The 124,838-nt window shown below is 54.6% G+C and overlaps 1 protein-coding gene across 15 annotated transcripts; it reads left to right on the top strand.

Moving 5' to 3' along the window:
* Window positions 1–68,664: 68,664 nt before the first annotated feature.
* On the top strand, window positions 68,665–122,459 carry BIN1 (bridging integrator 1). 15 transcript variants are annotated; one of them, XM_069463028.1, is made up of 19 exons: window positions 68,706–68,950; window positions 96,269–96,349; window positions 101,236–101,290; window positions 101,416–101,510; window positions 101,938–102,033; window positions 103,057–103,164; window positions 103,856–103,948; window positions 107,594–107,679; window positions 107,844–107,919; window positions 109,224–109,306; window positions 112,128–112,275; window positions 113,591–113,719; window positions 116,940–117,047; window positions 117,500–117,523; window positions 118,470–118,577; window positions 119,389–119,478; window positions 119,711–119,821; window positions 120,086–120,187; window positions 121,854–122,459. In XM_069463028.1, the coding sequence occupies exons 1-19, from the start codon at window positions 68,867–68,869 to the stop codon at window positions 121,959–121,961; spliced, it is 1,785 nt and encodes a 594-aa protein (XP_069319129.1). In that variant the 5' UTR covers window positions 68,706–68,866; the 3' UTR covers window positions 121,962–122,459. The 15 variants fall into 15 exon arrangements, with proteins under 15 accessions (XP_069318397.1, XP_069318479.1, XP_069318553.1 ...); XM_069462296.1 differs by lacking the exon at window positions 103,856–103,948 and having other exon boundaries at window positions 68,665–68,950; XM_069462378.1 differs by lacking the exon at window positions 113,591–113,719 and having other exon boundaries at window positions 68,665–68,950.
* Window positions 122,460–124,838: the final 2,379 nt, after the last annotated feature.

Here is a 124,838-nt window from a genome sequence, read left to right as displayed (position 1 = left end):
CCATTTATTTCTTGCATCTCAGATCTTCCTTCTGGTTTTAATTTCTTTCTTTCTGAAGTATGTCATTTAAAAGCTCTATCAGTAATAATCAGTTGGTGGTAAATTCAGCTTTTGCCTGGAAATGTCCTTATTCCATGCTCATTTTTTCCATGTGTTCGCATTTTATATAAATGAGTCATGCTATATCATTCCACAACCTGCTTTTTTCTCTCAACTTTGTTTTAAGTGATATATTCCTGCTACATGTAGATCTGTTTCTTTAATTTTAGCTCTATAGTGTTTCATTGTCTTGATACAACACCATATACTTATGCATATCTTGGAAGAAACTTTGTCAACTAACTATTTTATTAGAACTACTATTATTTTTGTTATATTGAGGAAAATTTCAAACTACAAAAATAGAATAATGAACCGCCTCATATATATCCAATCTCAAAAAGTTTAATCACTCAAGGCCAATCTAGTTTCATTGATATATGCACTTACTGGGTTATTTTGAAGCAAACACCACACATCATATCATTGTATCTATTAATAGTTCAGTATATGTCTTTAAAACATATGGATTATTTTTTAAAAAAATACAATAACACCTAAAAATTTAACAATGATGTGTTATAATTACTGAATATCCAATTAGTGTTCAAATTTTCAGTTGTCTCATAAATATAATTTTTAAAGTAGTTTGAATCATTTCAAATAAAATCCATTTATTGAAGTGGACCGATTTGTCTCTTCGGTATCTTTTAGGGTTCTTCTCTCCCTCTTTTTTCTCTCTCTTTCTCTTTAAAAAAAGAATTCCCTGCAATTTATTTGTTGAATAAACTGAGTTGTTTGTCCTCTAGAATTTCCCACAATCTGAATGCCACTGATGTCACTTCCATGGTATCATTTAACATGTTCTTCCTTCCACTCTTTTACCTGTAGATTTGTAGCCAGATCTAGAGGTCACCTTCATTCTTGAATAATTTAGCTGAGTACAAAATTCTCTATTGGTAATTATTTTCTCTCAGCACATTAAAGATATTATTCTGGTGCCTCCAGGCTTTGGTTACTGCTATTGAGAAGTCTGGGGTCAGTTGACTCTTTGCAGGCAATTTGTCATTTCTCTCTGGCTGTCCTTGTCCTTAGTCTTGAAGTTCTCCAAGTTCATTACTTTTCTTTATCTTACTTATAGCTCGTAATACTCCCTGAATTGGAAGACTCGTGTCCTTCATCAATTCTGAAAAGTTCTCAACTATTATTTTCTTGGATATTGCTTTTCTCCCGTCCTCTCTGTGTACTCCTTCAGCAGTTCCTACTAAACAGAAGCTGGATCTTCTCATTCTTCATTCTATTACTCTTTTCTTTCAAAAGTTTCATCTCTTTATGTCGCTTGAGTGGCATTCTGGGAAAATTTTCAACCTTATATTCCAGTTCACCGTTGCTCTTTTCCACTGTGTTTTATCTGCTATTAAACAAGTCCACAGAGCTTTTCATTTCAATAATCATTGTTTTCAATTCTATAAGCTCTATGTGGCTCATTTTCAAACGTGCCTGGTCCTTATCTTAATATTATCTTGTTCCTTCATCATGTTTTGATTCCTTCTTTTATTCTTAATTAAAACATAATTATTTTATAATCTGTATCTGTTTGTTCTACTATTTGGAGTCCTTAGGAGTCTAGTTTTTCAGCTCACTGTTTCTTTTCACTCTTGCTCACAATGGCTTCATTCCTCACTTGCTTTGTGGTCTGGGTTATGTGTCCCTGTTGGCGGCACTTCATTTGTAGAACATGTGCAGCCCAGACTGAGGGTGTATTCCTCTAAAGAAGCTTTGGATTTGCTTTTGCCAGACACTTCAGGGGCATTAACAGCTTGGAACAGCTATTTTCTTATCATTTCTTAACAGTGGGATTCGCAGACAATGTATGAAGGCAGGCTGTGGCTGTGTATTCTCTCGGGAACATTTTGACACAATCTGAGGCAGACACACGCCTTTGTGGCCTCTTTTTGCCCATGGGCAGATTTTTCTTGTCCTCTGAGGGCACAGCCACTGAAGGTCCTGCCTCTGCGGGCGCAGTTCCAACTCCCCTTCTCTGTGCCGAAGCTGCATCTCTTGCCTTCTTGGTTAGTGAATCGCAAGCCCTTTGGAAGCTGCTAACCTCCCGCCCAAGGTAGCCAGAGTGTCAGCCCCACTTATGTTTTTGGTTTTCAGTTTCCTCTCTGTGGCAGATCTTTCCCGTCCCAAAGATGTCCACATCCTGGTCTCCAGAACCCGGGAATACGCTAGATTACTGCAAAGGGGGATTGCAATGGCAGATGAAATTACAGTCGCTGATGGGTTGGCTTTAGGATTTGATGATTACCCTGGATTAGGGAGACGTGACTGCGAAGAGAGGTCAGAGATGTGCTGTGCGGCTTGGACGACGGGGGAAGGGCCATGCGCCAAGGAACAGGGGGTGGGGGGTGGCTCTAGAAACAGAAAACGCTAGGGAGACAGATTCTCCTCTAGGGGGGCAGCCCGGTGAGGGCAGCGTTGTATGCCTGTCCTCCGGAACTGCAAGAGAATAATTTGTGCTGTCGTAAGGCACTGGCTTGTGATTTGTTACAGCAGTGACAGAAAACTAACGCACCCTGAGATATTTGGCCCTCAGTCTGTCTTTTTACTTTTCTGTGGACTCATCCATGCATTTAGAAGGACACTTACATTTTATCCGGAACGTTTAGGTGTCTGTGTGGGACGGTTTCGTACCCCTGTCTGCCATATTGCTGCAAACAGAAGCAATATGTAGAAAGACTGTAGAAAGACTCGTGATAGCTTTCATTCCTGGGCCATTTTTGCTTGGGTCGCTCCATTGTATTCCTCCTTCTCAGCCCACAAATATTTTCTGTCATGGAAACATAAGGAATGAGGAGAAGAACAGCCCCAGTTTTCCACGTGGGATGCCCTCTGGGACAGACAGAGGTTAGGGCAGAGCAGCTTGGGCGGGAATGCTCCTGATGGCCCCGCGTGGAGGTGGCACATAATGACCCGGCCCGGGCACCGCGCTGGGTATCTCTCAGGGTGGAACGCAGAGGAGGGAGGATTTTAGTCTCTGCCAAATGTTTTGTTTTAAACAAAGGCTCTAATTTATAATTCAGCTCTTATATAACAAACTCTAGGGGCTCATTCCATCTTGGGCTGTCTGCGAGGAGCCGGTTCCGCCAGGCTGCTGCGTGGACTTGGACAGCAGGAGCAGGCGGCTCCAGGGACGGCGTCCACCATGGAGGGAGCCCATGTCAGCTGTCAGGGCAGGGTGACAACACCAGAGTGAGCACCCCCCGGACCCTGCGTCGTGGGCTTTTAAAGAATCAAATATGTGGTAGGTGGTTGTCACCACACATGGATTTTTAAATTACAGCCTTAGTGAAAACCGAGGATTACCACGTCGCTTCCAGAGTCTCTCCCGGTACCCTCAAGTCTGAGTCATGGATGTCACATGGGGGACAACTGCAAGTGGGCTGCTATGGGGTGTGATGTCAAGGCACCCCCCAGAGACCCCCAAGGATGTTTGCAATTGCCTTTTGTGTGAGAGGAAACATGACCAGAAGGTATTTCACTTAAAACTAAGTTTTTAGAAAGAAAACAAATAAGAAAGTGTGCTTTTGGTAGAGAGAGGGCGAGATAAGTAACAGCCTCCTCCAGGGTGTGGAAGCAGCTTCCACAAATAGATGGTTCCCGAGAAGCGCGGGGTTCGGCAGACAGCAGCCTGGGAGCCTGCCCCAGGGGGCTGGTGCAGACAGCACCGTGAATACCCCCAGCGTCTGCATCGGAGGCCCAGGCGGGCTCCTGCCCAGCCCCGGAGTTCTGAGTGTCCCGTCACTATTGTCCTGAACATCATGGCCAGATGGCATGCCCCGGTCACTACTTTCACCCCTCACCCTGCCTCTGAGCATTGGATGCAGACAGACAGGGTTTGGGTCCGTCCAGACCCAGTGTAGTCCAGCGCTTGACCTTGGCATACACTCAAGGACCCTGGGGTCTTTGTGTAAAAACTGGGGATAGTAGTAGCTATTCCTCTTGCTAAGGATTAAACAAGACAGTGTACACAAAGCCTCTGGCACATAGCTGGGCCTCAGTAAAGGGTGCCTCTGCCTCTGTTTGCCCCACATTTTTTAATGAAGCAGCCTGCACAAAATAGCCACCCGATACTATAATATTATATTTGCAGGGGATTATGTATGAGGGTGGGGCAATGGTCTGAGCCCTGAGCCCGTTTGGTGTCGTGCCTGGAAGCCTGAAGGGAACCGAGGACCGGAACCACGTGCACCATGACAGGGGCACGGCGTATGGGGGAGAATGCAGAGGCAGCAGACACCAAGTCCAGGTCCCACTGGGGACCGTCTGCGGGAAGCACACGGCGGTGGGCGGGCTGGGTTTGCGTCCTGGCTTCCCGCCAACAAGAAGTTGCAGGACTTCCTCAAGTGACTCCACCTGGCTCTACTCCTGAGACTCCCCACCTGACAACAGTGGAGTGGCCCTCGCGGTCATGAACGCCTGCACCTGCCCACCTCTCTCTGAGCCTCCTCCTCCCCCTGCCTACGCTCTCTCCTCCTGCCAGAGCCTCTGCAGCTCCTGCCCTGGTGGCCCTAGCGCTCATGGCTTCCGTTCCTCTGCCCTTGCAGCTTGTGCCGAGCCGGCTCAGCTCTGCCTCCGCGTGGTTGTGCACGGGAGCAGGCTCCGGGAGTGTCAGTCTGTCTCAAGCTGTCATCGACACGGCCCTGGCAGGAAACCAGCAAGCACCACTGCAGTGACCACTGGGCCAGACCTCACGGGGTAGGGGCACAGCCTCCCAGGAGACTGCCCGTACTGCAGACCCCAGCCACAGGTCTGGGGGCCCCCAGGCCACGCTCACTTCTGATCGGCTGGCTACAAATTCCAGCATTCATTCCCACTACCCTCTCAGGTTCCATAATTTGCTGGAACGACTCACAGAACTCAGGAAAGCCCTATACTTAGAATGACAGTTTTCTTATAACACAAAAATATGAATCAGAACCAGCCAAAGAGAGAGATGAGGTCTGGGATAGTCCCAAATATTATTCCCAGACACACATTACCTTCCAGACAAGAGCAATAGGCAGAATGTTGCCAAGCAGGGAAGCTCACCTGTGCTTTGCTTCTAGAGTTTTTACTGGGGTTTTAGGACACACACATGGTGGGTTGGATCAGTGCCCGCAGGACTCAGTCTCCAGCCCCTCTCCCTGGCCCGAGGGCAGGCTGATACCTCAAAGCCCCAGCCCTCTACTTACAGGGTTGGTCTTTCTGGCCCTGCCAGCCCCCATCCCGAGTCACCCTGCAGGCATAAACCATCAGCTGTGGCTCAAGGGACCCACCGTGAATAGTAAGGGTTGAGAAGTGACCTCCCAGGAACTGGGGACAAGGACCAACCACACTCTTCACACGGCTACAAGCCAGTGCCCACTGCCCCTCCCCCACCCCACACTCCCTGTTCCCATTTCCATCCATCTTTTCCTATCACATGACGTCACAAATTGGTAGTAAGCTTCCGCTCAGGTGCCCCCAGACCAATAGCTTGAGAAAAATTTGCACCCGCCTTTCCTCCCTGGGACCCGCCTCCACCAGTGCCCCACCTGCCCCTGCGTTCAGTGATCTGAATCTCTGGCTTTCTACCCGTCCCTGCCAGATTTTGTCTTTGCTGGTTTTAGCCGGTTGTTCTGCCTACCAGATCATTTTCTATCCGGGTGTTGTTCCCTCAGATATGGAATGACTGTCTGCTGGCATCGTGCGGTCCACAATTTTGGCAGCCATAGTTCCCATGTTTTGTGAGTCATTGGCCAAAACCTACGTAATCGGCTGCTGCAGCCCTCCCCACCTCTGGGTGGGGGTTTGGTCCTGTCACATCGGGCCCCCGCCTTCGCTGCTCATAGCCCCCTCCCTGAGGGTGTTGGCCTTTCCTGTCCTTGTCCCCGGGACTCACGCTTGCCTGGAGACCAGCTCTGGGGCTACCGCTCTCTCGACCCCTTTTTCAGGGCCCCCACTGCTGCCTGCTGGCTGCTGGCTGCTCACACAGCCCAGGTTACAGCGCCCCCCACGGTGGCACCCGTCTCTGCCTCAGGCAGGGGTCAGGGAGCTCTGCCAGGTGTGGGAGGTGGGAGAAGCCCTGCCACCCCCACGCTGCATCCACTTGTGTCAGCTCCCCGAGTCTCTGAACATACTGCACAGGCACCCTCCCTCCCCTCCCCTCTGTCCCCAGGGACCTTGTGCGAAGCTTCCCCCTTAAGTGCCTTTACTGGGGGGCCTCTCTGGCTGGACTTACCACCCCGCATTTGGTTTAGGATAACCAAACTGAGGGGTGGCTGCCTTTTAGCACGGGCTTACTATATTCCAGGGACTTTGATGTTCTTTCTCTCCCTCAATCTTTACAATAGCCCTGGAAATGCTATTATTGCACCCAATTTTCACAGTGATGGCAGGTGGCAGGTCTGGGTTTGACTCAGGCTGCCCGTGCATTCAGCAGGTCCTTACCGAGCACCTGCTGTGTCTGTCCCACGCTCCGCCCGCCACTTGCCACTGGCCGCCTCTCTCACTGCTGAGGACCCAAAGCCTCAGAGCAGAGGTGGGGGGTGTGGGGGGGTGCCAAGCCCATGGGGGGGGCACTCCCTGCTCTGTCCCCTCACTAGATGGGGCTGCTCAGACAGGCCAGTGTCCGATCAGTGGTCAGCCCACACCCCAAGTGTTCTCTCTAAGCCACGGCATTCTCGAAGGCAGGATGGCTCCAGCCATGCCAGGGAGCACTCAAGAGCGGCCAGGAAGCCACCCAGAGGGGTTTCCGCATCACGCTGGGATGCCAGGCCGGAATGGAGCCCGAGGGGACTCGGAGATCCTCTGTCTCTCATCTGCATTTTGATTTCTCAGAAGTTGCTGCTGTGGAAGTTTCCAGAAGGTGGGTAGCCCAGAAAGACACAGGAGGATGGACCCCAAGGCCAGCTTCTATGAATAGAGTTAATCCCGGAACTGTGGGATTCATTTTTAGGTTTTTATCCCCACAAATTTAACTTTGAAATATTGTAAGCCTACAGAAAAGTTGACAGAATAGTACAGCAAACATCCGTTTCTGCCTCCCCTAGAGCTGCTGCTAACTTGTTAACATTTGGCCATCTCTGCCTAGTCTCTTTCTCACAGTGCGCATGCGTGTGTGTGCACGCACAGGCACGTGCACACAGTGCGCATGCGTGTGAACCATTTGCAAATCGGTTGCAGATGTCATGTCACTTCCTCCTGAACACTTCAGCAGCTTCCCCTAAACACAAGGGCATTCTCTGACGCCAGCACGGTGCCGTTCTCGGTGGTCTTACTCTTCAAGAAAAGAACGGAAGGGAAGATGTACTTGGCTTAAGGACTCGCAGAAGCCCCGGTGAGGCCGGGCTGCCAGGAGTGAAGACACGAGGAAGCGGCTTGGAGGAGTCATCCCTTCTTCACTTGCCGTGAGAGGAATTTTAGGCCTAAATTGCGTTGCCGTCATGACTTTATCTTGACTTTGCTGCGTTTTCAGGCGATTCATGTGGGGAGAAATGATTTCTTCTGGATGTGGAAGATTATCCCTCAGGGATTCTAATTCTTCCCTGTGAACTAGCGAGAAACTTAGTAATTTGCCCGTTGCTCTTTCATCGTCTTGCTTCGTGCCAGTCTGTGACGTGGACAAACACGCAGGACGCCTGGCTATTCCCTGACCGGCACTCAGTTACATCTTGCTGGTCATCAGAGACATGCAAACTGAGACACCCAGGAGGTGGCTGCGTGCACTCACCGATGTGCGAGCATCTCACGGAGGGCACGCCTGGCCCTTCAGCGGTGACGGTGACCGCAGGCCAGCACACGCCCACGGTGCACAGCAGTGTGCGCCTGCGCAGCACTAGCTTTGAGAGCAATTCCAAGGTATGTAATGAGACATACAAAACTATATACTGCAAGTGGGGAGCTGCAACTCTCCCTGTCACACCCCCAACAACAGAAAGTTTATGAAGGAATGCATACTAAAGAAGGAAAATTACAATATGTTCGTTTTTAAAGCTATTTTCTTTCTTTCTTTCTTTCTTTCTTTTTTTTTTTTTTTGAGACAGAGTCTCACTCTGTTGCCCAGGCTAGAGTGAGTGCCGTGGCGTCAGCCTCGCTCACAGCAACCTCAAACTCCTGAGCTCAAGCGATCCTACTGCCTCAGCCTCCTGAGTAGCTGGGACTACAGGCATGTACCACCATGCCCGGCTAATTTTTTCTATATATATTTTTAGCTGTCCATATAATTTCTTTCTATTTTTAGTAGAGATGGGGTCTCGCTCTTGCTCAGGCTGGTGTCGAACTCCTGAGCTCAAACGATCCGCCCACCTCGGCCTCCCAGAGTGCTAGGATTATAGGCGTGAGCCACCACGCCCGGCCTATTTTCTTTCTTTCTTTCTTTCTTTCTTTTTTTTTTTTTTGGAGACAGAGTCTCACTCTGTTGCCCCAGCTAGCGTGCTGTAGTGTCAGCCTAGCTCACAGCAACCTCAGACTCCTGGGCCTCAAGCAATCCTCCTGCCTCAGCCTCCCGAGTAGCTGGGACTACAGGCATGCGCCACCATGCCTGGCTAATTTTTTTTTTCTATATATATTTTTAGCTGTCCAAATCATTTCTTTCTATTTTTAGTAGAGACGGGGTCTCAATCTTGGTCAGGCTGGTCTCGAACTCCTGACCTCGAGTGATCCTCCTGCCTCGGCCTCCCAAAGTGCTAGGATTACAGGTGTGAGCCACCACGCCCGGCCCCCTATTTTCTTCCTGTTTAATTTTTTTTTTAAATTGCTCTCCCATTCTTACATTTTGCATAGGTATTTCTTTTTTTTTTTTTTTTTTTGAGACAGAGTCTCACTCTGTTGCCCAGGCTAGAGTGAGTGCCGTGGCGTCAGCCTAGCTCACAGCAACCTCAAACTCCTGAGCTCAAGGGATCCTCCTGTCTCAGCCTCCCGAGTAGCTGGGACTACAGGCATGTGCCACCATGCCCGGCTATTTTTTTCTATTATATATTTTTAGCTGTCTATATAATTTCTTTCTATTTTTAGTAGAGATGGGGTCTCGCTCTTGCTCAGGCTGGTCTCGAACTCCTGAGCTCAAACGATCCACCCACCTCGGCCTCCCAGAGTGCTAGGATTACAGGCGTGAGCCACCGCGCCTGGCCGGTATTTCTTTCTTGTTATGACTTTTCCCTGAGGGATGTGGTGGTGTTTCTGAAAATGGAACATCCCAGCTTCTGAAAACTTTTTCATATTTTAAAAAGTTTTCAACCAAATTGTTGGGAAGTGATTTAATGTCAGTGCTGGCATTTCCCCAGTGCCATTCCTCATGTCACAATCAAAATGATGAGCTAATCTCCTATGAAAGTGACAGATGAGCCAGTTCTACCCTAGGGGAGTCAGTTAATGCTTTAGGGTGGAAGCAACAAATGCTACAGTTCAGTTCCCTTTCTGGTATTTTTCACAAGTCAAACACCCCACAGCGTTGACGTGGCACTCGTAGCCGACACCTTTCAGGTCACCTGCCCAGCCATTTCCCCTGGCGATGGCCATGCTTTTAATGTGAGAACAAACCCACGACCTCAAGCAGGATGCTCAGATTCTCTCTCATAGCCATGGGAACTGGGATGGAGATGCTACCTGGGCAGCCTTGGCAGCTGTTTGGGCAGACGCCTGTGAACTTGGCACCTGCATGGCCACATGCCACCATGGGCACAGGGAGGCCAGAAACTTAGCTCCGCCTTCCAGGAGCCTTGAGACCTGGATGGGGAGCTCAGGGTAGCCTCTGGGAACGCAAAGTCGGAGGCTCCGCCTGTTCCTATCTACAGGATGAACTTCTACCTGGGGTCGTCTCCTCTACTCCTTACGCTTCTTTCCTGTGGAAGAGCTGCAGCCAGTGCCAGTCAGTTAGGCTGATTCTGAAATGTGATTCCTGACCTTTGATGTTACCTATCTAGAACCTGTGAATGCGCTCCCCACTGCCCTCAGAATAAATTCTGAACTCCCTGACTTGGAGGGCCGTCAGCAATCTGACCTGTTTCTCTGCCTTCATTTCTTTTTCTTTCTATTTTTTTTTTTTTTTTTTTGAGGGACAGGGTCTCCCTCTGTTGCCCCAGCTGGAGTGCAGTGGCGCAATCATAGCTCATGATGCAGGTCGGATCATTCCTGTGTTGTTTGTATGCAAGAATTGTGCCTCCCAGCCACTCCCTAGAGCACTGTGCTCATTGCCCTGCTCACTGGGACAGGCACCTTCCTGGCTGGAGGCACAGGGCCCGTGCCAGTATTCTTTGAAACGTACATCCCTGACTTGGCACCCTGATACAAAGCGATTTTCTCGCCTACCTTAGTAACAAGCGTGTGGGTTTGGAGTTTGAATGCCCAGGTGTGGACCCCAACTCCGACGAGTGAGGGCAGGAACACTTCAGCATCTGCACCTCAGATTTCCATCCCGTAGGATGAGGGCGATCACGTAACCACTCTCACAGGGTGCCGTGGGGCTCTGCGGTCGTTCAGAGACACGCGACGTGTGTCAGGTACTCAGTAGACGCTACCAATGATTAAAGGCAGTAACTGGAAAGATTTTCTAACCTTGCCTTAAACAACATATTTTTGAATAGGGATCAAAATCGGTGATGTGACTCTGGAAATAAGAAACCGCTGGCAAGTCACGGGGCTCAACAGAGGGGGAGTGAGGAGGCTCACGCCAGCCCCCGCTGCGCCACCGTGAGCAGCGCAGACACGCCCGCCACTCCGGGCTCCGTTTAGTCACCCACAACAGGAGGGTTTTGTTAGAAATTAAAATGCCTGAAGATCCATGTCGCAATCTCAGCTCTCCGCAGAGGATGAAGGAGAACAAATGACACACAGTCTACCATCGCTATCAATTGATATAAACACTTGAAAAGTGATATGAAAATATATGTCAAGAGTGAAAAAAATAGCCACCCTTTGTCTAGTAATCCCAGGATGCTGGAAGTATGAGGGGAACAGTCAAAATTCTGGTGGGCGCGGGGAAGGAGGTAACATCACCATCCTACGGTGCAGGAAATGGCGGATCATCAGGGCTTCCCTTCTGTGGAACAGTACGCAGTCACTGAAACATAACTAACGTGCCATCTCGGTGGAATTCCTGCCTAAGGTGTTCCAGTTGAATCTAATCATGAGGACGCAACCAAATAAATCCAGATTGTGGGACTTCCTATAAAATAACTGGCTTAGACATTTCAAAAAAGACCAGTGTCATGAAAAATAAAAACGGCAGAGGCTGTTCTAGATTAAATAAGAGTCTATATGGAAAAACACCTAAAGACATTTTTTGGAAGACTAGGGAATTCTGAAGATAGATGGTATATTATATATTGTGGAATTACTGTTAATTTTTCCAGGTGAGATAGCAGTATTGTGATTATGTTGGAAAACATTCTTATTTCTAGGAGTTGCACCCTGAAGTACTCAGGAAAACCATTATGATGGCAAACTATGTGTGTGTGGACAGGGACGGAGGTGACACTAGTGTGTGGGATGGTAACAGCGGGTGAGTCCAGCTGAGTGGCATCTGCATGTTCATCACACTGTCGCTTCAACTGCTCTATAGACTTGAACATTTTCAAAATCCAAAGGTGGGGGCTGGGAGTGGTGGTGCACACCTGTAACCCCAGTGCTGTGGGAGGCTGAGGCGGGAGGATCGCTTGAGCACAGGCGTTTAGGCTGCAGTGAGCTCTGATTGTGCCACTGCACTCCAGCCTGGGTGACAGAGTGAGACTCTGTCTCTAAAAACAAACAAACAAAACCCCAAAGTTGGGAAAAAACAATTATGACTATATAGCAACATGTAAAAATTTTTGTAAAGTAATATCCAACAAAAGATATCGGAGGTAGAAGAATTTTTTAAAAAAGGAAAATGGTCAAAGGGTGTGAACAAGCCATTCGTAAGGGCTGATGAGGTGCCCAGCCTTACTAAGAACGAGGCAGGTGTGAAAACACTGGCCGTTCTGCACGCGTGATTGAACGTATGGATACCCCAAAGCTGGCAGTTCTGCTCTGAGCGTAGCCCGGAAAGCGCAATGTTTCTGAAACTCAGCGCTTGATGGAGTGAAGGGATGGTGGACAGGGTTAGGGCAGGTGTGGGTGTCAGCAGGACTTGGGGAGGTGCCTGATGGCCTTGACTGGCTTTTCCTTCTGTCACCCTCTCACAGGGCAGCCCATGGGGTCCCTGGCAAAGCTGCCTCTGCCTGGTACAGCCTCTCCAGGACCAGCACATGGAGCATCACAGCCATCTGTGGACCCTCCACGGCCAGAGCCCGTGGTTCTAACCCCTCAGGTAGCTGGGACCCTACTGTCCGCAGAGACCACAGAGAACACTGCAGAACGTTCCACTCGGAACCAAGCCAGGCCTCAGTGGAGGTGGGAGGGGGAGCAAGTGCAGTGAAATTTGCCTCCAAACTTTGCTCATATCGTGACACCACAGATTCTGAGAAGGAATTTCACATGCCCTCCGGGCCCCCACCCCCCAGGGACACAGACCGGCTGCTGGAGGTGAGGGCCTGGCGTTCTGGCCACCCAGCCCGGCCAGTTGCCCTGAGGAATGACGGAATCAATGTATTCTTACCCCTGAGCCCTGCAAAGGTCGGGAGCTCCCCGGTGGAGAACTGGGGGCTGTGGGCACTGGCTGTGGCCCTTCCTCTCTCGGCTCACGTTCCCTTCCGTCGCTCTGAAGGCCGCTTCCTGCCCACCAGGGCCACAGGACACTCCCGACTCTCAGGCTCTACTAAGGGTTTCAGCTTCCCTAATTTTACCTCTAAAAACGAAGGGAGAAGAAGTAAATGGAATGTTCAGTCTTCACATTTCAAGCACATGCTGTCTCACTATGAGCAAGAAAATCAAATTCCTCCTGTGTGGAGTGTTTGATGACACAGAAGTCCTTCAGGACACGGCTGTTCAGAGAGCTGCTCCGACGGCCACCCGAACTCTTCTGCAGTGTGGGGCCGGGTGCTGGGCCCTGGGGCCTCGGCCTTGTCGGGCTGACTGAGCTGCTCAGGCTTGTTGACCAGGCCCGTGGGTTGCCTGGGGCTTGGCTGAGTTGGGCTGGAAGGCCTGAGCTGGGTGGCTCTGTTGACTTTTGCTGGGTTCCCTTTGGTGTCAGCTGACGTCAGCTGGGCTCTGTGGCAGCTCCTGTAGGGCAGCTCTGCTGGTGTCCGCCTGGTTTGCGCACATGTCTTGGGGTTAGCTGGAGGTTGGCCGATATTGGCTGGGCTGGGCCAGGTGACTCTGCTGGTCTCAGCTGGGCTTGCTTGTGTGACTTGGGGCCAGCTGGAGTTTGGTTAATGTGGGCTGGGTGCAGCCAGTGCCCAGACCTGCAACAGCAGGACAGCCCAGTCATGCCCTCCCATGGCCATGGACGAGGCACAAAGGAGCAGTTCAGGCCGGGCGTGGTGGCTCCCGCCTGTAATCCTAGCACTCTGGGAGGCCGAGGTGGGAGGATTGCTCAAGGTCAGGAGTTCGAGACCAGCCTGAGCAAGAGCGAGACCCCATCTCTACTAAAAATAGAAAGAAATTATCTGGACAACTAAGAATATATATAGAAAAAATTAGCCAGGCGTGGTGGCACATGCCTGTAGTCCCAGCTACTCAGGAGGCCAAGGCAGAAGGATCACTTGAGTCCAGGAGTTTGAGGTTGCTGGGAGGGAGGCTGACGCCACGGCACTCTAGCCCCAGCAACAGAGCAAGACTCTTGTCTCAAAAAAAAAAAAAAAAAAAGAGCAGTTCCCCAGTCTGCATTTTCCGCAGTTCCCCTGGCTCCTGCAAAGGGACTGGGTTGAGGGGGTAGGGTGGGGTGGGAGGGGTCAGTAAGTGAGTGATTATAGAGTTTCAAGGAGGTGGCTTGGACTGGGGGTCGGCTGTGGACTAGCCCGGGTATGCTTGGGGACTGTGTCTGACCCACCCCTCAAAAGGTACTTGGTGTGAATTTACAAAGGACACAGCCCCTGGGGCCTTCCCTGGGCAGTGGAGCCAAGGGCGGGCTCCCCTTGCCTCCCCGCGGGAGCCGTGGCACAGGGCGGGCAGCGGCCGGCCAGGGCTCGGCATTAGGCCCGAGCTCGGGAGACGTGTGAGCACGGGGCAAAGCCCGCACCGGCTTCCGGAGCAGGAAAGGCTCAGCTGACTCAGGATGTCCAGAAAAGGGACGTGAGGAGAGTGATTCTCAGGGCCAGCGGCGGCTGGGGGAGGGGGTGGTGGTGGCTGGCAACGGTGTTAGTGGCAGCACTTTGTGGAGCATTGAGAAGATGTCTTTTCCATGTCACAGAACTGGAGTGTGTGGGGGTGTTCGTGGTTAACATGGGGGTGCTGAGCACTGCCCCTGCTTAAAGGAAACTGGCCTAGGAGCTCTGGAAAGGAGGTCTGGGCCAGAGCCTCCTTGCGGAGAGGGTGGGGAGAGGGCAGGGCGTGGCTGGGCAGACGGCTGCAGCGGGGATGTGCATGGGGTCCGGGAGAAATGCCTCCAGGCAGCCCTTGCAGACCCCATTTAGGACCCCAGCTTGAGTGGAAGCTTCTAGGGCCTTGCCCCAGCCAAGAGGGCTGTGCTGCAACAGTCGGGGCCTTGATGGGGGACAAGTCAGGCCCTTGGGGTCAGGACCCTCTCCAGGTTGCTGCTTGCACGTTCAGTGACTTCTGAAAGGGTCTCTGAGCTTCCGTGTGCCCCCTTGAAGCGGTCCTGGTCGGCCCCTCGAGGTCGCAGGCCATGGCCGTGAGTGAGGCGAGCCTGGTTTCTGACCTCCGGACGGGAGTGCAGCCCTCCACCCAGGGGCAGACGCGCACTCCAGCTGCTCCGGAAATAAGGACAAGAAACCTGGACACAGCCAGCCAAGCAATCAGGGGCCACTAAATGGCCAGGAATTCATTCAAACTAACTGGGCATCAATCTCCGGCAAAGATTCCACACCTCAGAGGAGAGACGGGGGCCTTGGCGGCGTCCTGTCTGTGGAGTCCCGGGGCTCCCCATGCCTGGGGACGCCTGGCCCCAAGTGCTCTATCCTCACAGCCTTCCAGATGCTCTGACCGTCCTTTGGTGGTGCCCGTTCCAGGATGAGGGGTAAAAGCGCCACCTTGATATGCTCCTGGGAGAACAGGAGGGCTGTGGGCGTCGGGGTGGCATATCCCAGGGCCCCTCTGTGGGGCACGGGCCTGTGTCTCCTGACTGCTCTTCTCTGGCAAAGTCACCTGTGCCCTGGAGGTGGGGTTCTTTCCTGGCTTCTTTTTCCAAGGACGCAGGGACGTAGAGCAGCAGGCTGTCCCCTCCCTTTGCGGCCGAGCCCTGACTTCTCTGGAAACACACTGCCGTTCGCTTTTGCCCTTCGTGTGTGCCTGGCAGATCAGCAGGGCCGTCAGCGACAGCCTGTCCTGGTCCTGTCTCGCTGGGCCCAGCCGTGAGGGAGCTGGGCCAGGGACTGACTCACCGCCCACGCCTGCGAGCAGCAGGGCCCGCTTAGGTGCGCCAGGTGACGCTGAGGAGTGATCCCAGCACCACAAAGAGCCCTGAGCGTGGGGGCCAGTGCTGTGGGGCAGCAAGTCTCTCTTTTTGGTCTCAGGAGCTCACTACATGTTTAAAAATTATAAAAGACCCTAAAAAGCTGTAGCTTATTTAGATTATGTGCACAGATATTTAGCATGTTAGAAATTAAAACAGAAAATTAAAAAAATTTTCCTTTCATTGAGTACTTTTATTCTCTGGACCTCGGTATCCACAGCTGCTCCAAAGGGTGTCCTCTGCTCTGCCCCGAGAGGCGGCAAGTGTCACGCCCTTGCAGGCCAGCCTCTGTGCGCGTCCGCCCAGCGCGCGGCCAGGGCCTCGCCCCGCGGTGGGCTGGTCGCAGTGGGAGAAAGCAGTGACGAGTTTGGTTAAGGATGTCTCGCCCAGGTGAAATGACTGCTTGCCCCCGGCTTCAAGGAAAAACCCCTGATTAAGAGAGGAGGGAGTCAATACAAATAACTCTCTCCCTCTTTGGCTGTTCTGGCAGTGTGCCAGCAGTGTGGACATCCCACCACCTCTGTGGACGGCAGTGTGGAGCCCTCAGACTCCAGCCCCCAGCTCTTTCTGCTCTTCAGAGCTGCTTCTATGCCTCCACTTCTAGCCCTTAAAACAATCCCCAATTCCCCAGAGTCAGTGGGGTCGCCAACAGTGCAGGCGGCCCAAGCAGGGGAATTTGAGAACTATCTGTCCTCAGTCTCAAAACGTAGCTCTGCCGCTACTGTCTGTGGGGCTGTGCCCCTGTGTTAGTCGGGTTCTGCAAAGAAGCAGAGCAGCGGCATAGGTAGCTAGATGAATGGATAGATAGATGGATGATAGGTAGAGACAGATAAGCCTCCATACCTCCGTTCGCCTCTCTGCAGCTGTCTGTCTGTAGCTACCTCTATCACCTGTCCCTCGAGAGATCTGTCATGAGGAATTGCTGATGACATCACAGAAGCTGACAGCTCCCATGAGCGCTGTCTGCAAGCCAGAGTCCCGGGCAAGGCCAGTGGTGTTACTGAGTCGAGTTCAAAGGCCTGAGCCCCAGGAACGGATGGTGTGAGTCCCAGAGCAAGGGCAGGAGAGGAGGAGACGAGATGTCCCAGTTCAAGCAGAGAGGCAGCAAAAGAGGGGTGATTTCCTCCTTCTTCTGCCTTTTGTTCTATCCAGGACCTCCAGAGTTGGATGATGCCCACCCACACCGGGGAGGGGAATCTACTTTACCGAACCACCTGATCCAAATGCTACTCTCATCCAGAAACACCCTCACAGACACACAAGAAACGATGGCTAACCTGGGCACCCTGTGGCCTAGTCAAGTTGACAAATAAAATTATTTACTAGCCATCACAGCCCCCACCTGGGTCTCGACCCCCGGCTGTGTCTAGTCATGGTTGGGGTGTAACCCTCAGCACCACGGTTGGCACGAGGTTGGCACCCGGTGCGTAGCCCGGGAGTGGGCAAATGACTGTGTCTGTGGTGCTTCAGGACACCTTCGAGGGCTCAGTTCAACCTCTTGCTTGACAGATGTAGGTTTGCATCAGAGCCGCAGGCCTTGGACCCTTTTCCAGCCTTCAGAATGACTGAGGACCCCAAGGAGCTTTGGCTATGTGGGTTACACCTATTGACATTTTTCTTGTTTGAAACCGAGAAAGTTTAAAATCTTCATTAATTCATTTAAGGAAAAAAAAACATTGCATGTAAACATAAAGCACATAGTTTTTAACGAAAAATAACTATAGGTTTCAAAGATAAATCTAGTGAGAAGAGTGGCATTGTTTTCCATTTCTGCAAACTTCTTTTAATATACGGCTTCACAGAGGGCAGCTGGAATCTCGTCTCCGCCTCCAAATTCGACATGTTGTGATCTGTATCATTTTGACTGAAGTGTATGAAGAAATTTGTAGCTGGAGTAGGGAGGTGCATTTTCTTTCACAGGCTTTTCATGTAGTTGTAGATCTGCTTCTCTGTTCTGGCACCAAAACATGACAAGTAGTAGATTCTTAAAGGCTCATTTCAATAGGAATCTGCAACCAATAATCCACCACAGTTTGTCCTTAAACTGTCGGTCTGACTTGCACTTTGAGCAGGTCCTTTGTCCATGCTTGATTTTGCAACGTCACCCACGGGTCGTCGGGAAGATGCTGGTTTATCGACGTTGACACGTAGCACACACATCACAGAGTCATGCCATGCTGCCGACCCCATCAGAACGGCCTTCAACTACTCAGGGGCCGTCAAGCTCCGGACGGCAGATACACATCTTGCAAAATTCTAATTTTTGCTTGAATGCTCAAATTTTATCATTGGCAGAAAATACTACATTTTCCCTTGAAATGAGAGTCTGATTTTGCTCATTTTCAAAGAAATATCTATCGAATACCCAAGTCTGCATAACCATCGTCTGTGTGTGAGTCATTCCTTCAGGTACAATGGGATTTTACTCTTTCAAGTAAAAATAATATTTCACAGAAAAAGAAATGTCCAGATGCCCAGATTGCTTGCAGCTCCCGCAATTCCACAGGTGATTTCCTCAAGACACCGTCATGCAACAGGAGTGCTCCATGCCAGCTTCCCATTTTGTCACTCAGGATGTAAAAGAGAACGTAACCCAAGGGTTGAAATTTAATACAGTTAATTATTATTTTTTATTGCTTCTTCAAGGACAATCTTATGAGAAAATGGCACTTAAAACCCCCCACAAGCATGCGTGGTGAAGAATCACTCTTGATGCCCTGCCTGGGCGGAGCAGTTTCCCCAGCACTGTTTGTGCACCACCTGTGCACATGCCAGTCGAACAAAAGAGGCAAATGACATTTCGCTATTTTTACAGAACTCATTTGACCTCATGAACTCCCATAAGGGTCTTGAGGATTTCCAGGTTGCCTGGATGATACTGTGACACATTCATCTGAAAGCAAGTCAAAGCCAGGGTGACTGGTATGTCCTTTCAGTGTCTTCCCAGAATGGCTCCCAAGTCCCTGTGTGGACACCCGGCAGAAGTTCAGTAGCCACCTGCTGGCCGGATGGCTGGCCTCTCTGCCATGCGAGCTTAGGCAGCAGAGTCCGGCTAAAGGCACTTGTCATTGGGAAGTTAACGCTAAGAGCTCGGGGTCAGCTCCTGGAGACTGGCTGGGACAGTGGCCAGGCGTCGGTAGTTTTTAATATTTAAAACATTTAAAAATCCTACCACAAGGGAACTGCCTGGCGTGAGCTAACTGCAGGGCTGTCGGGCCAAGAGCAGAAAGGAGACCTAAACTACAAGGGGTGGAATCCACAGGCATCTCGTCCCTTTCCCTGGCTGCTGCTTGAAACAGTAGAGATGGACGTCTGGACCTTGGACCGGCCCGGGCTACATTGCCGCTGCTCATGCAGCCTCCAGTGCCCTCCTGCAGGGCGGGCTAGGAACGGCAAGGGGAGAGGTGGGCTCCAGGAGCTTGGGAGGGGACGGGGGACTCTGGTGCATCGGGGTGCCATGAGAATCACAGGGGAACAAGCTCCTGAACCAGGAAGGGGTGGGCCACCGGGGCAGGCACCCTTGCCCTGCTACAGAGTTCCGGAGTCACACTGCAGCCCTCTGGCCCTCCACTGGGGTCTCCTTGCCCTTCTGGCTCTGAGAGAGGTCTCCTTGGCCTTACAAGTCACCGCTCCTCCCTCAAAGGGGGCAAAATAATTCCAGGTGTGTGCCCTTGGCCTACCCCGGGCCAAGCTGACCCCACCCCTCCAGCCCTGGGCGCTTTCTGTCCGGGGCCAGCGCTCAAGGCTGGAGCCCGCAGGCTACGGCCGTCCTTCCATCCGTGGGCCTCTCCCAGGTGTGTTTCTGTGCCTGTGAAGAGGCGGAAGGGCCCAGGGGAATGAGGCCGCCCCGGCTCCTGGCGGGACTTTCGATTTCCATGTTTGTAATTATCCTCAGCCTTCCAGACACTGACCCCTGGGCTGCTTGTCTAAAAAGCTCTCCGGGTGATTCTAATGCGTGGCTAGGTGAAGAATCTGGTTTTGTTTATCTGCTTTTTGGTCAGTTTATTTATTCCTTTTTTTTTTTTTTTTTAATTTGGAGACAGTCTTGCTCTGTTGCCCAGGCTAGAGTGCAATGGCATCGTCACAGCTCACAGCAACCTCAAACTCCTGGGTGTTAGGCCTGCTTAAAGTGGGAATCTGGAAAGTACATACAGGCTGGGACGTGGTTAATGGAAAACAGTGATTATCAGGCCTGGGAGACCACAGCCGCAGGAGTCGGGACAGCCCCGAGGTTGTAAATCCAACCCTGACCACAGACGGAACCTGTTACTGTTCTGTTCGCCCTCCCCAAACTTCCCTCCAAACCTCCTATAAACCCACCACTCTCCCCTTCCTAGTGTGTGTTGGGCACGTAGCCTTTGCCCCCCTAGGGAGACACAGGAATGGAACGCAAGAGGGGAACTTGCTTTCCTTATCCCTCCTGATAAGGACGAAGCTTATCCCTCCCTATTTCTGCAGGATGAGACCAACGCAGGGGTCCTGGAAACTGGTTGTTTGAAAATAATTTATTACAGCAGCTGTTCTGGCTCAGTTGCTCACTCCCCCCGGAAAAGCCTTCTGCAAAGCCCAAGGCTCTCCCCTCCCTCACGTGGACGCTCTTTTCGGCCTCCACCCATCTGCACCTAGATGCTCAAATAAACAGCATTTTGCTACATCTGAAGCTTTGTGTGTCTTCCTCTCAGCTCCGGACCTAACACTGGACTCAAGCGATCCTCCCGCCTCAGCCTCCCCAGTAGCTGGGACTACAGGCGCACGACACCACACCAGGCTAATTTTTTCTATTTTTAGTTGATACAGGGTTTCACTTTTGCTCAGGCTGGTCTTGAACTCCTGATCTCAAGTGATCCTCCTGCCTCGGCCTCCTAGAGGCATGAGCCACCACACCCAGCCTTGTTTATTTATTCTTTAATTCTGACTGTTCAGTAAGAGAACCAGAAATGATATTTTGAGAGCCTGCCCCACAGGTAATTATGAAAATTTTAAAAAAGCAATATGTTTCTGCATAGCCCACATATATAGATTATTAAGACAGAACTGGATTTGAAGTTTGGAAAATACTTTCATTGATTATGTTAATCTTTCTATGATCTGTCAATGGAAAGGAAGCCAAACTCTGTAAAATAATTTTAAAGAGATTTATGATGAGCCAGATTTGAGGACCCGAGAAGCCTTGAACAAGTGGACTTGCTGAGGTTGGGTTCCAGTTTGGTTTTATACATTTCATAGAGGCAGGAATTACACGTAGAGTCATAAATCAATACATGGAAGGCACACATTGGTTTGGCCCAAAAAGATGGGACATCTCCAAGTGGGAGCTTACAGGTTATAGGTGGGTTTAAAGACTCTTTGATTTGTAATTAGTTAAAGAAATGAAGCTTTGTCCAAAGGCTTGGAGTGTTTTATTACGTTAAGGTAAGGAAGTCTGTTGATCAGAGACAAGTTACTGGATATATGCCCAGGCTCCAGTGATCTGGTAAGTAACTGATGACCCACAGGTGTGGTTTAAGCTTTGCCTTGAGTAGCTGAGGCCTGTTAGTGAGTTACAAAGGACATCTCCAAGAAGGGATGGGGCATGATGAGGCTTGTTTGACCTCCCTTCTCATGGCCAATAACTCAGCTTCAGGGTATTTCTGGGGTCCCTTTGGCCAAGATGGGGTCCCCTCAGTCAGCAGGGGGTGGGGGTTTGGGGGGGATCTTGAGATTTTATTTTAGTTCACAGATCAGTTCTAAAAAGGTATTCAAAATCTTGAAGATCAAGTTCCTCAACCGCAGTATGGGTTTGTAAGAAAAGTGCATTATTTTATAATGTTGTGGGCTGTAAAGAAAACGTTTTTGTGTTGCTGCAGGCTCTCTGAACAAATTCTGCTGGAACTTGGAATCCTAGGTGTCTTGGTCCAGGCTGCCATAACAAAGTACCACAGACTGGGCAGCTTAAACAACAGGAGTTTGTTCTCAAAGCTCTGGAGGCTGGGAAGTCCAAGGTCAAGTTGCCAGCAGCTTCACTGTCTGGCCAGGGCTCTCTTCCTGGCGTGTAGACAGCTGCCTTCTCACTACGTCGGCACACGGCACAGACAGCAAGCAGGCTGTCTGGTGTCTCATACTGCAAGGGCACTGTTTCCATCACGAGGGCCTCACCCTCACCACCTCATCTAACTCTAATCATGTCCCAATGTCCCATCTCTTAGTACCACCACACTGGGATCTAGGGCTTTCACGTATGGATTGCAGGGGACACAAACATGCAGTTCATGACACTGGGCTAAGAGCAAGCCTTAACAGTTAATGTACAATTGTAAAGACAGTGGAGGACTCTAGAGAGGTTTACTTAACTCTGGAGTTACTCTGGAGTTAGTGTTTACATTTCAAGGGGAAACTGACACTGGGTTATTTGGCCCCCTGGAGAAATGCATTTACATTCCAAAGAATAGAGTTAGAATCTGAGATTCTTGCCCTACAGTCTCCAAAGAGCAAGTGTGTTCTCCCTCCTTTCAGGGGAGGGGCCCCACTGCGTCTCCTGGGTGTAACTGGCTCCAATCCTCCGTTTGGGAGAGTCCATCTGGCTCTCATTGCATCACCCGTGGGCACGGACCAGAGCGGGGAGGGCCGCAGGCTTACGGTTTACTGTAAGGCCACTGATGAGAAATCTGTCTGAGATCCAGAGTGCCTCATGTGCACATGCAGGGTAAAATTAATAAAGATAAACATTAAAACCCAAAAGTGTTAAGTGGGGAAAAAAAAACAAAACAGGAAAAAAGTTAGGGAATGACTGTTTACAACTAGGCAAAAACCCCAAAAAACCTCTTAGTAGAAGAAAAAGTAAAAAAGAAATGGATCAAATCATTAATACGATGGCATTTGAATGGTGGCAAAATTGGTGATTTTAATTTTTCTCTCCTTCCAGAATGTTTTTAAGGAGCATATATTAATTTGACAATGGAAAAAGTTAGAAAGAAAATATCTTTTGCATGAAGATCATAATAGAGCATAGCCTGCGTTAGTCATCTATTGTGGCATGACAAATTAGCCCAAAATTAAAAATGACACGCCTTTCTTATCTCGCAGTTTCTGTGGTCAGGAGTCCGCACCAAGCTGAGCTTCCACCGAGGGCCTCCGGGGTCCCACCCCGTTAGCAGCACAGTATTCCAAACTGAACTTGCAAAATAAATTCATATTAAACTCATCTAATATATTTGAGTATCTTGTTGCTCTTCCTGTTTTTCCTATTTTGGGGTTTCATGTAAGATTTCTCCAGTTTTCCACGTTGACCGTGCTGTCCCTGTCTTCTCCAGGCCTCTGACCCCTCACCACACAGCCTGAGGGAGCTCATGTTTGCGCACATGTCCCGAGCACGGGGGAGCGTGTAGCCACCCTTGGTCTTCATGGCAGCATTTCTGTGTCTTTGGATCAGTTACAGTAGTGACTGGGCCAGGGGTTATGGAATTTCTTGGCACGGGGTGGGGGGACTATTGCTTGTACTTTCTAGTAAAACAAAAGAAGGAGAATGAAAGAGAAAACCCGTTATTTGGAAATAGGAGCACGAAATCCGTAGAGGCTGCTCCCTTCGCTGGGGCCTCGCTGACAGCCGGGCTCTCCAGGGACCAAGGCCTTCTGACCTCCGCCCGCAGGAGAAGCCCCGGGAACTCCTCCAGGTTCCCAGTGAGGCCCCGGGACGCCCAGCTCCCGGCTCCCTGCACACCCACCGTTGGCTCCCAGTCTTTCTGGAGGACCCTGGACCAGCCGTCAGAGCTGTGTTCAGAAAGGCTGCCTTGTCCCAGGCCCCCGCCGAGGCACAGGGTCCCAGGCCCTCACCGAGGCACAGGATCCCAGGCCCTCTGCAGGACAACGAGTGTCAAGTGTGGTCAGGCTTTCCAGGCTGAGACCCGAGCAGTGGAGGAGGACCCTGAGGACTGAAGGCAGGCAGGGCCTGGCCACACCCATATTTGGGGATTCTGCACAGGCTTTTGGAACCCAGAGGGCCGCGTGTGCACGGATGTGCAGAATAGAAACTTGACTTGAGCCCACCCTCGCCACAGTCTTGAAACTCCACTGCTTACACTCAGGATCGGAAATCCTGCACCAGTGGGCTCTTGGTTCTTAATCATGAATAAAACGTTTAAGACTATTTATAATAAAAATAGGAAAGGTCCAGGGCCTGAGAACGGGATGTAGCCACACCTGACCCTGGCTGCTCGCAGCAGAGCAGGGTTTGTTTGCAGAGCATTGCAGGGTGCAGGGGTGGGTAGGAACCAAGGGCGGGCCGTGGGCCTGAGTGTCACCCAGGCCCTGCCCCAGAGGCCATCTGGAGAGGGCTGGTTCACTGGCACCATTGCCAGATGACACCCACTCCCACCCTCCCTGGATCCCCAGCTGCTCCACTGGGATGGATGACCTCACCAGTTTCATGACTTTGGCAGAAACACGCAGTCATCAAGCCTGAGTCATGTGACCTCCCCTGGCTACCAAGGCGTGAGGAGGGAGAGTGTCTGGCCACCAGCCACAGAGTGGGAGGCAAAACCTGGCTCTCACCAAGTAAGACGAGACTCCCACCAGATAGACAGGAAGAGAGCTCCCTTGTCTGGGTGACCTCCAAATATCAAATGGCCATTACAGTGGCCAAGAAATTGTGGTATCTTAACTATGGGTAACCTTCATGCATTGTACCCCGCAAACAACAGCTCATCACCCACTCCCCTCCCCCACCTCTCTAAGTCTCCAGTGTCTATTACTCCACTGTCTATGTCTGTGTGCACTTACAAGTGAGAACATGTGGTATTTGTCTTTCTGTGTCTGAGTTGTTTCACTTAGGATAATGGCCTCCTGACTTAGGATAAGTTCCATCCATGTTGCTGCAAAAGACACGCTTCCACTCTTTTTTATGGCTGAGTAGTATTCCATTCTGTATATATACCACATTTTCTTTATCCAGTCCTCTGTTGACGGACATTCAGGTTGATTCCATATCTTTGCTATTGTGAATAGTGTTGAGATAAACATGAGTGAAGGTATTTGTTTTACATATTGATTTCTTTTCGTTTCGGTAGATACCCAGTAGTGAGACTGCTGGATTGTATGGTAGTTCTATATTTAGTTCTTTGAGAAATCCCCATACTGTTTACCATAGAAATTATACTGATTTACCTTCCCACCAACAGTGTATAAGAGTTTCCTTTTCTCTGCATCCTTGCCAACATCTGTTATTTTTGTCTTTTTATAGTAGCCATCCTGATTGGTGTAAGATGATATCTCACTGGGGTTTTAATTTGCATTTCTCTGATAATCAGTGATGTTGAACATTTTTCCATATTCTTGTTAACCATTTGTTTGTCTTCTTTTAAAAAATTTCTATTCATGCTCTTAGCTCACTTTTTTTTTTTTTTTTGAGACAGAGTCTCACTCTGTTGCCCGGGCTAGAGTGCGGTGGCGTCAGCCTAGCTCACAGCAACCTCAAACTCCTGGGCTCAAGCGATCCTACTGCCTCAGCCTCCCGAGTAGCTGGGACTACAGGCATGTGCCACCATGCCCGGCTAATTTTTTTCTATATATTTTTAGTTGTCCAGCTAATTTCTTTCTATTTTTTAGTAGAGATGGGGTCTTGCTCTTGCTCAGGCTGGTCTCGAACTCCTGAGCTCAAATGACTCTCCCCCCTCGGCCTCCCAGAGTGCTAGGATTACAGGTGTGAGCCACTGCGCCCGGCCTCTTAGCTCACTTTTTAATGGGATTATTTTGCTGCTGTTGTTCAGTCATTTGAGTTCCTTGTAAATTTTGGATATTGGTCCCCTGTCAGCTGTATAGTTTGCAAATATATTCTCCAGAAAACCCATTTCTAATAACAAAATCCAACACTCTTCATGATTTAAACAAACAAACAAACAAACAAAACAGTCAACAAAGGAGGAGAAGGGAAATTCCTCAACCTAATAAAGAGCATCTACAAAAACAAAACAAAGCCCACAAACTAACATCATATTTACTAATGACAGAATGGATGAATTCCCCTATGATCACGAACAAGACAAGGATGTTTGCTCTCACTATTTCTATTTAACATTGTACTAGAGTGCAATTAGGCAAGAAAAGGAAATCAAGGGAATTCAGATTGGAAAGGAAGAAGTAAAACGATCTCATTTCACAGATGACATGACCTTGTAGATAAAAAATCCTAATGAAGCCATAAAAAGTTATTAGAGTTAATAAATGAGTTCAGCAAGGTCACAGCATATAAGATCTATATATAAATCAGGTGTATTTCTATATGTTAGTAATGAATAATATGAAAATGAAATTAAGAAAACAATTGCATTTATAATAGCATAAAGAAGAAAAAAATGCCTGGAATAAATTTAACAAAAGAAGTATAAGACTTGCTGCTAAAAATGACAAAACATTGTTGAAAGAAATTAAGCAAAACTTAAATGAAATGACATCCCATGTTCATGGATCAGAATACTTAATATTGCTAAGATGGCAATACTTGCAAATAGTTCTACAGATTCAACATCATCCTTATCAGAATCTGAGCAGGCTTCTTTGTGGAAATTAACAAGCTGATCCTAAAATTTATATGGAAGCCCAAGGGACCCAGAGTAGCCTAAACTATCTTTAAAAGAAGAACAAAGCCAGACAACTTATGCTTCCAGATTTCAAAACTTACCTCAAAGCTACAGTAATCAAGACAGTATGGTCTTAGCATAAGGATAGACATATAGATCAATGGAATAGATGAAAATATGGAAATAAACCCTCACATTTACAATAAACTGACTATCAACAAATCTGCTTAAACAATTCAATGGGGGAAAAACAGTCCTTTCAACAATTGGTGCTGGGACAACTACATGTAAAAGAGAGAAATGGGACCCCTACTTCACATCGTATACAAAAATTAAATGGTTTAAAGACTTAATGTAAGAGCTAGAGCTATAAACATTTTAGGGTAAAACATAGGAGTGACCTTGGATTTGGCAAAGATTGCTTAGATATGATATCAAAAGCACAAGGAACAAAATAAAAAGTAGATAAGTTGAACCTCATCATAATTAAACCCTTCTATGCTTCAAGGGCACCATCAAGAAAGTGAAAAGCCAACCCACAGAATGGGAGAAAATATTTGCAAATCTAATAAGGGACTTGTATCTGGAATAAAGAACTCTTACAACTCAATGATAAAAAGACAAATAACCCAATTAAAAAATCTGAATAGATATTTTTCCAAAAAAGGTATATAAATGGCCAGAAAATACATGAAAAGATACTGAATATCAGGAAAATGCAAATATAAAACACAATGAGATACCACTTTTCCCACTAGGATGGTGGAACTAAAAAAGACAGTTAATAACACGTGTTGATGATGATGTGGAGAAATTGAAACCCTCTTACACTGTTGGTGGAAGTGTGAAATGAGGTAACCACTTTGGAACAGTCTGGAAATTCCTCAACAAGGTAAAGATAAAGTTATTTTACGTACCAATTTAACACATAGGCATGTGTCCAAAAGAAATGAAAGTATATGCAAAGACAAAAATTTTTACATGAATATTCATAGCAGCATTATTTGTAATAGCCCAAAGGTAAAAACAACTCAAGCATCCATCAACTGATGAATGGATAAGCAAGATGTGGTATTTTCATGCAATGGAATATTATTCAGCCATAAAAATGTACTGGTTCATATAACATGCATGACCTTGAAAATGTTATGCTAAGTAAAAGACGCCAGCCACGAAAGACCACACTATGTGATTCCAATTCTATGAAACGTCCAGAATAGTCAAATCTATAGAGACAAAAAAAGAGCTGGAGTTTCAGGGGACGGGGCAATTAGGAGGTGATGTCTTAAGGGGGACAGGGTTTCTTTTTTTTTTTTTTTGAGACAGAGTCTCGCTCTGTTGCCCGGACTAGAGTGAGTGCCGTGGCGTCAGTCTAGCTCACAGCAACCTCAAACTCCTGGGCTTAAGCGATCCTACTGCCTCAGCCTCCCGAATAGCTGGGACTACAGGCATGCGCCACCATGCCCGGCTAATTTTTTGTATATATATATTTTAGTTGTCCATATAATTTCTTTCTATTTTTAGTAGAGACGGGGTCTCGCTCTTGCTCAGGCTGATCTCGAACTCCTGACCTCGAGCGATCCACCCGCCTCGGCCTCCCAGAGTGCTAGGATAGGGTTTCTTTTTAGAGTGGTGAAAATGTTCTGAAACTGACCATGGTGATGGTTGCATAATTGTGTGAATATACTAAAAAAACATTGAATTTTACACTTTAAATGATTGAATTGTATGGCATGGGAACTATATATTAATAAAGTTATTAAATAATACATATGAATATTTTTTAGGAGAAAAATTGAAACTCTAGGAAACCCTGGCCCTATTGATGTACATTCCAGCAGACACATCTGAGAGTCTTTGCGGAGTCCACACTGGGACAGAGGTGAGTCCAGAAGCCCAGGCAAAGTTAGCACGACCAGGGTACACTTGCTAGTGTTGTGCAGCCTGTGGGGGTAGGGGTCTTTCCAAGCTGTCGGGATACCTCACCCTGTCTCTTGGGATTAAAAAGGCACGTCAGCTGGGCACACTTCTCACTGGGGCACTCTCAAAAGAGGCTTCCTGGAGCCCCTGGGCTTTAATTCCCAGCTGCAATAAGAGCGGGGCTCACTTGCTAAGCTCAGGAACCAAGCAGGGCAGCACAGCTGAGAGGCCGGCTCGTCTTTCCCCCAGGACGTGCAGCGGCAGGGATCCTGAGCCCTTCCTGAGCCGTGGCATGGGGCTAAGAATAGCAGGAGTACAGTACGTGAGCCTCTGAAGATCTCCCCGTGAGTCATGAGCATGCACAGCCTTTCCTGGAATAGAGCCTCAGTGTGCAGCATGCTCTGGGGTGACTCGTGGTCTCTCTGTATGAGATTCAGCCTCAAATTCTCTCTCTGGGTGACTTCCTTTCCTTTCCCCTTTCCTTTCCCTTTCCTTTCCCTTTTCCTTTTCCCTTCTCGTTTTCCCTCCCTTCCTTCCTTCTTTGTTTCTTTTTTTTTTTTTTTTTGTGAGGTGGGGTCTCGCTCTGTAGCCCAGGCAGGAGTGCAGTGGTGCAATCATAGCTCACTGCAGCCTTGATCTCCTGAGCGCAAGTGATCCCGCTGCGGCCTCCTGAGTAGCTGGGACTACAGATATGAGCCACCACACCTGGCTCATTAAAAATTTTTTTTGTAGAGATGTGGCCTCACTGTGTTGCCCAGGCTAGTCTTGAACTCCTGGCCTCAAAGCATCCTCCTGGCCTCAAGGCATCCTCCTTGCCTGGCCTCTCACAGTGCTGAGATTACAGGCGTCAGCCACTGTGCCCAGCCCGATTGAATTTCTTGAATGGCTAAACCCGAACTTGGCTGATGGCCAGATCAGTGGTCTCTGAGAAGTAGGTCTGTTGGGCTGTGAGGAAGGGCTCTGGCCCCAGCATTTCCTTCTCAGCCTGTTTATTCATTTTTTGGATAAACTGATGTACACATGAGTATTAGTTACAGCTCTGGTCGCAAGCTACAGAAACCCAGACCACACTTGGGTAGCAGCCAGGGTGGTGGAACCAGGGGCTCAGTGCCACCAGGGCGTGTCTCCTCTATGGCCTCTGCTTCTCTCTGAACGTTGCCTTTGTCCTCCTCCATGGCGCTCTGTCTTTCCCACACGGAGAAGGGCATGGTTCTGGACACTTCCAGGTCTTCCTCCTCCTGTGCTCCACTCCTAATGGGCTTCCTGCCGGCCCCCAGCTCAGAAAATCCCTGGGAAGGGCTCTGATGGGCCCACCTGGGTCAGGTGCTCCGTCTGAGCCAATTACTGAGAGGCGCTCAGCGGCCCTGGCTGAGGGGCGGGCACATCCTCTGTAGAAAGAGGTGCCTTTTTGGAGGCGCGAGAGACACTGGGCAGAGGGAGAGACCTGGGTGGAGAGAGAGAGAGAGAGGCTGCGCAGAGAGAGAGAGAGAAGCTGGGCAGACTGAGAGAGAAGCTGGGCAGAGAGAGAGAGAGAGAGAAGCTGGGCAGAGAGAGAGAGAAGCTGGGCGGAGAGAGAGAGAGAGAGAAGCTGGGCGGGGAGAGAGAGAAGCCGGGCGGAGCAGCGATGACATCTGTACCTGGGGCTTACCGATTCTTGGTTCTCAGGCTTTGCAACTCCTGGGAGAGCAGAGGACGACATTTACTACCTGGGCCTGCCAGCACCTGCTTCCCGGTAACAACAGCCCAGGTTTCCTCTGGGGACCAACCTGCCTGCAGCCTGTGTTCGGGTGGGACCCGCCCGGCCCAGGGCAACACACGACCCAGAGGGTCAGTCAGCATGGTCTGTTCCCTGTGACCTTGGCGGTAGTTCCTGGCACACTGCGAGCACCTTGAGGGCAGGGGCTGCCTGTCGCTCAGCCCCGGGTGCCCCCCAGCAGGGGCACCAGACCTGGACTCCCTGACAGACACCTCAGGGCCCCTCCCCAGGGGCACTGAGTCAGCACGGCTGGGCTGGGCCCAGGCATCTGAATTGTTAACAAGCTCCTTAGGGAATGCGGAGGATTAGGTTTGGGAATTGTTGCCCCACCAGGTTTGTATACAGTGGGTACTTTATAGTTGCTGGTGTAATGGCAAAGGCTGGAGTTGGCCTTCTAGGTGTGCCCATACTAGCTGTCTTTGAGTTGTCCCAGGACATAGAGCTGCTGGGACCCTCTCTGTGTGTTTTGAGGTGGTCCTGCCATTTTGGCTGGTGCCCCCCGCCCTCCCTGTTGGTGAGATGGCGCTTGCTGACGGGAACAAGACCAGGGGCTGGCAGAACCCCCGAGGGTTGGGACACTTGAGACGACAGCCGGCTTGAAATGGGCTCGTCCAATTAGTTCCAATCAGGCCACCTCAGGATGACTCAGAATGTCAGGGCCTTCTAAAATTAATCACAGCCACATCTAAACTCAATGCCTCGAATAAAGTCCCAGCCTCTCCCCACCCAGCAGGGCTTGGGAACTTGGGGGGCTGGGCCCGGTCCGTCCTGCCTTTCAGCCCCTCAGACAGCTGTCTGAATTTAGATTTGCTTATGGGCACTTCTCCTTCTGCTTTTCTGGGTTTTTTTTTTTTTTTTTATTCTCTCCCTTATAACTGCAAGCAAAGGCTATTTATATGACCAGGGGTTTCATTTCTCAAAAGGAGGATGACAGGAGGTGGATATTTTAGTACCATGTCCTTAGCTCTTATTAATGGAAGTTGGGCACAACTTTAATCCCAAACATTCAGGGATCCTTTGTTATTCCTAAGATGGGTTTTTATGTTGTTCTGATTAAAAAGTTGAATATGATCATTGTAGAAAACTCAGATAATGCAGAAAGTTTTACAGAAGAAAGCAATAAACACTTGGCACGTCCATGCATTTCCTCCCAATGCTTTTTGACAAACCCCTAAAATCCCATAGATTTTTAAAAATAAAATGTGTAATTTACATATATGGAAATAAATGGTAATTCCAAGAAAGTCCTTGGCTTCTTTCTGCCAAGAATTCTCCTGGAGGGAAGAAATCAGATATTTGGAGTTTCTACATCAATATTGCTTTTAAACTGTCTTTCTCTCTGAGTCTGATGGTTAGATTCTACATTTAAACCTTCTGGAACACAATTTGGATTTATGTATTTAAAAGAATCAAACCTGCCCTTTGATGCAGCAAATACAATCATAGGAATTTATCCTGGAGTAGTTTCCCAAACTGTGTCGACTCCTGGTGCGTTTAGCATCTCAGAAAATTTTTCACTGCCTCCCTGAGGCCAAAAAAGCACCTAGGAGTTCAATTTATTAAGCGCTTAGGTGCAAACAAGTACTTTTGTCCTAATGACTTGGTTGTTATTTGAAAAAATAATACACATAATTTGAAAGAATTTTTTTTTAAATTTCATGCTTATGTAACATGGACAGCGACATCGGCCAGTAGAAGGCAATGGAGCAATGCTCGCAGTACTCTGAGGGACGGTGACTGGCGTCCTGGACGACCACTCATCAGAGGCCTGTGTCTGGTGCGTGTCCACACTGCCGGCACCTCCCCAGTGTTTGGCTCACAGTAGATGCTCGTGAGTCTGTACTGAATAAATGAACAAATGGATGAACGAATGAATTTTTAGGGCTGTCACACTTCCCAGTTTTTCTTGCAAGTCCTCAGAGAAGAGGTCGTTGATCCCTTCCTAAGCCCCAGCCTTAGAAATTTCCCTCTGCTGCGCTGGAAGCCAGGAGGGCCCCGAGGCAGACAGCCCAGGGTGTGCCTATGACCATGAGGGGACAGGGAAACAAATGGCCCCTTCCTTTCAAAGCCTGGTTTGGGAGAGGGTATGATTCAACAGTCAAGGGGCCACAGAGCCGACTTCAGATTCTGCCTCTCTGACTCAGTTAAATCATCTGCAGAACAGCGAGAATGAAATGTGTTGAACAGGATCCTGGCACACGGTTAGAGTTCCATAAATACTAGTTATTAATGTTAGTGGTTAATCTGTTAGAACGACTTTCTGTCTCTAAAATGCAAATGACATGGCACTGTCAGTGGGAACTGGAGCCAGGGCCTGTGGGCTGTGAGGGGCCCTGGGCCCCCCGTGCTTCCTGTTCACTTTCTCTCCACCCTCCTGTTTCCCACACCTAGTGGGAACGGGAAGCGAAAGTGGTAACAGGGGGAAAAGAAAAGGGTCTTTCCCTTAGATCAAGGCTGTCTCCTGCTGCGTGGCTCCCTGGTGAACCTGGCCTGAGCTTAGACTTGTGTTCTTCGGGAGCAGCCAGCAGGCCATTCCGTGTGTTTCTGTGTAGAATTCCTGGCCAGTGAGGCTTGAGACAGAACTAGCTCTCCTAAGGACCCTTCCCCATTCCCAAGCACGGGGGTCTGACTCCCTCCCTCCACCAACCACCCCAGGCTGCTCCCTCCTGGAATTCCACCAGCCCCCATGTGCTCTGTGCTCCGCAGTGGTGAGAGGATTTTTGGAGGGGCAGAGGGATGGTGGCTGAGAAAAGCTGGTGACCCACGACTGCTCTTAGCCTGGAGCTGGCTCGGTTTTGTAACATCCCCTCGGCACTAGGCTCAGATGAGCTCATTCCTTTGGGAGATGTTTGAGGTGGACCAGGGGTTCCTATCTTTTCTTCCTCTTTCATACAAGTTGGGACTCCTGGGAGATAGAGTGGCAACTCATTGTCCTCAGCATCACATAGCAGGTAGTGACTTAGCACCTGCAAGGAACCAGAAGCCACACCAGGCTTTGGTGTACCTTATCTCATTTAACAATAACAAATACAGTGTGAAATATATGTCACATAACTCATTTTGCAGATGAGGACACAGGGATGCAAAGAGGTAAAAATTTGTCCAAGATCATGCAGGTGGTAAAGCTAATATCAACCACAGTCTGAGTTGAAGATTAGCATTATGGGATATAAGCATATTAATTGAAGGGCTGATTTGCAAATGTGAAAAATTAGAAATCAGCCTTGATTTCCAACAATAGGGTGTTGATTAAATAGCGTGTCATGCAGCCACACAATGGGGTACAGTACAATGATTAAGACTGATGTTGCAGTATTTGCCAACATGGACATATTTCCACAATATACTTTTTTAAAAAAGATAGATATGTGTTTATTAATATGGGTACGAGGGGGCCGGGAGTATTGGCTCATGCCTGTAATACCTAGCATGTTGGGAGGCCCAGGCGGAAGGATTGCTTGAGGCCAGGAGTTTGAGACCAGCCTGAGTAAGAGCGAGACCCCATTTCTACAAAAAATAGAAAAATTAGCTGGGTGTGGGGGCATGTGCCCACAGTCCCAGCTACTCGGGAGTCTGAGGCAGGAGGATCCCTTGAGCCCAGGAGTTTGCAGTTGCAGTGAGCTATGATGACACCCCTGCACTCTAGCTGGGATGACAGAGTGAGACTCTGTCTTTAAAAAAAAAAAATAAATAAATAATAATAATATAGGTACACGGGCTCAAGTCACAGTGGGGATATATTCTAAATTAACATGATGAATTTCCTAAACCATGTAGTTTTTACCTATAGAAAATATCTAGTTCTGATTCTGCTTGTAATACTCAATAATCTCATTTTATATGTCATTTATTTCCTTTTTATGAAAGCTCAGGTGACATATTTTCATTAATGTAGTTGAAATTCATAAACTTTCTGTGTGATTCATTTAATCAAGAAATATATGTTGCAGAGGATAGATTTTCTGTCTATGAGAATGAAACAAAATATTTGCATTAAAATATTAATATATATATTGTCCAGTATATCTTAAAGAGAAATAGTATATAAAATGTGGTTCCACTTTTGTAAGGTAAAAATGTTTGAACACCTTAAAAATATTGTCAGGAGAAAAAAATATATGTATGCATAGAAAAATGTCTGAAGGATAAATGCCAAAATATTAATCTTAGACCTCTGCAAGGTGGGATTATGAGTGATTTTTATTCCTTTCTTCATTGTTCGCCTGTATTTTCCAAGTTTTCAACAACATCCATATATTATTATTATTTTTTTTTGAGACAGAGTCTCGCTCTGTTGTCCGGGCTAGAGTGCTGTGGTGTCAGCCTAGCTCACAGCAACCTCAAACTCCTGGGCTCAAGCGATCCTCCTGCCTCAGCCTCCCAAGTAGCTGGGACTACAGGGATACACCACCATGCCCAGCTAATTTTTTCTATATATTTTTAGTTGTCCGGCTAATTTCTTTCTATTTTTTTAGTAGAGACGGGGTCTCGCTCTTGCTCAGGCTGCTCTTGAACTCCTGAGCTCAAACGATCCACCCGTCTCGGCCTCCCAGAGTGCTAGGATTACAGGCGTGAGCCACCATGCCCGGCCCATCCATGTATTATTTATTTTAAAAAGATAGGGGATGAATGTTATCACCACAAAGAAATGATAAATGTTTACAGTGATAGATACGGTCATTTCCCTTATTTGATCATTATGCAATGCATACATGTATTGAAACATCACACTGTACACCATAAATAGGTACAGTTATTGTGTGTCAATTATAAATAAAAATTAGTTAATAAAAAAATTTAAAAAGCAGGGGGAGAGGGGTCACTGGTCTGGGAATAAGGAGACTGTTCTAATGGCAGCTCTGCCTCTACTACTGTGTGGTCCGGGGCAAGTCTTTTTCCTTCTGGTTTTGGTGTCTTCCTCTGTAACAGGAAGGATTGTCTAGTAGACAGGAAGTTCCACGAAAGCTGGGACCATGTCTATTTCGTTCTAGCTGTGTCTGTAACTCAGTGTATAGTGAGTTGGTGAGTGGATGAACGAATGAATGAAATTAGAGGCTGTGATGGGTGGAAGAGTTTTGGAGACACGGTAGGCAGCAATGATCCTCAAATGTGTTGTCGAGGCACAAGACCTGAAGGTTTGGGGCTTTTTCTGAACTCTCTGAAATAATCACGAGACTGAACGTTACATTCAGTTCACCAGCACTGGGCTTAGCGTTGACAGACTTGGGTCGGGTCCCAATGCTGCTCTTTGTCAGCTGTGAAATCTTGAGCAAATTTGCTACTTTTTTTCTCTAAGCTTGTTTTCTCATCTGTAAAATAAGAGTAATAATTCATACCTAGCTCACAGGGTTGCTGTGAACATTCGCGCAATCTCTTAGGAAATTAGTTCAAAATGGCAGACTGAACTCCAGCTACCTCTTCCTGCCCCAAATCCTTAGAAATACCAGAAAAGATAAATATACATAGTCCATAAATGTTCTGGAAACACGAAGTAATCCCAGTGGATTTGAGGTTGTGAGGACTTCCTGGAGGAAGAAAGCTGGTGGGGTCCCAAGGAAGAAACCATTGCCTAAAACAGGTACCGGGAGACCAGGTGTCAGAGCTTGGAGAGGCTCGGAAGGTGCTTCAAGCTTGCAGCCAATGGATGGCGTGGTCACTGCCTGGGTCTTGGGGTGGAACGTCGCAGTGGGAACAGCAAAGCCCACCGGCTGCCTCCCCCTCCTCCGCCAGCCCCCGCTTAGCCGAGGGGCAGCAGCAGGGACGTGCGCCCCCATCAGTCCCCATCAGGCGAGCACGGCGCGCAGCCTGGGGAGGGCGCACGCGGGATCCCGCACACCTGTTGGTCAGCACGTTTCCTACGTGCTGTCCTCCCTCCCACACGGGGACTCAGGCGTCCTCCACAGACCCGCAAGGAGGCAGCTCAGGGGCGAGACGCGCACACAGGAGCCGTGGAACACGGAGGAAGGGCCTGGTGCCCGCAGAAACACACCCGCAGAGCGGACGGACGAGCATTTAGAGTGAGCACAGTTACGCTCAGAGAGTTATTAGAGGAACAGTCTGAGATCTTAGAAATAAAAAATAAAGCTCTCGAAGGTACCTTCAAAAATGACCTTTCTGAGCCTGAATGGACCGGACATAGATAAACAACAGCACGTTAGTGAATTGGAAATCAGATTGAGGACTGTGTCTAGAATGCACTGCAAAGAGAAGAAGAGATACAAAGCATAAATAAAAGTTGGGATGTATGAAGAATAGATCCACAAATTTCCATACCTGTCAAATACAGGCCCCGGAAAGAGGGAACACGAGAATGAAGTGAGGAGTACTGAGTTAAGTACAGAAAGAGATTCCTCAAGCCTATGAAAGAGAGTCCTCATGCTGGAAGGGCCCACCGCGCGACAAGAGCACAGAAAATAAGATGACTAGACAGGCCATGGTGAAATTTAGAACATGAAGGACAGAGAAAAGAAAAACAGATTACTCATAAGAGAAAGCTGACTAATAATAGATTTAACCACAACACTGCATGTTGGAATATCTTCAGAAACCCAACGGAAATATTTCCAGAGATTTAAGGGACAATTATTTGAACCAGCTAAGCTATCGTTCAAGTGTGAGGGCAAAATATATAAAGAAAATTCCAGACATCCAAGGATGAGAACATGAATCACCTTCAATGTTACCTGTAAGAGGATGTGTTCAACACACTGAAAACAAATCCAAGAGAAAGCTACAGGATTCAGGAGCAGTGGTGAGTAAAGCAATCAGTAGAATTCGCTGCTGAGTCTAAATAAGCATTAACCGAACTGGAACTGAAATCCCAAATGGTGTTAACATTGCGGGTGGGGAGGAGAGGGCCAGGAAGGGCGTCCACGCGGGCCAAGGGCTGTGCTTTGTGGTCCTGGTGACGAGTATAAGTAGAAGCCTATACTGACTTAGCTGTGAAGGGAAGACAAAATGGTGATCAGATATTGGAGTTAAAATTTAAGAGTCAGCACTTGGATATCAGAAGGTAAATCAAAAAGACCCAGTCAAATGATAAAAAGGAAAACTGGGGTGGGGGGCAGAAACAGAGAGCATGGTAAATATAAAATACAAAATAAAATGGCAAAAACAAGCTTCAGCATATCACATGAATATACATGTAAACAATAGACACACAATAAACATGAATAGTTTAAATTATGCCATCAAAAACAGCAAATCAGGAGGAAAAGAAGTCTCTAAAATGCAGCTACATGCTGTTTTAGGAGAGATAGCTAAGAAAAATGACAGAAAAGTTGAAGAGGAAAAGTATGAAAAAAGATATATGCTAACAAAAAGGAAAGTAAGTCTAATGATATTAATGTCAGAAAAATGGAATTCAAGGCAAAACAAACATTAAAAGGGGCAAAGAAAATATTTCATAATGATGTAACAATTACGAACTGTTATGCATTTAACAACCTAACATCAAAATATTGAAAGGAAAGCCACACATTAAAAAAATGAAAGCTGAGATCAAATGGGGTTTATTTAACAAATGTAATATGTGTTAATAGACCAAAAGTTTAAAAAATGATCAGATATTTTCTATAGATGCTGGAAAAGCATTTGATAAAATTCAATGTCCCTTATTAATGAGATAACAATGAAATAGGAGTGGATGGACTCTTACTTAACATGAGAGAGAAAATATATATATATATATTTATATATATATACTGCACTGCAACCCCAAAGGGGAAACACTAGAATATTCCTGTTAAAGTCAGAGAGAAGAGAGTCTTTCCCTTATCACCAATATTGTTGAATGTTGCTTTGGATATATCAGCCACCATCACTGAACTGGAGTGAAACCAGAACTCTAAAAATTGGAAAGAAAGAGGTAATATTACTACATATATATATATATATATATATATATATATTATGGTTGATTACTGGGAAAGCTAAAGACTGGGAGTTTGGCTCTACACAAAATTAACATACAGAAGTCAATAACCTACATATGTACAAAGAACAATCAGATGATATAACGGAAGACATGACCCTATTTATAATAGCAATAATAAAAGAGATGGTATATTAAGGAATAAACTTTAAAATGTTTGAGAAAAATCTTAAAAGTGCCAACAAGGGACACAAGAGAAGATGAACAAATAGAAAGGTGCCCCATTGTCCTGGCTAGGGTATTCACTCTCTTAAATCAATCTATGCTTTGAGTGCAGTCCTGGGGAAGACACCGCCAGCTGCCTCCCTATATCCATTCTGCTCTTTCTGACTGACAATATCCAGTTTTGTTCAGGGTGATGATGCATTCAGTTAATCTCACTGCCCTAAACTCCTTTGCAGATGGGGACAGCCATGGCTCCTAGTTTTGGAGCCGCTGGGTAAACCTTCTTGGAGAGCTTTTTCATGGGGGACAGAGCCAGTAGGTATCTGTCTTTGTTTTTTGCATTTCACTTTCTTGCTGCTTGAGGCCTGCGGGGAGAGCAGCCCTGTTGAGACTCTGAGGGTGAACCCACACACTGAGCATGGTGGAGCCTGGATTCTTCATGGCTTCCCCTTGCTCGCTTACCAGGGAAGGCTGACTCCCCATTCTGTGAAGCTGCTGTAGTTAGGTGTCTGTTACATGCAGCCACACGAAATCTGTAAATGATACAGAACTCAATCCAAATGCCAAAAGAATACTGTTGAGAATTAGACAAGATAATTCTAAAGTTCACAAGGAAAATTAGACAAGTAAGGATAGAGAGAAAAACTAGGAAAAAATGATAGGGAAGTAATCCTACCAGTTATTAAAATGCTTTATACAGCTACAGTAATTAACATAGTGTGGTATTTCCATGTGAATAGACATTCAGTTCAAAGGAATGAAATAGAAAGTTCAGAAATAGACCCAAATACACATAGGAATTTAGTCTATGATAAGAGTGGCATGTTATATTGGTGGAGAAAATATGGACTATCTAATACCATTTTTTATACATGGGTATCCTTCTGGAAACAGTAAAACTGGATCCCTACTTAATATCTTTTATAGTAAAGTAAATTTGAAATGGACCCAACGTTCAAATTTGAAAAATAAAACCAAAAAGGAACTATGGGAGAATACTTTCATAACCTTTGAGTAGGAAAGGCCTTTTCAGTGTGACACAAAACTAGAAGCTGTAAAAGAAAAAATTACTAATTTCAGCCACATGAAATAAAAACCAAATATATATTAGTTATCTTTTGCTGTGTAAAAATTTTTTCCAAAATGTAGTGGCTTAAAACAAGAACAATCACTTCTTATCTCTCCTGGATTCTTGGGTCTGGAATTCACACTGGCACGGCAGATTCAGCTTGTCTGCTCTGCAGTGTCTGGGGCTTCAGCTAGAAGATTGGAACTGGGAGCTGGGACCATCTGAAGTCTTGATCACATGTCTGGCAGGTGATGCTGGCCATTGCTTGGAGGCCTAGATGGACTGATGGCCAGAACACTCACATATGGCCTTTCCTTGTGGCATGTGGCTGAGTTTCCGGGGCGATTGTCCTGACAGAAAGAGTGAGAGCCAGGCAGCAGCTGGGTTGCTTTTTATGGTTCAGATTTGGCAGTACCACTTCTGTTGCATTCTGTTTGTCCAAGCAAAAGAAATAAGCCAACCCAAGTTCCAGTGGAAGGAACAAAGACCCCACCTCTTGATAGAGAAAGGTTAATATCACATAGTAAAGAAAGCATATTGAGGGTGGGGTATTTATTGACATGGCCATCTTGGAAAATACAGTTTGCCACTCAGGGCAAAAAAAAAAAAAAAAAAAAATACCAGGAACAAAATCAAAAGATCGTTAACAAACTGTGTTGTAACTCTTACCATCACAAAGGGCTAGTTTCCCTAATCTGTACAATAAGAAAATGTCTTATAGCCCAAAAGTAAAATGAACAATTAATTCAGAGAGAAGAAAATACAAAGGACCCAAACATTTGGAAAGATGTCCAACCTCATTTATGATAAGAGAAAAACAAATTAAAACTACAATGAAGTTTTCAATAAAATACTAGCAAACAGAACTCAACAGAACATTAAAAGGATAATATACTATGACTGAGATTTATCCCTGGAATGCAAAGATGGTTCAACATATGAAAATGAATCAATGTAATGCACCACATCAACAGAATGAAGAAAAAACCTAAATGATCATCTTGACTGACGCAGAAGAAGCATTTGACAAAATTCATAATGCAACATCCTTGCACGATGAAAACACTCAATACTTTAGGAACAGAAAGAATTACCTCAACCTAATAAAGGCCATATATGAAAAGACCACAGCTTAACATCATATTCAACGGTGAAAGACTGAAGGCTTTTCCTCTAAGATCAGGAACAAGATGAGGATGCCTACTTCAGCTACTTCTATTTAACATACTACTGGAAGTTTTAGCCAAGCAATTAGGCAAGAAAAAGAAATAAAGGGCATCCAAATTGGAAATAAACAAGTAAAATTATCTTTATTCACAAATGACATACATGATCATATAACTAGAAAATCCTAAAGACTCCACAAAAAACAAACAAAACCTGTCAGAACTAAAAAATGGATTCTGCAAAGGTGCAGGATACAAAATCAACATGAAAAAAGTCAGTTGTGTTTCTATACACTAGCAATTAGCAACCTAAAAAGGAAATTAAGAAATAATTCCATTTATGATACAATCAAAAAATAAAATACTAAGGAATAAATTTAATCAAGGAGGCAAGGACTTCTACACTGAAAACTGCAAAACGTTACTGACAGAAAATAAAGACTATATAAGTGAATGGAAAGTCAACCCATGTTCATGGAGCTGAAAGACTTAAAATATTAATACCAAGATGTCACAACTACCCAAAATGGGTTTAATGCAATCCCTATCAAAATACCAATTTCTTTTTGTAGAAATAGAGACATACACCCTAAAATTCATATGGAATCTCAAGGAACCCTGAGCAGGCAAAACAATCTTGGAAAACAACAAAGTTGGAGCTCTCACACTCCTGATTTCAAAACCTATTACAAAGCTATGGTAATCAAAACAATGTGGTACTGGCAAACAGACAAACATATATTCCAATGGAATAGAGTGGAGAACCCAGAAATAAACCCTTGTATATATAGTCAAATGGTTTTCAATAGGAGTGCCAAGACAAATGGCACAGTCTTTTTAATAGATGGTGCTGTGAGCTGGATATTGTACACAGAGAAGAATGAATTTGGACCCTTATCTTGCAGCATATGTAAAAATTCACTCAAAATGAACCAAAGACCTCCATGTAAGAGCTAAAAGTAGAAAACTTTTGGAAAAAAACATAGGGGAAAAGATTCTTGACATTAGTTTTGGCAGTGATTTCTTGGCTATGACATGAAAAACACAGGAAACAAAACTAAAATAGATAAATTGAACTACACTAAACTTAAAAACTTTTGTTCATCAAAGGACAAATTAACAGAGTGAAAAGGCAATCAACAGAATAGGAGAAAATACTTGCAAATCATATTCTGATAAGGGATTAATATCCAGAATAGGTAAAGAACTCCTACAACTCAACAAGAAACCAAACAACTTGGTTAACAAATGGACAAAGGTCTTGAATTGACATTTTTCCCAAGAAGGTGTACAAATGGCCAATAAGCACATGAAGAGATGTTTGACATCACTAATCATTAGGGAAATGCACATCAAAATCACACTGAAATACCATCTCATACCCATTAGGATGGCTTCTATGAAAAACAAAAACAAAACCAAAACCAGAAAATGACAAGTGTCGGGGAAGATGTAGATAAATTGGAACTGTTGAGCACTGTTGGTAGGAAAGTTAAATAGTACATCTGATATAGAAAACAGTATAGCAGTTCCTCAAATAATGAAGAAATAGAATAACCATATGATTGAGGAATTCCACGTCTGAGTATACACCCAAAAGAATTGAAAGCAGGGTCTGGAGGAGATACTTATATATCCACGTTCATAGCAGCATTATTTACAATAACCAAAAGGTGGAAGCAACCCAAGTGTCCACTGAAAGATGAATGGGTAAGCAAAACGTGGCGACACATACAGGGGAACATTACTCACATCATTGTATCATGTGTCAGCATTTTCAGAAGGAAATTTGGACGCATGATACAATGTGAATGAAACTTGAGGACATTATGCTCAGTGACATAAGCCAGTTACAAAAATATGATTCCACTTATGTGAGGTTCCTAAAGTAATCAAATGCATAGAAACAGAAAGTAGACAGGTGGTTGTCAGGGGGTAGGAGGAGGAGGGAATGGGAAGTAGTTTTACAATGGGTGTAGAGTTTCAGTTTTGCAAGATGAAGCGTTCTGGAGTTGGTTGCACAACAATGTGAATGTACTTAACACTGCTGAACTGTACACCCAAATGGCAAATTTTACGTTATATGCATTTTAGCACAACTGAAAATAAAAAAATAAACTACAATGGAGTACTTTTTCACCTACCATACTGATAAGCATCAAAAAGTTAATGCAAAGAATAATGCACTCATATTATTCATGCAGCCTTGGTGGAGAGCAGTTTGGCAACATCTATTAAACTTAATTATCCTCTAAATATACTTACAGGCATGGAAAATGATGTGTGGTCGAGGATTTGCGTTGTAGCACTGTTGTAATATCGAAGGCTGGAAACAATACAAGTAATATAAAGGCCCATCAACAGGGACTGGATCAGCCAAGTATGTATATTCTTATAATGGATTACTGTGCAGCCGTAAAAAAGAATGAGGAGGCCTTATATGTAGTGTGTGTGTGTGTGCGTGTGTGTGTCTCACCAAGATGTATTGTTAAGTAAAAAACCACAAAACAATACATAACAGTGCCATAGTATTATATCTTTGGTGGTTTACATATAGTCACAAGTTCTTTGACGCTCTTCCCATCGAGAGGTGAGGTCTATGCCCCACCCTTTGAAACCTGTCAGAGCTTTGTGATCATCTTGACCATAGGGATTCTATGTGACTTCCAAAGCTAGTTCACAAAAGATAGTGCAGCTTCTGCCTGGCTCGCAGAAACAGTTGCTCTTGAGACCTGAGGCCTCCATGCTGCTTGGAGAGACCACATGTGGGGCATGTGGTTAATAGTCCCATAGCCAGGATTTAGGTCACCCCAGGACAGGGGCCAGATGCACGAGTGAAGGATCTTCCATGCAATTTCATCCCCAGCCATTGGGGTCTTTCTGTTGAGATCCCGGGTTTGGATGGAGCAGAGGTAAACCATTCTCCAAGAATCCTGAAAAATTCCTCGCCCAGAGTCCATGGCCTAATACAGTGGTTGTCATTTTCTGCCACTAAGTTTGGGGTGTTCTGTTACCTGACAGTAAACACCTGGAAGACTACTTTTGTGGAGAGGAGGGAAACAATGCACGTATTTAGGTGTTTGTGCACACGTGGACTGTCTCTAGAAGGGCTCACAAGAGACCGGCCACAGTGGCTACTCCCGGGGGAGGGACTGAGTGAGCAGGGGATGAAAAGAGAGACTGTCCTTCCACCCTACACTCTGTGTACCTCTTAAAATAGACATTCCTTTGACCAAGAAAGGAAATAAAATGCATAGGTACTGGAAAGGAAGAGACAAAACTGTTCTTATTAGCAGATACTACAGCCTTCTACCTGGATAACTCAAGAGTTACAGTATCATCAAGCTAACACAGACCTTTCCTATGTCCCAGCAGTAATCAAATTGAAAATGCCACCACCACCACTATAGTCCACCACTAGTGATCTATTTCTTCAGCAGGCTGCTCTTTCAAAATCAAACTTTCCAGAAAAGCAGTGTCCACCTCAGGTGGAACATCTTGTTATGGAAACCCCAAGTGGGTTTTGGCTTAGGTCTGGTTGCTTGCAGCACAGAATAACCAATCGCTGAACCAATGAGGATTGCCAAGGAAGAAAGGAAATTTTAAAACCAAAGACAGCTTGTGGAGAGAACAGAGAAGCAGGCTCCAGTCCATCTCTCCCACTAGCTGTTTAAAGAGGGGAAAGTAACAAAGGGCTATTTTAGGCAGGCTGGGTTGAAATTAACAAGGGAAGGCAGGCAAGGGGCAACCTGTGTAGAAATTAACAAGGGTCTAGTGCAGGGGCAGGTCACTGAGGGTTGATGAGTCTTGGCTCAGGGAGTCTCCTCTCCCCCTTCAGAATCACAACTCCTTTGTCTGCAGAAGATCCACCATTTCTGGGAAGGAACTCAAAAGGTCAAGTAGTTAAGGGAGAGGATTATTAAAAAAACGTATAGGAGTCATTGAAATTTGTCCTTAGAGCTGGTTACACTCTCTCTCCAGAGTGGAGGGAGCAGATGGGGAGAGCTCAGCCCAGGGTGGACCCAGAGGATGGATGGGGGTCCAGAGAGGGTACAGCTAGGGGAGGACCATGAGTGACCTTGGTCTACCCTTCAGTCCTTCTCACCCTTCAGTACTAAGTGCTAGGGGCCCAGAGGAGCACTTGGCCAGCAGGGGGGGTCTGGGAGGCCCCAGAAGGAAGGGAAGCAGGAGCGCAGCCTCAGTCACAGGCCTCCCAGGGCCTGGCTCTCCGGGGGTGGGGAATGAGGCTCTGGCCAGGCCTCCGTCTTTTTGCCCGGCACGTGGGCCCAAATAGCAGAGCGCGGGGCAAGTCCCAGGATTGGAGGGTGCATCCCAGTAGAAGGGTTAATGGCTAAGCCAGTGCTTCTCAACCTTTGGCACGCCGCAGGACCACTGGGGGTGTGGGCGGCCCCAGGAGAAGACAGCGAGAAAGGCAGAGCAGGACGCTGGGCCAACCCTGGCACAGAGGCCCGAGCTGCTGAATCAGCACCCGCAGGCGTCCTGCCCGCCTCCCGGCACCGGTTACGGTTGAGGAGGAATGCCCTGGTAGCTTAAAGCTGTTTGGGTCAGGGTTCAATAGGAACTGTTGTCAAAGATGTTCCTCCTCCTTGTGTGGTGCTGCTGCCTCACTGAGCTCAGCCTGACTGCTGGGTGACCGGCGGTGACCAGTGACTGCACCCCCTGCCCCTCCCCCCTGGAACTTGGAAGTGGGCCCTCTGCAAGTCAGACTGATGAAACCACTAGAATGTTGGTTGTCTTTCTGAAGGAGTGGCTGGCAGGGCAGGCACACACCCCATGCACGCTGAGTGCCCGCTCCAGGACCGGGACCTGCGAGGCATGGGACACCTGAGAAAGCTGATGTGGCTGTGCCCCACAGACACGCTGTGAGTGCCTTGGTGCCAGGCCCTGTTCGAAGACATGGTCATTGTCACACCCTGCCATCCATCTACGGCAGTGCCGTGGACCCAGCTGAAGAAAGCGTGTGTGGCAGAAGGGCAGTTAGAAAAGGGAGATCACCCAGTGGGACTCGAGTACCGGCTGGCCTTGGTCTGGCCGTGGCCCACAGCCTGCCTTCCTGGTCCTCACGGCAGGGCCATTCTGAGAGGGGGCATCGGGACCATGTAGCTCAAGGATGAGGGCCACTGGGTTTGGTCCGCCATTGCCATTTGCACTGACTCAGTCTCACTCAGAACTTCTGAGCAATCCTTGTGCTTCCTGTGCAGTGCCCCCACAGGGAGAGGGCATGGCAGCCACAGAGAGGGGGACAAGGCCCTTGGCAGCTGAATTTTTTTGCTGTCAATTCATGCATTGGTGTCTAGCTGATGCACGGGTCTGTGATGAGCCCACTGGGCTGGCCCCTGGGACTAGCAGATGCCAGGGACCGCTGGACCTGCCTGGCTGAGCACCTCCACACGGTGTGTCTGCCTGCACCAGGGCCCAGTCCATCTCCTGCCCTTCTGGGCAGCTGTCCGTGGGCTCGGGCCTCAAGGCTGCAGGGGCTCTGTAGGAGGAGGGTGCTTTGGTCCTTGAATGGAGGAGCAGGTACCTCCTCAAACTGCTTTCTGTCTTTCTGGAAGGACAGCTGCAGCCCGATTCTGTAGGAAGAGATTGTGAGCATGTCAGGAACTGGAAAGGCTGAAGGGAACATTGCCATGTGCCCCACAACCGGCGTCCACTCCTGAGTAGGCCTTGCTGGTGGCCGAGGCATCTGGAGACACGCAGGCCTGTGGCTGTCAGAGGCGCCCGCACTGCTGCCCCCACTGTCAGACCGGGAGCGCCTCCAGGCTGCACCAGGCTGTGCTGGGCCATGCAGGCCACAGGTGAGCTCTCCTCTCAGCCCTCTGCCCCCATGCCCCACCCACAGTGACTGAGCAGTGTCCTCCCCCTGGGTGCTAACGCCCTTCCCGCACCCCTAGAGCTCCTGTTCTGTTGCTAAGTCCTTTGTGTGGGCTTCCAAACCTTCCTTCTGCTAACTGGTGGAAGTGGACACTAGACTGTCTTGCTTCCCTCAAGTCCCTTGCCCGCCCCTCCCTGTCTGTTCCATCTTGGGCAAGGAGACGGGGCCAGCAGACTCGGGCTTCTCTCCTGGGCCCCTCAGGCCTCAGCGCTCCCTTCCTCATTGCTCCCACCCACTCCCTGCACGTTCCTCCCTCCCGATCAATCGGAGATCCGTCCTCTCTGTCCTCTCTCCATCTTCCTGCTCCCATCCACGGCCCTGCTCTGCTCACTGATGCCAGGGCCCCTCCCATCTCAGCTTGCACCGGAGTGGGGGCCAAGGTGGCAACTGCTCACCTGGGCTGTCTGCTGCCCACAGTTCCCCGGCTTCCCACTTGCATTGTGGCCACCTTGTCCTGGGCACTGGCCACGGCCAGGCACTTGCCCACCTCATTTCATCTGAATCCACGTCTGTCCTCTCTGCCCCAGGCTCTGTGTGACAGGGACTGCTGAGGGAGGGGCTGATCATTGGTGGTGCTGGGGACTCTTGGTGCCGGGTTTCAGGGGGAGGGGACGAGCAGGCTGCCTTGTTAGGACAGACATCCTGGGGCCCATGAGGGGTTGGTGAGTTGGCTGACAGGCTGCTGGGGCGCTGTCTATGGTTACTTCCTGGGCAGGCAGCTGAGATCCACTGAGCCCTTCCTGTCCATCCATCCGCTCATCCATCCCTCCCTCTGTCCGCCTATCCATGAAGCTGTGTAGCTTAGTGCAGAGTCACAAAGCCCATTATCCACAGGGCCATGTGGACTCCATGAGTGAGTGGAGTGGACCAGGAAGAGGATAGTGGCCTTTGACTCTTGTCTCTGGTGTTGGAGGAGCAATAGGGAGTGGTGAGGACTGGGGTGAGGACGGGGGTGAGCTTTCTGATGGAAAGGGGTCAGCTGCTACCCAGCTCAGCCAGTTATTGCCAGGAGGAAGAAATGTGGACCCAGTGGGGCCTGGTGTCCTGATTTTTCTAGAGAATCCAGAAATGTGAGATTTTATGTAAACTCTTCTGATTGTTAAATGTTGACAAATGATCAAATTTAAAACACTAAGTAGGCCCCAATTGCGCAAATCATGCAAAACGTGTATAGGCTGGAATCAGCCCAGGGCTACTTATTTGCAGTCTCTGGCATGGGATCCAACACACAGGCGTTGGAGTCAGAGTTAGAGCCTACTCTACCACTTGCTGTCTGAGAGTGAGTCACTGAACCACTCTGAACCTCAGTTTCCTCCTCTGTAAAATGGGGTGAGATCCAGCTACCCCACAGGGTGGGTGTGAGGGTTGGAAAGCCCAGTGAGCACTACAGACACAGACGATGCTGGCTGCTGCCTTGTGTTCATTACCAGTAGTGAGTGTCCACTGTGGGCCTGGCACAGGGGCGGGTGGCAGTGAGGACCCCTGTAGGGCAGGGGCAGGGGAAGTCCCCTGCAAGCCTGGGATGACGGTGCCACCGTCAGCACTGAGACCCCCTTCCTGTCTCCTGCCTTCCCTTCGAGTCCTGTCTCTACTCTCCTCTGGTTACTTCTGCTGAAAGTAAAAAGGGGAAAAGGGAATTTTTAAAAAGCAGAACAGAGGGTTTTTTCTTTTTAAAATTCTATTTAAAGTCCTAGTTTCCAGAAGAGTCAGCGTAAGTCACTGGGTACATGCAGGGAGTAAATGAAGCTGTCTCAGTATTGACCAGGGGCTGGGGGCTGGGGTCCCCTACCCTCAGATGCCCTTCCCCTGCAAGTGTGTGTGCTCAGAGAATGTTCCGGAGGATGAGGGGCCCCGGTTCCACCTGCACCCGCGGTGGACTTCCCTTGGTTGGGTTGACGCTGGTCTCTGTCACTCGCATCCCAGAGGGAGTTGTTTTGGTTTCAGGGGGCAGTGACTGGCACACGTTCTTAGGGGCCACTGTGGGCCCCAGTGGCTCCACTCTGGGTCTGGGCCCCCCTGGGTCTCTTCTTCTTGCCTCTTACCTTGTCACTACAGCTTCTGCGTCACCTGTGATGCGGCAGGTCCAGCTCCAGCTGCCTCCAGCCGGGGCCAGTGGGTGGGGGCGGGCCGGGACCCTCCCTGTGTGGGCTCTCGTGCCTGCCTGCTCCCTGCTGGGTCTGCCCCTTCGTCTCGGTCCCCCCACTCTGACCTCCTGCCCCAGGGGCCTCCACCGCACGCTTTTCACCCCAGGGCCCCGTGGCAACCAGCCGGTTTCCTCTGGCTCTCCCAATTCGAAGACCGAAGCCCCAGGGAAGCGGTCCGGGGCCGGTCCTGAGCGTTGGGGCTCACGGCCGCGGTAAATCCGCGTGGCGCCGGCGGCCCAGGCACTGACCACCCGGCGGCTGGGTGTCCCGTCTCCGTGCTGTGTGGCCCTGAGCGACTTCCTTCACCCCCCTGAGCCTCTGTGTATCCTGTTGCTGAGTGGCGACAATAATTGTGTGAGGGACACAAACTTAACCCTGGATCTGTGAATTCCTTGTGGTTAGGGACAACGTCCTTATTCATGTCCAGAGCCTCAGAGTCAGGTTCATAGGAAGCGCTCAGCAATTATCTGTAAGCTGTCTGGGAGTGGTGGGCCTCTGTGTCGATGGAGAACGCTTTTGCTAGAGCAACAGCAAGGCCTGTCGCTGGAGGCCGAGTCCCGTAGCCGGAGCGGCGTCAGGCACCTGCTTGGCTGCGCGGTCCGGGGCCTCCCGAGCGCGCATCACGTCTGCGTCTCTCGGGCTTTCGCTCTTGCTTGTTGCCTCACGATCGCAAAAGACCTGCTGCGGCTCCACACATTTTATTTGTGCTCAAGGCAGCAAGGAGGAGGAAGAGAAGGTGCCAGCTGCACATTTCCCTTTAGTCAGGAAAAGCAGAAACCGCACCCAGCCCTGGAAGGGTCTCCTGCCCCAGAACTAGGTCACGCGTCCACTCAGTTGCAGCGAAGGCTGGTCAAGGAGGTCTTTATCCCTCCCCCAGCTCTTCAAGGAGGGGGCAAGGGACAAAGGGCCAGAAATCCTGTGCTGGCCAACTGCCCCGATTGCTCCTGCCCTCCTGTTTCTGATGGGACTGTGGGATAGAGGCATTTGGGGAGCTTATCTGGAGTGTGCCTAGAACACAGCACCGGAGGGAGGAAGGACAAGCACAGAATTCGGGCCTGGGAGCAAGAGGTTTGTATCGAGAGACGTGTGACCATCAGCTCTTCCCATCCGTTCTCTGTCCGGACCTTGGCTTGCGGCCTCCTGAAGGAGGTGCTGGACAGACGGTGTCTGGGAGCCCCTCCAGCTCGTGGGGCCAGCTGCACGAGGTCTTGCGTGAAGGCCAGGGGAAGAGCAGGGCGGGCGACGAAGGGCACGTGTGCACACGGCCATGCATGCGTAGATCCAGGCACATCGGTAGGCAGCGGGAACTGAAAGGGTGGGTCGAAGCATCCCGGTGGTGTCTAACCCAGACGGAAGTGAGAAGTCTGTGGCTGGGAGCGGCTGCTCGAGGTGGGGGCATGGGCCCGGCTCCTCAGGCTGCGGCCTAAATGGTTTTGATTGTAATGTTTCTTGTATGCCAATGTGTACAAATATAAAACTAAGTTTAAACTTCTTATGATGATAGGTCTTATACTACTGTAAAACCAAAACATATTTATAAATCATATACAACACTACAAAACCAGTACTACTCAAAATAACATTAATTTAACTTGAGGGATGATAATGTTTTACTGGAAATAAATAATGACTTAGAGTATGACTGGGAAGCATAAGACCTTATTTATTTATTTTTTTTAAATAAATATTTAAAAATTTTTTAAATGGGCGTGCCACATTCCCTAGCTGTGGCGTGGGCCAGACAAAGGGGACATGCGTCGGAGCCTGCCCACCAGCCTGCACTTTTTTGCTTTCTTTTTGTCTGTGTTCAGCATGCCTATACATCTAAGGACAAAAGAAAACAGGTCTTAAACTTCAATTAATAGTTTTAATCCTCCAAGTAATGTTAGTAATGTTGTACTGATGCAGGTTGTAGGAGAAAGTAAATAATTAAATATATTAACTGAAACCAGGATTTTCAGCTTAAGGGGAAAGAGATACGATTATAAAATCAAAGAAGTTAAAGGGGGGGCGATGCTATGTAATATTAAAGTTGAATTGGAAATATCAGTAAGAATGTATGATTTTTTAAATGTGAATTTTCTACCTCCATCCACTGAAATGGCCCAGGAGCAATCATTTCTCAGCAGCGGTGAACACACTTGGCACCCAGAGTTTGGTTTCTAAATACCATTTTCCACTGAAAGAAATTACCACTCCTGCAGAAATGGCTGATGCCTGGGACGCAGCGAGAAGGTACAGGGTGAGTGTCACAGTCCCTCAGGCTGCTGTCACAAACCACCACAGGCTGGGTGGCTTATCAGCAACAGTTCTGGAGGCTGGCGGTCCGGATCAGGGCGCCAGCAGACTCGGTGGCTGGTGAGGGCCGCCTTCATGCTCGTGGTTCGCAGGTGGCCATCTTCTCACCGTGTTCTCACGTGTCAGAGGGGGAAGGGAGCTCTCGGGGTCCTCTCTTGTAAGGGCACTGATCGCACGACCTAATTACCTCCCAAAGGCTCCGCCTCCAAATGCCCTCACATGGGGGGATTTCAACATATGAATTTGGTGTGGGGGCAACACAAACATTTAGTCTATAGCAATGAGCTTGAAATAATTTTGTGTCAGAAATAAAGGAAGCCTTCTGTGTTGGTAAATTTTTTGTGTCAACTTGGTTAGGCTATGGTACCCAGTTGTTTTGTCAAGCACTAGTCCAGATGTTGCTGTGACGATATTTTGTAGATGTAATTAACATCTATAATCGGTTGATTTTAAGTAAAGGAGATCACTCTTGGCAATGTGGGTGGGCTGCGACCTATCCATTGAAGGCCTTCAGGGCAAACACTGGGCTTGCCTGGAGCGGAAGGCACCTGCCTGATGTAACAGGGAAATCCTGCCTCAGTTTCCAGCCTACTCGCCTGCCCTACAGATTTCAGACTTGCCCACTCCCACAACTGTGAGAAGTAATTCCTGAAAAAAGAATCACATGTGTATATGCATGTGATAAAAATCACACATACACACCCCCCTCCTGTCGGTTCTGTTTCTCTGGAGAATCCTGAATGAAACACCTTCAGAGACTAACGGGGACATAGCAGACGGACAAGGAGCCAGCTGAAAGGGACTCCCATTGGCCACATTTGGGATAATTTGAGCATCAAAAAAATAGGGACTGAATTGCTCGAAAACATTCAATAAATAAAAAACCGTGAGTCCATAGCAATGTTTAAAGAGAAAGAGAAAGGGGAAAAACCTACCTCATCTGCCACCATCAATGGCTATGACAGCAATTCCTTATTCTGGAAATAAAGAGAAAGAATTAAGCATTTATACTATCTTTTTCTTTAAGCACAAATGCTTACAGAATGCTTTTTAGACGGATTGATAGAATTAGAACCCCCCCCCCCCCCGTGAAATAGCTGATTGGGGATGGGTCATCTGTGGACGGCGAGGCCGCTAGCCAAGGGTTGGGGGATCAGGGTACCCTCGTGGTGCCGAGCGACCATCCGCGGTCAGCAGCCAATTGCAAGACAGAGACAAACCGATGGGAAAAGCAGGCTGTCACCAACTTAGCCGGGCGATCAAACTGAGTCTCACTGGGAAGGGGACCGGCCAACAGTAGGCGCCTCCTGCTGTGATGCGGAGTGAAGTGTGCCCACCAAAAAGGGTTCAGACCTGACTTCCGGTTTATGGTAAGTCCAAGGGAACAGGTGAAACCAAAGCCCAAGGAAACACAATTCCGAATATGGGACATTTTGTAAGAGTACTGACCCATGTTCCTCAAACAGGCAATGTCATATTCTTGGGGAACTGTTCAAAATATCCTAGCAACAAATGCAATGTTGAACCTTAATTGAATCCTGTTTTTCTTTGAACACCTATAAAAACTTCTATGTGACAACTGATAAAAATTTAATTTAATGTGGATTAGATATTAGACATATTGTTAAATTTCTTTGGCATGATAATTGTAGTATTAGTATGTTTATATGGAAGTCCTTATTCTTAGGAGTCGCCCACTGAAGTCTCTAGGAGTGAGTGTCATCTGCAGCTAACTTTCAGAGGGTTCAAATATATAATTTATAATATATAGGCTGAGCGTGGTGGCTCACGCCTGTAATCCTAGCACTCTTGGAGGCCGAGGTGGGTGGATCATTTGAGTTCGAGACTAGCCTGAGCAAGAGCAAGACCCCGTCTCTACTAAAAATAGAAAGAAATGATTTGGACAGCTAAAAAATATATATAGAAAAAATTAGCCAGGCATGGTGGTGCGTGCCTGTAGTCCCAGCTACTCGGGAGGCTGAGGCAGGAGGATTGCTTGAGCCCAGGAGTTTGAGGTTGCTGTGGGCTAGGGTGACGCCACGGCACTCTAGCCTGGGCAACAAAGTGAGACTCTGTCTCAAAAATAAAAAAATATATATATGCATAAATTTTCACCATACATATAATAGTATGTGGCAAAGTGTTCACAAGTGTCGCATCAAGGTGAGGGGTATTTGAGTGTTTGTCGTGTTATTCTTTCGATTTTTATGTTTGAATTTTCCAATAGGAAAAGTTGTGGAAAAACCTGTAAAACCAATACAATCAGAATAACAACGTACACTGAACGTGATGAAGGACATTGTTTTGTTCACGGTGCTTTGCTGGGCGGCCAGCAGGGCGCCAGAGCCGGGCAGCTTCAATCTTCAGGCGCAGCGTCCCCATGGAACTGGCTGTGAGGAGAAGACTCAATGGTGGAAATTTTATGGGGCATTATGAAGTTGTTTGGTCTTCTCTTGACTTGATGCCAAATCTGACATATAAAATCTGCTCTGTTCTTTTATATTTACCTAGAGACACAGTAATTTTCTTAGTGCTGGCATGATCCTAAACAGAAACAACATTCCAGCCGGATGTGGCTGATAGTACCCGGCTGTACCGCGCGCATGCGGATGTCCAGGCTACCCACACTGGTGGCTGCCTGCTCTGCCCCCATCAGCGCAGTGATTATAGCACCGCGCCGGCTCGAAGGCACCATGCTTAGCAACACCAGTTGCCAAGCGACCCAGTTTTGGCTGACAGGATGAACGCAAAAGTTGTTTGTTACGTGGGGCTTCTGGACCACCTTCGCAGAGGAGATACATTTGGTGGGCATGTGGCTTCAGCCCTTTACTCTTTGCACCTCCCCCCTCCCTAATTGTGCAGCTGTGAGGACAAACACCCCACGGCCTACTGCTGAGGGACTGAGTGCAAGACAGGGGGAACCTCTGTCCTTGGTGACATCCTTGAACAGTAGCATCTGCCCTAGACTACCTTTCTCTAAAAATAAACTCTTACGTGGTTAACCCAGTGTTCATTGACTTAACTTTCAAAGAAAGACATTCCTGAAGGATTCATTCAGAAAATATTAATGTTAAATGTTTAGATTATCGTATGTAGCATGAATGTAGATGCAAAAATTCTTAACAAAATATTAGCAAATAGAATCAAGCAATATATATAAAGAATTATACATGATGAACAAGTGGGATTTTCTTTTTTAAGCTCAACATTTATTTAATACTGCCTGCACACACAATCTATCATATTCATCAGGTTTCCCATGACACCGGAGATCTTGTCCATGCTAGCATTTGACACAGAAATTGAAACTGAATATTGAACCAATTACAAAAAATATGGAGCAGTGGTTTCTTTGTCTGAAAAGCATTTCACTTCTCAAGAGATGTGTTCTCCCTAAGGAAGGGAACATGATGTTCAGCCACCCGCTCCCTCCTGAACAAGTGGGATTTATTGAAGGGATGCAAGTCTTGTTCAATATTCAAAAACCAAGCAATGTAATCCATGTTAACAGGCCAAAGAAAAAAAATCATATGATCATATCAATTGACTTAGAAAATGCACTTGACAAAATTCAATACCTATTGATGATTTAAAAAAAAAAACAGCTTCCAGAAAGCTAGGAATTGAAAGGAACTTCCCCAATGTGATACAAAAATGTGTAAGAAACTTATAGCTAACATCATAATGGAGAAAAACTGAATGCTTTCCCCCTAAGATCAGGAGCAAGGTAAGGACGTCCTCTCTTACCAGTGCTATTAAACAGAGTATGAGAAGTTCTAGCCAAGGCAGTAAGTCAAGAAAAGGAAATTAAAAGCAGACAGATTTGAAAGGTAAAAATAAAACTATCTCTGTCTGCAAATGACATGATTGTCTACACCAAAAATCCTCGTGAAAGAAGCCAAAGATCTAAATAAATGGGAGACATATAGTATCATGGATTGGAAGACTCAACATTGAAAAGGTATTAATTCTCCCCTTTTGATATATAATATAATTCCTATCAAAATCCCAGAAAGAAATTTTGTAGATATAGACAAGATTATTCTAAAATTTATATGGGAAGGCAAAGGACCTAGAACAGTGATTCCAATGGTGTATACTGCAGTACAGTTCTGGTACTAACCACCCAGAATTAGCACAGACTTCACAAATTAAAGGGCATAGTCCCCAACAAAGCTGCTCCGATTTCAGATGCCAGCCACAGTTGGGGTCCCCAGGGTACCTGCACTTCTGAACAACTGGTTACAAATCTGAAGGATTCCCATGACCTCCTCAGGTCTGATAATTCACCAGAATGACTCACAGGACTCAGGAAAGCTCTATATTTATGATTACAGTTTTATTAGAAAGGATTCAAACCAGAAACAGTCAAATGAAGAGATATGTGCGAAGAGGCTTGGGAGGGTCGTGAATGCAGAGCTTTCGTGCCCTCTCCCCTTGGAGTCAAGGCACATCACCCTCCTGGCACATCCATGTGTTCACCAACCAGGAAGCTCCACCATGCTTTAGTGTCCAGAGTTTTATTGAGGTTTCATCATGTAGGCATGGCTGATTGAACACCGGCCTCCTTGCTGCGGAGATCGGGCTGGCTCAAGCCCCAACCTTGCAATCACGTGGTTGGCCTTTGTGGTGACTGGCCCCCATCTGAGTCATTTCATCTCTCAGTGTAAACTCAGGTGGGATCCAAAGGGCTCATGAATAACAGACATTCCCATTACTAGGGAAATTCCAAGGATTTAATCTCTCTCCCAGGAACCAGGAGCAAAGGCCAGTCAAATTCTCTATTATACAACAATAGCTGGGACAACTTTGAAAAAAAAGAATAAAGTGGGAGGAATGTTTCTACCTGCTTTCAAGACTTATTGTATAGCTACAGTAATCAAATCAATTCCTGTGTGAGACTGCACAGGAATAGACACAGATCAAAGGAACAAAATAGAGAACCCAGAAATAGACCCACACAGTATGACCAGATGATTTTTCACAAAGGTGCGAAGGTCATGCAATGGAGGAAAGAGAGTCATTTCAACGGATGGTGCTGGAGCAATTGGACATCGACAGGCAAAAAAATCAAACCTTGCCACAAACCTCACACCTTTTACAAAAGTTGACTGAAAGTGGATCATAGGTTTAAATGTAAATCATTAAACTAGAAACTTTTTAGAAAATAATACAGGGGAAAATCTTTGGGACCTAGGGCTTGGTACAGAGCTCTTAAACATGACAAAAGAAAAAAATGGATCAATTGGATTTCATGAAAATTAAGAACGTTTACTCTTTAAAAGACTCTGTTAAGTGGATGAAAAGAAAAGTTATAGACTGTGAGAAAATATTTGCAAACCACATACCCTATAAAGGACAATGACCTATAATATATAAAGAGCTTTCAAAACTCGGCAATGAAAAAAGTGGCCGTCCAATTAGAAAACAGGCGGAAGACAGAGATATTTCGGTGAAGAGGGCACACAGAAGGCAAAGAAGACATGAAAAGATGTTCAGCACCATTAGCCATCAGGGAAATGCAAATTAAGACCATGATGAGATGTCACTCTATGCTTATTAGAACAGCTAAAATGAAAAATAGTGACAACACCAAATGCTGGCAAGGATACAGAGAGGTGGGATTTCTCATACTTTGCTGGTAGTAATGCAAAACGGTACAGCCAGTCTGGAAAGCAGTTTGGTAATTTCTTAGAAAACTAAGCATATCCTGACCATATGGCCCGACAATTGCACTCCTGCGTGTTTATCCAGGGAAGTGAAAATGTGTGTTCACACAAAGACGTGTACACCACTGTTCATAGGAATTTCATTTGCAATAGTTGAAAACTGGGGTCGATGCGCATGTCCTCCAGTAGAGGAATGGTTAACCCAGCTGTGGCCTATTTGTCCATACCGTGGAACCCTGCCCAGTATCGCCAAGGAATGAATTACTGATACATGCAACAATGTGCACGGCTCTCAAGGACATTATACTGAGTGAAAAAGCCAATTTCAAAGTGCCACATACTCTATATTCCTTTTATAGGACATTTTCTTGAAGTGACAAAAATCATAGAAATGGAGAGCAGGCTGGTGGCAGCCAGGTGAAGGATGGTGGGGGAGGGTGTGACTGTGAGGAGTGGCACCAAGGAGGTCTTGGTGGGACTGTATTTCCATCATGATGCTGATCACTGTGAATCTACACATTGGACGAAATGACAAAGAACTATACACATGTGTTGTATCAATATGGTGCCATTGTTATGTAAGATGTCACCATTGGGGGGAACTGGGAAAGGGTACATGAGATCTCTCTACGCTACCTTGTAACTTCCTGTGGTCTTGTCATTGTTTCAAAATAAAAAGTAAAGAAAAAAAGGATGGCAAAATAAAGACTTCTTCAAGAAAAACATGATAATAGAGTGTATGGACCTTCTTGTACACCTCCATACCCCTGTGGGGCCCACTGTCTGGTGGCCGGGAGGGCACACGGAAGCCAGCAGCGCTGGCCCCAGGGAAAGGTTCCATCCCGTCAAAGAAGGTGCGGATGATACAACCTCCCTTCCTCTCTCCCTCTGCTCTCCTCCTCTGCTTCTCGTTCAGATGCACGTTTGAGGCATCAATGCACCAGATGGGGACGGGTGATAAATAAGGCGGCGCCTCCTCCCTGGGAGAGACAGGTACTGATAAAGTGGACCAAGTGCTGTGAGACCTCATGGCAAAGGTGCTGGCCCAGCTGGCGGACCTGGGAGGCTTCCAGGCTGGCAGGAATCTGGAAGTGGGTCTGGAGGGATGCGGGGGCCCAGTGAAGCGAAGACAGCAGGAGCAGCCCGTGGCAGGGCCTGCAGGTGAGGGCGGGCAGGCTGGGCGGGGCTGGGCTGAATATGGATGCCGGAGAGAGGGGTGCACAGGCAGGTGGGAGCTGGCGGTGGGGGCAAGGGGCAGGGATAGGGCAGGGGCTGTGCGCAGTCTAGTAGGAATTTACTCTGAAATCCCTAAGTAGTCAGTGGAAGGCAGGAGAGTGACATGGGCAGACAAATGTTTTAGAAAAATCTCCCTGGGCAGTGGAGGAGACAGCTGGAGGGAGGCCAGGGTCCAGGCGGGAGGGCAGTGCAGACGGGAGGTGGGGAGGCCTGAAGGAGTGCGGGCTGTGGGCACCGAGAAGAGGCCTCAGGGGCATGGTCTTGGAGGCTGCGTAGACACCATGCAGCTGTGAAGGTCAGTGCCTTACAAAGCACTGTGGGAGGGGAGCGAAGAGCCCCGCCAGGCTTCCTCCAAGAATCCCTGGAACGGGGCTTCCTCCCGGCTGCCAGATGGCCCCACCTGGGCCCTGGGGCAGGGTGGGCCTAGCCCTGGGCTGCCTCCCAGCTCTCCACGCTGCGGGCCAAGAGGCTGCTCACTGCTTGGGAATGCTTTAGCTGCAGATGTCATGAGGGCCCGCTCCTAGCACGGGTAGGTCACAGTGCGGCTGCAGGGACTCCCTGCCCCCAGGTAGAGTGGCTGCATTTGCAGGCTGCGGGATGGTTCCCACTGAGGCAGCTGCTTTCCTCCAGAGGTGGCTGCGTTTGTGTCTGCAAGAGCCAGTCCCAGGTGTCTGTCCTTCGCTGGGGTTTTCTCCCCCTCTTGGAAGTTTTGGCAACAGTTTTGCTTTATGACGTTAATAATTAAATCCACTGTGAGCAGTTCAGAGTGTCATGTCTCTTGCAGACCACGGGCTCCCTGTGGGCGGGGACCTATTTTATCCTGCTTTGTGTGTGTCCCCAGTGCCCAGGCTTGCCCAGTGCCCAGTGAATGCCCACTGGGGAGATTGCATCGCCCGGGAGGCAGAAATCACTCAAAACCGGCCGTTACTGCACTTACAGGCAGCCTGTGTCAGGAGGGGACTTAGTAGCCTGCGAAACACACCTTCATCTTCAAGTTTACAGCAGGGTTTGCAGAAACTGTCACAGGCATTTGTGAAACACACAGGACAGTGTTTGGAACGCTAACCGGTGCTTCCTCGCTCTGCATTTCCTGCCACTTCCACCCTCCCCTGTGCAAGCAGATGAGCTCTCTGCTTTCATTCCTCTAGGAATGGATCAAATTCTTAGCTTTTAACTTTTTAGAGACTGGGTCTCACTCTCTTGCCCGGGTTGGAGTGCAGTGGCGTCATCATAGCTCACTGTAGCCTTGGACGCCTGGGCTCAAGTGATCCTCCTGCATCAACCTCCCAAGCAGCTGGGCCTAGTTTTTATTTTTTGTAGAGACAGGGTCTCGCTATGTTTCCCAGGCTGGTTTCAAATGCCTGGCCTCAAGCATCCCACCTCAGCCTCCCAAAGTGCTGGGATTACAGGTGTGAGCCGCCAGCCCAGCAGGCTTTTTGCTTTTAAAAGCCTGAACCTGTTTAGAAACCAGCAGACTGGGAGCAGCGCCTGATGAGTTAGGCCTAGAACAAGGTTTCCTCTTGCTCAAGCAGAAAGCCATTCCTAGGGTGGGATTGTGGAGAACCAGAGAGGAAGGGAAGAGAACTTAGATGTTTCTAGGTTCCCAAGAGAGACCCTGGCCCTAGCACCAGGACTAATTCTCAGGACTAGGGGGAGAGGGGCACAAATCCCAGCTAGGTTTGGGAGAATCTGAGAGCAAAGGAGGCCCTGCCTGAAGTTGCCCCCAGCAGGGGTGCAGCCGGCTGAGAAGCATCTGCCTGTCCTGCCCGGGCCATGGGCTCAAGGAGCCTCAGAGCATTGCCCACAAGCCCAATGTGGAAGGAGAAGTAAAAGGATTCCGCTGTCTGCCCACCTGCCTGCAACACCCAGCGGAGTGGAGCATCCTAAAGCCCAAGCCAAGAGGGATACAGACGTTTCCCCCGTGCTCTGGAACAGGCCTGTGCTGCGCTTTGTGGGTGACACACAGACCCCAGACAGGAGAGAGAGGGACAGAGCTCCCGACACAGTATAGTGGAGAAGATGGGCTCAGAGTCAGGTGGGAGGCCCAGAGCGTGCTCAGACGTGGGGCGGGGGCAGAAGGGACCTGCGTGCCATAGAGACCTGGAGGAGGGAGCAAGCGGCGTGTCTGTGCTCTGGATGGAGATGCGCACGCTCTCGGTCAGTTCCTATTTAAGGCAGCATTGTTGTGTTTGGGGGGCAGAAGCCATTGAATTGGACATTGTCAGATGTTTACTTAGAATGAACAAAAACGATTATTATTCTCTGTGTCCTCCTCTGTGAAATATAAAATGCGAGAAACATGATTTCACTGTGAGAGTGACACGGGCCACCTGCTCTCTGGTGAATGTGCGTCTCTGTTTGCCCGCCACCCTGCGCCCGAGGTCTAGCCAATTCAGAGCTCAGCCCGTCCTGGCTGCCACCAGCTCCCAGGACCCAGTAACCAGGCAGGGTGATAGAGGTTGGCTTCAGGAGCAGTACAGGTCGGCAGGAAAAAAGAGAGTTAAACAAGTTTGATGACTTAAAAGACCCTAGGTCACACCACACCTAATGCAGCCAGCGTCAGTAAGAGAGACAGGAGAGGTGACAAGGACGGGGCATAAGCAAAAAGACACACAGGAGGGTGGCTTTGGACTAGTGCAGCCTGCCCACCGATGAAGGCCCAGCTCTGGGTGGGCCCCACCCTCCCAGCGCTGAGCGCCTCCCCTGAGCTTGGGTGGACCACGCCACGGCCAGTTTTGGCAGCAACGACTAGCGTACACTTGCTAAGTGCCTGCTCTGTGCCCAGTCTCAAGGGGGACAGTGGGGGGCAGAGCTAAACAGACCCAGTCCCTGTCCCCAGGAGCCATGGTTACAGGCTGTGGTTCTGAGCGTCACCTCTCTTCAGGAGAAATTCTGTCATTTCTCAACTTAGCGTGTGAGCAGCAAGTGAATTTTCCCTCCAGTGAGCACGATCCCCTCCCCCAGCTCTGTTCCTCCCTGTGCAAGGAGCAACGCCGAGGAGGTGCCCTCGCTCGCCGTCAGAGTTAAGAACTGGGTCCCCGAGCACCCTCCACCCCTAGTGCAGAATGACTTTCTGGAGGACTGGCTGGGTGGGCGGGAAAGGCAAGCACAGCCTTCTCAGGGAGGACACAGGAGGGTCACTTAGACCCGCCTGAGTCAGATGGGTCAAAAAAAGCTCTCTGGAGGAGGTGATAGCTGAGCTGTCTTTAAGGGGTGACCAGGTGAAGAAATGAGAGGAGGAGAGTTGGGCAAATCAGACACGTGTGCACATGGCTTTACGAAGGACATATTCAAAGCCCTGTAAGTATCAGAGGCCTGTCTGGGCAAGGCTGAGATGGCCAGGTCGGCTCTGGACTTGGGGAGCCCTCTCCAGCCGGGTGCTTAGTCGCAGCCACAGGGCCACTCAGGGGTAAGACACTCACCTGGGCCCAGTTAGATTTCAGATATACATGATGAACTTAGGTAGAAGAGGATGTAAGATGAAAAGATACAAAGAAAAAGAAAAATTCCTCATGAAGAAAGAAGGAGGCGTCTGCTGTAAGGGGAGAATGGCTTTGGGCAGAGTTCCAGTTGCTCCACGTTCTTGCTGCTGTTGTCAGTCTTTTTAATTCTGACCATTTTGTGAGTGTGTGGTGCTAGCTCTTTGTGGTTCATTTTGCATTTCCCTAAAGACCAGTAAAGTTGAGCATCTTCTATGTGCTTATTGCTACTTGTATATCTTATTTGGTGAAGGATTTCTTCAAATCCTTTGACTGTTTATTATTATTATTGTTGTTTAGATATGCTGTTTGCCTTCTTATTATTGAGTCACCACAATTCTTTATATATTCTGGATACAAGTCCTTTGTTAAATACATGTACCACAAATAGTTTTACCTGAGTGGATTATCTCCTCATTTTCATGATGGTAAGTTTGGAAGAGCAGGCTTTTTAAATTGTACAGTCCTATTTATCGATTTTTAATGGTGTCCTACTATTCAAAATACAGTTGACCTTTGATCAGTGTGAGGGTTGGGCACTGACCCCTTGAGCAGTTGAAAACTGGTGTATAACTTTTGACTCCCCTAAAACTTAACTACTAATAGTCTACTGTTGACCAGAACATAAACAATCAGTTAATGCATATTTTGTATACCATATGTATTATATACTATGTTCTTACAATAAACTAGAGAAAAGAAAATGTTATTAAGAAAATCATAAGGCAGAGAAAATATATTTACTATTCATTTAGTGGAAGTGGATCATCATAAAGGTCTTTATCCTCATCATCTTCATGTTGCGGAGGAGGGGTTGATTTTGTCTCGGTGGGGGGCGGGGGGCAGAGGCAGAAGGAAATCTGAGCATGAGTGGACCCGCTAAAGTTCAAACCCCTGTTCTTTAAGGGTCAACTGTACGGACAGACTAAAATGTAGCCATTAGCTTATTTAACCAGCCCATACTTGGACATTTAGGTTGTTTCCAACTTTTCACTATTTGACCTGTTGTGTCGAACATCATTGTACCTATACCCATGTTGTAAAGACAGACTCTCAGACGCAGGGTAGGATGCAAATGTTTGTAAGGCCTTGGTTATACAGCCCGAAACTGCCTTCCGAAAGGGCACCTAGTAACTTGTAAATGAAACTCAGTTTCAAGGAACTGGCCAGTTCTCTTAGTAGTTCCACAGCTTGGTAGTTTGTTTATAGATAAGGAAACTTTAGAAATGCTTAAAAATGTACATGCACAATCTTATCACTACACTCTGCTCTGTAAGACCTTTTCTTTCATAGATCATAGAAGATAATTACAGTAACTTTCCAGTGAGCATTCCCAAAGCCTGGACCCTCACTGTGTAGGAACTAAGCAGGGATCTATCACAGAAGGCGCGCTGGGCAAAGGGCTGTTTGCTTTTCTGCACCTGTATTTACCTGTCTGTAAAGCTGGCAAAGGTCAGCCCTGTCTCACCAGCAATGAGCGCCACACGTCAGACTAACTACGAGCCTGGGGGTCATAGCAGTATCCACCTTCACCAAGGCCGGTCAGGACTGGGCCAGGGCTGCCTATTGTACCTCTAACCCTCCGTCAGCCTCTCCTGGTGAGTGCTACTGCTCCCGTTCAGAGCACAGGCAGGGACTGGCCCAAGACCGCAGGGCTAATACCGACAACACCTGTGTTATGGTTGATGTCATCTCAATCTACCAATTTTTAGCCATATCATAGACCACACAGGGGTCAACCAAGTTTAAAGGTATGGAGGAGAAACACAAGCAAGCTGACAATCTTGAAAAATGGCTTGCTCTCGGAGACTTCATTTGGTGGTGGCAAAGGGAAGTAACTGGTTTACTTATTGCTGGAGGCCTTGCTAATAGCCCGGAGTTAGTCGGTGATCTAGTCCCTGGCCCATTCCACGGGCCCCTGCTGCAGGGCCTGGTTAAATTGGATCTGAACATCTGGGTCAGCAGGTTTGGGAGACCAGGGACAGGTGCTTTCAGAGGGTTCTCTAGGTTTCCCTCTCATCTCTGCAGGGATTGCCTCAAGGAAAGCCGGACAGGCCTGGGGAGGCTGGACAGAGGTCAGTGTCAGCACCAGCCCAGGCACAGACATGTACTGTACATCCTTAGCCTCTTTTCCCAACATTATTCTTAACTCCTGCCTCTTAACCTAGCTACTCATATGTACAGGTTTGCCCAGGACATCCTGGTGCACACCTGCTACCCAGGTGGAATTATTTCTTTCCTCTTTCACTCAAAGCTGTCCCAGTTACACTCCATACTGATGCAAACGGGCCGGGCAGAGGCACTCAGGACAGACTGACCTGGAGATACCTAGAGTGCGAGGGATGCCTCAGGGTTGCCTCTCAGGGCTTTATTATGACAGTGGTATATTAGTCATGACTCTTCCGATTGCAAGTGACCTCAGATTGGCTTTAGCAAGAAAAGAATGTACTGGGTTGGTGTAGGTGGGTAGTTGGAGGTGGGAGTGGGTAGGATTCAGGAGTCCCTGGGACCAAGTACTCAAGCAATATCATTGATTCTGCTTCTCTGTCTCTGTTTCTCCCTCTCTCCCCATCTTTCCATCTTTCCATGGGCAAGCAGTTATGAGTAAAGCTTGCCCAAACCTGGAAGCAACCAAGATATCCTTCAGTGCATGAATGGGTACAGAAACTGTGGTATATCCAGACACTGGAATATTACACAGTACCAAAAGGAAACGTGCTATCAAGCCACAAAAACACAAGGAGAAAACTTAAATGAATATTACTAAGTGAAAGACGTTAGTCTGAAAAGGCTACATACTGTATAATTCCAACTATACGACATTCTAGAAAAGGCAAAACTATGGCGACAGTAAAAAGCTCAGTGGTTGCCAGAGGTTGGGGATGGAGGGAAGGACAAACAGATGGAGCACAGAGGACTCTTAGGACAGCGAAACTGGTCTAAGTAGAATATGATACTAGGATAGTAGATCCAGGTCATTATACATCTGTCCAAACCCACGAAATGTGCAACACCAGAGTGAGCCCTCCTGTGGGGTCGCGGATTGGAACAATGTACCACTCCGGTGGGGGACGGTGGTGGTGAAGGAGGCTGAGCGTGTGGGGCAGGGCGTATGTGGGAGATCTCTGTGCCTTCTGCTCAGTTTTGCTATGACCTTAAAACTGCTCTATGAATGAAAGTCTATTTAAAACAAGGAAATAAACAAACAAGGTTTCTCCGGCTCTCACAGTTGGCGTGCACAGCACACACCCTCTGCCTCTCTGCTTTCTCTTTCTCTTTTGCATGTTGCAGTTCCCCAACTACCCCAGGGGACAGTTTCCTCATTTCAATTTGTCTTTTTAGTAGCAATTCTTCTGATGACAGAAATAACATATGTACAAAATTTGGAAAATAAAAAAGGAAGAAGCTGCAAAAAAAGAAACAACCTTACCCCAAGTTGCTCCAGCCAGAGATATCAGTCACATTTTGGATAGTGGCTGGCACTATACTGTTTACTTAATTTAATATTGCATTATTCTATTAATATCACATTTCCCCATCACAAAAAATTTCAAGAACATTATTGTTTTGGTAAACATATCATGTGTAGCCATACCATAGCTTAGTTAATCATTCAGCATTCAGGTGGTAATATTTAGGATGTTTTCAGTTTTGCACTATTATAAATAATGTTATGAATGTCTGTGTAGTTAAAGCTTTGCTAAATTTTTGAACTATTTCCTAGACTTTGAATTATAGGCTTGAAGAATATGGATATTTTGGTGATTCTTATTCTATTACAAGATTGCTTTCCAGGAATTTTGTATCTGTTTACACTCTTAGAAGTAGTACATGGGGGTTTCTGTCTTTCTGGTTTTATTAAGTAACATAATTTAAAAGACAATTTGTTGATTTGATGAAATTGGGGACAGAAATGGTATCTCACTGATTTAATGAACATGTCTTTTTTCCTAGTAAGGCCGAACTTTTAAAACTTATTTATTGATTATTTGAATATCCAACTTTGTGAACTATCCATTTGTGCCATTTATTTGCCCATTTATATTGGGATCTTACTGTTTTCCTTATGAATTTGTAAGAGTTCTATTTTATTTTCAAAAATATTTTTCTCAATTTTTATAGGTTAATTTTTTGTGTCAAACTTATTTTTCAAATGGAAATAGCTTTTTTTTCCTGATAAATAAAATAATGGAGCAAGGATGTGGAGAATGGGGAACCCTTGTACACATGGCTTGTCAACATGTAAAATTGGTGCAACCACTATGGAAAACAGTATGGAAGTTTATCAAAAAACTAAAAATAGAACCTTCATATGACCCAGCAATCCCACTGCTGGGCATATATCCAAAGGATGGGAATTCAGTATATCGAAAAGATATCTGCACTCCCATTTTACTGTAGCACTATTCACAATAGCCAAGATATTGAATTAACCTAAGTGTTCATCAATGAATGAGTGGATAAAGAAATTGTGGCACATGTACACAATGGAATATTATACAGCCATGAAAAGAATGAAATCCTGCCATTTGCAACAACATGGATGGAACTGGAGAACATTATCATAAATGAAATAAACACAAAAAGACAAATTTTGCATGTTCTCATATGTGGGAGATAAATATTAAAAACAATTGATCTCATGGAGACAGGGAGTAAAATGACAGCTACTACAGGGTGGGAAGGGTGGCGGGGGGGGGGTAGAATAGGGATGGTTAATGGGTGCAAAAATATAGTTAGAATGAACAACATTTGATAGCACAACAAAGTGACTATAATCAACAAGTTAGGGTATACTTCAAAATAACTGAAAGAGCTATTAATTGGAATGTTCCTAACACAAAGAAATGCTAAATGCCTGAGGTGATGGATGCCCCAATTGCCCTGATTTGATTAATTCATATTGTACGCTTATATCAAAACATCACATGTACCCTATAAATACATACAACTACTATGTACCCATAATAATTTAAAAAAATGGGCTCATGGTAAAAAAAAGTCACATATAAAGAAGAAAGTAAAAATCTTCAACATTCTATCCCTTGAACTTGAACTAACATTTTTGGAACATTTCTTTCCAAACTTTTATCTTATGTTTTGATGATATTTTTTGAAGTTCAAAAATACATTTTTATGTACCTCAAAACAAGCATTTTTAAATTTCAATGTATCCTCCAATGCTTTTGTGTTTAGAAAAGGCTTTCCAATGTAGAGATCAGATAAAGAATCACCTTCTTTCAAAATAGAGCGGTGGTTCTTTTTATGAAGGTGTTATGTCATATTATAGAATATTTAGGAAATTAAGGGAAAAAGATCAGTCAGAACGCACTGACCCTAACACATCTACTTTATGCATTGTACTTTCAAGTCTTTGATCATGAGCTTTTAATTTATTTTTATGTGGTTGCAAGGGTGGTGCATGTACAATTTCCTATCTCCCCCTTTTTGCTCATAATTATGCCATAAGCATTGTTTTCATATTGCTACGTAATCTCTGTAATGGTTGTTTTAAATGATTCCTTAATGACCGCTCCTGTCGTCGTGCTGTCGTGGCTGACCCCATCGCGCTGATGAACATTCCCATTGCTCCCAATTTCTCTGTCAAGTGATGTTTTGAAACACCGAAGTCCAGTGAAGCAGAATCTCCCACTGTTCCCTGGGGGCTGACTGTAATAGGATTTGGCTTCTGCTCCTTTCCTCCTTTCCTCAGGGGAGTGTTGGAAGAATCGCTTTCAGAGAATGGTCAGAAAAACAACAAACGTAAAATTAGGAAGGAGACGAATGTTGAGCATTTAGGAGAAGGCTGCTTTAGAAACCAAGGCTGTTTAGGTTTTGCTTTTGTGACTCACAAATCAGGCATGAATTTATAACAATAATTTTGACAAATGCTTTTAACTCATGTGGTTTTAGGTCTGGTGCAGGAAGCCTGGGGCTGGATCTCTGCTTGTCATTTGCAGTGTGTGACCTTTAGCAGTGATACAGCCTGTCTTTCTGCAGAATAGGAATTTAGTCAGCCCCTGTATCTGCTGGTTGGGTACCCACAGATCCAAGCGACTGTGGATTGAAAATATTCAGAAAAAGAAATACAACAATAAAATAATACAGATAAAACAATACAGTATAACCACTATTTACATAGCATTTACATTGTATTAGGTATTATAAGTAAACCAGACATGATTTAAAGTAAACAGGACGATGTGTGTAGGATATATGCAAATACTACAGCATTTTCTATCAGGGACTTGAACATCTGTGGATTTTGATATCCACAGGGGTCCTTGAACCAGCCACCCCCCCGCCCCCGGTAGGTACCAAGGGACAACTGTCATAATAGGCCAGGAAGGAGGACAGATTCACATCATGGTGGTGCTGAGTGGTGACAGAAGAACCCAGAGGAGCCAAAGAAAGTGCAGGAGGGGAAGAGAGCGGCTGTGTGAACCCAGGCTGAATCTTCCATTCCTGCTCCTCTGCCTGCACCAGCCCTGGTCATGCCCAGGCCTCCTCTGCAGGACTCACTCTGTTCAACAAGCCCACAGTTCCTGAGAAACTTCCAGAGCCAGGCCCTGACCTCTAGGGCAGCAGAGTGCTACAGCCCTGACATGTTTTGGGATGGGTCAGGGCTGGGTATCAGCAGACTTATGATGGTGTCATTGATTGGTTGGCAAAGCCGGTTAACAATAACCTTATTTTCCCTGTGAAGACTATCATTGATCATTTTCTTTCCTGCACCGGCTAGGAGTCAAGCCAGCGAACAGTGGTGGAGAACGTAGGACGGAGAGTTAGAGATCTGGTCCCACGATGTCTCATTTGTAAAATGGGAATAATAACAACACCTACCTCACAGGGCTGTCGGGGAGACTGAGTGAGATAATGCCCGTCAAGCTACCTGGCACGCAGTGAGCGCTCAGTAACGTTAGGTGGTTGTTATTTTAATAAATTGTTAACAAACTGGAAGGCCGAGTGCCTGGTGGGCACTGGACTAGGCTCTGCCGGCAGGGGTGTGGAGACATCTCGGAGGCGCCCAGAGAACCCAGGTGGCCACCCAGGCACCCGGCTGGAGGTGAGCCCGGGAAGGAGAGGGGCTCCTCTATAGAGGGCCCCGCACCAACCGCACACTTTTTTTTTTTTTTTTTTTTTTTTTGAGACAGAGTCTGGCTGTGTTGCCCAGGCTAGAGTGAGTGCCGTGGCATCAGCCTAGCTCACAGCAACCTCAAACTCCTGGACTCAAGCGATCCTCCTGCCTCAGCCTCCCAGGTAGCTGGGACTACAGGCATGCGCCACCATGCCCGGCTAATTTTTTCTAGATATATTTTTAGTTGTCTAGCTAATTTTCTTCTTTTTTTCTTTTTCTTTTTTCTTTTTCTTTTTTTTTTAGTAGAGACGGGGCCTCGCTCTTGCTCAGGCTGGTCTTGAACTCCTGAGCTCAAACGATCCACCCACCTCGGCCTCCCAGAGTGCTAGGATTACAGGCGTGAGCCACCGCGCCCGGCCCAACCGCACACTTTAATCTTTGATTGTCGCAAGCACCTGGCCTCCTTTCCTGGGTGGCAGGATAGCGACTGCTCGGGAGGGACACCAAGGCGCCAGCCCCCCGGCAGCGCTGGACCCAGGACAGTCGTTTTAGTCCCGCCCCTGGGCGGTGTCGCCCGAGCGTCCGGGGTGTCCCTCTCCACGCAGCCCCAAGCACCCGCGCGTGCCCCTCCCTTCTCGCGGACCTTAAGGTCTGGGCGCCCGGAGTGGCCCTTTAAAAGGTAGTGCCTCGTCTGGAGGGGGCGGACGGGGGCGCTGACCGCTGCCCGAGGCCCGGCCCCTCGTCCCTCCCCCTCGCTCCGTCCCCGCGTCGCTCGCTCGCTCGCTCGCTCGCCGGCCCGGCTCACGCTCCGCCTCCGCCAGTTGGCTCCGCCGTGTGGTGCGCGGCGTGGAGAGGGAGCCGGGCTGGACGCGCGGCGGGGCTGGGGGCTGGGAGCGCGGCGCGCACAGCCTCCCCGCGCGAGATCGGCGCCCGCCTCCGGGCGAGGCCCGCGCCGCGATGGCAGAGATGGGCAGCAAGGGGGTGACGGCGGGAAAGATCGCCAGCAACGTGCAAAAGAAGCTCACCCGCGCGCAGGAGAAGGTGAGCAAGTCGGAGCCCCAGCCGCCGCGCCATCCCCGCCACTTGTCCCTCCACCCTCCGTCCCCGGGGGCCGGTCCTCACCGGGATTGGGCGCTGTCACCTCCAGACGAGAGCTTCCGAAGGCCTCGGAGGGGACCACAGGCTGCGCCCCTCCACTCCCGTGCCCCTGGAGCCCTCGTCCTCTGTGTCTTCACCCCCGGCTGGGGCAGGAGAGGGCGCCGCTGTCCCCTCGCTCCCTTCGTCTGGCCGCTTTGTACCTTCGCCGCTTGTCTGCAGAGAAGTGGCGGCCCACGCTCTGGGCTCTTGGGGCGCGCGGTCCAGGCTCACCCCGCTTTGGAGGCCGAGGGCCGGAGGCTGGGAGGCCAGGAGGCCAGGTGGCGACCCAGCTCTTCAGGCCCACGCAGGCAATCCGGGCGGTGCCGGCGCTTGGGGAGAGAGAGAGAGTCTGTCCCCCCGGCCCCCCGGGGCCACTCCAGCCCTAGACTCCCGAGGCGGCTTCCCGCGCCGGCACCCGCTGTTCCCTCCTTCCCACAGCCTCTCCGCTGGCGTTCACCGCGGGCTGAAGGAGGGATCTGGTTTCCTTTCCCGAGCGGTGCCTGCGGCCTGGAGGACCGGCCCGGCCCGCCACGGCAGAGGGCTGCGCACCCCTTGAGGAGGTGCTCTCACCGCAGCAGGGGCTTAGCGTTTTCGGCGGCTGAGAAGGGGGTGGCGGCGCTGGCTTTGGGGGACCATGGCCCTGGTGGGGAGCCGGCCTGGAGGAGGGGCGCGGAGGGCGCCGCAGGAAACCCGAGCCCTCCTGCTGGAAAGCGTCTGGCTGGAGTGGGGGATGGAGTCGGTCTTCCCGGGGCACCCTGAATGAGCAGGAAATGCAGGGATTGGGGGCGGGGGTCTGCCCCTGTCCGCTTTCTGTCCCAAGCCACCTCTGGTTTATTGAATTGGATCACGCCAGCTGCTGACGCCACTTCCCCTGCCGACTCCGACTCTGAAATCTGAGATTGCAGAATCCGTGTTTCTGCCCGGGTGGGCCCCCAGTGCTGCGCGGTGGGGCCTGCCCCCTCTCCAACCCCTCGCACGGACGCCCACTGGATGGGGACCCAGGGACAGGCCGGCCTTTCCCTGCCAGGCCTTGTGGCTGTTATAAACAATGACTTTTGCAGCTGAGACCTGGGGGCTCCCTAAGGATGCAGCCACGTGACACGGGGGGGGGGGCGCGGCTAGAGCTTCCCTTGCACCTCCGTCAGAGTCCTACTGCTTATCCTTGTGGGTCCTGGCTAGGGAGGTGGGCGCGTGTGCACTGAGGGAAGGGCTCTCAGCCAAGCTCCAGGTCTGGCCAGACCCAGCTTGCCCTCTCCCCAGGAGAGGAGGAGGAAGAGGGATTAGAGCCCCCAGGCATAGCTGGTTGGGGGCTGGGAAGACTTGAATCACCCAGGTTAGGGGGGTGGCCAGCACAGATGTAGCTACCCTTGCCCTCCCCACCCCATGACTGGGTAATCCATTGGGGGGGGGGGGGGGGGCCCTGAGCCTGCTGCCTTCCCCTAAGGAGCCAGGGAGATGAATGGGAAGCCCTGGGTTAGCTGAGACAAGTTCCCTGCCCCCACCCTACTGGTGTCTGGCTCCTTCCTGGCTCCCCGTTGCTCTTGGTGTGTCTCCTTTGCCCTGGCTACCTTTTCTCTGCAGCAGCATCTTTGATGTAATTCTAGGGGCAGTAGGCATGGGCTGTGTATCACTGACCCGCTGAGCTGCCAGCCCTCTCTCTCGGCCCCTGTTCTGTGGCGGTGGGCAGTTGGCTGACAGCTGGTCAGCCATGGATGCTGGTCTCGGCCAACAGCTGGCCTTGCCCAAGCCTGGGCTTTATGGGACTGGAGTTGCTTAGTGCTGCAGCTGCTCTCTGCCTGCTGGAGACTAGTTAGGGACCCTCCCCCATCAGAAGCCAAGGCTCCTGGCTAAGTCTCTGAAAGTGGCTTTCCCCTCCCTTCTTGGCCTAGTGGCAGGCCCTTCTCCCAGAAAGCCTGGCGCCTCAACCCACACCAACCTCTCCTGTTTGTCTTTCTGCCACACAGAGTCTGTGTCACAGCCTGGATGCTGCTACACAGTATCGTTGGGGGGTGTTCAGTACCCCTTGTCACTGGGCCCGGAACCTAGTGGCTTACAGTAGGCAGACCCGCCATTGTCCGTACCTTGCCTCAGTTAAATCAGTGAGTAATGGGGCAGTTCCAGTTTCCCTGTGGGTATGTCCTGACCGAGGACAGCAGGCGCTGTGATGGAAGGCCCAGAGAGTATTGGCGTAGGAAGAAGGGTCCCCCTCTGCCATCCTCTCTGCTTCTCCCCCAGTCTTGCCACATGCCTTCTCAGCCCAAACATCCAGACTCCAAGGGTGACAATGAGGTCAAGGGCAGCCTGTCCTCTGGAGTGCCTCTCCTCTGCCTGTCCATGGATCCTGGGTTATTGACCCGCCTGTCTCCTCCACTGGTCTGGGTGCTCCCTGAGGGCAGGGCAGACCCATGTATGTGCACCAACGACATTCATCTGGCCCGAATGTCCCGGTAGGGTCCTAGTGAATGTTTCTGAGCAAACAAGGGTATTTGGTGGCTTGGCTTGGGAGCCCTGACGCAGGCCCATGGGCGCGCTGATTTGCCCTGCATGCTGCTGTGCCTTCCCTCGTCCATCAGATCCCACCTGGACACTTTCCTGGTGCCTCGTCCTGGCCTGAGCCCCCAGATGCTGTCTCAGGCAGGGTGCCTGTGACTCTGGCCTGTGTAGAGCTTTGTCTTGTAAGGTCTGGTGGCCTCTGGCCCTGGTGTGGAAGCACCACTGCTGCTGGCCCCCAGCTGCTGCCCCCAGAGTGCCTGGGGTGCGCAGTGTGCGCCTGGAGCTCAGGCCTGTGGGTGCCATGAGGTCATCTTCCCATTGCGTTTGGCTTGTCGGACCCTCTATAAATGACTGTGTCCATTTTTGGGCCTCAGAAGGGTGGCTGGGCAAGGCCAATTTAGGGTGGAGCCTGGGTCAGATGACTGAGAGGATTAGAGGTTGGCAGGCTGGGCCCCTTGGGGGATGGGTGGCTGGGAAGAAGGACAGTTGGGGTAGGGGGCGGGATCTGGCCCTCCAGCCCTTGAAGCCCACCGCCTGAGGGTCCTGGTGGAGTGGGAAGCTTGACCTTGCTCTGGCGGAGCGGGGCTGGTGATGAGCACGGGAGGAAGGCCCTGGTGGGGGTGGGAGTGTGCACCCCGTCCATCCCTCCTGGCGGGCCCTGAGCCTGCTGGGAGGGGTGCAGGCTGGACAGTGGGGAGGGCCAGCTGGGAGCAGCAAGGGCCCAGGCTGTCAGTGCACAGCACCGCGCTGGCATGCCGAGTAGATGCTCACTAAAGGAGGGCGCGATGGTGGTAATTTCTAGGACCTGGATACACAGCCATGAATTGCACTATGCTCATCTGTGTGGTCAAGGTCTCCTGGCGCAGTAGCCACCTTAGCCTCCTCAGTAGGGGCCAGGCCTGTACACGAAGGTTGTCCTCCTCACAACAACCTTGGGAGTCGCCATGCTGTACCCAAGAGTGTGTGCATGTGGCCCCTTTAACGGCATCTGGGGCCATTGGGAGATGGAGCTGGAAGCCTACCCAGAGCCCATGGGCTCCTCCCACCTAGGCCACTGACTTTGCAGGGGCCCTGCCCCTTCCCAGGCACCAGGCCTAAGCTGTCACCCTCTACCCGTAATTCCTGCTCTTCTGTCTTGGTGTCCATCTCTGTCCTTGAGTGTCTGAGGCCCTTCCCTGTTCCCTGCCCGCCGGCCATCTTGCCTTTTCCTCTCTCTCTGGGCCTCCCTGCTGTGGGCCTTGTCCCTCTGAGCTTGCCCAGGCTTTCCCCGCATCTCTCCAGTCTTGGGGCACTTCTCCCTGGGCCCGAGTTACTTGTGTAGATGGTTCATCTCACCCGCTGGAGGGGGCTCCTGAGTGGGCATCCTCTCTGGATGGGCCAGGTGTGTTTGGGGCTCCGTGGCATTTGGCTGAGGAGGTTGGAAGCATGGCCTCCAGACTTCCCCAAGTCCCCAAGGGCCCTGGGTGGCTTCAGTACAGTCTGGTGGCTCATGGCAGGGTCCAAGCCAGGTACAGGCTGTTTGCCCAGGGGGGGCTGTGGAGGGGGGTTTACTGGGCTGCATGGCCAGGGAAGGAGAAGGTGTTCCAGGAGGCACAGGTGTGGGCCAGGGTGAGGGGGCAGTGAGGACATTGAGGACGCTGGGTCTCTGAAGACAAGGGGTGGCTGGGCAGTAGATTCGGGCCAGTTTTATCAAGTCATGAACACCGGGCAAATCCATGTACCCCAGGGATGCTCAGAAAAGGCCTGAACTCTTCTCCATCCCTTCATCACAGGTCACTCCGTCAGGGTTCCCTTCCCACCTGGCATCTGACCAGGCCCTTAACCCTGGACTTGGCAGAGTCAGCCCAGCAGGTTCCTTGCAGGCTGTGAGATTGGACGGAGTGAGGAGGGTGCTCCTGTCCTTGAGGCTCCAGAACCCCTGAGTCCTACCCTCCGTGTGAGGCCCTCTGTCCTCACATGGCTACAGGAGGGACAGCAGGGAGCTCGAGGGCTCCAGGGTCCCCTGACTGGCTGCAGGACCTTCTTGAGCCCAGTTTCTTCGGGTATAAAATGAGGATAATAATGGTTCCTTTTCACATGTGTGTTATGAAAAGTAAAGCCTCCAGCAGGTACTTGGCACGTAGCAAGTGCTCACTAAATGCCGGCTCTGGGGCAGAACCGACACCAGCCTGCACAGGGAGCCTCCCTCCCACGGCCCCTCTTCCCAGCCCCTGTCCCTGGGAGTGTCCATTACAGGCCTCTATAGACAGCTAATCCCTGCTGAGCCTGGGGCTGATCAGGCTTATGATGTTGTCGCAGTGCTGGGGCGGTGACTGTGCGTGTGTGTGTGGGTGCGTGTGTGTACAGGGGTGGAGGGCTTGGACCCAGGAATCAGATAGTTTTGGGGTGAGTCTTGACTCTTACACATAAACTCTGCGACCCTGCATAAGTTTTTTCCCCGTCCCTGGGCTTTCCTTTTCACTATTAGTAAAATGATACTGGGGTTTGCTTATTCATTCACTTATCCATGCAGCCAATGTCATTCGCTTACCCATCCCTCCCTGGGCACTGTTCTAGGGACTGGGGCCACGGGGGAGCAAAACCAAGCCCCTGCCCTCCTGGAGCTGACATTCTCCCTGTGGGAGACAGTGGGAAACCCACAACTGCGGTGGCAGGTAGTTAGAAGGGCAGTGAAGCAGGAGGTGGCCTTTCGGTTTCCTCAGTGGGGACTGGCTGAGTGTGTCCCGTGTGGGACCGGCGCCGGTGTGAGGACTCAGGCGTGGGTTGGGGTGCAGGCGCTCACCCAGCGGGAGGATCCAGTGGTAGAGGCAGGTGGGCAGCGCTGGTCTCTGTTGGATGCCACCCTGGTATGCGGTGTTTTCCTGAAGCCACCTCTCTGGCAAGTCTCCTTTTGGGATTAAAAGTACAAAGAAAAGGACATGAGTTTTACACTGACTCAGGGCAGGCCTGGGCAGATGTGCAGCTTCAGTGGGTGTTTGTGCAGGGCCAGGTGGGCAGGGGCTCCTGCCCAGGAGGTGGGATGGGGGAGGTTGGAGAAGCTGCTAAAAGAGAGGAGGAGGAAGGCACGAAAGGTGACCTAGAGTAGGGGGGTCACTTGTAGATTTTCACGCCCAGTAGCAGTGTGGTGTCGTGGAGTCCACGAAGGCTCTCAAGAGCTGGGTCTGGGTCCATCCCCAGACATGCCTACCCTTCAAGTCATGCTCACTTCTCTGAGCCTCAGTTTCCCCGTCCAAAATACGGGCAGTGGTCGCTGCCACTGGGGCTGTGGTGAAGTGGGAGTGTGCAGGGAGGCGGCAGCCCGGGGGGCTCCAGGTCCTGCTCCCACCTGGGCTCACTAGCAGGAGTTAGCCTGTTGCTCTTCTGCTGTGGAAGGCGTGTGCCTCGTGGGGGGCTGGCACCCGGGCTGCTGGGCTCCCCGAGAGGCTGCCGTCTCCTAAAGAGGCCACAAGGTCGTGGACATGCCAAGGGCTGACCGGGGTCAGTGCTGGGGAGCTGAGCAGAGAAAGGCAGGCTCCTCCTGTCCTGAGGGAAGCCTTTGCCAGATACTGACTTAATCACGGCGTAGTTTCACCGCATACCTGCCTCGCTGCAAACAGGTGAGGGCACTGGGTCCCATCCAGCAAAGGAGGAAACTGAGGCTCGAGTGGTGGTGTGACTAGCCCACCTCCCTGTGGTCAGTCTGTGGGGCTGGCCTGGGGGAAGGCCTGGGAGACAAGCAAATGAGACGGAGCGTCAGGATGAAGGGCATCGCTGTGACAGACTTTGGCCCCCAAGACTCTCCCCCATTAAACAGGATTTGGAGTCCCTGTCTGCTCCCCAGCCCCACCTGGGATCTAGGCTTACACTTTGGGGTGTGTGGTGGAGTCTGGGGCCATGGGAAGGCCTGGGGTTTCCAGATGCAAGTCCAGAGACAGGGATTTGCATGCAAATGAGGACAGACAAGACCCTGTGGTGTGTGGTTTTTCCCAAGTAATAAAAGCCACATCCAATTTATTCCATCTGAAGGAACACTCCTCATTCTGAGATTGTATCCTGTCTACTTTTGTTTTTGTCATTGCTACAATGTTTCTTTTATGCAACATGGTAATACTAGTGGTAATACTAGTTGTTTTTTGTTGTTCTTGGGGAGAAAATAGCCATGTGGCTGACCCCACGTGCACACGCACACAGGGAATACTTTTCCTGGTGTGGCATCCCATGCTCTGGGCACATGGCTGCCACCCCTGTGGCCTAGCTCAGGGCTTGAGGCAAGCCCATGCGTTTCTGCTCCACTAGAGCTGGGTTCTGCCTACTGTGGTCACCATGGCACCTGCCGCCTCACCTTGGCACCCAGTAGGTGCTCTGTGCATATTTGTTGCATGCCTGGATGCATGGGTCCTTCAGGCAGCGGGAGACAGTGCTGATGGCTGGCAGAGGCCCCGGAGGCTCCCCGCGTCCCAGGGTGCAGGGTGGGTGGGAGAGAGATGGCTGTGACCGCAGGATGCAGGCTGGGGCTAGGCTGGAGGGTGCAGATCCCACCCTGCCCCAGGCCACCCGCCTTCTCCCTCGGTGAAGTGATGAGTGAACTGCTTAGGGCTGTGGCGGGGCCTACCCTGAGCCGGTGGCTGTAGCGCTTGGTGCACAGTAACGGGGTTCTTGTGATTGGCCGGGGCCCTGCCCGGGAGTCCTGCCTGTTTTTAGGCCAGATGCCAAATACAGCTTGGCCTCAGCCGGCTGCAGAGGGTATCCCGTAAGAGAAGCTTCCAGGCGGCAGAGGTACTGGAGAGCGTGGCCGAGGGGGTCATTGTGAGTTGGTGGCCCAAAGAGGTCACTGTCAGGGCCAGGAAGCTGCTGCCCTCAGACACATTTCGCTGGCTCTTTGCCAAGCCTCTCCCCTCTGCTTCCTGGGCCTGCACCTTCGGCCCCAGTCACTGACCCAGATCCGAGCGCAACAGCAGATGGGGTGGGATTGGGGTCACAGCATAGGGCAGGGAGTTTCAGGCCTTGGAGCTGGGAGGACAGTGGCTTTGGGGAGCTGAGGACTGCCCTGTGGTGCCCTGGGGGTGGGCATTTGTGTCCCCATGCTGTGCCCATCTCACATGGCCACCATGACCCCGCTGAGGGGCTGCGGGCTGCAGACGGCTCCCCTCTGCAGTGTGAGGCCCCCGGCGTCTTCCGCGCTGAGCCGGTCCATCATGGGAGTGAGTGGGCGGCCGCGGTCAGCAGCCGCGCACTGGGCGGGGAGAGGATTCCTCCTGCTGGGGCCACGCAGAGACTCAGGCCTGCTAGAGCACTGCGGGCCTCCTGTCCTCTGAGCCCCCAGGCCACCTTTGCAGAGGCGCCCCTGCTGGCTCCACAAATACGGTCCTTGTTTTATATGGGCCAACTTCTTACACGGAGTCAGGGCTCCTGAGGAGCCTGCAGCTCACACAGGGAGAGGCTGCCTTCTTACTTACACCCCTAGTCATTCTCGTTTGTGGCCTGCGGTTGTGGGTCAGGGTGCTGAGGTGCTGAGAGGAGAAACCTGCCTCTGCTCTCAAGGAGCTCCCAGCCGCACATGGGGCCAAGCCCAGGACTGGGGGTGGGGCAGGCACTGGAGCCTGAGGTGCTGTCCCTCAGACCTCTGCAGTCTGGGAAGTCTCCTTGGAGGAGGTGACACCCGAGCTGAGTGCAGAGGGCAAAGGAGGCAGGTCATGGGGTGGGGAGAGATAATTCTGGCAGCGGTGGCTGTTCAGGGTGGCCGGCCAGTGTGTGAGTGTGTGGCAGGGGGGATGAGGTCTGAATCTGAGAAGATGGGTGCAGGCCAGACCCAGATGTAGCCCGTGGCCTTTGCAAGAGGCCAATTTCCCCGTGGTCCCTGGGCTCTGCACCTCCCCAGATGTTCCCTGAACTCTTCCGACCCCCAGTCTGGCCTCAGCCAAGGACGCAGTGCCTTACCGTCCTGGGCTGGGAGTGAGGGCGTGAGCCCCAAGTCCCCGGAGGGAGTGGGCTTGGCCAGGTTAAAATCCAGCCATGCCCAGGGAGGCACAGGATCTGGGTGGGGCTCAGGCTGCCGTCCCGGAGTCCCAGGGAGGCACAGGATCCGGGTGGGGCTCAGGCTGCCGTCCCGGAGTCCCAGGGAGGCACAGGGAGCCGGGTGGGGCTCAGGCTGCCGTCCCGGAGTGCACTAGTCGGGGCTGGAGTCACAGGGGCCGGTGACACCTACTGCTGGAAGGGCTGGTGAACAACATCCTGTGCCTGCCCTGTCGCGCACACACCTGCATCTCTGTCTGCTTCAGGGCGCAGGTGACATCAGGAGGGGCCGACACTGCTGGACCTGTTGCCTGGAGGGCTGGGCCAGGACGCTGACCCAGATGGCCATGGGTGGGGGGTGTCTCTTTGCTCCTGGGCCAGAGCCAGGGAGGGTCCTCTGAGGTAGAGTGGTCCTGTTGGCTGTGGGGACCCTGGCTCCAGGTGCAGACCGCCAGGTGGGGAGTGGGCACGGTAACACCAATGGCGACAGGGTCGCCGGTGTGTGGATGGAGGTGCGGGCAGGTTTGCACTGGGCCTGTGTCTGGAGGAGCGTTGCCGGGGCTTTAGGCCTGGCAGGGGTGGGGTGACAGAAGAGCCTTTGCCAGCCTGGCCCCTTTTTCCAACAGCTGCTGCTACTTTCTTTGGGCCCTTTGCTCAGCTTGCCCTCTCCCTGGGGCCGTGGCCAAGATGCCTGAGCCGGGTGAGCCTGCGCCTGCCGCTCGCCCTGGGGACCGACCTGGTGCAGAGAGGCCAGGGCTGGGAGAGACCCCTCAAGGGCCCCCCTCCTTCCCACCCCCTGCCCACGTTGGGGGCCAGATGCGGGTGATAGGGGATGGGGCGCTGAACTGACCCCAGGACCACTGGCAGGTGGGGGAAAGGGAAGAAGAAAGTTCAGGGGATTAACCCTCAGAGAAAGGAAGGAATTCACCCCTACAGCCACTCCCCTGCTCTGTGGCCCTGGGCAAGTTGCTTACCCTCTCTGAGCCCCCGCTTTTTGCTCTGTAAATAGGGTGCCAAGAGTTCCTGCCCTGAAGGCTTGTGCGGTCTGGGGAGGATGTGAAGGGGAAGCACACGGTGCATGCCGGGCCTGGGTGGGCTGCGGTGTGTGCTCGTTCCCAGGGAGCATCTCAGGGAAGCCCCGGCGGCCCACGAGCTTGTGTTTTGTGTTTTGAGCTTGTCTGTGCTTGTGACAGGTTTCTTGAAACTGAACTGCCATGTACTGCTCCGCCCCCCCCTTTCTTTTTTTCCTGTATAGGCTGAAAAGGCTAAATTAGGTGGTGGTCTCACCTTCTCACCTCCCTCGGGGGACGCCAGAGCTCCCCTGACCAGACCCTGACTGAATGGGGTGGGAGGAAGGCAGAGGGTGCTGGTGGGGCTGCAGTTTGAGGGGGCCAGATGAGGGGCACAGAGCTGGGGGAAACGGAGGGGTCTCTCACCATTCATTCATTCATTCATTCACTCATGGGAGGAGCCTGGTATGTAGTAGAAGAGCACAGTCTTTGACCCGGGTCACACCCTGGCCTGGCCACCAGCCTCAGCTGTGCCCACCTGGGAGCTGGGGAGGCTGAGGCTGCCCTCTCAGAGAAGTCAGGTGAACTTCCGGGCCCTGCAAGGGATCCTGGCCGGCTGCAGCTGGTCCTGCTGGGTGGTCGGGAGGGCAGGGCCTCCCGCTCCGCTGCTGCATTCTGTGATTTACCTAGAGCCACCCATGGCTGCTTCGCGTTTGTTTCTCTCCGTGCCCTGGGAAGGAGCACATTTGGCAGATGAGAACACTGAGGCTCAGGGAAGGTCTGGGATTTCCTCCCTGCTGGGCCTCAGCCTTGGCCCCAGGCTGGCCTTTCCCAGGTGCCAAGTCCGAGTCTGGGCAGTGGGAGGGAGGAGGCCGGAGCTTGGAAGGTGCTATTAAAGCGCAAATGGGAGCCCTTCTGTGTCTTCCAAGGAAAACCGGTGTGGGGCTGCCTTTGTCAGGGAGCACCTGGTGTGTGTTTGGGGGTTTTACACTGCCCAGGATTTCCCAGCCACCCACAAGGGAGGAGGGGCGCAGGGCCTGGGACCCCAGGGATGAGAGTTGAACTTGAGAATGTAGTTGGCCTGACCTGCGCTCCCTGGAGCCCCGTGCAGGGCGAGCTGGGCGCAGATGCTGCACCTGCCACCACCCACCTCCCACCTCCCACGAAGAAAGAGATGGGGGGATTCTAGGGGATGTTGGCAGCTTGGGAGGGGACTTAGGACAAATTAATTGCCAGGAGTATGCGCTGACTCTTGTCCTAAACTGCGAAACAGAATCCACAATTAATTGGATGCATTTGCTGAACCTGGGAAGGACCCAAATGTTCTTTTTCTGACATATAAACAAGGAGTTTATTTATCGTGTCCCGGTACCCCCAAGGACTCAGTGAGGCAGTCTGTCCTGGTGGTGGATTGTGGGCCTGGGGGGGGGGGCTCCAGCGAGGGGGGCTCTGGGCCCTTCCTGAGGACTTTGGGGGCAGCACCGGCCTGGACCTGGTGGGCCAGGTAGGGGCTGGTTCCAGGCTGGCCTGGCGCAGGCGGACTGCGGGAGCCTCCCTGAGAAGGGGGTGTGGGGCTGCAGGGCCTGGCTGGAGAGCTGAGTCAGCAGGCGGGGGCCTGTGCTCAGCGGTGAGGACAGAACCTGATGCCGGCCTCTGACTTTGTGCCATCTCACTCGCGGGTCACCCTGCCCGCTGCGCCCGCAAAGGGGAGGCTGCCCCCATTCTTGTGCTCAGAGCCATGCGTGAAGAGAGATGGGCAGTAGCGGGAGGGATTTGTGCTCCTGCTGTCCCTCCCCTGCCAGGGTGATGGAAGGGGATGGTCGTTATTTAACCCTCTGGCTTCCGTGTGCTCCTCCAAAAATGGGGCAACAGTCCTGCCTGCTGGACCCCAGTCTTGGAGGCGGGAGGCCAGTCCTGTCATGTGTCTGTGTTGCTGGCGCCTGGCACATAGTAGGCGTGCAATGCCAGGTGGATTGGAGTGAGAGACCGGAAGGAGGGTGGGAAGGGCTCTGCAGGGCACCTTACACAGTGTGGCCGTGGGAAGGAGCATTAGTCTTGAGTCTCACGGCCCAGGTTCAAATCCCAGCTCTGCTCCTCGTAACCCCTTTGACCTCAGGCAAGATACTTTTTCCCTCCGAGCCTCAGTTTTCCTATTCCTGAAATGGGTAATATCCTACATGGGAGGGTTGCCCTGAGGAATGAACAGGAGGACAGGTGTCTCTGTTTCACGCTGGGGACACTGGAGGCCGGCGTGGGGCGTTCAGCTGCACCGCTGCCCTCCCTGCGTGCCCCTCCCGCCCAGGCCTGGCCTGGCCCCTCCAGCTGTGGAGGAATCCAGGCCCAGCTTGGGATCCAGAGGGTGGGGCCTGAGGCCCTGGGGGGAGGAAGGAGGGGAGGGCATTGTCCAGAGAGGCTGTAGGGACAGAGGTGTGTGACACCTCTCTTCCTTGTCGTAAGGGTCACGGCTGACACTCCTGGGAGGAAGTTGGGTTCACAAGAGGAAAGCACAAGGAGTGCATGTCATCAAAGTCGTACACGGCAGGGGGCCTTCGGAAGGGCAGACCCGAAGACCCAGGGAAGACCGTCTGTTTCCGTGCTGAGGCTTGATGGAGAGCGGACGGCGGTGTGGACGTGGGAGCCGGCGACAGGCTGTGATCTCACGGCACAGATGCGGGGCCCAGCAGGGCCTGTCTGCTCAGATGTCCTTGGCCTCCGCGTGCTGCGCAGGGAGGACCCTCTGGAATCTTAGGGGTCTTTAAGGGAGAAGGGAGGAGGAAGAGAGTGGCCCTTCTGGGGTCATGGCTGGCTTTGGAGGAGAGGGGTGGCCGCGGGGAAGAGAGGGCTGGTTCCCATGACTCGCCTGGGGCGGAGGCAGGAGGGCGGAGAGGGAGAGGGGCTGCTGCGGCTGCGTGTCTCCTTGAGCCCACAGGCCGCGGCTCAGAGCTGGGGGCACTGTGTCCTCAGCCCCGACCGCTGTGCGGGGCCGGGCTCCAGGTGCAGCCTGGCGCGGGTCTGTGCCGGGGCCGTACCCCGGGCCTTGCCCATCTGCTTCTGTCTGCTCTCGCCTTTGGATCGTTCCTGGGATTTTGTTTTTCTTTTTTTTCTTTAAGAGATCAGTAGCGCTGAGCTCAGCTCCCGTCACCGTCGAATTATTTCTCCTGATGAAGAGGGTGCTGGGGGGACCGTGAGGCAGGAGGGTGAAGTCTGAGATGGAAGGGTCTTTCGCGCTCTGGAGGGCAGTGACCTGCCCTGGGCTGCAGGCTAGTGACAGGCTTCTGGCTGCCTCTGCATCACCCCTGGGCCACTGCCAGGCTGGAGGGCTGAGCTCCGGGTGGCAGGAGCTCCGGGTGGCAGCCCTGAAGCTCTGTAGCTGGGCGGTGGCCGGCCCCTCTGAGCCCTGCCAGTCCTGTGACGTCCCGTCCCTCTGAAGTCAGCAGGACCTGAGTCATGCCGGGAGAAGGTTGGCACCTGCTGGAGTTACACAGGCAGTCGGGTGGGCCAGGCCGTCCCCTCCCTACCCCTCTGCACCCCGCCTTGTCCCACTGTGCACTGACCTCTGGCATGGGGGGGTGGGGGACAGTGCCGTCCCTGGCCCCCACTTCGGTTTCCCCCTTGCTCTCCACATTTATCTCAGACCACTCCCCCTGCCCTCACTCGCACAGCAGGGGACAGGGTTAGCAGGAGCAAGCCTGGAAAGCCCCTCTGCTCCCCTGAGCATTGCGCATCTGCCAGGGCCCGGCAGGGCAGGGGCCGGGGCAGAGAAGGGGTGGGAGAGGGCCAGGGGCAGGGCAGGGTAGGGTAGGGCAGGGGCAGGGAAGGGGTGGGAGAGGGCCAGGGGCAGGGCAGGGTAGGGTAGGGCAGGGGCAGGGAAGGGGTGGGAGAGGGCCAGGGGCAGGGCAGGGTAGGGTAGGGCAGGGGCAGGGAAGGGGACGGGAGGGGAGGGGCAGGGCAAGGGTAGGGTAGGGTAGGGCAGGATTAGATAGGGCAGGGCAGGGTAGGGAAGGGCAGGGTAGGGTAGGGCAGGGCAGAGGCAGGGTAGGATAAGGGCAGGGCAGAGTAGGGGCAGGGGCAGGGGTAGGGGCAGGGCAGGGCAGGGGCAGGGCAGAGTGAGGGAAGGGCTGGTCAAGGCAGGGCAGGGCAGGGTAGGGGCAGGGGCAGGGGTAGGGGCAGGGCAGGGCAGGGGCAGGGCAGAGTGAGGGAAGGGCTGGTCAAGGCAGGGCAGGGCAGGGTAGGGGCAGGGGCAGGGTAGGGGCAGGGCAGGGCAGGGGCAGGGCAGAGTGGGGGAAGGGCTGGTCAAGGCAGGGCAGGGTAGGGTAGGGGCAGGGTAGGGCAGGTAGGGTGGGGGCAGGGCAGGGCAGGGCAGGGTGGGGGAAGGACAGGGCAGGGCAGGGGTAGGGGTAGGGGCAGGGGTAGGGTAGGGGCAGGGTAGGGACAGGGCAGGGTAGGATAGGGGCAGGGGTAGGGTAGGGGCAGGGGAAGGGCAGGGCAGGGGAGGGGCAGGGCAGGGCAGGGTAGGGTAGGGGCAGGGGTAGGGTAGGGGCAGGGGAAGGGCAGGGCAGGGTAGGGGCAGTGTAGGGACAGGGCAGGGTAGGGTAGGGGCAGGGTAGGGGCAGGGGCAGAGCAGGGCAGGGCAGGGCAGGGCAGAGGCAGGGGCAGGGGAAGGGCAGGGCAGGGCAGGGCAGGGCAGGGGCAGGGAAGGGCAGGGCAGGGCAGGGGCAGGGAAGGGCAGGGCAGGGCAGGGGCAGGGCAGGGCAGGGCAGGGCAGGGCAGGGCAGGGCAGGGCAGGGCAGGGCAGGGCAAGGCAAGGCTGCCACACACCTCCCTCACCTGTCCTGTCCCTTCTCACGTCTCCTTCCCAGCCCCTCCCCAGGCCCCACCCTGACCTGAGCACCTGTTGATCACACACGTGTTTCCCTTCCGACCTCTCTTCCAGCCTGGGCTTCTGCCATCTGAGGCCAAATGCGGTAGGCAGGTCCTGTCCTGGGCTGGGGGTGCCCAGCCTCCCGTGCTGGGGACCCGGAGCCAGCCAGCCCAGCCCACTGTTCACCCATCTGCAGAGTGGGGAGTCCCTTGGCACCTCACAGGTGTTGGGTTTGGTGGGCAGTCCAGGTCGGAGGCCAGGAAGCCCGTTCGCACCACACCTGGCAGAGGAGGGCCTGGGAGTGGCCCCGGGATGGGGCGAGGGCCCCCCCTGCTGCTGTGCCGCCGTGGTGTGCCTGTCGGAGCGGCAGTGGGCAGGCCTGGGGGGTGCTGCTTGAAGCTGACTCTGGGCAGTCACTCCTTTGAATAACAAAAATGACAACAGTAATATCCAAAATAATATCAGTGATGTGTTTAAAATAAATGAATATTTTATCCCTGGTAGGCACCATTTCATATCTCCGGTGTCACATGTGGAAACCGAGGATTCTGATTAATGAATAAATAACCAGGTTGCACATTTAGGTCGAGCTTCTTGGACAGGAGCAGACACGCAAAGGGCTGAGCGTGCCCAGAGGAGCAGGCGAGCCCCTCGGGCCTGGGGTGGAGTCAGAGAAGGCTGCCTGGAGGAGGTGATGTGAAGGGCCAGCCGTGGCTGGGGAGCCAGGGCTTCCTGATGCAGATTGTGGGGGTGCCCAGCCACCTGTGGCCAACTGCCCTCCCCCGCAGCCCAGATGTGGCGTGGCCCCAAGGCGGGGAGGTGCTGGCGGGGCCTTCGCCCTCCCCTGGCCTGGCTCTGAGCTGTCGCCCTGGCTCAGCCCGGAGCTCTGCCCTGGCTGGGGCTGCTCCTCCCCCGCACAGGCTGTTCCTCCACCGAGCTCAGGAAGCAGGTGGCGAGGGTGGGAGGTGGGTGGGCTGGAGGAGCAGATTCCACCCCTGTTTATGGCCAGCGTCCGGGAGCCTGGGCTGAGAATAGCACCCACACTTGTGTGGAGGGACAGGTGGGTGGACGGCTAGGGCCAAGGGTGGGGTGCGTGCATGTGGAGACAGGCTGTCCTCAGCAGGTCCCACCCAGCTCGGCCAAAGTGGCCAGAGGGTCGCCCTGGGTCCCTCACATCCCGGGGCCGTGCCCTCCCTGCGTGGGCTTGGCACAGGGCCGTGGGGCGTCCGCCGAGGGCTCCTCCTCCTGGGGCTGAGAGTCTCAGCTGCTGTTGGTGGATTTCCATGAGCCTTTCACGGTTTGCCCTTGTCCCCAGGGGGCCCCCTTGAGGAAATGAGGTGGGGGCTTGCAGAGCTGTGGGCGAGGAGGCTGCCGAGGGAGCTTGGTCTGAGAGAGGAAGGGGCGGTGGTGTCTGCTCTCCCCGAGGAGCGCCAGGGAAGCCCGTGAGCCACGGCGGCAGGTGCACTGGGCATAGGACGGGGGCGCCATGTGGGCTGGGCGTGGGGGGCCCCAGGGCAGGGTCGGGGCAGCGGCCTCGCCGGGCCCCCTTACTTCCACAGTCACGCTTCTTCCTTGAAGCCCCTTGACAGAGTTCTGGGCTTCGTGTTACCAATTAGACTAAACAGACCAGAGAGGTGAAGTTACCTGCCCAGGGTTGCGCAGCTGGGGCCTGCTACCTGTCCCTCCTGCCCTGGCAGCGTCCCCACCGGAAGGGGTCCCTGGCCCGCTGTCCAGACTAGGTGCCCTGAGCTGGTCCCCACCCTGAGCTGCTCACCTGGAGTGGGAGGAACTGAGGGGCAGGTGGGTGGGGGATGGGGTGTAGCAGGTGCCCGACTGTGGGGTCGGTCCTGGCTGCTCCAGGGTTCCTGGCCATTGTGTCCCCACATCCCACCCTCACATCTCTGGGTGCCCCTCACTTGTCCCCCCTGGGGTGTCATTGAGTGATGACAGCTCCTTCCCTCTAGTTGCTCAAAACCCAGAATCTCCTTCATTCCCCTTTTTGTCCCCCCATATTTGAGCACTTCTCACCGTTGGCTGTCCTTGCCCAAGCCACTGTGGCCTCTCACTGGGGTCACCACAGTCACCCTCTAAATAGGCCCCCGCTCTACCATTCTCCGGGACGTGTCCCCACGCAGCAGCCTGGGACCTTTTCATGCTGTAAGTTAGACCAAACTCGGCTCACCGCTCCCCAGGGCCCCCATCCCACGCTGGATTTGAGGGGCCAGGGTCTTCAGGGACCCAGGCGCTCTGGTGGCCGCGCCCTGGTGGCCGAGGTGGTTTGTGCAGTGGCCACGGCACTTCGCCTCTGGAGCCCAGCTCGGGGCTGGGAGCCTGGCTGCCCGCTGGCTGGCCGTGTGACCCTGGGGAGTTTTTAAAGCAGTGCCTCAGTTTCCTCATCTGCAAAGTGGGGATATGATAGTATTTCCTTCATGAGGTCATGGATTGACAGATGAGTCATGCTGAGAGCTCAGCATGAAACCTGGCACCTGGTTAGGGCCCCTAATCCTGCACCTGTCCTCTCACCCTCTCCCAGCCACGCTGGCCGTGCCCTCTGCCTGGCACCCTCTTCCTCCCCACGACCTGTGTGTTGCTCCTTCATCAGGTCTCTGTTCAGCTGTCACCTCCCTGAGCTCCTCCCTGGAGCAGCACCCACCCGCCCTGCCCTGCTGCGTTACACAGTGGCCCCTCACGGGGTGGGAGTGCAGGGGAGGGACCGCGCTGGGTGGGACCCGGCTGGGCAGCCCTTGCTCTGCACCTGCCCTGTGCTTTGTGCCCTGCTCCGGGCACCGAGCTTTGAGGGGCCCTGCACGTTCGGCCAGCTCTCGTTGCCGAGTGCCAGCTCTGAGGAGGGGCGACAGAGATGAGCCACCTCAGCCACCAGCCCCGGAGGGGGGAAGGGGGACGCCTCACTGTGGAGGGATCTGGGCTGAGACGGGCAAAATCAAGTGGGGTTTGCTGTGGGGGAGCAGCGTGGGCCACGGCCGGAGGTTGCGAAAGCTCCTTCCCTCCACTGAGGTGCAGGCTGCTGGGGTGGGCGGCCGCCAGGGCGGGCTGGCTGCTTGCTCGTGGTCTGGGTGGTCCTGACCCTTCTAGACACTTCTGCCCACCGGTGGACGTCTGGTTCCGAGGATGGGCTCAGCCTGGTCCCTGAGGGGAGGGCACCAGTCATGACTGGGGGGCCCTCCAGAGCCCTGGTGCTCCCCCGTCTCTCCTCGGGAGCCACGGGCCGTGTGCAAACCTAGTTCAATGCTTCCTTTTGAGCCTCAGTTTCCTCACTGTGGGACGCCTCCCTCCCCTCAGAGGAGTGGCTCCCACTGTGCTGTCGCCTGCTGTCCTGGCTTCGGCTGGCCCCTTCTCGCTGACCCCTCCTCTGGGGTCCGGGTGGCCCCCTGTGCTGGCCGCAGGCTGATCTGCTGAAGTGACTGGAATTTCAGGCTCCCTGGCAGGATGAGAGGAGGGGAGGCGAATGGACACTCCTGCCCTGGGCGGAGCCTGCCCTTCCCCCTGGAGAGGTGGGCACGGAGGAGACCTTAGCTCCCCTCCCTTTTCCCCGTCTTTCTCGGGGTGGGGTCATGCTGCCAGCCTTGGGGGGTCTGATGAGGAAAGGGCCCAGAAAGGGCCCCCAAGGCCAGGCAGGGCTGGGAGGGCAGCCAGGCTCTGGATACCTTGATTTTTGACCAACCTGTCACATTTCAAGGCATTGCTGTGGGGCTGACATTGGTGGCCAAGTTTTTATTCAATGAAGGACGTAAGAATGAAAACTCAGCACCACTTTTTGCTCCCCCCAGTATTCCACAAGGGAAAGGGAAAACCTCTAAGAAAGAGGAAGGAGACGATCACTGTAGAGTGACCGTCTCCCAGGAGGGCCAGTTGGCTTCCTCGGTCAGGTGTTCTTACCAGGGCCCACAGAACAGCGTGTGTCTGTCAACACAGCAACTTCTGGGGCACAACGACCTGTTAAAAGGACAGATGGCTGTGTGGGGGTGAGGCCGGGAGTGTCCTGGGCAGGGGGCTGCCCAGCCTCAGTCGGCCAGTAGCGCCCTGGAAATGTTTTACTAGTTTTGTATTTCCTTGCAAAAATCCTTGCAAATTTTGCATTCTAATCCACAAGCTGTCTCTGTTGGTCAAGTCCCAGAAGTGTTTCCTTTGCCATTTCTGTCTTTGGAACGCAGCAACATGGGTGCGAATCTTCTGCCGGAAACCCCGGGCACTGCCCGCTCCTCCCGGACGACTGTGCGCCCTGGCTGGAGGATCACAAGTGGAGGCTGGGCGTTGGAATGGATCGGGCTGGGGTCCTGGCTCTGCTGCTCATTAGCTGAGCGACCTCCCTGAGCCTCAGTTTCTTCGTCTTTCAAATGTCGCCAACATCTGCCACCTCAGGGTGGCCTGGTGATGTGAGCCCAGCTGTGAGGGGGGTCGAGGGTGGTGGGACCCCCACGAGGTGAGGCCTTGGCTGAGCAACTCCCTGGGGGTCACGCCTTGCACTGTGAGCTTGGTGGGGGTGTGGGGACAGGTCCCGGGCCCTTCTCGGCTGGGACCAAGGGGCCCTTGTATGGCTGAGAGGAGGAATCTGAGGGAGAGGGGTCTCCTCCAGGGTGTGGGGAGGCCAGGTTGACAAATTGGCCACCTCACAGCCAGCCTGAGGGAGTGGGGTGCAGAGGGACTCCAAGGAGGGCACTGAGGCCCTGGCCTGGGTCCTTCTCTTGGGGCAGCCCTGAGTGTGTGAGCTGGGGTGGGAAGGTCCCCTCTGCTCCTGGCAAGGTGCTGGACCCTGCCCTCGCCGCCCTGGGCTCGCCATCGGTTTCCCTTTCCCTGGTTCTCTCTCCGGCTCTCCCTCCTCACTCTGGGTTTACGTCCACAGTTCCCCTGGCCTCCGCTCTGCCCCTTGCCTGGCTCCGTGTCTCCTTCGTGGTTCCTGCCACCTTCGTACTGTGCCCAGGGGCGACCAGAGGGTGTGTGAGGGTCACTCATATCTGGGGGGCCTGTATGTGTGCACACCGAGCTGGTGCCCGTGGGGGTCGGCAGAGTGGGGGGCATTCCTGCCTCCTGGGGGCGGAATGCTTCCCTGGCCCTTGCCCAAGGCCGGCAACTAAACGAGCAATTTTAGAAAGTCACTGTGCCTTTGGGAAGTTGGAAGGTTGGGAAGTTTTAAGGCGACACCTGACCGTGCAGGTTTTCACTGGCTTGGGACTCCGCTGTGTGTTCAGCACCGACCCCCCAGCACCCCGGCTGCGCTCCTGGCTGGAGATCTGTGGCCACCCCTGGGGCTGGTGTGCTCTGCAGCTCTCCCAGGAGGCCTGGCCCTTCTTTCTGGCCCCTTTCTCCTGGGTCACAGGCCTGGGTGCCCTTTCCTCCTAACCCAAGGGTGCAGCAGCAGCTCTGGTCTGCAGCCAGGCCTGAATTGTCACCAGTGGAAGCGCCAGGCTCTGGGGAGACATTGCCACTCTGAGGGGCGGAGCTGTGCTGCTGTGTGTGTGTGAGGTCACTGGGCTCTGAGGAGGCAGGGAGCTTGCCTGGAGCTTGCGCGGTCTCCCGGGCAGGGTGGCCTCCACCTGAACACTGTCAGAGGCCCAGTGGGCAGCTGCCGGCGTGGTCTGTCCCACTTCCCACAGCAGACAGATCGGAGTGACCCATGTTCACAGCCAGCACAAAGCCACAGAATCCTGGCTCTGCCCCTTCTTAGCTGTGTAGCCGAATCCCTTAGTGTCTCAGCCTTTCTTTTCTTATCTCTAAAGTAGGGGTACTAATCTGCAGCTCTAGGCACAAGCTGAAGATTAAATGCCCACTGAGGACGCCAGGTGGTGCTCAGGGTGAGCCTGGAGCATGTGGTAGTGCCCGGAGACCATTGGGGACGTGCCCCAAATCTCCCCCTGGTCCCACTTGGGACCTTGGAGCATCAGAAACAGCAGTGAATGCAAAATGAAGGCGTGAGTGCATAGGGACATCCTGACCGCCCTCTGCACAAAGGCAAGACCAGGAGAAGCTCGTCTTTGTAGAATGGCAGGTCGGGGTGAGGAGGCTGGATGACAGTGGGCTCCAGCGACGAGGAGAAGGCGGTGCTGCCCAGACTGCAGCCTGCACGCGGCGCGCTCGGGGCTGGTTAAGGTGAAGACTGTGGTTCAGCAGGTCCGAAATTTTTTTTATCTCTGTCAGGCCTTCAGGTGACTGTGATGCCGCTGGTTGGTGGACCCCACTTTGAGTAGCGAAGTATTAATGGAGGCCAAAGGCACTGGGACGACAGTTGTTGGGCTCGATCACCCTGCAAATGACTAGTTACCGAGAGAAAAGTTACCTTCATTTCCAAGACATCTGGCAAACAACTCAGACTGAGTGGCTGAGCCTAGCACAGCCATCGGGCCGTCCGTCGTGTGCAGCCGAGGCCGGACCTGCGTCTGCAGCAGCCGGGCCAGAGCAGCGCTGAGCGAGCTCAGTCCCTGGGAAACATGGGATGGATCTGGAGTGTGGCGCGCTCTGCAGGGGATTGGTCTGTGCTGTTGCAATAAGTCAGTATCATGAAAGGCAAGAAATAAATAAAACTGGTAAATAGGTATGTGGGGACGTATTCTGGATTAAAGGGGATGAGAGACACGACAGTTGAAAGCAATGTGTGAGCCGTCATTGGCTCCCAGATAAAACACAAGCCACCCAGACGTAGGGGACGTTTCAAGGGACAACTAGGGGCATCTGAGTGTAGATTGTACATTAGATAATAGTAAATGCACATTGAATGTATAGAGGGCGCCCATGGCATTATGGGATTTAGGAGGATGATCTTGTTCTTAGGAAACGGGCTCAGGTGTTTCGGGTGAGATGCTTGGGGGTGAAGGGTCATGACGTCTGTGGCTTCCTTTCCATTGGTTGGGCAAACACACCAGTGAACCAGCCTGTTTAGATGTGGAGAAAGCAGGTGTGGCCAAGTGGTAACCACTGGTCGGTGACTCTGGGTGAAGGGTTGATGGCAGTCCCTTGGACTGTCCTTTCAACTTCTTGCGAGGTTTATATTTTCAAAATACGAAGTTGAGAGGGGCGTGCAGCAAGGTGGCTCAGAACCTCTTTTCCTCCCCCTGCTCTCTTGTCGGTGCTGCTGTGGCCCCCGATGGCACCTAGACTGTTGGTGGCTGCCCCTCCAGGGTTGGGCCATCATAGGGGCAGCAGGTACTCGTCCCCAGGGGAGGGCAGGAAGGGCCAGCAGCAGCCGGGGGAGAGGGCTCCTGCCCGCTGGGAGCAGGGGCAGCTTGCGGGGGTTGGGCGTTGGGGCCTGGTGACTGTGGGGTCTGCAGGACTGTCCCCGGGGTGGGCCCCTCTGCCCCTGGGGGCTCCAGACTCCCCTGGCATCCCTTCACCACCGCTGCCCCAGCCTCCAGGGCCAGACAGTGGGCGTCCTCTGGGGCGAGGCGGGAGGGCCTCACACCCCTCCCCTGCCCGGCGCCCACCTGGACCCTGCTTAGTGCAGGGTTTCCTCTGATGTTTCTGGCCTCTCCAGCCAACTCCCTGCAGGGTCTCAGAGCTGGTGGCAGGCGAGGCCTGTAGCTGGCCACCCTGCCCTCTGTCTTCCTGGGAGGGGCCCCTTTAGCGTCAGGGCAGAAGGACCCAGGAGGCTGGCTCTGTGCTGTCGGCCGCAGTTCCCCAGCTTGGCTGACCTGAGCTGTGTGTGGGAGAGGGTGGGGAGGGAGGGGCCAGGAGAGAGGAAACCCCAGGGTGTCAGGCAGCGGCCTGGAACCTGCAGGCAGGTGGGCAGAAGATGGCCTTTGGCCCCATTCTGGGAGCTCCTCCACACTCCTGTCTTTTGAGGTGTGTCCCTCAGGACTGGGCCCAGGGACAGCCTGGCTGGGTGTCTCACAGTGGCCTTCCCCTGTGTCTGTCTGCATCTGCCTGCCTGGGGAGCCTCCGTGCAGGGGCGAGCGGTGAGAGGCATGCGCCCTGCATCCTGTCCTGTGGTCCCCAGCCGCAGGTCCTGCCGGGAGGAAGAGGGCGGGGCTCACTCTGCACCCACCCTTCCTGAGGCAGCAGTGGGGCAGGTGCGGGAGAAGATGATGAGGAAGGTGAAGGCCTGATGCATTTTTTGGGGGTCTCGGCAGCTGGGTGGGGGGTACCTGTGGGATGGTGGGAGAGTCTGGGCGAGGTTTCCCTTCTGCGTGTGCGTGTGCGTGTGCGTGGGCATGCTGGGAACTCTCGGGGTGACACCTGGGGTGCTCCCGGTTCTGCCGCCACTGACGGCAGAGATGAGGGGTGCTGCAGGCTGGTGGAGGAGCCCCCACTTCCCTGCCAGGCTGGGAACCAGGGAGCAGGGCTGCCTGGGAGTGTGGTCCCTGCCTCACTTGGGACCCTGGGGTCTGGATGGTGCCTTGCGTAGCCCCGCCTGGGCTGTGCCGCTCAGACTGAGGGCGTGTGTCCCCTCAGGTGCGGGGGGCTCATGAGGGAGGGCTCAGAGTTCCCGGGGACTGCCGGAGCCTGGGCCAGCCAGGGAGCCCACACAACGTTCTTCTGCATGTTGGACGCCACAGGCTGTGCGTCCTGATTGCGCTCGCCTGCCGTCTGTCGCAGGGCGCAGGGTGCAGGGCGCACGGCGGTGGAGACCTCACCTTGGGAGGAGGAGGTGCTCGGTGTTTGGAGTAAGTGCTGAGCTGCTCCTAGTTCAGATGAGAAGGGCCTGGGGGCCTTTCCTCCCTCTGCTGTGGTGGCCGTTCACTGGCCTGGGCCCTGCGACGCGTGGTGCGCTGGGGGCTTGCCTGCCGTGTGGGGGCTGTCAGAGGGCTCAGCAGGGCTCCCTGTACCCACGGGAAGGGGCTGCCCCAGAGCTTTCTGTGCACGCACTGGGCCGTGACAAAGGCCACATGGAGGGGTCGGGAGGGGCAGGAGAAGGGGGTTCTGGAGCTGGCCATGGGGGCACCCCTTTGTGGTCTCTGCAGCCTGCCCCTGCCTCCCTGTCCCGCCCCGGAATGTCCCCTCCGAGGCCTCCCAGCCCCAGTCACATCTGGCCTCAGGCTGAGGCCGTGGTGAGAGGAAGCTCTGATAGGGGAGTGGAGCGGTTAAGGCTTCCTGCACGGCCGCCCCCCTGCTGCCCCGGCCTCTGCGCTCGCACGGGGTGGGGGCAGGGCCCGTGTCCCCGGCCTGTACCCACAGGAACAGGCTCCCTCTGTTCATTGCAAAGTGAGACATGTGTGGTAAGTGTGTGGCCAGCGTCCGTGGGACCGAGTGCCTGGGGCTCCGAGCAGACCTGGCCTGGCCGCCAGCCCCCTCCTCACCCGGCTCCCACTCCTCCTTCAAACCCGCTCGGCTGCCCCTGGACACCCAGGGACACCCTTCCTGGACACCCAGGGCCCTGCATGCTTTAGTGGCCTGTCCCTGGCCTGGCACAGGGGAGGCCTCATGAACAGGTGCTGAGCGGGTGGGATGGAGGATGTGTCCCCTGGCTCCGTGGCTGTGGCTTCCCCTCAGCGCGGAGGACTCTGAGTGCGAGTGTGCGTGCAACAGAGCGAGTGTGCCTGTGTCTCCTGGGGGACGCGCCGGGGGCTGCGGAGACCAGCCGTGTGCCCGCCCAGGGTGGACGCAGGTCCTGGCGCGGCTGGGCAGCGTTTAGGTGGCAGAGGGGGGCGTGGTCGCAGCCTGGGCCCCTGCGGGCCTGTCAGAAAGGCCGCTGTGCCGGCAGCTGTGGCGGCCAGGAGTCCCAGTGCGGAGGGTGGGAATAGGGAGCCGCAGTCAGTGAGGTGGGGATCTTGTTCCGGTGCCTGTTCTGGGGCCAGCGGTGCCCAGCTTCTTTTTCCCTGTGGTAGCCACATGGGGGGGCTCCTTGAGGACGGGGACCCCAGGCCACATGCCCTCATTTCCTTACCGTTAACACGGGGGCAGGTGCAGCGAGGACTGAGCTGCCCTGGGCCTCCGCCTCACAGTGGTTACCGTTCCTGCTCCCACTTCCGAGCAGAGGACTGAAGTGTGGACAGGTTGGGCAGCTAGCTTGGGGTAGCGTGGAGCGGGGAGCCTGGTCAGCCCCCGTCACCCCTCCACCTTCAGGGCTGAGTGCTTTCTGTGCACACCCCTCCCATGTCTCATGGGAGGAAACGGGCTGAGAAGCGGGTGTTTTGTTTGAAGTCATGTCTCTGCCCTCATAGCCCATGGTTCAGATGAGCAGCAGCCACTGAGACTGTCTTGTGTGTCTGTCCTATGCCTGGCCCTGCGTGGGAGCCAGGGACACCGGGATGACTGTGACACTGTCCCTGAACTCAAGCTGTTCATGCGGGTGGGGTGGGGACGCCAGGCAGACACTCAGGCAGGTCACACAGCAGTGAGGAAAGTAGGTCCCAGGTCCTGAGTGGTACAAAGTATTTCGAGGGAGGGAGAGGCCAGGGACAGCTTCACACAGGAGGTGTCGCCTGAGTAAGGTTTTGAAGGGTGCATAGGAGTTTGCCATGTGCACATACAGTGTGCATGTGTGTGACTTCTGTCTAGCATCCTAGGGTGCCATCAGTCTGCACCTGGGGTGAGGGTTGGCAGTGTCAGGCCCAGCCCCAGTTGTGTGAAGGCTGCTCCGAAGGCCCTTTAGAGAGTTGCCGTTCCTTGAATGCTGTGGGCCAGGCCCTGCTACGTATTTTATAGACATGATCCTTGTAACCCTTTAGGTGGGTGCTAATACTCTCTTCCTTTCACACATGTGGCACATGAAGCTCAGAGAATAGGTGTCCCTTTTCCTAAAAGGGTGCTGGGTGGATTTTCACCTCGACTGACCTCTCTCAAGGCTGGAAGATCTCCCCCGTGGCCCAGCTGTCTGGGCAGAGCACACAGCAGGATCTGCGAGCTGGGCCGGGTGTGTGTCCCTGTCTCTGTGCACCCTGGGAGCCTGGACGGCCAGGTGGGGACCGGGGACCCTTTGTTGACTGAGTGCATCTGTCTCTTCAGAGAGCAGGAGAGCAGGGGGCGGAAGGGGCCACCTCCCTGTTCCTCTTGCCTTGAGGGTCTGCCAGGCCCTGACCGGTCCCTGGGAGCCTCTGGCTCTCCCTGGTAGCCCTGCTGACTTCTGGAAGTTCTTTCCCATTTGGTGACCCATTTCTCTCTCTGGAGGTGGCGGGGCTGTGGGGTGGCACCCGAGAGTGGGGGCCAGTCACCTATCCAGGCTCAGTGCAGAGCTAGGCAGGTACCTGCCTGATCTACCTGCTTCCCGGGGGTCCCAGCTTGGGATGGCTGCCAGGGGACCAGGGGGAGCCTGGGGACTGTACAGAGTGTCATTTCCTTGCTTATGGAGGTTTTGTTTTGGTTTTCTCCTCTCAACCCAGCATCAGCCCTTGGCACCCATGTCCATGTGCCCGATGGGCTGTGTCCTGGCTGTTGTAGCATGAAGCTATTGGTGGTAGCCCTCAGAGCCCACCCTGCCCCTTCCGCCTGCCACTTTCCCCTTCCCACCACATCTTCTGTAAGCTCTAGTCATCTTGAGCAATCTGAAATTCCTCAGTAAGGTGCCTCAGCTCACTGGCCTCCTAGCCTTTGCTGCAAGCTCTCCCCTCTGTCTGAGCTGCCACCTCCCCCAGGAAGTCTTCCCTGCCTGCCCAGGCTGGATGGAATCTCTACCCTGGGCTCCCTCTGTGTTGGGACAGGGACCCCTGTCTGACTCATCTTTCCTGCCCCAGCCAAGATGCCTGAGGCTGGCACAGAGCAGGCACTTGGTGAGAGATGGCCCAGAGCGGCTGCCTTGCCAGGCCTCCCGGGAAGGTGCAGCACCTACCCGGCAGGGACCAGGCAGGCTGGGAAGGGGCCTGGCTTGTCCTAGCACCGGGCACCCCTTGGGCCAGGACCCTGCCTGGGCCCTGGGCGGGCAAAGCTGGCGTTGCAGGCAGTGTGGCCCGCCTTGGGTCTTCAGAGGGAGCACGGGCTGGTGATGACCTGCCAGCCTCTGCTCACAGGGCCCGCCTCTGCCCTGGGCCCACCTTCTCCCCCCAGCCTCCCAGCCCCACCCCCACCACCGTTTCCTTCTCCTTCCTGTTGGGTTTTGGCCACTGCCTCTGCAGAGGCCTCTGCTGAATGTCGGTGAGCGTGTCCTCTCTGCATCAGCCCTCCTTGCCTCCTTTTGCCTGTCCTGCCCCTCTGTCCCTCATGGGGAGCTCTCTCCCTCTCAGAGGGAGCAGGGCCCAGAGAGGGAGGTCTGGGAGGCCTTGGTGGGCTGGCCTTTCCAGTCAGGGCTTCTGCTTAGTTTCCTGGCCCAGCTCCCTGCTTTTTCTAGGGCTTTCCCCCTCTCCTGGCCTGGGCCTCCCTCCTGCCCTTTCCCACCCATCCCCCGCCTCTCCCCCCGTACAGCTGAGGAGGGGCAGCTGTGTCTTGTCGAGGGCGCCCTCCTCTGAGATTCCCAGCTGGGAGCAGAGCCCGTGGCTGTGAGCCGTGTGCGCCCTTGCGTGAATCTGTGTGCCCAGATGGGGTCCCGTGGGGAGGCAGGGCTCGGCTCCTCTCCTGCTCAGCTCACTTTTCAGCAGCCGGGGTGGAGGGGAGCACCCAGGGGTGCAGTGTGAGATCAGCAAGGACGGTGCCCTGTCCCTCCTGCTACCTTTGAGGCCTCCCTCCTCCTGGCGTTGGTCCCTACAGCAAGCCTGTCCCAAGCTCCCACTCTTGGCCGAGGATGGAGCCATGGACAGAGGGTGGGGAGGCCCCAAGACCTGATGGCCTTTTAGGGAGTTGCCATTCCTTGAATGCTGTGGGCCAGGCACTGCTACCCATGTGTTTCATAGATACGTCGTGCCCTGGGGTCACAGCAGCGGGGAGGGCACCCTGGGCTGGGTGACGTCAGCCAGGGGCCCCCAGACCCTGGCCTGGGGTGCTGGTGACGGAGCGCTCTTGGTTTGGCCACTTTCTCCAGGTAACACTGTGCCTCTCCTTTCGCCCCGGCAGGTCCTCCAGAAGCTGGGGAAGGCGGATGAGACAAAGGATGAGCAGTTTGAACAGTGTGTCCAGAACTTCAACAAGCAGCTGGTGAGTGTGGGTGGCCCTTGGCCTTGCGGAACTTGTGAAAATTCGGCTGCCGGGTGGAAGATGGCAGGAGCCGAATCTGTAGAGTAGGAGAGCTTGGAGAAAGGCCGGTGTGGGCGGACGTGATCGCAGACGGCTCCTGGAGCAGGGAGCACTGGCCCTGGCCGTGGACGCTGGAGCGTATGCCTTAGGTCCTTGGGAAGACATCGAGAGGGTGGCGGGGTGACAGGAGGGTAGGGTGGAAGCAGGAAATAGTGTGGCCAGACTGGGAAACCCTGCCTGTCAAGGCAAGCGGGGGCTACAGAAGCTTGGTGCCAGGAGAGCGGCGATGTCGGGGCCGAGCCGGTGAGATTTGATTTGGTGTCTGCTGAGCGTGGTGTGTGCCCATCACCCAATAAGGTAGCCCCTACCTTTGTTTCCCTTTGTAGGTGAAGCCGTGGAGGCTCAGAGAGTTCGGGCAGTTTGCCCAAGGCCATCCAGCTTTGGAGGTGGATTCAGACCCATACTTGTCTAGGTCCAAAGCCTGGAAGGGACTTCCAGGGCACCCTTCCCAAGGCCCATTATAGGCCAGGGGCCACCAGGGACAGAGGGGGTTTAATCATGCCGGCAGCCTGGGGGCAGTGGTTAGACACAAGAGAGGACTTCCCCTCTGAGGGGCTCTGCATACGCTGACTGGTCTGCCCCTGAAACTTTTCCCTGGAGGTCTGCCCAGTTGGAACGAGCCACTTCTGCTTCTGTGTTGAGGACGGTAGAGGTGGGGAGTGAGATGACCCTGGAAGTTTCCCCTCCCTGGGGAGGGCAAGGTAGCAGGAAGGGAGGGGGGCTGGGCCATGGCTCTGTGGCTCCTCCAGGTCAGCCCCAGGAAGTGTCAGCTGGGGACGGAGGCCAGAGAAGGAGGCCACAGGAGTGGGCCTGGGCAGGGGGAATGAGGTCTGTGTCCAGCTCTGCTAGGGAAGGGGTGGGGCCAGCCAGGCTGGGCGAGGGGAAGCAGGCCTCTCTGCACCCCTGTCTGTGTCTGAGGCCTGAGGCCACTGGAGTTGCCACCTAAGCCCCTGCAGCTACAGTGGAACTGGGGGACGGGGCTCCTTTGGAGAACCTTGACCAGGAGCTGGAAGCTCCTGGGAAAGGGCCAAGGAGTGTTCTGGGAGTGGACTGGGAGCATTCTGGGAGCAGCCCCACGGCCAGGTCCACCCTGGCCTGGCAGAGAGCCTGAGCCTGAGAAGCTTCCAGGTCAGGGATGGGAGCCACCTTGGCCGCTTGTCCCCTAGGCCAATAACAAGATGAGTTTTAAGGTCCAGGTAGACCCCATGATGGGGACAGCTCCTGCCTCTGTGGCTCTGAGCAAGCCCCTGCCCCTTGGGCCTCAGGTACTATCTGGCAAAATGCAGGCTTGAACAAGAAACCTGAAGTCTGTGTTTCTGGCTCTGTCTCCAGGGAGCCCCAGAGTGCTGCCCCCACTCAGCTGACTTCCCCAGGTGTGGGCTGCTCTGAAGGCCTTTAAGGGAGTTGCCGTAACTTGGGTACTTGCTTTGGGCCAGGTACTGCTATGTGTTTTACAGACATAGCCTTGCGGTCCTTGAAATGGAGCTGCCATTCTCTGTATTGTGTATATGAGGTATTTGAAGCTCAGAGAGGTTAAGCAAGTCTTCCAAGTCCACACAGCTGGTGTGGGACTTTCGGGACTTAAATCCAGGCCTTGGGGCCTTTGGCTCACTCTTGAGTTTCCTCTTGAGCTGGCGCACAGGCCTGAGCGCAGCTGGCTGGGCTGGGGAGAAAGGTTAGGGCAGCTCCGGAGCTGCTGCCCTGGGTGCGGGTGCTGGGGTCTCCCTGGAGCTGGGCCATTTGGCAGAGGGTGAGCAAAGCACAGGTCTGGGAGCTGAGGTTCCTGGTGGCCTGGCCCCACTTGTCCCTCAGAGTCGCCCCTCTGGGTCCCTGGCTCTGGGCAACAAATCACTCACTGCTGGTTGGGTAGAGAGGCCAGGGCTGAAGAGGCACAGCCCCCCTGTGCCAGCCCTCTGAGACCCCGGAGAGCTCATTCGGCCCCTCCTGTACCCTCAGAGTGCTGCAAGCCCAGCTCAGGGACTCCTAAAAGCCGTCCTGGGTGTCCCAGATCAGCCAAGCTCTTCCTCCTAGGGGACACCTGTAGCTTTCTGGACCTCAGGGTTTATCATTGCTGTTTGTTTGTTACTGAGTTGGGACGGTCTGATTCCTTCTTGTCCCCAGGCCCGGCCAGGTCTCCACTGAAAGTGAGCATCCCTGGCTGTTGGGTGAAGATGGATTCTCCCAATGTAGGCTGCCCTGCAAAGCTGCCAGAGCCAGGGCTGGAGCCAGGAGGGGCATCGCTGCATCCTGGACCCACTGGGAAGATGGGGACTTGGGTCTTCAGGCCGCCGGTGGGGGCTGGCATGGGGGCCGGTGCAGCAGGGGTGTGAGGGTGCTGGCTGCTGCACCACCCGAGCACCAGGCCCTCACGGACTCCGGAGTCCCGGAGCTGGGAGACAGGCCGAGGTGGGCAGAGGCCCCAGAATCTTCTCTTCCCCTAGCCGGGTTCTGCCAGGAGTACGACTGGAACCTCAGGAACCTTCAGAGAATTGTTTCTCAGACACCCTGTGTAGGGGGCTGGGGGAGCCAGCTGGAGGCAAACGTGCACCCCGCTGCGCTGCCCTGCTGGGGCGGCGGGCGGGAGCCTAGCGAGCCAGCTGCAGCGGGCACAGGGGGCAGAGCTCCCGCCGCCCGCACATCTGTGCGCCACGTGCCCGCTCACAGCCCAGCGTTGTTTGGGGAGCACAAGGGACCCTGGCACGGCCTGAAGCCCGGGCGAGCGCAGCGCCCACCCGCCGGGATCCCTGGCTTGGGGCGTGGTGTGGGGGGAGAGGGTGACTGGGGTGACGAAGGCTTGGCAGGGAAGAAGCCGGGGCTGGAGGGTTCTGTGACACAGAGGATACAGTGGCATCACATCACGCACACAGTTCTGTGTCAGCTCAGCCAACAAAGCACGTAACTGTTACGATTAGGGAGGCGGTGTCAGGAGTGGGACTGACCCTCCCTCATTCCTCAGTCCCCGAGGGCGTGCGTCGGCCCCACGGATTCCAGAGAGGTCTGAATGTCTGCGATCGGCCTTTTGTTTCTTCACTTAGTCTCGCAGCAGTGAGCCCCAGACCTTGACGGTCACAGGAATGAGCACTGGCCAGGGCTATTACTGTGCTCCGTGCCCGACTGAAGGGGTTCAGGAGGGTTTTTTCCTTCAATCCTTCTGTCTCACGTGCTGCTCTTAGCCCTCCTGCTGGCTGTCTCTGTGGTCATGCGGAAGCACTCGTCATCGTAAGAAATTGGCACATCTGTGGGTGCTGGGGGCCACATTGCTACCCGTGACCTGCTCAACCCCTGTGGCCTGAGCGCCCAGGTCTTGGAGGGTCTCACCAGCTCCCCCAGCCTCTGTGACAAGTCGCTGACCTTCTTCCCTTCCTTGACTGTCATGAGGGGGCAGTGGTGTGGGAAGACAGTGCGTGGGAGGTGCTGGCCCCGGGGTGGGTGCCAGGGGAGCAAGAGCAGGCTCTGGCTGAGCAGGGGGACCTGTTTGGGGGCCAGGAGAGGTTTGAGGGTGCCAGCGTTGAGCTGTGAAGGTGGCTGGGTCCCTGCTTGCCCTCACTTGGAGACTGACGTGCCCGGGTGGGGACCACCTTCCGGCTTCTGTGAAAGCACAGAGCTGGCCAGGCCGGAGCTCTGCAGGGGGCTGGGCTCCCGGGACCCTGGCCAGCTGCTGGGTCTGCGTCCCCCTCGCCCACCCTCCAACGGCAGGCTGGGGAGGCCAGGGGGGCGTCCTTCCCTGCGCAGGTCGTCCCGACCACTGCACTCTCCTGAGGCCCCGCTCTGCCCCACATGCCTGTTCTCAGCATGGGGCCCATGTCCTGTGGCTGGCGCCAAGCCTCTGGGGCTGGCTCCCTGGAGCTGTCCCCTGAGCACCTGTGGACAGCCAGACAGGGATCGCTCATGCCAGCTGGTGGGGGCTGAGGCTCAGAGAGGCTTGGGGCTGCATGTCCACTGAGGGGCAGAGCCGGGTCTGCATGGCCCCAGAGCCTGTGTGTGCTGCCGCCTTTCTTCCCACGGCTTCTGGAAACTTCAGCATCTCCCTGCGGGGTCCCAGACCTCATCACTGGCCTCACCTGTCGCTCACCCCTCCTCACACCTGCAGTTCAGCTTTCTTGGCTCCTGCCTTCTCTGATACTGACAGCCCAGAGGGACTTGAGGCCTGGGCCACGGTTCTACCCTCTCTGCTGGTCCTGCCATCTCAGGGAGCCCCTGGGGGCCACTCTCCCTGTAGAGGTCCCACCACCCCCCCACCAGGTCCCATCGTCCCTGGTACGATGTGGTGGGAGCCCTCCATTCTTGGGCACCACCTGATCTTGTGGAACAAGGTGCCCGGCGGCCAGCAGCCCCACCTGGCTTGTGCCCTGTGGTCACTTGTCCGCGGTGGTCTGAGGGCAGGTCGAGGCGCCAGTGTGCCTCATTCAGCCACGCCCCCAGTGTACCCTCCGGGGCAGGGCCCCTGTCTTCCTGCCTGCCTTCCAGGGCTGAGAGTGCTGTCTGGAAGAGGGCAGGTGCTGACCAATGCCAGGTGAATGTCCCCGTGGACACAGGGTCTCCGGGTGGGGAGGTGCCAGGAGCTCCCTGCTGCTCAGCTGGAGTTTGTGGCCGAGAGGCCGTAGCTGCTGTCCTCTGAGGTGCACTTGGCACCAGCCTGTGGAGAGGTCGGCTGACGGGTGGCTGCTGTCAGAGGAGCAGCCTGGTTGTCCATGTGGGAGGGTCAGGGAGGAGAGGGTCAGGGAGGAGAGGGTCGGGGACCAGTGTGCCCCCAGGCCCTGACCTGGCCCTTGTCTTTCTCTTTGCAGACCGAGGGTACCCGGCTGCAGAAGGATCTCCGGACTTACCTGGCCTCTGTGAAAGGTAAGGGACCGGCAGGGCAGACCTGGGCCGCGTGGGGCAGGTGGGTGCAGAGCTGTGGGCCGGGTCTGTGGTGACCGGGCGGGGGCTGTGAATGGAAGGCCCACAAGCCTCCTCTGTGCCCACAGCCATGCACGAGGCCTCCAAGAAGCTGAACGAGTGTCTGCAGGAGGTGTACGAGCCCGACTGGCCTGGCAGGGATGAGGCAAACAAGATCGCAGAGGTGAGCACGGGGCAGGTGGCCCTGGCCCCTCCCAGTGGGCCCTGTGGGACAAGCTCTCTGGCACTTCCATGCTGTGTGCCCTTAGGCAAGTGCCTTCCCTCTCTGAGGGTCTTCTGACACACCCTCACACCAGGGCGAGTCAGATCACGGATTGTGGCCGTCCCTCGCCTGTGTGTTCTGGCTCGTGGCTTGCAAGGCCTCCCTGGCTGGCCACAGTCTCAGCACACCTGACGCCCACAGTCATCCCACGAGAGGCTCTAGGGCAGGAACTGTTGCCCCCATTTTACAGGAAACCGAGGCTCTGAGAAGCCACCGAGCTGCAAAGTCATGGGGCTGGGGCTGACCCACAGGTCCTGGGAGGTGAGCGCTGGGGACTGGGTGTGGCCGGCCCCCCTGGTGGCACGCTCCGCGCCCTTGCCTGTTTCAGAACAACGACCTGCTGTGGATGGATTACCACCAGAAGCTGGTGGACCAGGCGCTGCTGACCATGGACACGTACCTGGGCCAGTTCCCTGACATCAAGGTGAGGCCCTCTGCGGGTCTGCCTGCTCTGGCCTGGCAGCCTGTGGAGGGGAGCGGAGAGGGCCCGGCGCCTGGCACAGGCTGGCTCCTGCACCGAGGTGACTGTCCTGGAGGCTGGCGGCCCCTGCTTGCCATGTCCTCCCCCCAGGGCTGCTCCCCCTGCAGCTGCCCGCTGCCCCTGCCACCCCAGGCCTGGGCCTTCCTGTACCTTTGGGTCTCAGGGCTGCAGGTGTGTATGTGTGTGGTAGGTGTGGCCATGTCACTGGGGAGTGATCAACTGAGTGTGTAGGTGTGTAAGTCCTGGGCATGTGTGTGTCTGGAGGTCCCCTGAGTTTATGCTGTGTGCTTGGAAGGGTGTGTGTGCATAGTCGTGGGTGTCATCTGTTACCTGGGTCTGTGTGTCTGGGTGTATTTGTGTGGTTATGTGTGTTCACAAAGCCCGCTGTCTCTGCTGGGCCTGGGTACATGCTAGGACTTGTCATCGTGCCGTGGTCTCTACTGAGGGGAACGGCCCCCGGGGGATGCGTCCATGGAAGCACAGGTGTCTGGGGCCTGGGAGGGCCACCACCGTCTTGCTGGAGCTGGAGTGAGTGGGCTGGGGGTATCACACTCCTGCTGGCCCCAGGGGCCACCCAGTGCAGACTGCTCATGCTCCCCAAGGCTGAAGGTGGTGGCTCTGGAGGGAAGCCAGGGCCCAGGAGGCGTCTTTAAGGAGCTCAGGGCCAGGCCAAGGAAGAGACTTGGGTGACGCAGTACTGGCTGGTGGGAACTTACAAGTGGGTTCATGTTGCAAGGAAATGGTTTGATAGTGGGGGTGGACTGCCTTGAGGGGTGAGTCCTTTGCCACCAGAAGGGTTCGAGCAGCAGAGGCTCAAGCACACCCTAGACGGACTTGTGGATACCGCCTGGGCCCTCCAGGGCCGTGCAGGCCTGGCCCACGACCGGCTTCTCTGGGCCCACCTGGCTCAGCCCCTCCGCATGGGCGCCAGGTCCTGTTCAGCCCCTTCCCCCATCTGTCCCCCAGTCACGCATCGCCAAGCGGGGGCGCAAGCTGGTGGACTACGACAGTGCCCGGCACCATTTCGAGTCCCTTCAAACGGCTAAAAAGAAGGATGAAGCCAAAATCGCCAAGGTAAGGGCTGAAGGACCGTGGGAAGAGCCTGCAGGGACGGGGCAGGGAGGCCGGGTGTCCTCGGGGTGGAGCCTTCCTCTGCCTAGTGCAAGGTCGCTGAGTGGGGGTGGGGACGGTGCCAGCCCAGGCCGTGAGTGAAAGGCCCTGTGGACGCCTGGGTGGGGGCTCACGATCACTTCTGGTCCTTCCCCGCCACCGGCCTCTCCGGCCCCTTGGCCCCATCCGAGGCCACTTTCTGGCGTGTGAGTAGGCCTGGCTTGGGTTTCACTGGAGCGGCGCCGCCCTGCCTGGCGTGCCCCGAGTGGAATTCTGTCACAGGATCCGTGTGGCCCTGCCTGGGCTGGAGCAGGCCGGTGGGCGCAGGGCTGGCCACGCTCGCCATGCGGTGGGGGGAGGGGCTGAGGGCAGCCCCCTGTGCCCGGGGCGACTGTGCTTGCTGCGCCCTCTGCCCTGCTAACGACTCTCGCCCTTCCCCTCTTCTGCAGCTGGAGTCCCCTCCCTGCCCTGGGGCTCCACGTCTCAGCCTCAGGGGCCTCCACCTGCTGCGGGGCGGCCCCCTGGAGGGTGGCTGGCTCGGCTGTCACCGTGTTTGGGGGCGTGGATGTGGTGTTTAATATCTGTGTCTCTGTTTCTCTCTCCCACCCCCTCCCATCTCTCCACTCTCCCTCCCTCGGCCCCCCCCCCACCCCAGCCTGTCTCGCTGCTTGAGAAAGCCGCCCCCCAGTGGTGCCAAGGCAAACTGCAGGCTCATCTCGTAGCTCAAACTAACCTGCTCCGAAATCAGGTGACACTGGCTTCTAACCTTGCACGCGCTGGTGCCTTCCAGTCTGTCGTCCTGTCCTCTCGCCCTGGGCCGGGCTGCAGGGCTGGCGTCTGAACACGGCCCTGAGTGGCAGTGGCAGAGCTGCAGCGGGCAGAGCGTCTCCAAAGGCCTCTGCTGGAGAGTCCTGCCTCGGGACCTCTGCCCTCAAGTGTACGGGCAGAGGCCGCTGGGGAGCTCTGGGAGACCTGGTGGGGTGCCCAGGTCTACCCCCTCAGTCCTGGGTCTGTGGTTGTTCACCGAGACTCATCCAGGAACCAGGGACGCCTTTCAGCTGTATGTTCTCTGGGAAGGCTCCTGTCCCCTGCCATGTGCTGTCCTTCAAGCCTTATAAGCATTCCAAGGTTATCTTGAATTTACTGAGCAGACACACCTGCCCAGAGAGGCACAGTCTCCTCCCAGGGTCCCAGGGCTGGATGGGGCAGAGTCGGGGCTCTCCTGACTCAAGCCCCAGGGTTATTATCCTGCCCCCCCTGGCTGGGCTCCAGGTGGGTGGTCCCTGCCACAGCTGGCCTGGGACCTGTGGGGGGGGGAGCCCGGCCCCCCTCCCCCCCGTTGATGACTCCAGAGAGGACACTGGGAGGGCTCTCCAGTCTGGCTGGGCTGCTGAGGCCTGGAAGGTTGGCCGTTTGGGGGTTTTGTGGAGGGCAAGTGCTCAGCACCATGGTGGTCCTGGGGGGCTTCCTGGAGGAGGCTCCTTGTATAAAACTCTGGGGCCATCCCTGCACTGTGGCAGTAGATAGTTTACTCTTCTCAGCCCCTTGTCCTTGGAATGGGCCAATGTGGCCAGGGACCCTGGATGCACTGCCCTGTGAGAGGTGGGCCACATCGTTTTCTCTCCAGTGAAACGGAGGCACGTGTCAGGTCAACGTAGACACAGCCTGTATGAAACTCTCGCACTCCTTCATATTCCCACAGCAGGGGGTGTGGTGGGGACGGGTGACAGGGGACTGGGAGGTTGGGTTTCTCTCTGGGCAGCTGCCCCATTTCTTCTGGGCCACCTCTTGATTTCATCATCTTCAACCCACATGTATCGAGCCCTGCAATGTGGACAGCTCTGGGCTCAGTGTGGCTTGCTGCCCAATTTCCTACCTGACTGGCTGCCTGGTTTCTTTAGGCTAAGGCCATGGGCTGTTTTTGGAGGCACTGAGTGTTGGCAGCCTCATCCTGGGGTCGAGGTGACCCTGGCTCTCCAGGGAGGGGGAGATGGCCAGGGGGCTTCCATAGGCCTGGAGGAGGAGCGAAGGCTGGGTGGGTGGGCCCTTGCCTGTCAGTTCAGGACTTGGGCTGGAAGAGGGAATGGAGCTACTGATCCAGAGTCAGAGTTTCTGCATAACTTCCCCTAAAACAGCTGGAAGACTTTGGGTAGCAAAAGCCCCTGGTAGGCCATGGGGCCTGGGATGGGGCCTGCCCACTGCTATTGGCTCCTGGGATAGCTGTGGTTGGGTCCTGCTGGGAGGGCCCCAGCGCTCACCCTGGGGGAGCAGCAGGAGAGAGAGAGTGTGAGGCGAGTGATTGCATCTGTGGCTGCTGGACTGCAGATGTTTCACCTTTCAGCCAAACTGGCTTTTCCATTTGTATCCCATTTTTACTTGAGCACATCCTCTTTGTCCCCATCCCGCCTCATGCCTGCTGGAAGCTGGAGCCTTTGGAGTTACGCGTGGGTGGCTGGCTGGCTGTGAGCTGGGGCACGTGGGGCCCTGGGCTGCCGCCCTGGTGGACTTGACTTAGGGGAGACAATGCATGCTCTTGAGGCTGCACCTGGGGGAGCCGACCAGCACCACCTGTCCCCTGATCTAGTTCTGAGCTGCTCTCCACACTTGCCACAGCCCCCGGAAACCTGCCCGCGGGACCCTGGGCCCACATGGCTCTGCTCTTCCTGTCTGTGGGCGTGCCGTGGAGCCGTGGGGGCTGCGAGCCCTCCCCCACAGTGGACAGTTCTTCCCTCACTCCCTGCCACTCCCAAGTGCCAGAACATGAGGGATGTGACCCAAAGGGGATAGAAGATACAGGCCCTGACTTCCAGGAACTCTAGAATGGAACCACCCCCTTGTCTGAAGCAGCATTGCTGGGCCACGTGAGCATGGCTTGGGCCAGAGATGTGCTCCCTAGACAAGCTGCTGCGCCACCAACACCGCTGTCCTCAGATTGCTCATAGGGGGAGTTAGGTTCAGTGGGTGGGGGCGGCTCCATCCCCATGGAGAGGTGGCCCTAGAGGGTACAGGAACTGGGGAATGTGGCACTTGAGGAAGACTCTTGGCTGTGGAGGGCGGGAGGTGTGCACGGTAGATAGTGCAGGGCTTGCGCCGTGACGGTGGGAGTCACTCATTCTGTGGGTGCCACGGTCCATCCTTGGCAGCCCCTGCCAGGCAGTGGGACGAAAGTCAGGGATGGCCTGAGGGTGGGGGAGGATCTGTGTTCTCAACCTGGCCCTGCTGTGGCTGTGCCCAGACCCCTGAGACTGCATCCGTCTCAAGAGAGGCATGCATGTTTAGAGAGACGTTTCTTTTTTTCTTATTCCACCTTTAAACTTATATTAGATCCTGAAAGGTCAGGCGAGGAGCCCACACCCACTCTAGCTAGTCCCTGAGGTGACTGTGGGCCCAGCCGCGGCAGCCCCTCCTAGCCCAGCGGGGGCGGGCCGGGCCGGTGGCTGAAGCCTGGTGGGGCAGCTGGCAGGGCCCGAGAGATCGTGTGCTTTGTGGCTAAGTGGCCTTCCGGCCAGCTGGCTGCCTTTGCCGAGGCCCCAGCGCAGCCTGAGAACGTGAGGCTACTGGCGGGAAGTGCTCCCCTGGGTGGGGCCGCCACATTCCTGGGCTGTGACTCAAACCTTGAATCCAAGTCCCCCCTGAGTCACTGTCCCCGGCAGCGCCCTCCAGGAGCGAGCAGCAGAGCCCCCTTCCCCGGGCCGGCCGGGTCTGTGACTCAGCCGCCGCCTGGCGGTCACTCCAGCTGTGCGACGGAGCCTTAGCGCCACCGCCCGGCGGCAGCTCCCATCGCGGCCGGCTCCCGGGAGGGCGGGGCGGGAGCTTGGGGCGGCCACGTCCCCTCCTCGCCGCCCCCCCACCCCCGCCCCCGGCATTCCTGGAGGTGCCTGAGCGGCCGCCTGCGACCTCTGCCTGGGGGCGCAGGTCACTGCAGAGGGCTTGCTGGGAAGGACTGCCCCAGGGAGGCGGCTTGAAGGCCGGTGGCGGTGCTGAGCAGCAGCTGCCCTCAGAAAGGGGAAGGAAGGGTAGGAAGGGAGGCGGCAACAGCGGGGCCCCTTAGCCTGGGGGGTCCACATGCCAGTGCGCAGGTCCCCTCAGGCTGGGGCTGTGTGGTCTGCCCTGTGCCCTTCCTGTGCCCCGGCCCTCACGCTGGCTGGCTCCCAGCGCGCTGTGGTTCTCCCTTTGGGGTTCTCCTGGCTGCGGGCCCTGAGGGGCTGCAGTGGGGGGGGCTGCAGTGGGGGGGGGCTGCAGTGGGGGGGGGCTGCAGTGGGGGGGGGGGGCTGCGGGTCCAGCCCAGCCTCTGTCTTGCCCAGAGCTCTGGCCCAGGAGGGGGGCGGCTGGGCCTGGGCTGGGCTGGCAGGGACAGCCCCCAGCAGAGGGGAATGACTCATCCTGCCCCCAGGCCGAGGAGGAGCTCATCAAGGCCCAGAAGGTGTTTGAGGAGATGAATGTGGATCTGCAGGAGGAGCTGCCTTCTCTGTGGAACAGGTGAGGGCCAGAGGCGCCAGATGCCTGCCCGGAGTGCAGCCTGCGTGTCTGCTGTCTGCCCCGTGCCCCATGCCCCCAGCGCTGTGTCTCCAGTGTGGGTGTGTGTGTTTCAGAGGGGCCTGCTCTGCCCTGCTCACCTGGCCCTCCTTCCCTCCCTCCTGCAGCCGCGTAGGGTTCTATGTCAACACATTTCAGAGCATTGCTGGTCTGGAGGAAAACTTCCACAAGGAGATGAGTAAGGTAGGCCCCGGTGACCCCTCTGGGGGCCCCACACCACCCTGGCCAAGGGTCAGAGTCAGAGGCACAGAAGGGGCAGCCTGAGCTCTCCCTCCGCTGGGGTTCAGGACACGCTGGGGGGGAGCTAACACCTCCCCCCACCCCGGGTGCCCTCACTAGTGCCCAGGCCCAGTGGGAGCTGCTGGGCACGCTGGGGAGGCTGAGAGTGGGTCCTGGGTGCAGCCCTGGCCCCCTCCCCACACCCTGGACAGACAGGTGGGGAATGCAGACCAGCCCCTCTCAGACAGTAAACGAGTTCTCAAGCAACCTTGGCCCAGGGAGCTCAGTGTTAGAAAATGGTGGCAATTTCCCAGTTTGTAGGAAAAGAACAAATAAATGACTAAAATTTTCTCAATTTTTAATTTTTTGTCCTATGTTTCTTAAGACTTTGAAATAGGCCCGCTTCATCTGCCAGAATCTGGTAGAAGAAGGGGTCTGATCTGGTCAGCTTGCATTCCTGTGTTGTGTTGTTTTCATCTTATCTGGCAGTTAAAACGCAAATTTGTTTAACTTTGCAATTTGAGAAACCCAGTGTTGGAAGTGCCCCAAATGCTGTTGGAGAAACCCAGTGTCAGCAAAGCCATCTTGGGGCCTCTCTGTACTCACATCCCTGAGTTCCTGCCTAGTAGGCCGTCTCTTTCCTTCCTACTTTCTCTCCTTCTCTTCAGAGATTTGAGACAACTTATCACAAGTTTAAAAAGCAGGTATTTTAGAGACGGAAAGATTTATGTAAAGTTAGTCCATGGAAAGATATGCCACAGGGCACAGTTGTTTATAAGTGGGAGGAAAATTCAGCTGTGAGCTTCCTAGTGGCCAAATCAAAGAAGGAAACATTCTCAGTAATGAGAATCGCCATGTGCCAGGCATAAACCTCCTCTCTTGCCTGTTCTTTCAGTGAAATCTGTGGAATTTGTAGTGTGATCTGAAAGCATCTTGGCAAAATGACCTTAACAATTATATTAACAGTCTATAGAAACAGTTTTTAAGAAAAATATGTAAAACAGCATAAGCTGTATGTGGTTTAGGATAGCCCTACAAGTGGAAGAAGGAGAAAAGATGTCCACCAGAAATGGTAGGTATTGGCAACGCAGTCCTCTTTGGTCTGTCTGGGTTTGGTGTGCTGGTTCCAGCTCTCACTGGTGAGGGAAGAGGAGTTTGTTCTGGGCAGCAGTAGGGGCTGGGGTGGGGGAGGTGTGGAATAGAGGTGTTTGGGGGATGCAGGTCTGTTTGGTGGCTCTGGAGCCCCCACCTCCTTGTCCCTCCTGCAGCTCAACCAGAGTCTCAACGACGTGCTGGTCAGCCTGGAGAAGCAGCACGGGAGCAACACCTTCACTGTCAAGGCCCAGCCCAGGTGAGTGAGCCCGCCCCCCGCGCTGCAGTGGGCGTGTGGGGAGCCCCGGTGGCGCTGCCTCTGCACGGCGGGCGGCTCCTGCCTGTGACCCCACTGTCGGTGTCCGCCTGGGCCCCTCATGGCTTTGGCCCTGGGGGTCTGGGGACCTTCCTGGCTTGGCCTCCCCATGCTCAGGGAATCAGGTGAGGGCAGGGCTCTGTCCTTGGCCATCCTCACTCCTCTAGTTGTGTTCCACTGAGGAGGGAGCACCTCGAGGAGTCCGCAGGTCTGAGCCTGGCGCCTGACCCCCTCATTTGTGGAGCAGGAGCCGTCAGGGCAGAGGTGGCGCTGCCTGCTTGGTTTTTGGGCTGGGGGAGCAGGACTGAATGATTCCTGGGTGTGCAGCCTTCTTGAGAGCGAGTGTCCTCTTCAGAGCAGGGAGGCGGCTCTTGGGATAGCCCGAGTCCCTGGACAGTGGCTGGCCTGGTCCCTGTCCTCAGCTGCTGCCCCTCAGGGAGGCGGGGTTGCCAAGGAGATCCCTGTTTCCTGAGAGGAACCCCGAGGGAGGGGGGAAAATGCCTCTTCCTCTGTCTGTGGCTCAGGGACAGCAGTGGGACTGGGGTGTCCCCTCCTTTCTTGCATGTGCGTGTGTGTGAGGAGTGTACGGTGTGTGGGCGTGGTGAGCGTGTGTGCACACAGGTGTGTCAAAGCAGAGCACACACGGCGCTGACGAACCTCCATAAAACTGCTTCTTGGGCTAGTTGAGGTCTTGTGCAGGCCTGAGAAGGTGCTCATGGATGCCACTGCCCCTTCCTTCCCTGAACATAAAGTAGGTGCCCCGAGGCCGGGGCCGGGGTGGGGAGCTGGGGGGAGGGAGTGAATAAAGGGGGCTGCGTGGTGGTGAGCGGGGCTGTCCTGGGCAGTGCTGGCGCCTCCCCCCCGGGAAGCACGAGGAGTGGAGGCTGGCGAACCTCCTTCCCACCAGAGCGGCCCACACTGGCCAGTGGACCCCTTCCTGGCACGCTGGGTGTACCCGGAGCCCTGGGGCACTGGGACCACAGGCAGGGAGGACGTCCTCGCCCCAAGCCTCTTGTAGCTCGCCGGGCTCTGTCAGCGCCACCCCGGCAGCTGGCTGCGTGCAGAGGCCAGCCAGGGCAGGCCCAGGTCCTCTTGCGGCGCTTGGGGGAGGCTTTTGACCCTTTGCTCTCTGAGCAGAGGGATTGGCAAAGAGGAAAGGGGACAGGCCAGCCCTGCATCTGGTCCTTCCCCAAAATGAAGGCCTCCACATCCTGTCCGTCCCCACAGAAAGAAAACTAAACTGTTCTCCCGGCTGCGTAGAAAGAAGAACAGGTACTGCAGTGAGTGCTGCGTTGCGGGCGCAGGGCCAGCACCCCGGCTGGCCTGCGCATGCGCCCTGCGCCCTGCGCCCTGCGCCCGGGGCGCCACTAACCCGTAACCCGCCTGCGTGTGGTGCTGCCGGGCAGGGCTGCCTGTGCTGTGTCGTGTGTGTTGGGCGGGAAGGAGGCGGTGGCGCAGGGCAGCCAGTTTGCCCAAGCGGCCTGGCTTCATGGGGCACGTTCCCCTGGGCGCCAGCGCGTGGCCAGCCCTGGGCGGCCGCTCCAGCGGGGCCTGCTGGGGAGAGCGCAGCGAGGAAGGCGGCCCAGGGCTCCGGGAGCGGATGCTGCAGCATGGTGGGGTTTTTGGTTCCAAAACCACGTGTGTATACATATGTGTAATTTCCATGCGTTCTTTAAGGCGGCAAATACATTCCTATAAAACACAAATTCATAAAAGGAAGACAGTACCAGCAGTGTCTCTCCCACCGTCCCGTTATCACCCAGGGTCCCTCCGTGGCTGGTTTCTGCTGTATCCTTCTAGACCTGCGTGTCCAGCGCAGCAGCCTGTCACCTCGTGTGGCTGTTGAGCACTTGACATGTGGCCAGTGTGACTAAGCAGCTGAACTTTTAATCTAAATTAAGTTTAAATTAATTTACGCTTACGTCCCTGCCCCTGTGGCCAGTGTCTGTGTGGTGGGCAGGGCTGTCCCAGAGCGCCTTTCTGCAGGCACCGACAGAGGGTCCCTCCCCGGCCCCTTCGCGCCGGCCACCGTCACACTGTCTGCCCCGTCACGTCCAGTACTGGGTGCTGTGCTTGGGGGCCTTGCCCCCTCCATCCCTGGCTGCGCGCTCTGCCACGAAGGTGCCACTGTTTGTCACCCAGGCCCTGCTTGTGACCTCCAGTGGTATCCGGTGCCTTACTGGGTGTGTGGACAGGAGGTGTGCCGGCCGAGTGCCAGCGTGTGACAGGGCTGTGGGGAGGCCTGGGGGCAGGCGAGGGGATCGGCCCCCAGCAGAGGGGTGGGACTCACTGCCTGGAGGACTCACTGCACCTGGGAAGTCTGGCTTTCTCGTGCTGTGGGTCTCGAGCTGTTCAGCGTGGGCCAGGGTAGAGCCCCTGGGAGCCTGCAGGGCAGCTGGCCTGGCCTCCGTGGCGAGTGGTTCCCACGGACCTGCCTGCACCCCTGGGGACCACAGACCTCCAGCCCAGAGTCACGCCCTGTGCTGTCACTGTCCCCAGGGCAGGCCCCCCACTCTGAAGGCCCACAACCCAGGTCCTGACACTCCCGCCCATTCTCTCTCTCTCACACACAAGCATGTAGTTTCACACTGGGGTCCACGGGGCACACGTGCACACGCGTACAGTTTCACACGTGGGTCCTTGGGACACATGCACACACGTCCACACAGCTCCCCCTCCAGTGCCCGGGCATCCGCACGTGTGCGCACTCGGCCCTCTCACCGTGGTCTCCCTACACGGCTCCTTTCTCGCCCTGCCTCCACAGTGACAACGCCCCTGCAAAAGGAAACAAGAGCCCTTCGCCTCCGCCCGATGGCTCCCCTGCCGCCACCCCCGAGATCAGAGTCAACCACGAGCCAGAGCCTGCTGGGGGAGCTGCCCCTGGGGCCACCCTCCCCAAGTCCCCATCTCAGGTAGGCATGATGTCTCCGAGCCTGTCCCCGCCTTCCTCCTCCTCCTGCTCAGCTGTCATCCCCTCTCCCTCCTCTTCCTCTGTCCCCTCCCGGGCCTGGGCCTGGTAGGTTTGGTGCCGGAAGCTTTGCCCAGTGGGCTGTGGACCTGGACCTTGGTCTTCTTGGGCCTCAGCCCACCCAGGCTCGCTCTGTGGCCCTGGTCTGCTTTGGAGGGTGGGGGGTGGGAGGGCGGCATCTGTGACCGTGTCCCTCCCCAGGCGGCCCCCCCACTGCAGCACCCTCCCGTCCCCTCTTTCCCTGGCCTTTGACTCTGTCCATCTTCTTTTCCTCCCTGGACAGAGGCTCTGGGGCCCTCAGCTCCCAGGGCGCCGGCATCTCCGGAGGCGGCCGCCTTCCCTCTTTCTGGCCTTCTCTCCTGCAGGGGGCTGAGGGAGGAGCCCAACCAGGTGGCCGTGCGGGACCTGTAAAGGGACAGAAAGAGGACGGGCTCAGAGGGGAGTGTGGGGTGGCTGGGGGTACAGGCCCTGGGCTCCGGGACCCCTGCCTGCCCCCAGGTCCTCCAGGTTTCTGCCGAGGCCCTAGGAGCAGACCTGCCCCGAGCCTGCGGGTGGCGTCCTCCCACCGTGGCTCCAGGCAGCCTCTGTCTCTCGGTCTGTGCTGTTGCGGCGTCCCGCAGCCATTAGCATAGCCCTGCTGAGGGCAGGAAAGGAGCCCGCTCTGAACAGCGCTTCCTCTGGGCCGGGCACGGTGCCAGCCCTTCTGCGCTTTCATTCCCTGAATCCTCACAGCCACCCTGTGAGGCCGACACTGTCATTACCCGAGTCTGACACGCGAGGAAGCCACACGTGGCGGGCTGGTGTGTGGCCTCTGCCGGGCCCTGGCTCCGTGCCAGCGTCCACAGGGACCGACTGAGGCAGAGCTGGGCTGGGCCGGAGAGAGGGCCTGCAGGAAGGGCAGCGGTGGGCAGGGCAGTCTGGCCCGGCAGGGTCCCTCCCCACAGGGAGGGGAGCCACGGCCTCCCGCAGTCGGCCAGGGCGCAGCGGGCCTCCCCTCCCTCCCTTCTTTCCCCCTTCACTTCTCCCTTCCCCTGCCCTCTTTCTCCTCTCTGTCAGCACAGGGGTTCTGGGTTCTGGACCCCTGCCTCGGTCTCCTCCAGGTGGCCTTGGTCCTGGTGTCTATGTCTGGGGGGAAAGTGACTTGTCATCTGCTCCCTCCTCAGTGGCCTGGGTGGGGCTGTGGCCTGGGGTGTGACTAACTGTGGCTTTGTCTCTGTCTGTCTCCCCGCGCGGCCCCCTCACCCGCCACCGACCCACAGCTCCGGAAAGGCCCACCAGTCCCTCCGCCTCCCAAACACACCCCGTCCAAGGAGGTCAAGCAGGAGCAGATCCTCAGCCTGTTTGAGGACACGTTTGTCCCTGAGATCAGCGTGACCACCCCCTCCCAGGTCAGCCGCGGCCGCCGCGGCCCAGCTCTGCCCACCTCTCTTGCCCTCTCTGGGCGTGCATGGTCTCCGCCCTTCATCCCACGCCCTGGGCTTCTGTCTTGAGAGCCAGGAATCTGGCCAGAGAGGTTGGTCTGAGCCTCCCTCGCTCCTGCCTCCCTCCATCATCTCCATCACCCTCCATCACCCTCCTCTAGCATGTGCTGTGGCCAGGCGCAGGGGCGCCGCGGGGAGCCGTGCTGTGCCCTCCGCGCAGTGGCAGTGGTGCTCTGGCAGGGGGGTGGGGGAGCGTGGGGGGCCCGGGGTGGTGAGGGGGGTTTCCTGGAGTGGGGAGAGCGTGCGGGGTGTGGCAGTGTGAGGAAGTGGCAGGAACACAGCTGGAACGGCCTGGAGTGGCCGGGGCACCTGGACTTAAGCTCCCAGAGCTGCTGCCAGCCACTTGGGGATGGGGTCAGTGGTCGGGCTGCAGAGTAGGGGTGTGTGACGCCCACTCACAGACGCACAAGTGGAGGGCCGGGCAGGGAGGAGTCGCCTGTGGTAGAATCGCATCTAGTCACCGCTGGAGTGGCTGACACATTGTCAGGTCGGCTCAGGGCTGGCTGGGCTTCCCTGCACCCCAGCCTGCTTGCTGCTCCAGCCTGGCTCCCTCCTGTGGCTGGGCCCTTCCCATGATGGTCCGTGCCTTTTGGGGAGGTTAGCTGGTCCAGACTGTGCCCCCAGCAGCTGCTTTGCGCAGCTCAGAGGCCTGGAGCAGGGACAGGCTGGAGGGGGTGAGGGTGGGGAGTGGCCATGGAGCTGAGAACCGTGGTCTCTGCTCGGAGGGGCCTGGGTGAGGGGCCTCAAGCTCCCGTGCAAGGACGTGGCATGGAACTAAGGAATTTTAAAACAAGGCCGCCAGTAGGTGGATGGGCGAGGCCCTGGTCAGGGGCCTGGCGGGCAGGTGAGCCCCTCTGTAGGAAGAGCAGTGGAGACGGGGCTGAGTGACTGCAGGGCTTGAGTGTGCCTCTGCCCGGGGCTGGCTGGGGAGGCCTGCCAGCTGCCACGTGTGTGCAGGTGAGCGAGAATGGCAGGATGGCGTGAGTACCAGCGCATCCTGGGGGGCACAGTGCCAGCACGGCCATACTCCCCCTTGTTTGGTTTTTACCACCCTCTGGGAGGGGGTCGTGCTCCCATTTAAGAGGTGGGGAGCCAGTGGGCCAACCGGTGGCCTGTCCAGTGGGCCAGTGCTAAGACAATGCAGGGTGGGCCCAGCTGGGAGGTGGCCCAGAGACTGCCCACACCCTGGGCTCCAAGTGTGCCTGTCCCTCAGGTCACCTCATGTCCCTCTTTTAGCCCCCTTGTGCCATCTCCAGGGAACCGGACCTGGGGGTCTAGTCTGGTCTGGGAGAGCTGTGCACCTTGGGTGGTGTTGCGGGGCAGGGGGTGGGCTTGTGCTGGCCCACGATGCTGGTGCCACCAGGGCTTCTCTGCTGTGGTGCGGTGAGTAGCCTGTGGCCCTGCACAGGAGGATGGTCTCAGTCCTGCGTGGCAGGGTGGCTGCCTGCTGGGGCAGGGCGGGGAGGAGATTGTCAGCTCTCTGGCGGGTGACCCTCCTCTTGGAGCATTTGCTGTCTGGGTTTGGCTGTCTTCTCAGAAGGGAGGGAGGGTGTTGTGGGGCTTGGTGGGGGGTACTGGGGAGAGACGCTGGCCGCCTGCTGGTGGGAGAGCACTGGGGGGCCGTGCACCAGCTTCCCGAGCGCTCATTCCTCAGAGACGGCCCATGACGGGCAGAGCAGTGACTGCCCTACCCCAGGCTCGCTGGGCAGGGCTGGGCCTAACGCACAGTTGGTTGCTGGGTAGGCCTGGGGCAGGGGCTTGGGGCTCAGGCCCCCTGCTGCCAGGAAGTGAGTCCACTTGGCCAGGGCTCTCTGTCTGTGGCTTGGTCCACCCATAGTGCCCGATGCCTTGTCCCCCAAGCTGTGGGGCAGCTGAGCATTTATGGGACCGAGGGTCTCAGGTCTCCCCTGACAGGCCCGCAGCTCAGCTGTGGCGGCCCCTCTGGTGTGTGCCCGCACACAGCCCCAGGTCTCAGCTCTTGCATGATGGCGGCCATGGGGTGGACACGAGCCTGGGGGCAGCCCCTGTCAGTGCTGGGCACCCCTCAAGAGTGAGTGGAGCCAGGCTGCCTGCTGGCCTGGGGTCCTTCCAGCACTGCGTGAGGGCCAGGGAGGGGGGTGTCCTGAGCCGATCTCTCTTCCTTTGGACCTGGGCAAAGTGCTCTCTGGCCCCCACAGGGAAGCTCCACATACAGGATGGAGGCTGAAGCCAAGCCGGCTCCTCCCCAGAAGGCAGCTTGTCCCCTGGGCACTGGAGCAGCCCTGGCCGCCCTCCCCAGGCTCAGGGGAGTCAACACTCCCACCCAGCAGGGCCCTCCCTTGTGTGGGGGTAGGGGGGGTGGTGTGAGAAGGCCCCTTTCTTCACGTGACAGCTGGTCACCGTGGACTTCTCACAGAATGGTTGGGGCCGTGCCCATCTCCTGGGCTGTGCCTGTTCCGTACACATTCCCAGCTGCACCCCGGCTCACTGAGCAGGAATTTCGGTGGGGGGGAGGCTTCTGGGTGGGGGCAGGGTTTGCAGTTTTAGTGCAGGTGCCCCAGGGGGTTCTGAAGCCGCCTAATGTTGGGGACCCCCAGTTTGAAGACTGGCCTTCTGGGCTGTGTGGGCTGGCTCAGCCCTGTCCTGGACCCCTGGGGCAGGCTGGTGGGGGCCTCGCTGGAGGGGGCCTGTCTGCTGGGCTGGGGAAAGGCCCGTGGGCAGCCTTTGACTTTGGGCCCTTTCGGTTGGGGGACTGAAGGTGGTTGTGTCTGGCGGTGGCTGTGGCCTGACACTGCTCTTGGGGGCAGGGACGAGTCAGTGGAGCTCATGGGGAAGGGAGCAGAGAGGAGGGGCAGGCCCAGGAGGTGACACCAGCCCGTGGGCAGAGATGGGAGAGGGCCGGGGCTTGTGTCGGGCCTGTTGCCGGACGCCTGAGGCATGCGCCAGGCGTTGTCCTTCTCCGGGTGGGGCCTGTGCCAGGGCATGTGGCTGTGGGCAGTGCACCCCCGCATGTGTATGAGGTGGCCGGGCCGGTGCCTGGACGCGTGTCCGTGTCCCTGTGTGTGCGTGCGTGGGCCTGCTGTGTGCACCTGAGGCCAGGGCTCCTAGCCTAACACTAACTGCTTCCTCCTCCGCTGCTGCTGCCAAGTTCGAAGCCCCGGGGCCTTTTTCGGAGCAGGCCAGCCTGCTGGACCTGGACTTTGACCCCCTCCCGCCCGTGGCGAGCCCCGCGAAGGCACCCACGCCCTCTGGTCAGGTTGGTTGTGCCCACCACTGCCCACGGGTCCGCCGGCCTCACACACCAGCTCTGTGGGCCCATGTAGGCCCAGGTCACGGCCCTCCCCCGGCATCCTAGCCCCGGCCCTCGTCACCTCCTCTGACTGTGGGGCAGACAGCAGACACGGGTCAGCCAGGAGGGCCCTCGGGAGGGGTGGGCTGAGTCCTGCCCAGCAACTGCCGGTTCATCTTAGCATTCTGCCCCCCGTGGCAGCCACCCTTGTCCGGGCACTCCCTGGCCCGGGCTCTCAGCCCCCTGAGAGATGTCCGGGGCTCGCCCATGGCAGACCTCAAGGCGCAGCCGGCTCTGGGCCAGCCAGTGCCTGCTGGGCTGGGGAGCCTGGCCGGGCGGGGGTGTCCCTGGGACTGCTTGCTGCCCCCGTCTTAACCTCTGTGCTAACTCTGTCGTTCTCCCCTCACTGCTGCGCTCAGCCAATTCCGTGGGACCTCTGGGAGGTAAGCCGAGTGTTTGCGCCCGCCCCTCGGGGAGGGGGCCGTGCTCCTGCACGTGCCGGGTTCACGCGCCGCCCCTCCACCTACCTGCTCACAGGTGCCTGCTCACAGGTGCCTGCACACGCCCACGCCCACGCCCACGCCCACGCCCACGCCCACGCACACGCCGTGCTCACTTGCACAGGGAGCTGGCAGGGCCGCCCTGTCTCCAGCTGTCCTGCCGCTTCTCCCTCTGTGTCAGGTCCCTGGGAAAGGGGCTTTGGTGTCGCTTGAACAAGGGTCCTCTGAGTTGCCCTCTGGTTCCCTCTAGACAGTGGCTGGCTGGTCACCCGGATGGGTGTGTCCTCTTGGTGGGGCGAGGCCTGCGAGCCAGGAGGGCCTGAAGGTGGAGCCGTTGGGAGGGGAGCAGGAGGAGGCGGCGGAGGGATGGTTTGAGGAGGCAGGGAGGGCAGCGTAGTGGTGCCCCTGAGAACAGGGCCTGCGGGCAGCTGCCACCCTCACCTGATGGCCCAGGACATGGAGGCTCCCGGAGGGCTTGGGACTTGCCCAACAACTGGCGACGGTGGAGAGAATTCTCCCTGGCTTCCTGGGCTCACGCCCTGAGACCCCCTGACAAGCAGGGGTGCTGGGGGGCACAGGCGCAGGCCCCGGGGCCCCCGGGAGTTCGGGAAGGCCCAGGACAGTATTTGCCGTGGAGCTGGCGGGCCGTTCGACAAGTAGTCCTCAGCAGGTGCTGGGCTTCTGCAGCACGGTCACAGCGGCCTGTCCCCTTGGCGGACGCAGGGATGAGGGGTGGGAGGTGGGTGCCCGCTGGGTCCCGGCCAGGCCACCGCCCTCTGCCAGCACTGGCCACTGGTGACCGTCTTCTCTTGTCTCACGTCCTGCCCATCGCCTTTTCCACCCTGGCCTCCCCGCTCCTCCCCACTCTCTCCTGGTGGCCTGTCACTAGCCCACAGAGGGTCCAGCTGGCAGCTTGCCTTCCGGGGAGCCCAGTGCTGCTGAGGGCACCTTTGCTGTGGCCTGGCCCAGCCAGACGGCCGAGCCGGGGACTGCCCAAGTAAGTGTCTGGCTCGCCCCCAGCCTCTGGGGGGCAGCATGGAGGAAGAGCCCGGAGAAGGGGGTGCAGGACGGACCAGGCCACCGTGGGCCTGAGGGTGAGGACGGGCCTGTCACCAGGGCTGCCGTGGGTGGGGAGTGGGCCTGGCTGGGGCACATAAACCCTCCTGCCCGCCCCCCCAGCCCAGCCTCCCAGAGTGGGAGGGAGGAGCACTCAGAGCACCTATGGGCTTGTGCCGAGCACTTGTCAGAATTTCCTCTTGTGATCTTCACCGTAACCGTCAGTCAGACACCTCCTCCTGCAGATGACGAAAGGGAGGCTAGGCAGGGGAAATAACTTGGCTGCAGCCCTTGGGCAGGGCGGAGTCTGTCAGCCATGTTGGCCCAGCCCTGCTGGGGTGCCGGAGCCCTGCTGCGCCCCTCAGGGGACACGGTCTCCTGCCCCGGCCTGCCCTGGGTTGTGTTCAGGCTGGGGCGGGCAGGTGCAGCCGTCCCTGGGCATGGGCCACCTGCGAGGGGCCCCCGGGCAGGGTGAGCGGGTGGGGCCTGCGAGGCTGGGTCGGAGGGCACCCAGGGCCTGCTCTAGGCTTCTCGGTGGCACGTCCTGCAGCATTCCTGGGCCCGCCCGCGCCTTCTCTTCAGCTGCTCCCACTCCCAGGGCCTGGCCTGCTGCAGGGGGTCCCCGATTGTGCAAGGCACTGGCCAATGCCCCTGCCCTCCCACTTGGCACTGTCCTCCTCTGGCCGGTTTCCCATGTCCCGGTCTCATCGTCCTGTCCTGTGTCTGACCCCAAGCCGGCATTTATGTTGCAGCCAGCAGAGGCCTCAGAGGTGGCGGGTGGGACCCAACCTGCGGCTGGAGCCCAGGAGCCGGGGGAGACAGCGGCAAGTGAAGCAGCTTCCGTAAGACAGCAGGGACCAAAGCCCCGTCTCTTCCTCCCCGCTGCCCGTCCGCCTGCCTGCGGCTCCCCATGCTCCTCGCCTGTGCTGGTCCAGGCCTGGCTCCTGCTGAGGAACCTGGCGCAGGCCGGTCTGGCACCAGGCGCAGATGTCTCCCCTCCCGTCCCCTCCGCGGTGGCCCTGGCCTTCCCTGCACCACCTCCCTGCCCAGCTGACCTGTGCTCCCTGCCCCCAGAGCTCTCTTCCTGCGGTCGTCGTGGAGACCTTCCCAGCAACTGTGAACGGCACTGTGGAGGGTGGCAGCGGGGCTGGGCGCTTGGACCTGCCCCCGGGCTTCATGTTCAAGGTGAGCCAGGCTAGCCACCCGCTGCCTCTGACTGCAGCCCTTGGTGCCCGGGGGTGGGATGGGACGCCGAGCCCTGGGAGGCTCTGGTTTTCCCGCAGTCATACGTAGGCCACTCCGGGAGGCAGGATGGCTTCTGAGGCCCGTCCCGCTGCTCTCAGGCGCTGAGGGTCTCCACGTGGCCACACCGTGCACACACAAGGCCCAGTGCTGTGCAGGCCGGGGGCTGCGGCCAGAGGTCTGACACACTCTCCCCACCCCCTGCAGGTGCAGGCCCAGCACGACTACACGGCCACAGACACGGACGAGCTGCAGCTCAAGGCTGGCGACGTGGTGCTGGTGATCCCCTTCCAGAACCCAGAAGAGCAGGTAGTGCTGGGGGCCGCTCTGGCGGGGCTGGCCGGCAGGGGGCAGCACAGGCCAGGAGGACCGCAGCCTCCCCACCCCGGCCTCCTCTGTCCCTGAGCTCTCCCTGCCCCCCCATCTCCCTGGCCCGTCCCCTGCCCTGCTGTCTCTCAGCGTCTGCATCCGGGTCTCTCTCCCCATCTCCCTTCCGGCGCCTGTCCCTGGGGGCCTGCCCTCCTCCCAGGACAGGTCGCTGCCTGCAAGGTGCCTGCTCTGCAGCTGGACCGAGCCGTGGCCTGAGCGCTGGCTCTTGCTGGGCTCGTGTCATCCTGCGTGCCCCTCCAGGCGAGCCCTGCCCCCGGCCACACAGGGCCACAGGCTTCCCAGCCGTGTCCCCAGCCAAGTGTCACCCCACATGCCTTCCAGACCCTCTTCCTCCCGCTGTAGTTTCTCCATGTTAATCTCCTCGAAGTGAGGGCTCCCCTCAGCCTGGGCGCTAAATGGGTCCCTTCTGGGTCCAGGTCAGCTGCCCTGCTCTGGTGGCCGTGGGCCCTCGGCAGGAGCCTCCCTGGTTGTGTAGAAAGCAACGTGCTTGTGGGGTGTCGGTGGTGCCCACGTGGCCATCCAGGCTTCAGCCACAGCTGAGCCACCGAGTGCCCTCGGGCCGTGCTCAGGGGGCCTGGCTGGGGTCTTCTGCTTCCAGAGAACCCATTTAGTCATCAACACGTCTGTACGAATGGATTGTCGGGGGTGTGGGGTGCCGGGTCCGGCTGGGTCTGGGATGAAGCCGGCCTGCCTGGGGGTCCTGAGCTGGGTCGCGAGGGCAGCAGGTACTCACTGAGGCCCCGGGCAGGAGCCTGCGTGACAAGGGTCTCCAGGGCTTGGTGCTGAGTCTCTGTTCTCCCACCCCCGACTCCACTGACCTCCCCGTGGGCCAGCCCCGGCTGGGAGGGGTTTCAGGAAGCACAATCCTGGTGGAATCGCACAGTGGGAGTGGTCCCGGAGTGGCTGAGCGGACTGAGATAGGACATAAGTAGGGTCTGTGACAGGCCTATAATGACACATGGAAACAGCAGAGACCCAGGCAGGCCCCAGGCAGAGCCCAGCTGCAGGGGCAGCAGCGGCCCAGCCTCGGGCAGGGGTGTATGGCCACTGCAGTTCCGGGGGCCAGGGTGTGGGGCCTGAAGGTTGTCAGGGTGTGGGGAGGATTCCTGCGAGGGGGCGAGGGGTCAGGGTTGAAGGAAAGGGCTCGTCAGCGCTGAAGGGATTGGTGGGGCGGCCGTGGGTCTCTCTAGAAGCTTTTAACTGGTCCTTGCTCCCAGCACATTCTGGTGTAGTTTGTAGGCGTCTGGAAGCCTGGAAGGACAGTTATGTCCTCTGCAGGTGCCAGCAGGTGGGAAGCCCCTTGCCTGGGTTGAGGGGTCCTGTAGACACGCCCAGACCAGGGCAGCAGTCAGGCTGCCTTTCCAGAGTGAGGAGGGGTCGCCAGAACAGCTCCAGGTTGAGCCCACCTGCTGAGGGCGGGCTGGCTGTGGCGGCAGGGGCGGTGGTGGGCACAGGTCTCAGCAAGAATCAGGGAGTGCTGCCTGGAGGAGGTGTTCTCAGGGTGGGCTTGGCAGGCTGAAGGAAAAGAGCATCAGGACAGGAGAGACGCACGCCTGTGGGCTCTGCGACCCGGCTGTCCCCGCAGGATGAAGGCTGGCTCATGGGCGTGAAGGAGAGCGACTGGAACCAGCACAAGGAGCTGGAGAAGTGCCGCGGCGTCTTCCCTGAGAACTTCACCGAGCGGGTGCAGTGACGGAGGGGCCCGCGTGGCCTCCGGGCATGTGAAGAACACCTCTTCCCGAAAAATGTGTGGTTCTTTTTATTTTTATTTTTTTCGTTTTTGTTTTTAAACTTTTGCAAAACAAAGGGAAATCAAGAGGAGAGACCTCAGAGGTATTCTCCCAGAGATTGGGTGGTTTTCCAAAGAGCCCCGTCCCGCAAGTCGGTGGAATTCGCCAGTGTTCCTGGAGCTGCTGTGTCCCCTAGTTGAGTTCCTGGCACCCCTGCCCGTGCCGCATGTGTGCCCGGCCGCAGGGCGGGGCTGGGGCTGCCCAGCCCCACGCTTGCCTGAAGCTTCGGCCGTGTCACCGGGCAAGGGTCCTCTTTTCCTGGCAGCTGCTGTGGGTGGGGCCCAGATGCCAGCCCAGCCTGGCCCTGCCCCGCAGACGGTCTGTGTGCTGTTTGAAAATAAATCTTAGTGTTCGAAACAAGACGAAACAAAAAACTGACAAAAACACTCAGAAAATGCGTGTGCGTTTACTTTTTTGCCCTTCTCTTTTCTATAAGTGTGGATGGAACCGTGGTCATCTGTGGCTTTCCGACGGAGACAGCCCACCCTCGCAGGCCCTCTGTCCTGGGTGGGCGCTGGTGGGCCAGCCGCAGGGCCACCACTTCTTCCTTTTGAGTCCGACTGGGCTCTGACCCAGCCGAGGTGGTCGCTGGAGCCGGGGCTGGGGCTAGATGACAGGGCTTGCAGAGCCAGCTCTGTGCCAGGAAGGCTGCTGGGTGCTGTCCTATTTGATCTCATTGAAAACGTAAGAACCTAGCAGTCAGGGACCGAGACTCCACAGGTGAAGAAACTGAGGGTCAAGGAGGCCGGTGGCCTGCAGGTGAGCTCTTGGCCCCAGGCCACAGGGAAGTCCTCGGTCTGGCAGCGCCTGGTCAGGGCCAAGCTCACGGGCCTGCCTGCTCCCTCAGCTCCAGGCCCTGCTGCGCCAGCCCCGGGCTCTTCGGCTCCTCCCGTCTGAGCAGCCGTGACACGCAGCCGCGGAGCAGCGGCTTCCCGGAGCTGCAGGTGTTGCGCTCACCGGCCCAGGGACCAGCCTGGACTCCAGGCGGAGGAACCTGTCTCTACATAAATCCGTGCTGATGGTACAAACAAAGCAAGTGAGGTGAACATCAGAGACTGAGCTTGACTTTTGGGTAAAACCCCTGGACTTGGTAGGGGCCCTGCCTTGTCCTTTGGGTGGCTCTGCCACCCACAGCTTCCACGGGCAATGGCAGTTGCAGGAGCTTCTGCTTCTCCTGCCTCCTTCCCTCGCTCCTTCATCCCTTCCGCGTGACAGGCTTGTTCCCTTGCCCAAGGCCGCCAGAGCCACGCCCTGGGCTCCGCGGGGTGTGCAGCCACCTCTCAACATGGGGAGTCTTCACTTTTATTTCAGCGTGAAAATAGAAAATGTTGTCATTTAAAGCACAGTACCCAAGAGAAAGCATTTGCGTTAGATTTTCCCACAATGTGAGACTCGAAGTGTGTGGTGTGGTGGCTGTGAGCTGGGTTCTCAGGCAGGAAGAGCTCTGCTCTGTAGCACGCCGGCGGCCGCAGGGAGCTCTGTGCCGCAGGAGGCAGCTGCTGAGACAGGTGGGGGGCGGGTAGGCAGGGTTCGAGGTCCCCACCCCGCTGCGGAGGTGCAGCTGCCTGGACTCTGAGCTGGGCTGTGTGTTTGGAGCCCGCGTGTCCTCGGGTTCAGTCAGGCGTTCAGAGGCAGCAGCTTGAACAAGCAGGTCGGTGGGCCGAAGGGTGGGGCAGGGAGCAGAGGCCCCGCCAGGATGGAGTGGAGGAAGAGGAGAGAGGTGGGTGAAGGTGGGGAGCGGTAGAAAGGTGTGGGCTGGTCTCACGCTGGCCCCCCATCCTCTGGGCGTCAGCTTCACCTGGGGGCTGGGTCCCCAGTGGTTCCAGGTTGATGCCTGCACACTTTCTTCCCAGAATCCCCCAGAAAATCTCTTTCATGTCATTGGCCTGACTTGGGTCAGGTCCCCAGTCCTGAACCCGTGGCTGGGGCCTGGGCTGGGACCTGCTGATTGGCCAGGACTGGAGGAGGGCCGGCTGGGTAGGGAGGGGCGGACAGCGGAACAGAAACTGGGGTGAGACTTCCAAGGAGTAGGGGAGACAGATTCTAGGAGCTCAGACCCATGAGTGTCCACTCCTCGGTGGCTTCCAGAAAGGGCCAGAGACCAGGGACTCTGGCTGGACGGAGACTGAGTGTGTGGAGTGAGTGTGACCCTCGGGTGGCCCTGGCTCTCCGTCCAGTGTGCGGGGCTGGCCTGGAGAAGGCGAGTGTGTGACTGCACACTACCCAGGCAGGTCTGCTCCTGTGAAACGCAGGTCCCGGATCCTGCCCCACCACGGAGACAGCGTAGACAGCCTGTGACCGCCTCGGCTGTTGGGAGACCTGTGCGGCGGGGGCTGTGCGTCTGTGTAGATCCAGGCTCCCGAATGTTCCTCCACTCACGCATCTACTCAGCCCCGTTTCCCTCGCGGGCGTGGAGATCACGGCAGGGTTACAGTGTGCTTCCTGCCCGGGTGTGCTCACTGCCTGGGGGAAGCGGACCACAACAGTGGTGGCCGCCGACCGCGGGCAGTCTGTGGGGTGTCCAGGGGGCTGGGGTGGAAAGGGAGAGCTGCCACCCGGCTGCACACGGGGAGGTGACCGGCACCTTTGGAGTTAATGGGAGCTCCTGGGAGGCCGGTCTCAGGCAGGAGTGGCAAGACGTGGTTGAGTTGGGGAGGGCTGCGGCGGCCAGGCTCTTGCCGGGGAGCCTGGAGCTCAGGGCAGAGTCTGGGGCTGAGGAGAGCTCGGAGAGGAGGCGGCGGGAGGCTCAGCGCCCACAGAGGAGGGAGGGAGGCAAGGGC

The sequence above is a fragment of the Eulemur rufifrons genome, chromosome 1 (genome assembly GCF_041146395.1).
Source record: "Eulemur rufifrons isolate Redbay chromosome 1, OSU_ERuf_1, whole genome shotgun sequence".
Lineage (NCBI taxonomy): Eukaryota > Metazoa > Chordata > Mammalia > Primates > Lemuridae > Eulemur > Eulemur rufifrons.
Note: the sequence above shows the minus strand (reverse complement) of the source record. Positions and strands in the feature narration are given on the sequence as shown.

Coding starts and splice junctions, on each gene's coding strand:
- BIN1 (XM_069463028.1), top strand. CDS start 68,867: ATGGCAGAGATGGGCAGCAAGGGGGTGACGGCGGGAAAGATCGCCAGC. Junction 107,920..109,223: donor TCCACAAGGAGATGAGTAAG/GTAGGCCCCGGT, acceptor TCCCTCCTGCAG/CTCAACCAGAGTCTCAACGA. Junction 117,048..117,499: donor CACCCACGCCCTCTGGTCAG/GTTGGTTGTGCC, acceptor TGCTGCGCTCAG/CCAATTCCGTGGGACCTCTG.